General features: G+C 40.3%; 2 protein-coding genes across 5 annotated transcripts in view; both read left to right on the plus strand.

Moving 5' to 3' along the window:
- Positions 1–38,040: 38,040 nt before the first annotated feature.
- On the plus strand, positions 38,041–100,681 carry ube2wb (ubiquitin conjugating enzyme E2 Wb). Of its 2 annotated transcripts, none has more exons than XR_011960735.1 (6): positions 38,041–38,124; positions 39,207–39,298; positions 68,443–68,545; positions 79,092–79,257; positions 92,354–92,429; positions 96,293–100,681. XR_011960735.1 is itself a non-coding variant. In XM_072571388.1 (6 exons), the coding sequence occupies exons 1-6, from the start codon at positions 38,110–38,112 to the stop codon at positions 96,304–96,306; spliced, it is 456 nt and encodes a 151-aa protein (XP_072427489.1). In that variant the 5' UTR covers positions 38,041–38,109; the 3' UTR covers positions 96,307–100,681. The 2 variants fall into 2 exon arrangements, 1 of the variants encoding a protein (XP_072427489.1); XM_072571388.1 differs by having other exon boundaries at positions 79,092–79,247.
- Positions 100,682–124,145: 23,464 nt separating this feature from the next.
- The window catches only part of stau2 (staufen double-stranded RNA binding protein 2), a 364,821-nt gene continuing 364,545 nt past the window's right edge, over positions 124,146–124,421 (plus strand). For all 3 annotated transcript variants that reach the window (XR_011960736.1, XM_072571389.1, XM_072571390.1), the window contains exon 1: positions 124,146–124,258. The gene's annotated coding sequence lies outside the window, so the exon portion shown is untranslated. The remainder of the gene's footprint in view (positions 124,259–124,421) is intronic.

The raw sequence follows: 124,421 nt of genomic DNA on the forward strand, positions 1-124,421 counted from the left end.
ATGGATTGATCTGAGAACACCAGGACACAGATAAGGAGAGCCCTTATTTATTACTGGGACGGCCAGAATGACCCCAAGTCATGCTGTAAAAGTCATACAAAAATGGAGTTTGTTCAGCTGCCCCACGATCACCATGCACTTTCAGCCAGTGCTGATGAATTCCATTGGGAGCGGAATACCACAGACCTGCCACTTGAACACACGGGCATCACTTTTTATGTGGGTGGCAGCTCCTTTATTTCACCCACAGGTCCGCGATGCTCTGGATACGCGATTGCTATGGATTCTGAAATGATCGAACGTGCAGGCTTTGAGACTCCACTGTCAGCACAGAAGATTGAATTGTTTGCCCTCACTTGAGCTTGCATCCTGGCAGAAGGGAAATTGACCAATATTTATACGGACTCTTGCTATGCTTTCAGCATTGCCCACGACCACGGCGCCTAATGGGAGCATAGGGGATGTTTAACCTCCATGGGCCAACCCATTAGCTACGCTGTTTTTGTGCATAATCTTTTGCAGGCCTCACAGTTACCGTCCACCGTAGCAGTGATCAAATGTTCAGCTCACACTGGTGCCGCTGATAGAGTCTCCAAGGGCAATGCACAAGTAGATGCCGCCGCCAAGCAGGCAGCCATACACCCCACTTCCCTGGTCCTGTTGGGCTCACAGCAACTCCTCGTTACAAAGAGTATGAGGACGGGTATGCCAGACCTGGGTGAGATATGTCACTTACAAGGGGATGTCCCTGCAGAGGAACACAGACTGTGGGTCACAGATGGGATGCACCTTTGATGTTCATACCAAACTGTGGGACAGGTCTGCGTTCCTCCTTTGCTTTTACCAATCTTGGTGGATTATGTACATAACTGTACACACCTAGGCAAGGAGGGAGTGGTCAGCATTTTGCTACAAACCTGATGGCACCCTGATTCCCAAAACAATGGCTGAGAAACGAGCCAAAGCATGCTTGATCCACAAAAAGACAAATGCTGGAAAGGGAATGTCTTGCAGTTCCGGGAAAACCCTGTTGCCTGGTAGGCCTTTTACTTGTTTACAATTAGATTTTATAGAACTACCCAGAGTACAGTGTTCTAAGTACTGTTTGATAATAATAGATGTCTTCAGCAGATAGATTGAGGCAATCCCAACGATGGACAATATGGCTGCAACGGTAGTTGTGAAAATACTGTTGAGGGAAATCATTCCCCGATATGGATCCCCGGAGACTATTAGCTCAGATAATGGCCAAAATAACCAGGGGATTTGCAGGGAACTAGCAATAAAACAACAATTCCACTGCAGTCACCACCGAAAGGCAGCTGAAGTGGTGGAACAGGCAAACGGTACCCTAAAAAAGAAGCTGGCAAAGCTGAAACAGGAAACAAGCCTAAGTTGGTTGAAGATCCTCCCTCTAGCCCTGTTCCACATGAGGGTTACCCCTTTTAGCAAGAGCAGCCTGTCTCCTGCTGAGGTGGTTTACAGGAAGCCCATGAGGACTCCATGGGGACCTGGGATAGTCTGACATCCCCTCCCCGAGAAACTAGATATGAGGAGGTGGGGGTTTACCTACAGGGGCTGACCAAAATTCTCCCAAAGTTTGCTTTCGCAGGTACACCAGGCTTACAGAGAAAATGACGATCTGTCTGAAGGAGTCTACCCTGCTGCCGAACTGGGGTATCTTGTTGATAAAGGATTGGGAATGAAAGAAGCTGCGACGAAGATGGAAAAGACCATTCCAGGTGCTGCTGACCGCTACACAGTGGTGAAAGTACAGACCATCCCTGGTGGATACACAGAACCAACTGTAAAAGAGTCAGCGTAGAAGCAGACACCAACTAAGGACAAGGGTGTTTTCCATGCTTGTGACCTTGGGGACTTTGGGAGAGGGGACCTTGAGAATAGATGGATCCCAAATTGACAGCCCTCAGCATAATACCTTTTTGCACTGAGCCCATCAGACAGCCCGCATAATGGGGAGAGACACCCACTGCTGGGTATGTGCCCACATGCCCCCCCACTCAGTGGGAGGAATCCCTTTGTGGCCTGTACCTTTTCGATGGCACAAACTGGCCGAATGGCTACTGCGTTGAAGCCTTCTCGTTGACCTTGCTAACACCAATGACGCACAAGAGTGGCAGTTGGCAGGGTATGACCTGACCTCATTCAGGGGTTGGTATCCCTAATTACAACCAATTGCATAAGCGCCCACCCCCGTAGTTCTCGACAACACCATCAACTACACCATTTGTTTCAGGTGGGAAGGGAAGGCCACTAAATGTGGGAATGAGTGAATGTTCCTCTACCATCCCCTGGGTCGAACCTATTAGGAACTTAACAGAATAAGGGTACTTTATATTTGGTTGGTCCACCATTCCCAACAAACTTCAGGCGACCTCTGGAATAATCCTGCTCCCAGGCTGCGAGGGGGCGTTGTTTCCACCCTGACAGCTTACAATGGCACATGCTTAATTTGCGGGTTGAAAGCCTACCCCTGGCTTCCCTCAGATTGGGAAGGGTTGTGCTCCATGGGGTATGTTGTACTCCTCATACCTGAGATCCAGAAGGTCTCTCGCCAGGTTCCTCACCTGGGTGGGAATGTTCTCCCCCCTGACAGGAATCTATTTATGCTCCCAAGAACTTAGCCAGCTCAGGACTGCATGAGAAAGGGTCGCTAATGATACAGCTAGAGTCCTAAATGAAATTAACGCAGAGCTACTTGCAGTTAGGACTGTGGCCCTCCAGAATCATTTGGCCCTGGATTTCTTGCTAGCCAAGGAGGGTGGTACCTGTGCTATTGTTGGGGGCAGAATGTTGCACTTACATCACTGACCTCTCGCAGGAAATCCAGACTCTCCAAACTATCAATGAGATTCAGTGATGGCCTGGGAGGATGGTCACTAGGGGCATTCTTGGATAATATGGAGGCCTGCTGGCATATATCAGAAGTACAATAGTAATTGTGATCTCCTGTATTTTAGTGCTCCGGTGCTCATGGCCACTGGTGTCTCTAAATGTTTTCACAATGGGCTCTGAGGGGACCTGGTTGATCATCAAATGACCAAAAGGAGGGAATGAGGAAGTTAAAATTCCACAGAGGGACATACTTTGCTTCTCTTTCAGGACACACTGGGGACTCAAGACCTGTACTCTTACAGACAGAACACCTCAGTAGGGGGGAGGCTGACTGTATCTTTAGAAATAGAACCTATTGGAGCCACACGTGTGGATTCCCCCCGAACCCCAGACAGATGAATTTGCCTTTTCCAGACAAGACTGATAGCCCTGGCCACAATCCTGTAAAAATGCCTCCCGCTCCCATTGTCTTACCTCCCCTCCATATTAGCATAGGGATGTGAATCCCCCATTTACTTAAGGAAGAATCCTTCTGCCTTAATCTCTTCCCATCCACACATAATCATGAACAATATGATAATCAGTTTCTGTAATCCATTCACACGTTATTACAGGACATCAACATTCATCAAGCTTGGTAAATTCATAACTACCTACTTTAAACTATGCAATGACAATCGCCTATGTGACTATCCGGATTTGTAGAGCAAAATAGACATCAACAATATCACCACATTGGGGAGGCCGTCATTAGGAAAGGGTTCCATTCCTTTAAAGTGCAAGTGATCTGTGATCACTAGTTTCACTTCTTTGAGGTATATACCTGCTCCCAGGCAGCTGTCACAATTTCTGAAGCATGTATTTGGTGTGTTTGAGGGTCCAGGTGCCTAACTGCGCCCAAGGCTGATGGCACAATTGCACAATACTCTAACTGATGCAGAACACAAGTACAGTGCTGCTCAAACTTCTACTGGAGCCATGACAGAGTAGATGATCGAGCTGCTGATGATTTGGTTCTGCTACTTGAACCAGTCATTGGGGCTGGGGGGTGCAGGAGGATTCTTTTCCTTATGCAAGACAGAGCTCAGCTGTATGGAGCCATCCAGATTGACCCACTTCCAATTGATGAAACATAGAGAAAGCGCTTTTAATATTCAGCTATGAAGTTTTGAAAACAATTTGGGGCAAAAACCAAGAGGATTAATTGCAGAAAATGCATTCATGTAAAATTTATATTTGAGTTAACAAATGTATTTGAGAAAAATAATATCAGTTATTAAATTAAAATATAAGCTGAAAATGTCTGTTTCTAATTTGAGTTTTTATTGAAAAAGGGTTATATTTACAACAAATGAAGCCTTTAATAATCATCTGAATTTAGCTAGTGGATAAGGAATGTAGTATTAAATTTCTAACATTGTGGGAAGAAAAGAGTAAAACACATAGAAATAGGAAATTGTACTTGTTCCTTCTAATGTACTTTCTATTACCCCTAATCCTTGCTTTCCCATTTTACAGGTCAGTTTTGTCAGTGCAAGATATATTTATTGATTAGTGTAACACTAATTTGATGCTGGATCTCGATGGTGTTTTGTTTGGCCTGTATCTCCATCATATGTTTCAGTCGTAAGTAAATGGAAATAAATGTCAGGGTCTGTGCAAGTGCTCACGTGACATGACATGACAAGTTTCTTTTTTAAGTATTGGTTTGGAGGCAGTGCCAGGACTGGCAGGAGCTCTCAGATCGAAAGTGCAAATGCTTTTGGAAGATGCTAAAAAAGCAGCTAGGTCAGAGTTTTGTTACTGTGGTGTACTAAAGCCCCATTCCATGGAAATGAATGCAAATCAAAAAAAGGATGTATTAGGAAAGCTAAGTTTTATTGTTTTTCCTAATGCTCATTTCAGTTTTCTTTCAAAACAAATGCAATTTTGAAAGCAATAATGCTTATTGTGATTATCACCAGTTTTGCTGATGGTAAGAAAACTTAGCAAGCTATTTATTTACTACACCAAAAGAAACTACATGCTGGAGAGCTGAAATAAAAACTGCTAAAAATGCACAGGAGGTCACTTAGCAGCACATGGAAGAAAAGAAAATGTTATTTCATGTGAGTATTTTAGTCTTCTGTTTTGAGAATGTCTACACACACATCTTTACACATTCCATTCTCAGTTTTCGAAAACCATTACTGGGCATTCCCAACTTTGTCAAGCCTTTGCTTTTCCTTTTCCTTTCCCTGTTTTTTCAATCCTAAGAGTTTTAATGCTGACATTCCCAATCCTTGCTCAAATCCTCATCATAACAACCAAACTTGAACGGTCTCTTTTTTTATAAAAGGGAAGGAATCAAAGGAAATTGAGATCTACTATTACTTGTTAGATTTATCTTCAAGAATGTGGAGAGGGGATTGGGAGTGCAAGGTAGAGATAGATTTGCAGGAGCTATGGAAGAAATAGATTTGGTAGAACCAATGCTCCCTCTCATAAATTTACTGACATTGCTATTGTGTTTAAACATAAGCCATTGCTTGTGTTTAAAATTGATTATGTTTAAATATTAGAAATGAAACAGGCTGCTCGAGGAAGTGGTAGAGGTGGGTACAGTTACAACATGTAAAAGACATTTGGACAGGTACGTGGATAGGAAAGGGTTAGAGGGATATGGACCAAACACAGGCAAGTGGGACTAGTTTAGCTTAGGAAACCTTGTCAGCATGGATGAGTTGGGCTAAAGGGCCTGTTTCTGTGCTGTTTACCTCTATGAGTCTATGTTAACATTAAAGTGAAAGGAAAGTGATAGGTTGCACTCTGAATAGTATAAAAAGACTGATGCAAAAAAAAGCATATTGGTCTCAGAACTTTCAAAGTATTGTTTTTTTTTCAAATAATCAGTTTACTTTGTGTTACCTTGTATTGTGTTTTCTTTGATAATTCTAATAGAGATTCCAACCCACCAACATACCACCTAAAACCACACTCAAGTTACCATCATTACTGTCATACAACTAGTATCTTTGCTCCATGTTGATAAATTATTATTTTTTTGCTGTTTGCAAACTTCTAAGTTGCTGTAAAATTGTCACTTCCCCTCATTGCTTGGAATGAAAACCAAATATAACGATGAGGATCCTATTGCAGTTTCATTGCAGGAGAATTATGGTTTACTTGTTTACAGTATTATACTGCACTCAGATTATGTTCCTATGGTTTCCACTTGTTTGAATTTCAGCTCTTCTATAATTGTCATTCTTTTATCCATACTCTTGAGCCTACTCATATTTTCTGTCATAAAAAATCTTGTTGACGATATTATAATTTTTGTTTGAAAGTTCTGATAATCCAATTTCAGAAGCATACAATTTTAAACAGAAGGGAAAAGTTCGGTCCGTGTAAATTAATGATGCATTCTGAATTCTGGACAAAGGGTGGAATCTGGGAATTTGTTTCCATCAGGTGGGGACACTAGGACTTGTGGGCACACCCTTAGAATTTAGAACAGAAATGAGGATACACTTCTTAAGCCAGAGAATGATGGGCCTGTGGAATTCATTGCCATGGAGCGCAGTGGCGGCCAGGACATTAAATGTCTTCAAGGCAGAGATTGATAAATTCTTCATCTCACAAGGAATTAAGGGATACAGGGAGAGTACGGGTCGGTGGTGTTGAAATGCCCATCAGCCATGATTGAATGGCGAAGTGGACTCAATGGGCCGAATGGCCTTACTTCCACTCTTATTTCTTATGGTCTTATTCACTGGAAAATATTGCAAATTAAAATGGAAATGAGAAAACATTAACTTTGCCTGAGTGCACTGCAGTACTCAAGTAGACATCATTCATTCTTAAGGAGGAGCCTGTTTTTAAATATGATAGTGTAATGGTTATGTTATTAACCCAGAGGCCTATATCTGAAATCTGGAACACGAGAGTTCAAATCACACATATTAGTATGTTTTATAAAAATAAAACCTTGATACAACCCCATCTCTTTAGTTGGCTAAAATTCAATTGCAAATGAAACAGCTTGAATCAGAGGCATTCGCGAGGGAAAAGGAAATGAAACAGTTTGAATTACAATGTTGAACTGGGGTGGACAAAGTTAAAAAATCACACAACACCAGGTTGTAGTCCAACAGGTTTATTTGAAAGCACTAGCTTTTGGAGCGCTGCTCCTTCATCAGGTGGTTGCCCTGATGAAGGAGCAGAGCTCCAAAGCTAGTGCTTTCAAATAAATCTGTTTGACTATAACCTAGTGTTGTGTGATTTTTTTTTAACCTAGCAGAAGAGAGGGAGGAAGTGAGAAGTTTGAACTTGGGAAGTTGGCAATAAAAGAGGAAAGTTGACTTAAGATGGTGAAGGTGGAAAGTAGGAGTAGTGATGAGGACAGTGATGAAGAGCAAACCCATCATAGCCAAATGCCTGGTGGAGATCTGATTAAATATGCCCAAGTATTACCAAAGTTTGATAAGAAGGATGTAGAAGTCTTTTTCATTTCATTTCATTTGAGAAAGTGACTAAATATATGAAATGGTTGGTGACCATGTGGGTATTGTTGATTCAACCAAAGTTGAGTTAGTGAGGTATTTGCATCACTACCGGTGGAAGTATCTGGGGAGTATGATGAGGTGAAAAAAGCCATCTTAAATGCATATGAACCAGTGCCTGCAGACAACATTTAAGAATCTCAGGAGGGCACCAGTCAAACATATAGAGTTTGAATGGATCAAACAAAGTAACTTTGATAGCTGGACAAAGGAATTGAAAGTAGATCAGACATATGATGCTATTAGAGAGATTGTTATTTTGGAGGAATTCAAAAATTCATTTCCTGAAGGAGTGAGAACCCACGTGGAAGAGGAGAAGGTCAACATTGCAGGATTAGCAGCAGAAATGGCAGATGATTATAAGTTAGTTCATAAGTCAAAGTTTTGATTCCGACAACAATTTCAGTCTGAGGGATAGAAATTGGGGAAAAGAGAAATCCTGAAGTATTAATGGAAAAGGAGATCTCATTGAAAATAGTAAAGATAGTTGACCACAGGGAGAAAGGGAAACCCATGAAGTGGGAGAGAAGTAAAAAAGCTCAGGTGTTTGCACTGCAATAAAGTCTGCCCACATGAAGTCGTAATGTTGATGGTTTTAGAAAAGGACAGAGAAGATGGACAAGGGAAAATAAAATAAGCCAATGGGGTTTATTAAAGTGGTAACATAGATCCCAGTCGAAGCTAAAGAACTGCAAATGAATGTACAGCCTGGTCAGGGGTTGGTTAATAAGAAAGTACCAGATCTCTTTAAAGAATTTACCTGTGTGGGTAAGGTTTACACATGTTTACCAGGAGGAGTAGGTAAAGAAATTAAAATTTTAAGAGATACAGGAGCAAGTCAATCTTTGAGATAGTAGATAGTAGGTATGTCCTTTGGAGGGAGTAATGTCAGAAAGGATGATAATATGTGGAATTCATGGTGAGAAGAGTAGCATTCCATTGTGTTAGGGTGAGGTTGGAGAGTCTGGTGAAACATGGTGAAGTGGTGGTAGGAGTAATAGAGAAATTCCAGAAATACAGCCGGATCACTGGTGGGAATGATGCCTACTGTGGTTGAAAAGCCAATGGAAAATCAGGCAACCAATATATTAAGGAAGTGTATCCGAGGATATTTCCTGACTGTGTGGTAACAAGGTCACAAAGTCACGGTTTAAAACAGGAGGTTTGGGAAAAACCAAGAACAGGTGAAGGACAAAATGGATATTTTTAGTTCAGAGTGGTTAGTTGAACCTCAATAGAAAGACAAAAAAAAAAGCAGTTGTATCAAAAGCACGCAAAGAAGAATCTGAGTATATCCCAGAATGTTACTGTCTTAAAAAAGAAGTCCAAATGAGGAAATTTGAGACCACAACACACTCAGGCAGGTGAAAAATGGACAGAAGTTCATCAAGTTGCATTACTGGTGGGTTATAGAAAGAAGATGTTGTGAATAGCACACAAAGAATCATTAAGAAGTCATTTGGGAATAAGGAAAATTCAAGCCAAAATACAAAAATATTTTTAGCCCTGGACTCACAGAGATGTTGGTTAAATTTTACAAGACATGTACATGACAGATAAAACCTCCTGTTTTAAACCATGGCTTTGTGATCTTGTTACCACACAGTCAGGAAATATCCTCGGATACACTTCCTTAATATATTGGTTGCCTGATTGGCTTTTCAACCACAGTAGGCATCATTCCCACCTGTGATCCAGCTGTATTTCTGGAATTTCTCTATTACATGTTTGGATTATATGTCAAATTTTAGGGAAAGATTAAACAGAACTTTTAAAAGTAGCACAGCATATGATGAAACAGGAAGCAGACAAGAAATCAAAAATTCGTAGTTTCACTAAAAGAGATAAAGTGTTAGTATTACTCCCACTGGTAGGTGTATCTTTAAAAGCAAGTTTTTGTGAACCTTGTCAAATCAAAAGGAAATTGAGTGAGGTGAATTATTTGATAAGAACGCCAAATAGAAAGAGATCTCACAGAGTGTGTCATGTGAATATGTGTAAACAATATTTTGATAGGAAGGAAAGCAAAAGTAGAATGTGTTACTCATTACAACACAAAATGAAGAACCAAGTTCACATGAATCTCAGTTTTACTTTCCTCAAATTAAATTAGACAATGAGGAAATTCTCAAAAATTGGGATAAATTATTATCTTCCAGAGGAAAATTGAAATGACCTGAAAGAATTTTTTTATATATAATATATTTTTATTAAGAAAAAATAGATTTTTAAATATTACAAGTACAAAATAATGCAATTCAAAACAGTACAAAAATAGTACAAAACTAAACCGAAATAATAAAAAAAATTCCCCCAACCCACTCTCCTATACGAATGTATAAACATATATAGAGAAGTATAAAATTTTTAAAAATCTAAACTAGCTACTTAACTAACTAAATAAATACCTAACAACAAACAAATAAATACTGATGAAGGAGCATCGCTCCGAAAGCTAGCTTCCAATTAAACCTGTTGGACTATAACCTGATGTTGTGTGATTTTTAACTTTGTACACCCCAGTCCAACACCGGCATCTCCAAATCATAACAAATAAATAGTAATAACTCAGCCCAGCCAAACAAAACACTCATGCATCACAGTTCCTCCTCCCTGGATATTGGACTCATGAAACACAATCGTTACGGCTATATAAAAGCCCTTGTTAGTGTGGCAGATAAATCTGTGTCCAGATACTTCAAAAAGGGTTGCCATGTCTTGTAAAAATTCTCAGTTTTGTAGTGTACCATATTTGTGAGAAAATCCAGGGGAATATGCTCCATAACAATCTTCCGCCAACCTGACAGGCCTGGGGGGTTTTCTGATATCCAACCTAGCAAGATATTCTTCCTTGCACAGAATATAAGAATATTGAAAAGTTTTGCCTTATGCGAGTCTGCAGGAAATACAATGGGTAGGCCCAAAAGGAGCGAAATAGGGTCCTTCTCCACCCCTACACCTAAAATCCTCTCCATTGCACCCAATACAGTGCTCCAATATGTTTGAAGCCTGTCACAAGACCAAAGACAATGGGTAAGAGTACCCGTACAGACCTTGCACTTGGCGCATGCTGAAGATACCCCTGGTTTAAATTTTGACAAACGGTCTGGGGCTAAGTGGACCCTGTGGAGAATCTTCAACTGTAAAGCATGGGTCCCTATTGCAAATTGATATCTTCCTTGCATTCTCCCAAATATCCTCCCATGCCTCTGAAGAAACTTCAACACCCAGCTCTCGTTCCCACATCTTGCAGAGTCAATCAGACTCATCTGAGGTGGCACCCCCCAATTGGTGATATAGAGTACTGACAGAGAGTGTACTCTTAGCCCTTAGTACCCCTCTTTATATGTCAGATTTGTAGGGATCAGTCAAAAGTGTGGTCCTTTTTTGAATAAAATCCCTAACTTGAAAAAAACAAAAGAGGTCTCTATTAGGTAACCTCGTACTTCTGTACTAACTGATCGAAGGACATCACTACATCTCCCTCAAATAAATCACCCATGCAAGATACACCCCTAGCTGACCAATGTTTAAATCCTGAATCTATCATTCCTGGTTGAAAACTCGGCATACCCACTAAAGGTGTAAACAAAAATGTTTTGCCAATAATACCTTCCCTCTGCCGAATTGCCCTCCATGCTTTAACAGTATTGTTGACTATTGAGTTATGGCAATATTCCCTAACTGTCCTCACCTTGTCCAAAAACAGCAAACAGCCTGGGAGGCTTCGATATCTAGCCATATTGAAAGAGGGTCCCCACAAACCCAATCATTTACATAGGTCAAAAGCGAGCTTAATTGGTAATTTCTAATGACGGAAAGGTCTACTCCCCCCAATCTGTGAGGCAGCTGCAGTTTGGCTAAGTTAATGAGGGGCCATTTATGGTGCCAGATAAAGGAGCTGAACCAACTGTTCAATCTCCTGAGTGTTTGTTTACTGAAAATCAGGGGGAGCATCCGTATAGGGTATAGCAACCGAGGGAGAATATTCACCTTAATAAGCGCTATCCAACCCAACCATGAGACTGGAAGTGCCTCCCATCTTTGGAGATCTTGTTTAATTTTTTTCAAATAATTGAGTAAAATTGGCTTTGAACAGCCAATCCAGAACTGGAGTAATGAAAATGCCCAAATACACAAACCCCCCGCCCCCCCCCCCCTGCTGTGACCACCTAAATGGGAATCTATAGTCACTCTCAAGAGCCAACTCTTTCGTAAGACCACCCATAGGCATAGCCTCTGATTTAGTAAAATTAATCTTATACCCTGAAAAAGCGCCAAATGCGTGAATGCATTGTATCAGGCAAGGCACTGAATCTGCTGGATTTGTCAAGAAAATTAGAACCTCATCTGCATACAGCGAGATCTTGTGTAATTTTGACCCCACTTCTGGAGCTGATATATTGAGATCCCCACGAATGGCCTCTGCCAATGGTTCAATCACCAACGTAAAAAGTAATGGTGAAAGGGGACAGCCCTGCCAGCTGCCCCTAGAAATATTAAAATTGCTTGATCGCACCCCGTTGGTAATGACCGCAGCGAGAGGTACACTGTAGAGAACCTTTACCCATTTTATGAAAACATCGCCCAGACCAAACCAGTTGAGAGTATAGAAAAGGTATGGCCACTCAACTCGGTCAAATGCCTTCTCTGCATCTAAAGAAATCACCAATCCCTGTATTGACTGCTGTTGGCATGCTTGAATTACGTTAAGCAGCCTCCTAACATTATTGGAGGATCTGCGACCGTTTATGAAGCCCGTCTGATCCTCTTTAATAATAGAGGGTAACACAGTCTCCAGCCTTAACGCAAGAGCCTTAGAAAGGATTTTAAAGTCCACATTCAAGAGCGAGATGGGCCTGTATGAAGCACAGTCTTCCGGATCCTTCCCTTTTTTAAGGATAAGTGAAATATTGGCCTCTCTCAGAGATGGTGGGAGACAATCATGACTGTATGAATCATTAAACATATTCAGCATCGGGCCTGACAGTATACTTATAAATTCCTTATAGAATTCACTAGGAAGTCCATCAGGACCAGGCACCTTTCCACTCTGAAGCTGCCTCACAGCTTCCTGCACTTCTTGCTCTGATAACGGGGAATTGAGAAAGGACTGTTGTTCAGGAGTCACACCCGGGAGCTTCAGATCTCTAAAAAATGATTCCATTTTGGCCTGCCCCTCCTCACAATTCTCAGACTGATATAACTTAGAGTAGAATCTCTGGAATGCCACATTAATCTTTTTAGAATCACATGTTAGGTTCCCAGACCCTTCCCTAATCGCTGTAATGGTTTGTGGGGCACTTCTCTTTCTGACAAGGTATGCTAAGTATTTGCCTGGCTTGTCACCATGCTCGTATAACTTCTGCTTTGCAAAAGCCTGCTCCTTCTTTGCTGTCTGTGTGAGCACGGAATTTAGTGCAGACCACAGTGCTGTAATCCTCTGTAGTTTGACCAACGAGGGTCTGTCAAAATAGGCCTACTCGGCTGCCTTCAACCATGCTTCAAGGAGACATTGCTGCTCACCCTTCTGCCGCTTCCTACTTGTGGAATATGAAATAACTAACACTCTGGTATAAGCTTTGGCAGTTTCCCAGAGAACAGATGAGCTATCAACCGAGCCTATGTTGATGTCTAGGAATGCCCGAAATTCCCTAGAGAAATAACCCACAAACTTGCTGTCCATGAGAATAAAGGGGTCCATTCGCCAGTACCTTGAATCCACTGTAACATCCTTAATTTTAACCATGAGGTACACTGGAGCATGATCAGAGATGGCAATATTACCAATCATACAGGATGCCACCAGATCCAGGGTTACCGCAGGGGTCAGAAAAAAATCAATCCTCGTCTGACATCTGTGGATTGGAGAAAAACGTGAAATCCCTACCTGTAGGGTGGAGACACCTCCAGACATCCACCAATCCTAATTCCCCACACAAACCCAATAATTGTTTAGTTTGTGCAGAGGGTATTGAGGGATCTTTAGGCAACCTGTCTACCGTGGGGTCCATGAGGCAGTTAAAATCTCCCCCTATAATGATGTGCTGAGACTTGAGACTTATCAGTTTAGAAAAAGCATCTACCAAGAATTTAAGAGGATGAGCTGGGGGACAATAAACATTTAAAATGCCATATTCTTCCCCATTTAACAAGGCTTTAAGAATTACAAACCTCCCGTAAGTGTCTTTAACACATTCCAACAATTTAAATGAGAGATTTTTCCTAACCAATATAGCCACTCCCCTACTTCTGGTATTAAATGATGAAAAATAAACTCGGTCAAAGCCATTCTGCTGTAATTTCAGATGCTGCTTGTCATCCAAATGTGTCTCCTGTAACAAAGCAATATCCACCTTCTCCTTTCTAAGACTCAAGAGTACCTTCTTCCTCTTAATTGGTGAGTGACTTCCCTTGATATTCCAGGTACACCATTTAATCAAATCATTAGCCATAATCTTTTGCAATTACATTTAAATTCCAGAGAGGAGGAACCCGAACCATAAATTGCTGAGCCTTAGTGTCGCATGATCCACCAAATATAAAAACTACATAAACTAAAACCACTACATTTAACAAACATACAAAATTATTAAAAATAAAAAACAACAAAAGCCAGAAAACAAACCAACATATAAAGCGCCAATAGCGCTGAGTAGGGGAACTCACCCCCTGCCCAGATGGGGCAACTACCCGTCCCGAACTGCCCATACATAGGCATCTAACCATCTCAACCACCTTCACTTCTCCCAGCTAGAGCCGCATCACAAGCACAAGCTAAAAATAAACACCCCATAGAATATCAATATGAATAAAAAAAATTCTTTTATTAAAAAAAAGGGGGAATAAATACCCCACCCATCCTTAGGTATGTCCTAACTTAGAAATTTAAAATGTACATCTTAACCACTGCCAGACATAGTTTGAACCAAATTATTATCAATAGAGGTAAAAAAAGGGAAAAACAAAGCTCCAATCGGATTTCCTCCATTTCTTTTACAGAATGATAAATGCATACCCAAGCAACGATATTTATACATACTACAATTGTTTAACGTAGGTTAGTTTGTCCACAAAGTCTCTTGTCTTCTTCGATGTGTCAAAGAGGTGCATGGATCCATCTAAGGTGATCCGAAGCACTGCCAGATATCTCAGGGAGTACTGAATCTCAAGCTCTTTCAATCTTCTCTTGACACCATCATACGATTTTCATTTCTGGATCACCGCCGCTGAACAGTCCTGAAAAAACATGATCTTAGACCCCTCATAAATTAGGGCCTTTGGACCCTTCCCCTGGAGTCTGGAAGCCTCCGACTCTCCCCTTATCCCGGTAATGATGGAACTGCACCAGGAAAGGATGAGGGCGTTTACCCAGACCCGACCTCCGTGCTGCGACCCGGTGAGCCCTCTCTATCTTCAATCCTCTCATGCCAGTCTCCAAGTCAAGGAATTTCGGAAGCCAATCTTCAACAAATTCCACAGGCCGCTCACCTTCCTTACCCTCAGGTAGACTGATGATCCGAATGTTTTTCTCCTGCCGCTGTTTTCAAGATCATCCACTTGGTCACGCAAATTACAGACCTGCGTCTTCAGAGCTTGGATCCCTTCCTTGAATGAACTGGCATCAGCTTCCACCACTGTGACCCTGTGCTCCACCTCATTCGTCCTCTTCTCGAGGTCTCCCAGCTGCTGCTCATGCTTCTGCAGCACGGGAGAGACTGGAGCCAGCTTCTCTTCAATCTATTTCCCCGACATCTCGCGAGATTTCGAGAGTTGGTTCACCAGGTCCTGGAGAGTAATCTGCTCTGAGGCTGCTGCAGGCTGAGCTGCAGGCCCGGCCTCAGATTCTCCTCCTTCCTTTTTAGGCATTTCTGGACAGCTGGAAATACAGGTAAATCAATTTTTAAATGTTTCTTGGGGCTCCAAAATCTTTCCAACACCCCAGGAAATCCTGATGACCTGGGTTGGGTGGGTTAAAGGACCGTCCTGCTCCTGCTGCGATGCGAAGCTCTGCAGTGTGATCTTCTCAGATCACCGCCATCTTAGATCCCCCCGACCTGAAAGAATTATTAAACCACAAGGAGACATATGTGGGAATAAGCTGGGAAGTACTAGCATAATGTAGAGATAGGAAATACTGTTCCAATTAAGCAGCATCCTTATAGATTTAACCATCTAAAACTGGCACAGATTCAAAAAGAGATTGATGCATGCTCAGAGACAACATAAATGAGTTGCAGCGAATGGAGCTCACCCATAGTGATGGTGCCAAAACCAGATGGTACCCAACGAGTAGGTGTTCATTGCTACAAAGTCAATGCAGTTATGAAATCTGATCAAAAGTGGAAAGAACTGCGGATGCTGTAAATCAGAAACAAATATTGAGATTACTGGAAAATCTCAGCAGATCTGGCAGCATCTGTGGAGAGAAATCAGAATTAACGATTTGAGTTGAGTGCCCTTCCTCAGAACAAAATGCTTTGCAGAACAGCTGCATTCTGTCTGCAAAAAGGATCCTGAACTTCCAGTTGCCTGCCACTTCAACACACCACTATGTTCTCTGGCCAAGTCTCAGGCTGGCTGCAGTGCTCCAGTGAAGCTCAGTGCAAGTTGGAAGAACATCACCTCATTTTCTGCTTGGGGACTCTGCAACTTTCCAGACTCAATAGTGAGTTCAATGACTCTAGGGCTTGAGTTCTCCCATGTCCTTACCCCAACCCTCACACACCAGGCCTTGTTATCACATAGTTTGCTCCTCCACATAACCCATTATTAACTACTAACAGTCTCCATCATTAGCAATTCACCCTCCTAGCCAGATCATTATCCACTCCTTTGACTGTCCAATTGTTCTTCTCTGTCTTTGAGCTCTAACCCCACCTATCGTTTACTCCTTACCCCCACCCTATTTTCTGAATATTTTTAGATTCCCTACAGTGTGGAAACAGGCCCTTCGACCCACCAAGTCCACACCGACCCTCCGAAGAGTAACCCACCCAGACCCATTTCCCTCTGACTAACGCACCTAACACTATGGGCCAATTCACCTGACCTGCACATCTTTGGACTGTGGGAGGAAACCAAAGAACCTGGAGGAAACCCACACAGACTCAGAGAGAATGTGCAAACTCCACACAGACAGTTGCCCAAGGCTGGAATTGAACCTGGTGCTGTGAGGCAGCAGTGCTAACCACTGAGCCACTGTGCCACCCTGACATATAAACTGACATTTTCCTAGTTACCATCAGTTCTGAAGAAGGGTCACTGAACCCAAAACATTAACACTGATTTCTCTCCACAAATGCTGTCAGACCTGATTGGCTTTGCCAGCAATCTCTAGTTTTGTTACGAAATCTGATTGATATCCGATTCCACAGCTGGAAGACTGTATTGAGAAGGTTGGACAAGCAACTTATATTTCAAAGCTTGATTTACTCAAAGGATACAGCAGGTACCTTTATCTGAGAGAGTGCAGGAAATTTCAGCTTTCATGACACCAGATAGGTTTTACTAGTTTAAAGTTATGGCATTTGGTATGAAAAATTCACCAACTATATTTCAAAGACTAACTAAGAAAGTTATTGCAGGATTACCCAATTGTGAATGTACATAGACGATCTGGTGATTATTTGTCACACATGGAAGGAATATTTGGAGCATCTATCAAAATTGTTCAATCGACTTCGGGAGGCAGGCTGGGTGATAAACCTGGCTAAGAGTGTTCGCAAAAGTCCAAGTCACATTCCTAGTCCAAACCATTGAACATGAATAGATGGCCCCATAGGATATAAAAGCAAAGGTTATTTGAGCGTTTCCCATGCCACTGACGAAGAGGGAGGTACTTCAATTCTTGGGACTTAATTTTATCAAAAATTCAAACCATTTTAGCAGCATTGTTGCTCCACTGACTGACTTGTTTAAGAAGTGCAGGGAATGTCAATGGATAGTGGAATATCCAAAGGCATTTGACAGCCTGAAAACTGTGTTAACCACTGCCTCAGTATCAGCCACACCTAATTATGCTAAGCCATTATAATCGATGTGAGTGATTTGGGTGTTGGGACTGTACTCTTGCGAGAAGATATGAGAAGGTAGAAAGACCCATTGATGATTTTTTCCAGAAAGTTGAATGTTCATCAACAAAAATATCCACAATTGAGAAGGAGATCTTGAGTTTAGTGTTGGCATTGCAACATTTCAGCATACATATTGCCACTAATGTGTCTGAAATAGTTATATATATTGATCATAACACCTTAATGTTTTTGGAAAAATTTAAAGAAAGAAATACCAGACTGTTTAGCTGGAATTTATTGTTACAGCCATTTAATTTGAAAATTATATTCATGATAGGACAAGAGACCGGAATTGGCAACGTATTGCCACAAATTTGATGAAGGAAGATGAAGATGCTCAGTGATAGAAGAGACAGATTGAAATGGGCAGTAGTAGTGAATGTTTGCATGCATAGAGTCAATGCGATGTAATTGCATTGTAGTGTACCAATAATGTAAGACTAAAGGGTTTTTAAAATGAAGCCACCTTTGTATATTGATTTTTTTTAAAGGAGTGAGTGTAATGATACTATGGCTTTAAGAGGTGTATTTTATCCACTTTTTAATGAAGAAACGTTGAGACAGAGGTACCGAGTAGATTCCTGATGAAGGGCTTTTGCCTGAAATGTCGATTTTCCTACTCCTCGGATGCTGCCTGACCTGCTGTGCTTTTCCAGCACCACTCAGATCTAAACTCTGTAGTCCTCACTCATGCCTAGAGGTACAAAGTAATCTGTTCCAAGTCAATAAAGTGAGACCTTGGGTTTTTTTTAAAGTTGGAACAATAAAAGCTGCATGAATGAGTGGAGTCAAGTTCCCACAGAACCTGGGTTTTAGTTTAGATATCAGTAGTTGTTGGGATTTTGATGCTGGTTGTGGAAGCTGCTAAATCTGTCTGTCTCTCTCTCTCTCTGTCTCTACGGCAGCTAAAAACTTGGATTCTTTTTCTGCTGTCAGACTCACTTGTGAGACAATCTGTTTCTCTGGTTTTGCCTTTGCCAAGGGTGTGTTTATGGATGTTACAATATTGGAACAGTTACTGTGTAGTAGTTAAGTAATCTCTTATTCTGTTAAATTTTCCAATTATAGTGTATGAACGAAGTGTTTATTGTTTAAAACTGAGTAGTGTGACCAATTGAATTACAGCTGGTATACAGCACCTTAAATAAGATAAAAGTTATCATCTGGGTTATCTCTTTGATATATTTGAGGGGGGTGGGGGGGTTTGGTCTGGTCTATAACAAATATCAGTAGTAGAAAAAGTGTTACATCATTCAACTACCTTCTGCGTGATTTGTAAAGTAATTGTAACAAATATCCTTTGATTTAATATATTTTATATAATTTAGTATATAATACAATTTCTATAATTAGGAGGAGGTGATGGCTAATAGGTATATCGCTAGACTACTAATCCAAAAACTCAGCTAATGTTCGAATCCAGCCACAACAGATGGCGGAATTTGAATTTAATTTAAAAATTCTGGAATTAAAAATCTACTGTTGACCATGAAATTATTTCTGATTGTCAAAAAACCCATCTGACTCACGAATGTCATTCAGGGAAGGAAATCTGCCATCCTTACCTGGTCTGAGACAAAAAAACTGCAGATGCTGGAATCCAAAGTAGACAGGCAGGAGGGCAGAAGAACACAGCAAGTCAGGTAGCATCAGGAGGTGCAGAAGTCAATGTTTCAGGTGTAACCCTTCTGCAGGACTGGGAATGGGTGATGGGGGAGCTGCAGATAAAGGGAGAGGCAAAGGCAGGGTAGTGAAGTGGGTATAGGTGAAGACATCCTTACCTGGTCTGGCCTACATATGACTCCAGATCCACAGCAATGCAGTTGACTCTCAACTGCCCTCTAAATAGCCTAGCAATCCACTCGGTTCAAGGGCAGCTAGTGATGCCCAGATCCCACTCGCAAATTAAGTAAAGTAAGTCCTATTACCAAGCAGTATCTGTTCCCACTCTAAAGTGGTGCCAGGCATATGTGTGAATTATGCAATGCTGCAAGACTTTGAAACAAAACCTGACTGTGCACAACACTTAAGAACATAACTAGATCAGCACAGGATGGTACAGTGGAACTGGTTTTACAAGAAGAGATATGTTAATCTAATAATAGCTCATAACAATACCTTGCAATATCATCTCTTTACGTCTTTGTTTACAGTCACAGTTTAATTTCCTTTTGTCAGGAAAAATAATTTTTTTTACATAGTCTTTAATCTTCTCTGTTTACCTAGATTGCCTAGAAACACATTATAAATGGTGGGTTTGCATGTTCAAATATTGCAATGCATAATATTGCAGAATTCGGGCACTATCTAAACTAAACTTATTTAAATAGTCATTTCTATAGTAGTCCAATTGTGTCACTTCTTTAATATTGCATTGCATGGTAACTATTTTTAAAGTGTAAACTGTCAATATGTTTAACAGGTTGGCAACCATGTTTGAAGTTTTAACTCAACGGTATTTACTTACTGATGAATTTGTCTTTCTAGAAATAATTTTAAAATGTTTATCACAGTATAACTCCAAATAGTTTCTACACTCAAGAAACCTTTACCAGATCTCAGCTAATAATCCAATGAAATTAGGAATCAACTCTGATAAACTTTTCGAAGTGGACACAGCAAACATACTTTAATATAAACAATGTTACCAAAAGCCTCTTTTGTCCTGTTAAGTGATGAAGTCAAAATTAATGTGCCATGGAATTTATTTCACATAGTGGAAAATCATATATAATCTGTAGCATTATTTCACCACTTGAAATGCATTGTGTTTACAAAAAAAATTACATTCTCTGCAGAAATCCATTTGCCCTTAATCCCAGAGCTGCTTTTGTAGAGGTGTAGAATCCTGGTGACCCACATAAGATAGGTAGTGAAAATTTACACATCTTGATTTTGTTGTTATGTTTCACATGTTTATTAGTTCATTCAGTGCTCAGTTCACAGTACAATTACACAAGAACATAAGAAATAGGAGCTTGTAGTGCTAACCTGGTGTACAGTGCACCTGTACTCAGAAAATGAGAAATGTTAGAGCTTAATAAAAAGGATCTTTCCAAGTTAAATGATTGCATAGTCAATAAAATGTGGAGCTGGAAAACACACAACAGGTCAAGCAGCATCAGAAGAGCAGGAGAGATGACATTTTGGGCAGGACCTTTCATCAGGATTGGGGAGGGGGAAGGGGGTTGAGAAATAAATAGAGGGAGGGGTTTGGGACTGGGGAAAGGTGGTCGGGATGACGATAGGTGGATGCAGGTAGGAGGTGAATGAGATTTGTCAGCGGGAAGGGTGCAACCCCACTGTTCTCCAAATTCAATGCATCATCCTCTGCCATTTTCACCACCTACAATCTGATCCCACCACCAAAAATATATTTCCTTCCTCACCCCTAGCTGCTTTCTGTATGCACCATTCCCTCTGCAATTCCCTTGTTATGTCCACACCAACCTCCTCCTCCACACCTGGCACCCTTCCCTGCGGCCGCAGGAGGTGCAACACCTGCACCCACACCTTCAATCTTACCTCCATCCAAGGTCTCAAAGAATCACACCAAGTCCAGTTGAGATTTACCTGCAATTCCTCTAACCTGATTTACTGCATCCATTGTTCCCAATGTGGTCTTCTCTACCTCGGAGAGACCTTGTGCAAATTCGGTGACGATTTAAGGGATCATCTATGGTCCACATGCTTGAATCAACCCTACTCCTGGTTGCCAGCCATTTCAACTCCACCTCCCACTCCCCCAATGACATGCCCATCTTGGGCCTCCTCCAACATCAAAACAAGACCGTCCACAAACTGGAGGAAAAATACCTCATCTTCCACCTTGGGAGCTTGCAACATTTTGGCCTCAACATAGAATTCACCAGCTTCTAAATCTCCCCACCCCCTACCTCATCCCAGCCCTCCCTCTTCACCCTGCCCCTTTGTCCTAACCTGTCCATTTTCCTTCCCACCTATCCACTCCATTCTTCCCACTTCCCATTCACTTCCTACGTGCATCCACCTAGCACCATCCCACCTACCTATCCCTCAGCCCCATCCTCACTCCCTCTATTTATTTCTCAGCCCTCTTCCCCCTCCCCAGTCCTGATGAAGGGTCCTGGCCAAAACATTGACTCTCCTGCTCTTCTGATGCTGCTGGACCTGCTGTGCTTTTTATTGACTCTGACCTTCTTGCATCTGCAGTCCTCACTATCTCCAAGTGATTGCATAGTATCTATTGGGTATACAGAGAAAATTTTAACTTCATTATTTATGCAAAATTTCAACAATAAGAAACATTGGCAGTCAAGGATATTCTTGAGTTGACAATAACCATGAAACTAAGCCAGGAATTTTTTATCTTCGACCATAGTGACATCTCTAATTAACCTTTGACATCTCATTTTCAAATGTGTGCAAATCAAAACCACCTTTTTCTTATTTTAGTGTGAGTAAGGGGTGTAAGGTGTGCACTTAGTCCACTCATGCCTATGTTTTAACGTAAAATTGAATGAACAACACACAAAAGGGGAAATAGAAACATAGCTGATATCGTTCCATTCATTCATCATTTGTCTGTCAGTTAGTCCTATAGCCCAAACAATACATGCAATGTAACAGTGCATTGCCCTGCTAACATCACATGCTTTAGCGAAACAGCATCTGGCCAGCTTGGATTTGAATTAACTCTCTCAATGGAAAGTTGTCATTGTTTCTAGTTGTTTTAGTTGTTATATTCAATGGATTATTTTTTCTTGCCCAGCAGGCGACGCTGCCTCCTATCGCAAATCTGGGAGCTTTCTTTCAGCTCTAGCTGACACTTGAATTTTTCAGGCAGGTAGAAGCAACTGAAAATACCCACAATCGCCCTTGTTAACTAACTACCCTGACCCCTTTGTTCACTCTGTCATGCCAAAGTCAAGGTTACCATGCCTTCTCAACCTTGCCGCTCACCAAAGGCATTGTAACACTCAGATTAAACTCATCACTGGTTGGCTGTTTCTGATGAGAAAGCAGTCCTGTGGTCCTCTGGTACTATGTTAACTTTACTTGCTAAGATCAATCCATGGCAGCAGCAGCGACTGTGGTGTATCTAAACACTACATATGTGTGGTAAAGCTGCATTGGTTACAGTTAGTCTGTCACCATATTACATTTCATTGGTTTGCTGCCTGGAATTGGCTGGCTGGGTAACTAAAATTATGGAATCACATAGAATTGCAATTTTAAAACATCCCTGATTGCTTTTATCATCTTCCATGAGATTTTCAACAAATCCAGTAGACATCTGACCATTCTGGTAGGGCAGGCAACCTTGAGATGTATGTCATGAAAACTTAGACACATTTACAGCACTAAAGTAAGAACTCAATTCCCTTCAACAAGCCATACATGGGAGGAACAATGATGAGGAAACTAGAGTATGACCCACGCCTATTGCCATCGATGTAAGCTTGAATGGTGCCGGAATACACACTTTGCAAATGAAATCCTTTCCTTCGTGGCTGTTATGTCACTTTTGGAATACTGTATGCAATTCTGCTCTCCCTGCTCTAGGAAGGATGCTGTGAAATATGAAAGCGTTCAGAAAAAATTTACAGGTTAGGTAGAGCAAAACTGTTCCTGGTGGCAGAAGGGTCAAGAACCAGAGGCACTGGTTTAAGGTGATAGGCAGTAGAACCAGAAGTTGCATGAGGAAAAACACCTTTACATAATAAGAAGTTGGTAACAGGAGTGAACTGGCTGAACGAGTGTGGCTTTCAAAAGGTAGTTGTACAATTATCCAAAGATTAAAATTAAATCTAAGGTTTGTTTTAAGAACCTATACAACTACAGAGAAAAGCTGGAGGAATGAGACTAGCTGAGTAGCCATTGCAGAGACACAATGCTTTCATTAGCTCCCATGTTGTAACTGTTCTCTGATTCTCCAGGAGATTCCAGATTCAATTCATGCTATGTGCCTAACTGGCTGATTTCTGCTGAATATAACAAGAACAAGGCAGCAATTCAACAGAGGTTATTTTGATAAAGGAGGGAAAAATCAGTCAGAGATTCTGCTTTTGGTCATTGTTCAATGACATCAGTCAGAAGGTCCACATCTTTAGACATTTAATGAGAATAGAAAAAAAGCTGCTTTGTGATTTCCTCTAATTACATATTTCAGTCATCTATTTCTATCCTGTATGAACTAAAAGTATATATTTTGTCTTCAAACAGGAAGAGTATTTTTCCCTGAGAGAAGCCCCTTAATGTTCCAGTTTTTTTTTCATTTCTATTGGTGGTAAGAAGTGATCACTTCCTAGTCCTTTATTAATGCCAGTCTGAATCCTTGTTCAGACTGAAGGTAGTCTTAAATCCTGAGCTTTTATTGATACTACACAGAGTGACTTTGATTCCCAAGGGTATCAGTGATTGATATCAATGAAGAACAGCAACAGACTATGCCTACATCACTGCCATTGGTGTAAGCTTAAATAGTGCTGGAATAGACACTATGCAAATGAAATCCTTCCCTTCATGGCTATACAGGACATTGGTTAGGCTACGTTTGGAACACTGCATGCAATTCTGGTCCCCCTGCTATAGGAAGCATGTAGTGAAATTTGAAAGGGCTCAGAAAAGATTTACAAGGATGTTGCCAGGGTTGGAGGGGTTGAACTATGGGAGAGACTGAATAGGCTGGGGCTATTTTCCTTAGAATGTGAGATGCTAAGGTGACCTTACAGACATTTATAAAGTCATGAGGGGCAAGGATGGAGTAAATAGACAAGTCTTTTCCCAGGGTAGGGGAGTCCAAAACTAGTGGGCACAGGTTTAAGGTGAGAAGGGAAAGATTTAAAGGGGACCTGAGAGGCAACATTCTTAAGCAGAGGGTGAATGTATGGAATAAGCTGCCAGAGGAAGTGATGGAGGCTGGTACGATTACAACATTTAAAAGGCATCTGGCTGGATATATGAACAAAAAGGATTTAGAGGGATGGCAAATGGGACAAGATTTATTTAGGATATCTGGTTGGCATGGGCGAGTTGGACCAAAAGATCTGTTTCCGTGCTGTACATCTCTATGACCTCTTTCCTCCCCCCCTCAAAATGTTTGTTATTCCTTCCCATACTGACTTGAATATGTTTCCTTCAATGCCAGTTATACTCTAGAATCATTAAAAGTGCCTCAGTTCCATATGAGCAGATTCATCACAACATTGCTTGTGGTAACTTAGATGCTAGTCTGCTTTCACAGAATCAGAATTGTTGTGATGCAAAGACCATTTGGTTTGTCATGTCTGCACCAGCTCTCTGAGCACTTTGACTTATTGTCAATCTCCTGCCTTACCCCCAAAATGATGGACATTGTTTCTAGTCAAATAATCATCCAATGGCCTCTTGAATGCCTCAGTCGAACCAGCCTCCATCATAGATCCAGGTACCACATTCTATCCCCTAACTACCCACTGTGTGAAAAAGTTTTTTCACCTTACATTTGCTTTTTATCAAACACTTTAAACCTGTGCCCTTTTTTATCAATCCTTTTCGGAGTAGGAATAGTTTCTCCCTATCAACTTAGTCCAGGCCAGTCGTGATTTTGAAAACTTCTTTCAAATTTCCTCTTAACTTTCTCTTCAAGCAAAACAGTCCCAACTTCTCCAACCTATCCTCCTAAATGAAGTTTCTAAACACTGGAACCATTCTTGTAATACCTCTTCTGCATTTTCAATAATCTGTACACATATTTCCTAAAGCGTGGAGCCCAGAAATGTACAAAATACTCCAAATGAGATCAAACTAGTACATTGTTTCAGTTCAGCAAAAGCCCGTTGTCCTTAAACTTCATTCCCTAAAAATTAAACCTTGAATAATATAAACAGCTTTACTAACAGCTCTCACTACCTATCCTGCCATCTTTAATAATGTATGCACAGGTCTCTCTGCTCCTGCACATTCTTTATAATACTGTTGATCATATCCTGTCTCTCCTTGCTCATTGTACCAAAAACATATTGTCAATCACTTTGTCTCAGGTTTTTTCTTGATTTCATTTCTACTGGTGTATGGAGTGATGAGATCCTAAGCCTTTACCAAAGCCAGACTGAAGACAGTTCTGAAGTCCCGAGCTTATATCAGCATTTTGCAGAATGACTCTGATTCCTAGGAGTATCAGTCATTAATTGATATCAATGAATATCAGTTACAGTGGCATGATGGTTATAGTTCCACATAATATACTATTCTACCACCATAATGAAACTATGTGTAGTTAGCCTATTCTTTCACTGCATTGAACTTACAAGGTCCATCATGAGGTCAATTAGGAGGTTAATTTTTCTCTGTTGACAAGAAGATACTTGCAAATATTTGGCTCATCCTGAATTCAGAATTATTGGTTTTGTTCCCACTTTTATACCTTTTAATTCATTTTTCTGCAATATATTATGCTTTAAGCAATGATGTTTGAAGAGTAACAAACTCAAAGTACAAATTGTATTGATCTCCCTTGTTTTATTAAATACGTAAGTCAAATGAGATGTTGTTTTATAAGAATGTGATGGAGAGTATAGTATTATTGCTATATTTTTGATACTGTTGGAATACGTTGAACATTCCTAAAAATAAATCAATAAAATAGATAAGTTTGTATATAGAAATTGAATTGTAAATTGTTTGAGAATTTAGATTAAATACATAGCAGTAGAAAATCTGTACGTCTGTTTTACAACCTGAGATTTGTCCCCTTAAAAGTGCATGAGCTGAAAATCGTATCAGGAAATTCAGAGATGGAGTTCCTATTTCATTGTGAGTAAAAGAAGGTTTGATAATTCTTGAGCTTTAGAGATGAAAATGTTTCTTAAATATTGATCGAGTAAACTATGGTAGTTTATATATAATATTGAATTACCATATTCAGTCAAGAAGGCATGTCATGTAATACACATGGGATTATAAGCACCTCTGTTTTACTGTAATTGAACAAACAAAATTGCAATTGTGTGGTATTCTGCGATTTTTGCTGGAATTTTTAAGGTAAAGTTCTGTGCCTCATTCATTTTTTTCATGAAAACTGTAAATCAGTTACTTTGATTCTTATCATCTTATCTCTGACCTTCTCTAAATCCCTGAATGCACAAATAAATTGTAGACAACATGAACTAATATCAAAGGAATCTTACCATTTAGTAACACCAATTAGCACTGGGTTTTGTTAACAGTGGAAGGGGTCCCTAGGATTTGGCAGTATTCCACTGAAAGTTTATATTGATTTTCATCGGAAACATTTTGACTTAAAGTACTTCTAAAATTTTCTTCATTATTTTCTTTACCTATTAAAGCTTGATAAATGTACAGCTACCTGGGATGATTTATTTAAAAGTGTTTCAATGTGAAAGGTGCGCAACTGCTGATAAGCCTTTGGACCTTTGAAATATTTAGCATTCAAGATGAATTTTCATTTATTTTATTGTTTGCGGGATCTGTCCAGAAATCATTATACTACAGTAATCTAAGACATATTCAGAAAATATTATGAAGATAGAAATTGGCAGATTTAGCAATGGTGCAAATATGTGGTTGGATGTTCAGCTCAGGGTCAAATATGACAGCAAGGTACAAATAGTCTGGTTTAACCTCAGACAGTTGCTAGGGAGAGGGATGGAATTAGTGGCTAGGGAATATATTTTGAACTTGGCAGCAAAAACAATGGCTTCAGTCTTTCTAATATTACGTTGGAGGAAATGTATGCTAATCAATATGGAATGTCAGACAAGCAGTCTGACAATTTAGCTACAAAGGAGGAGTAGAGAGGTGGTGGTGAGGACGATGTGTAAGCAGTGTACTTGTGAAAATTGTTGCTGTTTTCAGATGATATTGCAGGAGAAGCATGTAATTATTTTTAATACTTGGTGTCATGATTTTGAGTTGCCTATTTGAGCTGAGGGATTCTTTGTTTAAGCTGTACTCTAATTTATAAATATAATCTGCTTAACAATTGTAAAACAAACTAGTTTGTGTATACTCATCATTTCATCTTAAAATATCAATCTAGCTTCAGTAGACTGAAGAAGTTCATGTTTGGTAGTATGTGTATATAGCATCCAGTTCACATATAAAGGAGGTCTTATTGTTACAATCATCATCCAGAACCTGCTGTGGTAAGACTGGATTGTGGGCAGTAAGATAAACTCTAGATAACATTATATGGAGCATCCACTCACTATGGAGAATCCAAGATTCCTAATGGTAGGATCATTGATATTAATTTTACTTTATAAGTAAAAGAAGGTTTTAGACTTCTGTAATAAATGTTAATAGAATGATTGCACATTATGATGGGAAAACTTCTTCAGCGTTGCAAACATTTTCATTGTAAATGATTTTCAATATGAAGAAAACACAACAATTTTAAAGTGAGTACAGATACAGAATGAGCTGGGAGTTTACAGCTATGCTTCTTTGAAAGTAGCTCTATAAGGTGGCAACACTGTTCAAAATGTGTATGGAATATTTGTCTTTATAAGTAGAGTTGTGAACATGAAAATTATGCTAAGCTTTATAAATTTCCTGGTTAGTCATTAACTGTATTTTGTTTAAAACTCACAGGCATGTTTTCAGAAGAATGTGACGTGGTTGCACAGGAGGTTAACGAGAGTATTTGCATATGGCTGTCTCCGTTCTGCATGGCTCTGTGATTGATATCTTCACATTCATTGTCTGCAACTGGTTGTACAGTGAAGATTCTATTGTTTAAAAAAAATGTCGAAAGGAAATGTAAATTTTTGCAATGCATTGTAGACATTAGGACTCTTCAGATTCAGTTCAGAGTAATACTTTACTTGATGCCTTTACAAAAGCAATCTCTTCAAAAGTTAGCATACATTAATGTTGAATTTCTAAAGATGTTCTGGTTCAGTCAGTATAGCTTAGTACTGAATAAACCATTAGGACAATAACTTCAGTGTTCTGGATATTTTAGTAAAAATAAATAGAATTTCCGTAAAACGACTCATGCCAGATTTAAGACAGCTTTAAGACAGGCATAGATTGTTTTGAAGTTCTAATACTTCTTAATAAATATTTTAATATGAGAACAACCAAAAATCTTGAAAGGGCAAGATTGAACTGAAAAGTTAAGCATTCAAAGAGTCTGTGGATAATTTCTTTCATGATCACGACAGTTTAGTGGAAAACTGACTATGGAGCTTTGAAATCAGGATTCATAAGAAACAGGACTGTACTTGGAATTATTGATGAGTTTTTGTCATATTTATTATAGTCCAAAGAATCCATTTTGGACTGGAAAAGGATAGATCAGAGTACTTTCTAAATGGTTAGAAGTTAAATGCAATGGATATCCAAAGAGATTAATGGGTTCAGGTGAATAGATCTGTAAAATGCCATAACAGGTGCAGACAATAACCAAGAAAGCCAATGGATTTCTGTCCTACAAATAGAGGACTGGAATATAAGGATGCAGCAATTATGCTGCAGTTATACAAAATTCTTGTTACATCCTTTTGGAGTACTGTGAGCTGATGTGGACACCACACCACACCACACCACACCACACCACACCACACCTCAGGAAGGACATATTGGCCTTGCAGGGAGTAAAAAGTTGGTTTACAAGAATGATGTCTGGACTTAAGGAATTAAGTTATAAGGCAAATTATGCCTGTTTTCTCTGGGATTTAGAAAGTTAAGGGCTGATATGATCAAAGTCTTCAAGATATTCACAAAAAAAGACAATGTAGATAAAGATAAACTATTTCCATTGGTTAGGGATTCTAGAACTTGGATATAGTCTGAGAATTAGGGCCAGATTGTTTAGGAAAGATGTTAGGAAGCAACATACCTACTCAATGGGTGGTAGATGTTTAGAAGCTTCTTCCAAAAATGGCAGTGGATGCGAGATAAGTTGTTCATTTTAAATCTTGGAAAGATATATTTTTGTTAAGCAACAGTACTCAGAGATTTAGGCCAAAACAGGTATATAGAGTTAGGTCACAGATCAGCTATGATCTCATTGAATGGCAGAACAGGCTCGAGAGCCTGAATGACCTACTTCCGTTCCCATGTTCCTAATATTTAACTTTGGAAAAAGCTATTCAATTGAACAGAAATAGAAACCATGATAAGCAATAAAATGCTGGAAGTTTTATTTTCCACAGGAGAACAACAGAATTTACAAAGATGACTCGCAACTTAGTTCAGGATGACTGCTGGGAAATTTAATACAGGTGATTTTTTGGGCTGCTCCCACAAGGTGAATGAAGCTCCAGCAGTTTTACCTGGAGTGAATGAAATTAAGACTAGCCATTTGCTCCAAAGTTCAATACTGAAGTGGCATCTTAGATAATATGTTCAAAGATCTGAAGTGGAGTTTGAACTGACTGTCATTTGACTGAAAGGAAAGGATATTGCCACAGACTAATTGCTGGCATTAGTAAATGAGAGAAATACTGTTATGAAGTTGAAGGTGCGTACTGTACCTTTAAGAGAGAGTGAATGCTGTTTCACACTGATATCTGTGACTAGCTAGCAGTCTCAGACTGTACTGAAAAATTGAAAATATGTAACGTTTGGCTGTAAAATAGTTGGTTGCTGTTTTGACAACAATTCAAATTTAGCCAATGTGTTTAAATTATGCCCCAGGATACTAAAACCCAATCGAGTTTGAACTTATGGTTTTTGCCAATCTCGAACCAATGAGATGATCTGATGTTTGGGGTATTAAAAAAAACAGGCATTTTGAAAGTTAGACAGAGAATAACTGCCATTCAAAACACCCTCTATCAAAGATGCCTTTTTCTTATGTGAAACATCTTTGCAGTAAGAGATAGAATATGACCCAGGCAAATCTTCAGCTGAAAGAAGAAGGACACTGGAGGTAACAGCCGCTGGGTGGTTTTGAAATTAAGGTGATGTAATTTTAATGCAGGTTTTTTAATTGGAACAGCATATTGTTACAGAGTTGGAGGCTGATAACAAGCAGTTAAGAGAAAGGGGGTCTTAGAGTTGTGAGTAGTTTTTGCTAAATATTCACTTTTAGAATTAAGGAATAAATTGACATTTTTCTTTAAATAGTGGAATTTGGGAGTTATCTGTCACTCATATGTTTTAACAGATTACAAGGCGAGGTCAGCCTTTCTGGGGATTTGGTTTAATTAGCAGAAGGATTCACTGCTGTGTTGTAACAGTTTGGGGGCTTGGTCCATGATTTGGACATGTTTAGACAGATCCAGTGAGAGATTTGAACAGATTTGAACAGATTTAGGGTAAACATGATCCCAGCAGATTTAAACACTTACTGGTTAGTGTCCTAGACCTTTGAATAAAACGTTGGGAAATTTGTTTAATTTCGGATACTTGTGTTTGGTTAAATTAAAAGTGAGAGAAATGGCATTTCAAATTGCTAAAGAGGCTCTGGGGTTTGAAGATGATTCCCAAATTTGCCAAGAAAGTTTAGAAAGACAGAAGAAGGACATACATTTAGAATTAGCAAATAGGTTAGAATTGGATCTAACCAGAGACAAAAGTAAAGCTGAAATTGTAAGGGGAGTTAGTCAGGCATTTAGAGGTGTCAGAGGAACAGACAAGTGCAGTAGAGTTGAAAAAATCTTAAATTACAATTGAGAAAAATTGAGATGGAAGATAAAGAAAGGGAAAGAAGAGCCATGAGAGAAGAAAAGGAGGGAAAGACAGAGAGAAGAAAGAGAGAAGAGAGAGAAAAAGGAAAGAAAGAGAAGTTCTTAGCTGAGCAAAGAGAGAGAGGAGAAAGAGAAAGGGAGAAAGAATTTGAACTTTAGAAGTTTCAAATTAGTCAGGAAAGTCAAATTAACAGGATGGAAATGAAGAGAGAAGGCAGTGATGTATACATTTAGAATTAGCAAATAGGTTAGAATTGGGTCCAACTAGGGAAAAAGTAAAGCTGAAATTGTAAGGGAATTAGTCAGGTACTTAGGTGTGTTAGAGAAACAGACAAGTGCAGTAGAGTTAGAAAAACTTAAATTACAATTGAGGAAAATGGAGTTAGAAGATATGGAAAGAGAGAGAAGAGCCATGACAGAAGAAAATGAGAGAAAGAGAAAGAAGAAAAAGAGAGGAAAAAATGGAAAGAAAGAGAAGGTTCTTAGCTGATCGAAGAGAGAAAAGAAAGGAGAAAGGGAGAGAGAATTTGAACTTTAGAAGTTGCAAATTAGTCAGGAAAGTCAAGTTAACAGGATGGAAATGAAGAGAGAAGGTAGTAATGTATACAAATATGTTGAAACATTGCCACATTTTGATGAGAAATATGTCAAAGTCTTCTTTATTTCATTTGAAAAATTAGCAAGACAGATAGTGACCACAGAACTTGTGGGTAATGTCAGTTCAGACTAAGCTGGTAGGCAGAGCTAATGAGGTATTTGCAGTGCTATTAGATGAGGGGTCAAGAGATTATGCAGATGTCAAACAGGCTATTTTGAGGGTTATTTTGAATTGGTACCAGAAGCATAAAGACAGTGTTTCAGAAAAATAAAGAAGGAACCAGGTTAGGCTTATGTTGAGTTCAAAAGAATTAAACATAGTAATTTGATAGATGGATGCGAGCCTTAAAAATAGATAAGACCTATGAAGCTCTAAGAGTGATTATTCTGCTGGAGTTTTAAAACTCACTTCCAGAGATGATAAGAATTCATGTGGATGAACAGGAAGTTCAAGTGAGGACAGCAACAGAGATGGTAGATGAATATGCATTGGCGCATTAGGCAAAGTTTAGGTTCTGGCAAGAATTTCATCATGTGATGGATGGAAATTGGGAGAAGGGGAGATCCTACACTACAAAACAAAGAATAGAGAACACTGGCAATTGTTTACCACAGATGAAAAAAGCCCAAGAGGATGAAAAGGAGGTGAAAGGCCTCAGGTGTTTCCACTGTGGGACATGTATAATCACAGTGCTGATCGCTAAAGAAAGGCACTGTGGGAGAGGATGTGGTATAAGAGGCTAAACCAGTGGCATTAGTGAAAGTAGTAAAGGAAACCTCCAGAAAAGCTGAGGAGCTGCAGCAGAGTGCACAGCCTAGGCAGGGGCTGTGTATGGAGTTAGTACCTGATCTCTATAAAGACTTTGCCTCGGTGAGCAAAGTTTGCTCAGAAAGAACAGGGGGAGAAGGGAAAGAAGTTATAATTTGGAGAGCTAAGCATCTAATCAGTCTCTAATAGTAAAAGATGAACGGTTTTGCACTCTTTCTGACCTGTTACCCGAGAGAATGGTAATCTGTGGGATAGATGGACAGAAATTTAGCATTCCCCTATGTAAGATCGGGTTAGAGTGCTAACTCAAGACTGGGGAAGTAACAGTGGCAGTGATTGACAGAGTATCAATTACAGTAATTCAGTTTGTTCTTGATCTAGCAGGTGGGACCTTTGGAAAGGTGGCATCAGATCCTGAAGATCATGTTAAGAGCATACTGTCAGGATTACCTGAATGATTGGGATAATATCCCATTTGTATTGCTTGCCAATAGAGATGCTCCAAATGAATCTACTCAGTTTACTCCCTTTGAGTTAATATTCGGACATGAAGTGAGAGGGCCTTTGAAATTAATTAAAGACAAATTGACAAGACAGAAGTCAAACATCTCTTATGTATCTGAGGAGAGGGAGAGATTAAATTGGGTAAGCAACTTGGCTAAACAGCACCTGAAGAGGGCACAGCATAGAATGAAGCAGGTGGCACATAAAAACTCTGAAATTCAGATGTTTTCCCTGGGGATGACTTATTAGTGTTGTTACCAGTGGTAGGAGATCCCTTCAAAGCCAGTTTTAGTGGTCCTTATCAAATTGAGAAAAAGTTGAGTCAGGTAACCTCTCTGGTAAAGATGCCGGATAGGAAAAAACTGTATCAGGTATGTCATGTCAATATGTTAAAACCTTATTATAATATAAGGAACTGGACAAATAGGTGTTAGTTACAGCACTGCAGAGTGAGGAATCAAATCCAGATGTCGTGGAGTTTGATGTACCTCTAAATACGTTAAACTATGAGTTAGTCCTTGAGGAGTGGAATGATTAGATGTTTCTCTACAGTACAGAAACAGGCTCTTTGGTCCAACAAGTCCACAAAAACCCTCTGAAGAGTAACCCACCCAGACTCTATATTTACCCTTGAATAATGCCCCTAACACGATGGGAAATTTAGCATGGCCAATTCACCTGGTCTGCACATCTTTGGTTTATGAGAGGAAACACATGCAGACATGGGGAGAATGTGCAAACTCCACACAGACAGTTGCCTGAGCAGGAATTGAACCTGGGTCCCTAGCGCTGTGAGGCAGCAGTGCTAACCACTGAGCCACCTTGCCACCCCCAATACATTAGTGAACTATCTGTCTCAGGAGCAAAGAACCCTTGTGAAATAGTTGTTACAGTAGTCCAAGGACATATGCAGGAATAAGATGAGGAGGACTAATACTATTGTGCATGAGTTAGAAGTAGCAAATGCTGTTCCGATAAAACACCCTCTACAGGCTTAATCCTTTCAAAGCCACACAGGTCCAGAAAGAAGTGGATGCAACACTCAATGAAGATATTATCGAACTGAGTCAGAGTGAGTGGAGTTTGTATTAGTTCCCAAACCTGTTGGGACTCAACAATTTTGTGTGGCTATCAGAAGGTCAATGCTGTAACAAAATCAGACTCATACCAAATACCAAGATTGGAGGACGGCAAACAGAATGTTAGACAAGCCAGTTACATCGCAAAGTTGGACTTACCATGTGGTTATTGGCAAGTACCTTTATCAGAGAAAGCGAAAGAAGTTTCTGCACTTGTAACTTCAAACAGGCTATATCAATTCAAAGTGATGTCTTTTGGAATGAAGTACACACCAGCCACATTCTAAAGATTCATGAATAGAGTTGTGGCTGGGTTAACAAACTTTGCTGTCTGTGATCATTAGTGCATCATGAAAACATCACATGGTATAGATGGCAGAGCTCTTTGAACAATTAAGAGAAGCAAAAATGGTAATAAAATTAAAGAAAATAGAATTTGTGAAGGCCGAGGTGACGTTCTTGGGACATAACATCAGTCATGGAATGTTGACCCCAAGGAACGCAAAGACAAAGGCCATTGAGGAATTTCCACGACCAACTTCAAAGAAAGAGGTGCTTTGATTTTTGGGACGAAGCAGATTTTACCAGAAGTTTGTTCCAAACTTCAGCAACATAGCGGCACCACTGACGGATTTACTGACGAACACAATATTTCGGTGGACAGAACAATGCCAGAGGCATTTGACAAGTTAAAAGCAGTATTAACAATCGTTTTGGCTACACCAAATTTTTTGAAACCCTCAAAGTTGCAATCAATGCTAGCGATGTAGGAGTTGGAGCTATATTGCTACAGGAAGATGATGATGGAATTGAACGGCCAATTGGCTACTTTTCAAAGAAACTCAACACCTACCAGACAAAATACTTTACCATCGAAAAGGAATTATTTGAGTTTGGTGTTAGCTTTCCAATTTTAGTGTTTATGTGACAAATAATGAGTCCAGAGACAGTTTTGTACATTGATCACAATCCTCTTACATTCCTGGAACGCCTTAAGGACAAGCATATGAGAATATTTCATTGGAGTCTCATGTAACAGATTTTTTACAAATTGTACATGTTGCTGGTCGTAAAATGTGATAGCAGATGCTTTATCGTAGATTTAACAGATAAACTATAGATAAGATTAAACAGATACCATAGTTATATGTACCAAAGTTAATATGAATTTAAGATTAATATAATTTGTATTTCGTTGTAATAGGGTTCAGACTTACAAAAAAAACTTTTCATTATGATGGTTCATTTTTTTCTTAAGGGGGAAGGTGTTATAAAATTGAAGGTGTGTACTATACCTTTAACAGAGTGTACCTTTAATAAAGAGTGACTGCTGTTTTGCACTGAGAGCTTACAAGCACCTGTCATATGACTAGCTAGCAGTGTATGGGAAAATTGAAAATATGTAACATTTGGCTGTGAAATAAGACAAAGAATAACTGTCATCGAGAAATACTGCCATTCAAAATACTCTCTCTCAAAGGTATCTTTTTTTCATATGAAACATCTTTGCAGTAAAAGACAGAAGACGACCCAGGGAGATCTTCAGTTGAAAGGACACCGGAGACGACAGCTACTGAGTGGTTTTGAAATTAAGTTAATATAATTTTAATATGGGTTTTTATTGGAACAGCATATTATTAGAGATTTGGAGGCAGATAACAAGCAATTCAGAGAAAGGGGGCTAAGAGTAGTGAATAGTTGTTATTTAATGCTCACTTTTAGAGTTAAGGAATAAATTGACATTATTTTTCTTTAAGCAGTGAAATTCAGAAGTTCTCTGTCACTCAAATTTTAACAGATACAAGGCGAGGTGAGCTTTTCTGGGTGTTTGGTTTAATTAGCAGAAAGGTCCACCGCCGTATCCTAACATTACACATGAGTGTCACAAAATATGACAATGATAAAAGTGTTAAGTTGAACATACTTTGGTGACTGATTCATTTCATCATCCAATTTTAAATCTGCTGTATCAATTTGTCCTGTGGGCTGTTTTATCTCTGAACAACTTCCGTTAAAAGATTCATCATTGAGCTCAAGTGAATTGTATGACTCAGTATTTGCTTCTTCTGGAAAACTTTGTTGATTGTTGTTTTATGAAGGTTCTTCGATTATGAAAGGAGTAGAAAACATTTCCACCACTCCTGTCAAATTGCAGACTGCTTCTTTTGCTGGCAGAATGAAACAATTCTCTTCTGCCAACATAGAATCTATCAAGATTGCCTTTCTTCTTTTACATTCCATCAGGAGACTAGAAAGCCCAAATAAATCTTCTTTCTTCACTCTTTACCTGTTGGTAAACAATGGCTTGTTCACAGACCAGTTCTACTCATGCCATGTGATTTCACATGTTGAACTCCCTCAGCTATGTCAAGGATGTTGAGGTGAAGACCTGCTTACAAGTTCAAGGGGAGAAGGGTTAATTGTGAATCACATTGATGTTGTGTTACTTTTATCATATCTTTATTTCTGAGAGATAATACCCTGGTGGATGTACTTTGCCTGCAGGCTGTAAGCGACAAATTAGCTACATTTCTCAGTAATCATCCTGAAATAAGTTACCAATCATCTCTTTCTTGCAGTGAGGACATCAGTGGAAAAGAATATAAAATACGTCATCTCTCAGGAACTTAAAAATCAACATTAGCAATATACAGAACAGTTCAGTCCTGATTCTCACAAGATCACAGAACTTGAGAAAGCATTCTGGAGCCTGAAATATGGCAAAGCAATGCACTATGGCAATATTGCACCAGAATTCCTGAAATGTGCTAGTGCCAGCTGACTTAACTCGATCCCACTCCTGAATGACTCAGCTATGGGAAAATTCATTCCACAGAATGGAAAAGATCTCAGATCGGCTGGTCAGTTATGAACCGATTTCACTACATTTTGTGTACTTTAAGATCAAAAATACCTTGGATGTTCATTCTGTTGAGGTGTTTCTGTAGCAAATGACCAACTTTGAACATTGACCACCTCCACCAAGAATGTCTTCCAAATGTGAAATCAGGCATAAGTGCTACTGAACCTCACAGCTGCCCACAGTACAGTGCTCTTAAATGCTGTCCAAAATGCTTACAACTAGGTCAGGACATTTAATGAAACATTTCCTTCACAATAGACAATTTAGAGGAGTGAATGGAGAAGACTGGCCAATGGACTACCATGGGATATGTATGTTGAAGGCAAGGAGTGGATGGGTGAAGGAGTACGCAATGGGTGGAGATGGAGCCCTTTTCCAAGCTAGCATCAGTTCTGAAGGAGGGTCACTAGAACCTGAAACATTAACTCAGCTTTCTCTCTGCCAGATCTGCTACCTTTCTCCAGCAATGTTAAAAATAATACAACACCAGATTATAGTCCAACAGGTTTAGTTGGAAGCACTAGCTTTCGGAGCGCTGCTCCTTCATCAGGCGGTTGTGGAGTATAAGACTGTAGGACAGAGAATTTATAACAAAAGTCTACAGTGTGATGTAACTGAAGGTTTATATTGAAAAAGACCTTGATTGTTTGTTAAGTGTTTCATCTTTTAGAATGGGCATGTTGGTTTCAGTTCTTTCATTTGTAAATCCAAGAACTTTCTTAAAGTTACATTCTCAAGTGAACTTTAACAATAAGTTGGCCCAGATAATGCACAGAAGGTGTGAGGTGCCCTGTATGAGGCTGTCTGTGCCCCAATGTTCAGACTGATTCTTATTTTCTACAACCAAAAGTCGAAAGCTAGTGCTTCCAAATAAGCCTGTTGGACTATAACCTGGTGTTGGGTGATTGTTAACTTTGTCCACACCTGCACCTCCACATCATGGTTTGCAGCAATGTCAGACTTCCAGCGTCCACAGGCCATCCTCTTATTTCGTCTTTTGAGGCTGTGCGACCAAAATCGCAGGTCGAGGACAGGTTACCAACGGTCTCACGTCCAGGGAGCGCGCACGCCGTGCCCACGTGACGGGGAGATGGAAACCATGCGTGCGCGTCCCCCCGTACGTCGTGACGCACTCCCGTTGAGCGGTGTCTCTGGCACGGGGAGGGTGGCAGGGGGGGGTGGGTAAGGGGGTTTCCATCATGGCGTCAATGCAGGTGAGTGCCTGATGCGTCCGGCGGTGCTTCACCGGAGCCTTGCGTCGTTCCCGCCCGGGCCAGCGCGCCGGCTCCTACCCGCGGCCGAGGGAAGAGCCGCCCCCTGAGATTCCTCGGCTTCTGCATCCCGTCTTCTCCGCGGGGCTTGCCTGGGGTTTGGGGGGGGGGAGCGGGGATGGCGAGTGGAGCGGCCCGCGGTTGTTTGTGTACGTTTTCACAGACAAGCGGCTTCTGAAACCGCGGGCGGTGGCAAGTGCAGAGGGCTGTGGGTGGACTCCTAACGGAGCCAAGTGTCGGCCGGTGAGCCCTTGGGGGAGGGGGGTGTCTGGAGGAGTGGGGTGGTGGTGGTGTAGGGCTCCATCTCTCCGCCTGTCCCTTGTTTCTTGCCGTCCAGGTGATGGCAGCAGCACCATCGCGCCCTGTGAAGGTTACAGGTGCCAGCGACACCTGTCGAGGCCCACCGCAGGAACAAGCAAGCGGGCTTCAGGAGACACCTCTGCCACCCGGCGTTTGTTATTACGATTTCGGTTGCGCTGCTTCAATTTCAGAACCTTAACTTTGCTCCTCTTTCCCACTTCCTCGTCCTGTCGGGCATCAAGTGAAGGCATCCTCCGAACCAGCAAACTTATACCTGACAACTTGTGAATGCACAATATGTGAACTAGCACCTCATTTGTGTTCGCATCCTCCGTGGTAAAACTTGCATCAGTTCAATAAAATCAAGGCCTGGAGCCCTTTTTTTTATTAATAGCTATCCACACACTTGACAAGTGTGATTAACTAAGTTACTGCATTTTTTCGTGCACATTATACTGCATGTAAAGCTTCCACTAGCCCAACAATTTATAGATTAGCTGAGTTTGTGACTACAGTATTCATTTAGGAAGGTATGAAACTAGGTAAACATTTTACACTTTTAGAATTTTTACACAAGTGCTTTCAAATATGTTAATTTTAAAGTGAAAATCAATTGGAAGTGAGCCTTCACAGAAGTGGGGTTAGTCATAATTTGGATAATTATACCCCAGTTGCCTAATATTAGAGTAATGCATCTTTTCTAACTATGCTGTTTCCTTTAATAGAAAAGGTTACAGAAGGAGCTAATGGCTTTGCAAAATGACCCACCCCCAGGGATGACTTTAAATGAGAAGAGTGTACAAAATTCAATAACGCAGTATGTACTTAAATATTTTTAATGTCAATTTTAAAATGCAAAAAGCAGATATAAGGCTGGTAAATACTTGGCAATTTTACGAGAGTAAAGTATTATTTTCTAGTATCATTACTGTTAGTTATCAGGATATGGACAGGATTTGTGCACTCAGTTAAATAAGTTGTATTGTATTAGTTTTGAGAAGGTGTATTTCAGGTCATAAAATACTCACTGGACTAATCTCCGTTTGTAAATAAGTTGAATCAGTATGATTGTACAGTGTATATTTATGGAATTTGCTAGATATATATCCTGTGAAGGAGTTTTTTGAGGTTTATATAATAAAAGCACATCATAAAAGCTAAGTTTATTCAATAATAACTGTTTTATGAATGACAGTTTTGAATAGATTACTGGAAATTGGAGGACCATACTAAAACATGGTGGATTTTGTCTGAATCTATTGGAGGGACGGTGCTGGTTCCTCCACTTTTTGTCATTTATATAAATGATTTGGATGTGAGCATAAGAGGTACAGTTAGTAAGCTTGCAGATGACACCAAAATTAGAGGTGTAGTGGACAGTGAAGAGGGTTACCTCCGATCACAACAGGATCTTGACCAGATGGGCCAAAGGGCTGACAAGTGGCAGGTGGAGTTTAATTCAGATAAATGCGGGGTGCTGCATTTTGGGAAAGCAAATCTTAGCAGGACTTATGCACTTAAGGATAAGGTGCTAGGGATTGTTGCTGAACAAAGAGACCTTGGAGTGCAGGTTCATAGCTCCTTGAAAGTGGAGTTGCAGGTAGATAGGATAGTGAAGAAGATATTTGGTATGCTTTTCTTTATTGGTCAGAATATTGAGTACAGGAGTTGAGAGGTCATGTTGCGGTTGTACAGGACGTTGCTTAGGCCACTGTTGGAATATTGCATGCCATTCTAGTCTCCTTCCTATCGGAAGATGTTGTGAAACTTGAAAGGGTTCAGAAAAGATTTACAAGGATGTTGCCAGGGTTGGAGGATTTGAGCTATATGGAGAGGCTGAACAGGCTGGGACTGTTTTCCCTGGAGCCTCGGAGGCTGAGGGGTGACCTTCTAGAGGTTTGCAAAATTGAGGGCAATGGATCGGGTAAATAGGCAAAGTCTTTTCCCTCGGGTCGGGGAGTCCAGAATTATAGGGCATAGGTTTAGGGTGAGAGGGGAAAGATATAAAAGAGACCTAAGGGGCAACATTTTCACACAGAGGGTGGTACGTGTATGGAATGAGCTGCCAGAGGAAGTGGTGGAGGCTGGTACAATTGCAACATTTAAGAGGCATTTGGATGGGTATATGAATAGGAAGGGTTTGGAGGGATATGGGCCGGGTGCTGGCAGGTGGGACTAGATTGGGATATCTGGTCAGCATGGTCGGGTTGGAATGAAGGGTCTGTTTCCATGCTGTACATCTCTATGACTGAAGCAAAGTGACTGACACTAGCTGTTTTAATGTGGTGATTGTTAAGTTGTTATAAACTGTCAATGTTTTTGCAGTATAACTAATGTTGTCTCATATGCAAAAATACAGTTTACATGTTGCATTTGCTTATCTTGACTTGGAGCGATCACAATGTCTGACTATTGACAACAGTATCTCTGAAACGTTTTGGCTCCTGATATTCATCAATCTCTTCATTGTTTAATTTTTCACTATCAAATGGTTTTGAATCATATATAATCAGTGCAATAACTTGTGATGACTTTGTGCCTATGAACGCATTTATTTTACTTAGTGCTTCTAATGTCTGACCAGTTTCAATTTCATATTTACCGTATATAATGAGTTGAATTTGTTTGTGAAATATCATGCAGAATGATGCAATGGAGTAATTTCTTTCTTAAAAAAAAACTTGAGAAAATTTGTCCAACAAATGATTGCTTGCAATATATAGCATTATGTAGATTTTATAGAATGTGTACTCCATTTAATTCAGTTAATTACAACACTGTAATTAAAAAGGAAATTGAATCCGTAATCCTGTTTATTAAGAAACTTTGTTGAAGTATGGTGCAAACATTTATAATCTGAAAGTTGAGATCTTGTTCTGTTGGAGACAGATGATGTTGGATCAATAGTAAACACCAAGCTCTGTTTTTTGTTTAGTTAAATTTATTAGCAAATAGATTTATATATTTGAACCAGTTGTGTTTCTGCAGTAAACAATGTTATTATATTACAATTAATCAAGAATCTGCAGCCATTAAATGCAGTGGTTAGCACTGCTGCCTCATAGCGCCAGGGACACCGGTTCGATTCCACCCTCTGGTGACTGTCTGTGGGGAGTTTGCACATTCTCTCGATGTCTGCATGCGTTTACTCTGGTTCCCTTCCATATTCGAGAGATATGCTGGTCAGGTGGATTGGCCATGCTAAATTGCCCATCTTGTCCAGGGATATGTAGGCTAGGTGGATTAACTGATGGGAAATGCAAGGTTACAGGAATAGGGTAGAGGGGGTGGGTCTGGGTGGGAATGCTCTTCAGAGGGATGATGTGGACTGAATAGGCTCAATGGCCTGCTTCAATACTGTGGGAATTCTATGGTATTTAATGACCTCGTCTAAACAGCCCTTTCTGGTAAAGAATTCCCCAGTTTCACTATCCTCCAATAAAAGACATTTACAACACCTTTTTCTTGAGATTATGCCTTTTGGACGCTCCCACAGAGCGTAACAACTTTCCTTGTCTACCCTGTCAAGTCCTCTAAGAATCTTGTATGTTTTGATGATGTATCCTCAGTTGCCAGACAAGAATACAACTTTTTTCTTTCTTTGCTGTCACAATGGCAGCAACCTTTTTCTTTTGTGAAGACAGGTGACGTGTTCATTTATTCCCTGAGCCAAATCGTCTGACTCCACAAAATATTGTCCCTTTTGGTTCCTCCTTCAGTCTGCCCATACAGAAGACCTTTTAGCTGTTAGACTATTTATATGTACTCTGTATTCTTTTAGTTCCTTTTTCAGTTCTCATTGTACTCTCTGTATTTAGTTTGGTTCTCTAATGAATCATGAGCCTATTAATGACTTAATGCAAAGTGTGTTGAATTTAACTCTCTTTAAACCTTTTGTCACTTTGATTAACTTGCTTAGTATGACTTCTAAGACTGATTCATCTTTCCTGAAGTTTGATGCCAACAGTCCATTTGTCATTTTAATTTTTTTCTTGTACTGTGAGGCTTTTCATAGTTTGATGCTGGATATCAGTGACAGCTCCTAGTGTGTGTGTCTCTCTCTCTCTTTTTAAATGTTGTCATTGTACCTGCATCCACCACTTCTCTGGTGGTTCGTTCCACATTAAAACCACACTTCGTGTAAAAGATGTTACCCCTCATGTCCGTTTTTAAATCTTTCTTCTCTCACCTTAAAGATATGCACCCTAATTTTGAACTCTAGGGAAAGATCCTTGCTATTCACCTTATCTAAGCTCCTCATGATTTTACAAACCTCTATACAGTCACCCCTCAACTTACTATACTCCAGTGAAAAATGCCCAAGTGGGACTAGTTTAGTTTGGGAATGTGGTTGGCATGAATTACTTGGGCCGAAGGGTTTGTTTCCTTGCTGTATGATTCTATGACTCTATCCAGCTTATTTTTATAATTCAAACTCTTCATTCCTGGTAAATCTTCCTTGAACCCTCTCCAGTTTAATAATATCCTTCGTATAGCAAGGTGACCAGAACTGCACAAAACACTCCAGAAGAGGCCTCACCAGCATCTTGTCTAAGGGTCTGAACAGGAATTGAGGGCTGCATTTCACTTACTGAGCTGGGAGCCACTGACTGAAGGCTATTTCCCTGACTTTACTGGGGTCTTCTGGCAACCATGCCAAGCCTCCTAGCATTGTGCTTGCACGAAATGGTGTGGTAATACATCAGCATTGAGATCCTGATATATCTGGCTGAGAGGCAAAGTGCAAAAAGGCAAGGCATAGATGCTGTGAGCATTCAGGTCAGCTCAAAGTGAGTGAGAAAACAAGTGAACAGGCCAAAAATGCAACCTGATCCAGTCTACAAGCTAGGTGCCAGACTCTGAGTGTAATTGGTCCTTGCAGCTGCAGTACAATGATGGCTACCATGCAACCTGAGCTCCAGCATTGAAATGTAGAAATGAACTGCTCATGGATCAGTGAAGTGCTGTGAGGTTTCTTAGAAGCTGGTACATAACAGAGGACATGGTGTGCATGTGGTTGTGTCAATGGAACATACCCTGAGATGTTGGTTACTGATATCCAGCATCAAAGTCCTTCAGAGCAAGCTGAAGCAACAGACACCTGCTCACACTTCCATGTCAAGATTTATTTGGGATACTTGCCTTTATTATACAAGGCGTTGAATAAAAAAAAGGTTATGAGGAATCTATGTATAACATTAGTCATGTTGCAGCTAGTGTACGTATACAGTTCTGGTTGCCATGCTATTGAAAAGATGTGATTGTCCTATCGAGGGTCAAAGAGATTCCTTAGGATGTTGCCTGGACTGGAGTGATTCAGCCTCCAGCAACTGTTCATAAGAGATGATTTTGTTTAGTAGGAAATGGAGTTTGTGGTGACAATGAAAGACAGTAACCTTAGTTTTCTAATGCAGAGTGGAAGAAATTTTCTCCGCTTTTGGGCACTTCTAGGGATTATACCATAGCTGCTATTGTTGGTTCTACTGTTTTGTTGATATTTATCTATGGTGACATAGCTAATTGTCATAAAACATTTCATGTTCTCATGACCCTTGTGAGGCTAGGAATAGAGAGCGAGTTCAGATTAACATGTGGCTACAGGGCTGGAGAAGGTGGGAGGGCTTCAGGTATGTGGATCATTGGGATACCCTCTGGGGAAGATGGGACCTGTAGAAGCAGGATGGGTTGCACCTGAACTGGAGGGGCACCAATATTCAGAGTGGGAGGTTTGCTAGAGCTCTTCTGGAGGGGTTAAACTAAATTGGCATGGGGGTGAGAACCTGAGTTATGGATCAGATGATGGAGTAGATAATGAACAGCCAGGTACTGTGTGCAGAGAGTTTGCGAGGAGGGATAGGCACTTGATAGGGCAAAGGTGTGGTCAGTGTGATAGGTCAAGGGTGTGTGTATTTTAATGCAAGAAGTGTCAGGAATAAGGGTGATGAACTTAGAGCATGGATCAGTACTTGGAACTATGATGTGGCTATTATGGAGACTTGGATATCATGGGCAGGAAAGGTTGTTGGATGTTCCAGGGTTTAGATGTTTCAAAAAGAACAGTTGGGGAGGTAAAAGAGGTGGAAGAGTGGCATTGCTAATCAGGGATAGTATCACAGCTTCAGAAAGGGAGGTTTTCGAGGAGGGTTTGTCTACAGGGTCACTACGGGGGAAAGTCAGAAACAGAAAGGATCAATCACCTTATTGGGAGTTTTCTACAGACACCCCCCCCCCCCCCCCCCCCACCCCCCACCCCCCAGCGAAAGAGACAGAGGAGCAGATTGGGAGGCAGATTTTGGAAAGGTGCAGAAGTAGTAGGGTTGTTGTAATGGGTGACTTGAACTTCCCTAATATTGATTGGAACTTCCTCAGTTCAAACAGTTTGGAGCAATTTTTGACAGGTGTGTCCAGGAGGGGTTCCTCACTCAATATATAGATTGGCCGACAAGAGGGGAAGCCATATTGGATTTGGTACTCGGCAACGAACCATGCCAGGTGTCAGATCTCTGTGGAAGAGCATTTCAATGATGGTGATCATAACTCCCTGTTCTTTACTGTAGTCATGGAGAGGGATAGGTGCAGACGGTATGGGAAAGTATTTAATAGGGGGAGGGGGAGTTATAGTGGTATTAGGCAGGAATTGGGGCACCTAAATTGGGAACAGATGTCCTCTGGGAAATGCACGACAGAAGTGTGGAGATTGTTTAGGAAGCACTTGGACAGATTTGTCCAACTGAGACAAGGGAAATGGAACATCTAGTCCAGAGGAATATGATACCTTACTTAAGGTTGAGGAGGCAAGGATCAGACAGGGCTTTAGAGAGTTACACGGTAGCCAAGAAGAAACTGAAGAATGGGCTTGGGAGAGCTAGAAGGGGGCATGAAAAATCTTTAGCAGATAGGATTAAGGAAACCCTAAAGCATTCTACACTTGTGTAAGGAACAAGAGGATGGCCAGAGTGAGAGTAGAGTCAATCAGGTATAGTGCAGGGAACTTGCGCCTGGAGTCGGAGGAGTTAGGGGAGGTCCTTAATACTTTGCTTCAATATTGACGTTTGAGGACAGCGTAAAACAGACTGATATGCTTGAACAGATTGAGGTTAAGAGGATTCTGAGACAGGATTTATGATTACTTGGAAAATGATAGTTTGATTAGAGATAATCAGAATAGCTTTGTGAGGGGCAGGTCATGCGTCACAAACCTTTTTGAATTCTTTGAGAATGTGATAAAACACGTTGATGAAGGTAGAGCAATGGATGTGGTGTACATGGATTTTAGCAAGGTGTTTGATAAAGTTCCTATGGTAGGCTCATTCAGAAAGTGAGGAGGCATGGGATACAGGGAAATTGGGCTGTCTGGATATAGAATTGGCTGGCCCATAGACAGAGGGTGGTGTTAGATGGAATGAATTCAGCCTGGAACTTGGTGACTGGTGGTGTTCTGCAAGGTTCGATTCTGGGACCTCAGCTCTTTGCGGTTTTTAAAAAAAATGACCTGAATGAGGAAGTGGGAGAGTGGATTAGTAAGTTTGCCTATTACATGAAGGTTGGTGGAGTGGTGGACAATGTGGAGGGTTGTTGTAGGTTGCAATGGGGCATTGACAGAATGCAGAACTGGATTGATAAATGGAAGATGGAGTTCAAACTGGAAAAATTTGATTCATTTTGGAAGGTCGAATTTGAATACAAAATACAGGGATAAAGACAGAACTCTTGGCAGTATGGAGGAACAGAGGGATCTTGGAGTCCATGTCCATAGATCCCTCAAAGTTGCCACTAAGGTTAACCGGGTTGTTAAGGTGTATGGTGTATTGGCTTTCATTAGCAAGGGGATTGAGTTTAAGAGCTGCGAGGTTATGCTGCAGCTCTATAGAGCCCTGGTTAGACCACACTTGGAATATTGTGGTCGCCTCATTATAGGAAAGATGTGGAAGCTTTAGAAAGGGTGCAGAGGAGATTTGCCAGGATGCTGCATGGAATGGATGGCATGCCTTATGTAGAAAGGTTGAGTGGGCTAGGATGTTTCTCATTGGTGCTGAGAAGGATGAGGGGTGACTTGACAGAGGTGTACAAGATGAAGAAAAGCATAGATAGAGTGCATAGCCAGAGACTTTTTCTCATGTCGGAAATGGCTATCACGAGAAGGCATAATTTCCAGGTAGTTGGAGGAAGATTAAGGGGAGATGTCAGAGGTAAGTTTGTTACACAGTGTGTGATGGGTGTGTGGAATGCACTACCAGCAGTGGTAGTAGAGTCAAATACATTCGGGACATTTAAGCAACTCTTAGCCACATGGAACATAGTACAATGAAGGGTTTGTAGGTTAGTCTTCGAGGCGGATAAAAGGCCAACAGAACATTGAGGCCTGAAGAGCTTGTACTGTGCTGTACTGTTCCATGTTCTAAATGATCTTTAGACTAATAATTTGTCACGAATGCATTAGTGAGCACACAACTAGTGAAAACAATCCCCGTCTATTGTGAGGTTTTTAAATCCTTTCAAAATATTGGAAATCTTAGTTGGACAAACTGGGCTTATTTCCACTAGAATTTGGAAGAGTGAGGGGTGATTGATTGAAATATATAAGATTTTGATTGGACTTGACAAGGTAGATGTGGAAAATATGTTTCTGCTTGTGGGGCAATCCATAACTGAGGGTCTGTTTAAAAATTAAGGGTTGCCATTTAGTACAGATGTGAGAGTTGCGTGTCTGTGGAATTCCCTGATCAAAAGGGGACTGATGTGGGATCATCAAATTCTTTTAAGGTAAACATAGATTCTTGCAAGGAAGGGGATCAACAGTCGTTAGGGGTAAATGGGAAAATTGAATTCAAAATGCAAAAACAATCAACCGTGATCTTATTTAATGACAGTGCAGACTTGCGATGGAGTGGCTAACTTCTCGTTCATACATCTATCTAGTTTGTACATATATATGTAACTTCTTGACTTTCAATGCTTCTGTATTCAAATTTTAACACCTGTGTTCATAACTATAACTACTCATTCTAGTTTCATCATTGAGGTGTTTCACATGGCTGTTAAAACCTTTCCGTGACAGGGTGACAGTGTGAATAATTTAATGGTGACCTAATCAGTACTTGTAGAATGTCAGCATTATTTCCAGCGCACTTCAATATATAACAGTCTTATTTACTTATTTTGAAATTTTGCTAGATTCGTTTGTCCTTTTTGATTGAGTTTTATTGATAGAGTTGGAGTGCCTAATTTTATTCTCTCTTCTCTCCCTGCACCTGACCCCATATGCATATGTACAAAAATGCACCCTCCGTTTGGTTTGCTTTCCTTTATTGGTCAGAGTATAGAGTACAGGAATTGGGAGGTCATATTATGACTGTACAGGACATTGGTTAGGCTACTGTTGGAATATTGCTTGCAATTCTGGTCTCCTCCCTATTGGAAAGATGTTGTGAAACGTGAAAGGGTTCAGAGAAGATTTACAAGGATGTTGCCAGGGTTGGAGGATTTGAGCTATAGGGAGAGGCTGAACAGGCTGGGGTTGTATTCCCTGGAACGTTGGAAGCTGAGGGGAGAGGTTTACAAAATTATGAGGGGCATGGATAGGGTACATAGGCAAAGTCTTTTCCCTGGATTGGGGGAGTCCAGAAGGGTGAGAGAGGGAAGATATAAAAGAGACCTACAGGGCAGCTTTTTCATGCAGAGGGTGGTGCGTGTATGGAATGAGCTGCCAGAGGAAATGGTGGAGGCTGGTACAATTGCAATGTTTAAAAGGGATTTGGATGGCAATATGAATAGGAAGGGTTTGGAGGGATATGGGCTGGGTGCTGGCAGGTGGGACTAGATTGGGTTGTGATACCTGGTTGGCATGGACGGGTTGGACCAAAGGGTCTGTTTCCATGCTGTACATTTCTATGACTCTATAACTCCCACAATGACTTTGCCATAAGTTGAATCATGACATCCACTAACCCGTGTATTTGTCCTCTCAAGTTACCCTTTTCTGCAGATTTGGAATTATCAGCAAAGCTGCGACTTTTCCTGTGTCCATGTTCAATTCACATAATTGGATTTTCCCCTCTGTTACCTTGCCTGTGCCTGCTTACATAGCCTGTAGAGCCATATGTCATAAGTTTTATAGCGCATTTATTATGCTCTATATCTTGGAATCTATGCACACAGGAGCAGTTAAATCCTGGAATTACACAGTGCAGATGAGGCCTTTGGCCCATCGAAGCTGTAACAGCTAAAAAATACTGCCAACTGGAGTTGACCCACTTCATGTGTCCAGCAAAATTTTTTTTAAAATTTGAGGTTTCCTGCCTCAACTATCCTCCAGGTCTCTACCATCTTTTCTGAAATCCCCTCTCAACCTCTTGGCTTTCACTTTTAAAATTATTGACCCTTCAATTAAGGGGAACAGCTGCTTTCTATTCATCATGCCCCTCATAATATTTACACCTCTGTCAACATCCACCCTCCATCCCTGAACTCAAGACCTTCTGTGCTCCAAACAAATCAACCCAAGGTTATCCAGTCTCTCTTCAGTGCTGAAATGCTCCATCCCGGTCAACATTCTAATGAATCTCCTTTGCAACGCCTCCATGGCCATCACATTCTTTCTGCAGTGTGATATGTACTTCAGCTGTGGTCTGATTACGTTCCAACATCAACTCCCTGTTCTTACAATCTATGCTATGACTGAAGGCAAGTGTCCCTGTATGCCACCTAACTACCCTATTAACCTGTCCTGTCACCTTCAGGAACAAAACCAAATTGTTGGAAAACCTCAGAAGGTATGGTAGCATCAGTAGAGAGAAAGCAGAGTTAACATTTTGGATCCAGTTACCCTTCTTCAGAACTCTGTAACCTTCAGGGATCTGTGCACAAGCACCACAAAATTTCCTCTGTTCCTCCAAGCTTCCGAGTGTCTTGCCATTTATGAAGTACTGTCTTGCCTTTTTCTTTTTTCTGAAGTACTGGCTTCACATCTATCACGGTTAAATTCCATCTGCCACTGATCTAGCAATCAGACCAATCTGTTTATGTCCTCCTGTAATCTAACCCCTTAATCCTCAATGTCACCTATTTGGCCAATCTACAAATGTACTTATCATGTAGACTCCCCCCCCCCCCCCCCCCCCCCCCACCGCCACTGCCAAATTCTCACCTACATTATTTATGAATATCACAAAGGATATGATTCCAGCACTGAACCTTGTGATATGTTACTGCACACCAGACTCTAGACACACATGCATCCTTCTATCACCATCCTCTATCTCCTATCATTTCAAAATTCCACCAGACTTTTTTGGGCATGATCTTCCTCTGACAAAGCCATGCTGATTATCTCTGATCAAACTTTGCCTTTCTAAATTTGAGATTAATTTTTTCCTTCACTATTTTCTTCAATAGATTTCCTACTGCTCTACAGTTCCCTGGTTTATCTCTACCATCCTTTTTGCAAAGTAGAAACAGTGTGTCCCCATACCCAAAGTATGTCCTCCAGTCCTCTGGCGCCTTCCCTGTGGCCAAAGACAATTTAAAAATTTGGTTCAGTGCCCTGTAATTTTCTCCTTTGTCTTCCACACAGCTGAGGTTGCAACTCATCCAGACCAGGAGATTTGACCACCTTAAAACCTCAAACATCAACAATTTATTTAACAATTTAACTCTTGAAATGCAGAAGCAAAGTCCAAAAGAAAGGACTCATCTCTGACCTGTAAATCTGCTCCTGTGTGCTAGTTGGTTTTCTGCCCCCATTTCCTCTGACATATTTGGGTCACATATACTTTGAATTCTAAACAATGGAGCATGCGTAACTGGGATAGAGAATTCTAGAGATTCGCCATCTTTTGAGTGAAGAGGTTTCTCCTTATGTCAAGCCTAAGTAATCAACTGTTGTTCCTGAGCCTGTGTCTGGAGAAATGAGCTTTGTCTGTCAAGCCTCTTTAAAATTTCTTAATAAATTGCAGCATTTTACCCCCTGCTGATATCAGCCTATTTTCCTGCTTTGTGACTCTCCCTCATTCATTGAATAGCAATATTAAATCTCCTAATTTCCTATCTACCAATATCGTTCAAGAAATTGTGGAAAACAAATTCGTAACAAAGAGTCAACAGTGGCTTAGATAGTTGTATTTTTGTCTCTGATTTTGCCCCTGACTCCAGGACTTTACAAAAGTTAAGTCCAACACACTGTTCCTATGGAGTGGTTCAACTTTGTTTCATTACCACTTCCTTTTGCTTTGTACCATTGTTTCTTTTTTCATTTAATCTGTATTGCTTTTGTTTCCATTTGTACTTAAATCCTCTTTTATCTTTCACATTTTTCAGTTCTGGAAGATTACACTTGGAGTAATAGGCAAGATATCAACTTACTCAAGACTTATTCTCTCAAACTTAAACATTGTGCCCTGTTTTTTAATCATAACAAATGCCATGTTAATTTAAATCTGCCTTTTACTGTAGAATCTCAGCAACCATCTTGTTTCACCTTTATATACATCAACTTACCAAGGCTCCCGTTGTATATACCACCCAGAAGGACAAGGGCAGACAAAAGCATAGGAATATGACTCTCTGCAAGTTCCCTCCAAGTCTCGCATCATTCTGACTTGGAGCCACATAGCTGATTCTTTTCTGTTGCAAGGTCAAATTCCCTCCCTAACAGTTCTGAGGTGTATCAGCACCACATGGACTGCAGTGGTTCAAGAACGCAGGTCACCATCACCTCCTTGAGAGGAATAGCAATAAATGCTTGCCTAGCTAACAATGCCCACATCCCATGAATTAATTAAATAGAACCTGTTCTGAATCTGTTTTGAGATGGGGTGGGTAGATGCTGTGGGGGTTCTCAAGATATGAGAGAACAGGGATGGTGTGGTGAGGACAATGTTCAGGGGAAGGTGGAGGAAATGGAAAGAGGCAAGCTATGATCGATAAATTTGAATTAGATAAAAATGAAATAGAAAGTTACAATTACGTTTATTGTCATGTACTCAAGTACATGGATATGAGAGTAAAGTGAAAAGTGTACAAAGTCACTATTTCCAGCACCGCCTTAGATACAAAGATACCTAGGTACAAAAGCTTAGGTATAAATTAGAAAAATAAAGAAATAAAAGTCCAGCGTTATGTTCTTTCTGAAGAAGGGCATCCAAGCTGGGCTTTACCTTGAGGCTAGGATCAGTTAAGACTTTGCATTTGGTTTGAATTCAGTTCAGATGAAAGTCTCTGGCAGCTACAAACCTATGTAAAACTTTTTTTTAAAGTAAGTTAATTTTTAAACTCTAAACAACCAACACAAGTCTCTGCCATAAAATGCTGCAAATGGAGGTTAAATATATAGAATGTGGGGAAATAGATGATGACATCTTGGAAAAAATATCAATATTACAGAAGAGGTAGTGCTGGATGTCTTGATGCACAAAAGTGGATAAATCACCAGGACCTGATCAGGTGTACCCGAGAACTCTGTGGGAAGCGAGGGAAATGATTGCTGAGCCCCATGCTGAGATAGTCACAGGAGGTACCATTATTTAACATGGTACCATTATTTAAGAAAGGTAGTAAGGACAAGCCAGGGAACTCTAGACCGGTCAGCCTTATAACCAAGTTGTTGGAGGGAATCCTGAGGGACAAGATTTACACGTATTTGGTAAAACAAAGACCAATTAGGGATAGTCAACATGGCTTTGTGCTTGGGAAATCATGTCGCACAAACTTGACTGAGTTTTTTGGAAAAGTAACAGAGGATTGATGAGGATGGAGCAGTAGATGTTATCTATATGGACATCAGTAAGGTGTTCGACAAGGTTCCCCATGGGAGAATGGTTAGCAAGGTTAGACCTCATGGAATACTGGGAGAACTAGCCATTTGGATATAGAGCGGCTTGAAGGTAGAAAACAGAGGGTGGTGGTGGAAGGTTGTTTTTCAGACTGGAGGCCCTGTGACCAGTGGAGTGCCATAAGGGTCAGTGCTGGGTCCAGTACTTTTCATCATTTATACAAATGATTTGGATATGAACATAGGAGGTATAGTTAGTAAGTTTGCAGATGACAGCAAAATTGGAAGTGTAGTGGACAGCGAAGAAGGTTACCTTCGATTACAATGGGGTCTTGATTAGATGGACTAATAGGCTGAGAAGTGGCAGCTGGAGTTTAATTTAGATAAATGCAAGATGCTGCATTTTGGAAAAGCAAATCAGAGCACGATTTATACACTTAATGGTAAGGTCCCAGGGAGTGTTGCTGAACCAAGAGACTTTGGAGTACAGGTTCATAGCTCCTTGAAAGTAGAGTCGCAGGTAGATAAGATAGTGAAGAAGGTGTTTGGTATGCTTTTCTTTATTGGTCAGAGTATTGAGTACAGGAGTTGGGAGGTCGTGTTCGGGCTGTACAGGACATTGGTTAGGCCACTGTTGGAATATTGTGTGCAATTCTGGTCTCCTTCCTATTGAAAGGATGTTGTGAAACTTGAAAGGGTTCAGAAAAGACTTACAAGGATGTTGTAGGTTTGGAGGATTTGAGCTATAGGGAGAGGTTGAATAGGCTGGGGCTGTTATCCTTGGAGCGTCAAAGGCTGAGGGTTGATCTCATAGAGTTTATAAAATCTTGAGGGGCATGGACAGGATAACTAGACAGTCTTTTCTCTCGGGCAGGGGAGTCCAGAATTATAGGGCATAGGTTTAGGGTGAGAGGGGAAAAATATAAAAGGGACCTAAGGGGCAACCTTTTCACACAGAGGGTGGTGTGTGTATGGAATGAGCTGCCAGAGGAAGTGGTGGAGGTTAGTACAATTAGAACATTTAAAAGGCATCTAGATGGGTATATGAATAGGAAGAGTTTAGAGGGGTATGGGCCAAGTGCTGGCAAATGGAATTAGGTTGGGTTGAGATATCTCGTCAGCATGGACAAGTTGGACCGAAGGGTCTGTTCCCGTGCTGTACATCTCTATGACTCTATTTTTTTCGCCATCACCCACCTCAGCTAGGTCAAGCTTGTCCTCACTCTAAACAACTTCTCTTTGAACAACTGTCACTTTAGGTCAAATGGGTGGCCATGTGGTACCCGTATGGGCCCAGTTATGCGTCATTGTGGGGTATGTGGAACAGTCCTATTCTGTTTTCCTGTCTTATCCGGAATTGGAAAAGTTTATGGATTTCACTTCCAATTTCTACCCTTCACCTGATCCATCTTTGACTCCTCCCTTCCCTTCCTCAACACCTCTATTGCCATTTCTGGGGATAGGTTGGTCAATAGTTACCTTGACTATACATCCTCGCACCATGCTTCCTGTAAAGATTCTATTCCATTCTCTTCAGTTCCTCCATCTCCGTCACATCTGTTTTGATGACGTCAGCTTCAACAAGAGGATCCCTGAAATGTTTACCACCTTCCTCAACTGAGGATTCCCCAGCACCATATTAGACAGGGCCCTCAGCCAGTTCTGAGCCATACACCACATTCAGCCCTCTCTTCCCTCCCACAATAGCAATAAGGTCCCCTTGTCCTCACCTGGTTATAGTCCAACAGGTTTATTTGGAAGCACTAGCTTTCGGAGCACTGCTCCTTCAGGTGGTTGTGAAGAATAAGATCATAAAACACGGAATATATAGCAAAAGGTAACAGCGTCATGAAATTGTAATGACATATTGAACAAACCTGGATTGTTAAGTCTTTCATCTTTTAGAATGGGTTGTTAAGTTTTGATTCGGTAATTTGTAAATCCCATAATTACTTTTAAGTCACCTTCTCGAGATAACTTAAGGTTTTATAACAAAAGGTGACATCTCAGCTCAGACAATGCATTAAAGGTGTGAGGTCAGAGTCTGTATTTTTCACAATTTTGAGTCATAGAGTCATAGAGATGTACAGCATGGAAACAGACCCTTCGGTCCAACCTGTACATGCTGACCAGATATCCCAACCCAATCTAGTCCCATCTGCCAGCACCCGGCCCATATCCCTCCAAACCCTTCCTATTCGTATACCCATCCAAATGCCTCTTAAATGTTGCAATTGTACCAGACTCCATCACATTCTCTGGCAGCTCATTCCATATACGTACCACCCTCTGTGTGAAAAAGTTGCCCCTTAGGTCTCTTTTATATCTTTCCCCTCTCACCCTAAACCTATGCCCTCTAGTTCTAGACTCCCCGACCCAAGGGAAAAGACTTTGTCTATTTATCCTATCCATGCCCCTCATAATTTTGTTAACTTTTATAAGGTCACCACTCAGCCTCCGACGCTGCAGGGAAAACTGGGGTTGAGAGAAGACTCTCAGCTGACCACTGTGCTGTTGGTGTCTTTCTCTCCCCGGAGCTCCGGTATTTCCTCGTACAATAAACTCTGTCGTTTTACCCAACTCTGACTCCGAGGCTGGTGATTTCCCCCACAACAAGAGTGAAGGGTGAAGTATTTAACAGAGGAGTAGGTAGAAGAAACTATTCCAATTGGTAAAAGGATCGAAAGGAGTGTGCATAATTAAGGTGGAAAATGCTTCCAAGCACTGAGGGGTTAGGATGTGAAGTGAATCACCAGAGTATTTAGTGGAGGCAGATTTTCAGTCAAGGCACTCCAAACAGAACTTCACCTTTCTCTGAAAAGGAAGAATGTGCAGGGTTTTGGGGAGAAGATGGGAGATTGCAAAAAAGGTGAACTGCTCTGTCAGAGAGACAGACAGAACAGTAAATAGCCTCTTTCAGCAATGTAATTGTTCTTTCTTTCCATTCTATGGGTGCTGAAACTTTAGCAGTTCAGTACTGACCTGCAAAGAAGTGTTGCACTGTCGGAGGGTCAGCGCTGAGGGAGCGCGCACTGTTGGTGAGTCAGCGCTGACAGAGCACCACACTATTGGGGGTCAGCACTGAGGGAGCGCTGTATTGTTGGAGGGTCAGTGCTGAGGGACTACACACTGTCGGAAGATAAGTGCTGAGGAGGTGCCGCACTTTCGGAGGGTGAGTGCTGAAGGAGGGCAGCACTGTTGGAGGGTCAGCATTAAGGGAGCACCACACTGTCAGAGGGTCACAGCTGAGGGAGCGTCGCACTGTCAGAGGGAAAGTGGCACTATCGGAGGGTGAAAGGAGGGAGCGCCACACTGTCAGAGGGTTGGCGCTGAGGGGGCATTGGCGGGTCGATGCTGAGGGGGCGTCGCACTGTTGGGTCGGTGCTGAAGGTGTGGGCACTGAGTCAGGCTAGTTCCATTTCCAAAGTGGAATTTACAAAATATTACACGTATTGACTGCCTGCAGATTGTGCATCTTTTGAGCAAAATAGAATGTATGTGCAAGTATAATTCTTTAAATACAAATTCAACCCATAAACTTGTGTGTGTGTATGTATGTGTGCTTGTGCATGTGAAAGTGTGTATAGTGTAGTGGGGTCACTTGTAGAGTGACATGAACCAAGATCCCGGTTGAGGCCAATCCTCATGGGTACTAAACTCGGCTTTCAGCCTCTGCTTGGCCACTTTGCTTTGTTGCCTGTCCTGAAGTGTACCTTGGAGGATGGTAACCGGAAATTTCCAATTGTTTGCTACTTCAACATGCCACCTTATTCCCAGGCCAACATCTCTGTCTCAGGCTTGCTGCAGTGCTCAAGCACCTCATTTTTCATTTGGGAACTTTGCAGTTTTCTGGACTCGATATTGCGATCAATATTAGGGCTTGAGACATTTTCTTCCATGTCCTTATCCTAATCCCCACACGCCAAACCTTATCACATCGTCTACTATTGCACACAATCCATTGTTAGCCACAAATAGCCCCCATTAGCAGCTATTGATTCCATCTCCAGTGACAGTCTATGGATAGATGTTTACTATAAATCCATAGACTCCCTGGACTACACCTCCTCCCAGACTACCTGGACTACACCTCCTCCCCCCAGTATCCTGCATGAATTCCATCCCATTTTCCCAGTTCCTCCATCTCCGTCGCATCTGCTCAGATCAGGTGATATTCCACTCCTAAGCATCCCAGATGCCCACCTATGTTGAACAATGTGCTTTTCCCACCTCTGTCACCCAGACAGCCCTCCACCATACCTTCTCCATTCCCCACTTCACGACTGTTAAGTACTCCCCGCCGCCCCCCCACAAAACACATTAAAGACAGCATCCCCCTTGTCCTCAGCTTCCACCACACCAGTCTCTGCATCCAATGCATCATCCTTGAACAAGTCCGCCAACTCCAACTAGACCCCACCACCAAGAACAACATACCGCCCCCCCCCCCCCAAAAAACCCCTGTACCTTCCCTTGCAACCCTAAAAGATGCAAAATCTGCAAGCACGCCACCCCTCTCGCCTCCATCCAGGGCCACAACTAGTCCTACCAAGTGAGACAGAGGTCCCAATGCCTCTCCTCCAACCTTCTTTACTGTATCCGGTGCTCCCGATGTGGTCTTTACATCAGTGAGACCAAATGTGAACTAAGGGTTCATTTTGCTGAGCGTCTCAGTCGGGCCGGCAAGGGCTGACCTGACCTCCCAGTAACTGCCCGTTTCAATTCCCCTTCCCCTCTCTGACATGACCATCCTTGGCCTCTTCCATTGCCACAGTGAATCACACTACAAATTGGAGGAACAATACCTCATCTTCTGCCTGGGCAGCCTCAACATTGAAATCTCCAATTTCAAATAAGCTCCCTTCCCATCCTCCAACTCCCTTTCTCGTCCCCCTCATTTGTCCAACTGTCCTTCTGTCTCTCCCCACCTATCTTTCACTCCTTACCCCATTCCCCCACCCTGTGTTCTGCATAATCTTTTCTAAGCTAACATCAGTTCTGAAGGAGGATCACTGGACCCAAAATATTAACTCTGATTTCTCTCCATAAATGCTGCCAGATCTGCTGACTTTTCCAGCAATTTCCGTTTTTGTTTGATTTCCAGGTCTTTTGGATTTTTAATATATTTTTGATATCTGTTTGTGTAAAAGGCTTGTGACAGTTCTGCTCTGAATGAATAACATTTGAACGGCTTCATTTTCATTTTCTGTCCCTAGCCTAGTGCAAATAACAAACATACTAGTTCTAAAAAAAATGGGAAACTTGCTCTGAGTTACAGCAAGTTGTTAAAAGCAATAATATGTTTTCATAAATGAGAAAGAAATGTGATACATGGTGTCTTTAAGACTACTTGACTTCCCAAAGTACCTTTCAGGCAAGTACTTGAAGTGCAATTATGTGTATTGTGGGAACACAGCACGCCAAGTACAGCGAACTCCGACAAACAGCAATTTGGTAATGACCAGATAACCTTTATGTAACGTTGATTGAGGAATAAATATTGGGCAAAATTCCCCTGCTCTTATTTAAAATGGTGCTGTGGGATCTTTAACCTTGAGAAAGCAGGCAGGCCCTGAGTTTAGTTTGTCATCTGAAAGACAACGCTTATTAGATTAGATTAGATTCCCTACAGTGAGGAAACAGGCCCTTTGGCCCAACAAGCCCACACCGACTCTGACTGAGGAAAATTATGATGCTATAAAGAGAAGGTATAAATGGTATTAATCAGCTGTGGTCTGGGAATATGGAGACACAAGTTGATCTGAAATTGCTGGACTGTCATGAGTCAGGAGGACTGTTAGTGTTTAATAAATTAGATTCTGTTTCTTAAGTTTACATTAACCTTTCTTGGAATGCTGTATGATACCACAGTCAGTATGGAAATGAGGCACTCAGTTAAAACGACAAGTAACTGAGAACTCAAGATTGCACTCACAAGCTGGAGGTACTTAATCCAGAGCTCCCAAAGCTGCCAGTCAAGATCTTTGCTCCAAGGCTTCACAAGGGAGGTGATAGCTTAGTAATATTGCCTCTGGATTAACAGTACAGTGATAATGTCTGGAGATCTGGGTTCAAATTTTGGAATTAGGAGTCTAACGATTGCCATGAATCCATTGCATCTGGCTCACTAATGTCCTTGAGGGAAGGAAACTGCACGTGATATTTTCTCCACACCCCCACTCTCCTCTAGTTATCTCTCCACGCTTCAGGCTCACTGCCTTTATTCCTGATGAAGGGCTTTTGCCCAAAACGTCGATTTCGAAGCTCCTTGGATGCTGACTGAGCTGCTTTGCTCTTCCAGCACCACTAATCCAGGACCGTGATCTGGTCTACATATCACTCCTGACCCACAGCAATGTGGTTGACTCTTAACTGTCCTCCAGGCAATTAGGGATGGACAATAATGGATGCCAAGGCAGTGACTCCCTTATTCTGTGAATGAATAAAAAAAGTTACACGTTAAAGTCATTATTTTAAAAGTAACACTGACATAAAATATTAATACCTGCTGTTTAAGGCTCACATTACTGAGCAATATCTGTGGATCCCTTGACCATTGGAAAATAAATTAAAATTGAATGTATTCAAAAATTTGGTATTTCCATGATTTCAAAAAATAGCATTAATTGCTGTATTTTTACTATTTCATTGAGACTTATTTTAAATTGCATTTACTGGATCCCATTACTTTTCTACCCAAGTCAAAAAGTGTGGCACTGGAAAAGCACAGTGGGTCAAGAAGCAGGAGAGTCGATGCTTCGGGCATAAGCCCTTCTTCAGGATTGTTGAGGAAGGAGATGTGGCTGTAGTAGCAGGTCTGCTTCAGGGAAGAGAAGACCTGGAGAGGGAGGTGGTGCAGTGAAAGAGAGACTCACTGAGATCCTTGTAGAGGGAGGAGGAGAATGTCTTTCATGTGGGCTTCCTTGGAAGATTCTTTGCAGTAAGGTTACAACAGCTAGGAGTAAGTGAGGACTGCAGATGCTGGAAATCTGAGTCGAAAAGTGCGGTGCTGGAAAAGCACAGCAGGTCAAGCAGCATCTGAGGAGCAGGAGAGTTGACATTTCGGGCATAAGCCCTTCATCAGGAATGCTCCTCAGATGCTCACTTGACCTGTGCTTTTCTAGCACTACACTTTTCAACTCTGATCTCCAGCATTTGCAGTTCTCACTGTCTCCTCTTCCAACAAAGGCCTGCTATCCTTGCCTCAGTACTATTAAAGTCCATTGTTGCTTATTGCACTATAGCTAAAGACGGTTGTTCAGATAAGTAAATCCCATCTTCTTGTCCAGTTGTGAAAAATACACAATATTTATAGGATCTATTACAAATCCACTGGAGGTGCCAAGCCAAGCCAAGCCACTCCCTCGGGCAAAAATACGATCTCATACTCCCAATTTCTCCGCCTCCGCTGTATCTGCTCCCAGGATGAGCAGTTCTACCCCAGGACATCCCAGATGTCCTTCTACTTCAAGGATTGCAATTTCCCATCATGTTCATTTTCTCTAACCTGATTTATTGCATCCATTGCTTTCAGTGCAATCTCCTCCACATCGGAGAGACTGAGCGCAAACTCGGAAGCACTTCAGGGAACATTGATGGGCCACATTCTTTCTTCAACCCCACTTTCCGGTTGCCATCCATTTCAACTCCCCCTCCTAGACGACATGTCCAAGTCAGGTTGCCTCCACCGTCAACACAAGGCTACGTACAAACTGGAGGAAGAACAACTTCTCATCTGCCTCAGGAGCTTACAACTATACGATCTTAACAGAATTCACCAGCTTCCAAATCTCCCAGTCCCAGCCTTCCCTGTCCACCCTGCCCCCTTAACCTGACCCTACCTATCCAACTTCCTTCCCACTAACCACCTACCTACATCCACCTATTGCCATCCCACCCACCTTTCCCCCAGCCCCCTCCTTTTATTAACTTTGCATCTCTGTTCTCTCCCCCAGTCCTGATGCAAGGCTCTGAGCTGAAATGTTGCCTCCCCTTCTCCTCTGATGCTGTTTGACCGCTGTGCTTTTTCTAGCTCCACTCTTTATCTACTCTGACTCTCCAGCATCTGCAATTCTCACTATCTCCTAGGAGATATGGAAGTCTGTCTGGTTTACTTTGTGTGTCACCATACAGCATATTCATAACTAGATTGTAAAAGCTTGAAAGAAGTTTTTTAAATCTTCCAATGTTCTGCAAGTAGCTTGTCATTACCAAATGAATGGGGATTCATACTGTAAGATAATTGAATCAGAACGTTCAAGTGGTTCCAGTTTCACAGTACAGTGTTCCAAGTCTCTGACAGTGATCTTGTATCCTCTTTAGCCATACATAAGGTCCCGGAAAACTGGAAAATGTTCAATGTTGTTTCTTTGTTCAAGAAGTGCAGCAGGGAAAATCCTGGAAATTAAAGGCAAGTGAGTGTTGCATTGCAGGGGGAGGTGTTGGAAAAGAGAGTTATGTGCGAAGATTCTTAGGAACAGGATTTCTTTGCATTTAGAGAAGAATGGACTGATTTTGATAGTCAGCATGGCTTTGTGCAGTGTGGTCTTGTCTCAAATTTGATTGAGTTTTTTGAGGAAAGGATGAAGATGGTTGATGTGTTTGTAATCTGTGTGGACTTTTACTAAAGCATTTGACAGTTCCTGTACACTGGTCCAGGAGATTGTCATTTGGGATCCATGGTGAGTTGGTAAATTAGACGATGGAGGGGAGTAATGGAGAGGTTTTTCTAACTGGAGATTTGTGACCGGTGGGGTTCCACAAGGATCATTGCTTGATAAATCATGTTGCAGCTGTATAAAAGTTGAGTGAGGCCCCATTTGGAGTATTGTATGCAGTTCTAGTTGCTACACAATAAGACCATAAGACTTAGGAGCTGAAATTAGACCATTCAGCCCATTGAGTCTGCTCTGCCATTCGATTATGATAAGTTTCTCATCCCCATTTTCCTGCTTTCTCCCTGTAACCCTTGATCCCCTTGATACTCAAGAACCTATCTGTCTCAGTCTTAAATATACTCGATGACCTGGCCTCCACAGTCTTCTGTGGCAATAAATTCTGTAGATTCACCACTATCTGGCTGGAGAAGTTTCTCCTCCTCTCCGTTTTACAGGTCTTCCCTTTGTTCTAAGGCTATGCCCTCTGGTCTTAGTTTCTCCTACCAATGGAAATATCTTCCCAACATCTACTCTGTCCAGTATTCTGTATAAGGAATCTCCCCTCATACTTTTAAACTCCATAGAGTATAAACCCTGAGTCCTTAAAAGTTCCTCATATGTTAAGCTTTTCATCCCTGGGACCATTCTCGTGAACCTCCTGTGAATATGCTCCAGGGCCAGTACATCCTTCCTAAGATATTGGGCCCAAAACTGCACATAATACTCCAAATGTGGTCCAACCAGAGCCTTATAGAACCTCAGAAGTACATCCTTGCTTCTATATTCAAGTATCTCAAAATAAATGCCATTATTATATTTGTCTTCCTAACTACAGACTTAACCTGAAAGTTTACCTCGAGAGAATCCTGGACTCGAAGTCCCAAGTCTCTTTGCATTTCAGACTTCTAAATTTTCTCACCATTTAGAAAATAGTCCATGCCTCCATTCTTCCAACCACAGTGCATGACTTTACACTTTCACACTTTGTACTCCATCTGCCATTTTTGCTGATTCTCCGTACATATCCAAGTCCTTCTGCAGCCACCTGTCCCTCTACCTATCGTTGTTTCATCTGCAAACTTAGCCGAAATGTCCTCAGTTCCTTCATCTAGATCGTTAATGTGAAACGTTGTGGTCCCAAAACTGAGCTTTGTGGAACTACTTGTCACTGGCTGCCGTCCTGAGGAGGACCCTTTTATCCTCACTCTCTGCTTTTTGTTAGACAGCCAAGCTTCTATCCATGCTAGCCTCTGACACCATGGGCCCTAATCTTACTCAATAGCCTCCTGTGTGGCACTTTGTCAAAGGCCTTCTTGAAGTCCAGGTAGATAACATCCATTGGCTGTCCTTAGTCTACCCTGTTCATTGCTTCCTCAGATTTGTCAGGCATGATCTCCATTTAATGAAGCCATGCTGACTTTGTCCTAGTTTACTGTACACTTCCAAGTATTCAGAAATCACATCCTTCACAGTGGATTGATTCCAGGATCTTACCCATGACTTAGGTTAGGCTAATCAGTCTGTAATTTTCCATCTTTTGCCTTACTCGTTTTTTAAATAGGGGTGTCATGTTAGTGATTTACCAGTCCTCTGGAACTCTCCCTGATCCTAGCAATTGCTGAAAGATCACCACTAACACCTCCACTATCTCTTCAGCTGTCTCCCTTTGAATTCTAGGGTCTAGTCCATCTGGTTCAGGTGATTTATCAGTTTTTCTAGCACCTTCTCCTTCGTGGTGGCCACCATATTCAGGTCTGTCTCTTGAATTTTTCGGATATTACTCGAGTCTTCCACTACAAAGACTGACACAAAGTAATTTCTCAGTTCCTCAGCCATTTTCTTGTTCCCCATCACCATCTCTCTGGCATCACTTTCCAGCAGTCCAATGTCCACTTTTGCCTCTCTTTTGCCCTTTATATATCTAAAGAAACTCTTGCAGTCTTCCTTTATATTACTGGCTAACTTAACTTAATATTTAATCTTCTCGCTCCTTTTTTTTATTGTTGCCTTCTGTTGGTCTTTGTAAGTTTCCCAATCCTCTGGTTTCCCACTGCCCTTTGCCACATTATATGCTTTTATACTATCCTTGACTTCCCTAGTCAGCCATGGTTATCCTCCTTGTACCATGCTTCCTTTTCCTTGGGATGAATCTCTGCTGTGTCCCCTGAATTACTCCCACAAACTCCTGCCATTGCTGTTCCACTGTCTTTCCTGCTAGGCTCCTCTCCCAGTCAATTCTACCCAGCTCCTCCCTCATGCCTCTGTAGTTGCCTTTATTCAACCGAAATACCATTTTATCTGATTCTGTCTTCTCCCTTTCAAATTGCAGAGTAAATTCAATCAAAAAGGGTTCCTTCACCTTAAGCTTTATAGGAAAGAAATTGAGTCTTTAGAGAAGGGCAAAAGAGGTTGACCAGGATGTCAGCTGGATTGGAATGTATTAGCCAAAGGAGAGGTTGAACAAACTTGGATTGTTTTTGTTGGATTATCAGAGGCTGAGGGTTGGCCTTATACAAGTGTATAACATTGACAGGAATGATTTGAGTAGATAGTTGGAGTCTTTTTTTTCCCAGGGTGGAAATGTCAGATGCTAAAGGGCATAGGTGTAATGTGAGAGGGTTAAACTCTAAAGGAGATATGCAAGACAAGTTTTTTTTTGGGGGGTAGTAGGTAGGTGCCTGGAACGCACTGCCAGCGAGGTGATAAATGTAGATGTGATAGCAACATTTGGACTCAAACAGGCAGGGCATTGACAGATACAGGGCAAGTGCAAGCAGATGGGATTAGTTTAGATTGGCACTATCATCAATCAAAAGGCCTATTCATGTGCTGTACTGTTCTGTGTTCTCTAGATTTGTTTTTGGACTCTGCAGTGTGCTTTTCAATGTCTGCCACAGTTCAGTACCATGGCCATTGCATTTTTGACCTATGTTTGTCTTGAAGATACTGCAAGCCATATTGAAACTTGCAAGTGACGCAAAACTTGGCCGTGGTGTGGCTTTACGGAAGAAAACTCTAGGCATTATCTGGAGATGGGTGGTCGCACGGCAGATTAAATTTTATGTGGAAGTGTATGAGGTGATAAATTTTGCAAAGAATGAGGAGAAACAATACAAACAGAGTGGTATAATTTTAAATATAGTAGAAGAGCAGAAAGTTGCTTGACCACAAACTTTTAAACTTGGCTACACAGTTAATTGTAGGCGTTATGTTTCTGTTTATGGAACACCAAATTCAATAAGTTATTCTATTATCATTGTAAAGTACTCCTAGTTAGAATATTGTGTCCAATTCTGCATACCACACTTAGAACAAGGGCCTGACTACTTTGGTCAGTGTTTCAAATGTAAGCCTGGATAGCCCGGAGAGTATCTGTTTTCCTGTTTAGAAAAAAGAAGCTGAGGAAATTAGATATGATTAAAATTAACAAATATTTTGAGTAAAAAAGAGAAACTGTTTCCAATGCCTGGATGGTTGATAACCAGAGGACAAACATACGTAGGATTGATGAAAGAATCAGAGTCAGTAGGATTAAAAAAAACTGTTTGAACATAGTTAATATTGGCATGCGCTGCCTGATAATGTAGTGGATACAAATTCAATTGTAGCCTTCAAAAGAGAATTGGCTAAATCCTGAAAGAGAAGAAATTGTAGGAATGTGGGGTAAGCGTTGGGGGAAGGGATTGTTCTTTGAAAGAACCAACCGACTCGATTATTCAAATGGCTTCCTCTGCAGTTCATTTCATTTCTGTTTCTGGAATTATAATTGCTTGGAAAAATAAATAATGGTTTAGCACGATTGTAGTGGTTTTGAAAGTGTTTTCAGCCATCTAAAATGACTGGTGTATGTGGCAGACAGCTGACTTAGCAGGGTATAGATGCAGGCAAACACCCTTTTATGTCATTGGCAAAATTGATTGGCTTTGTGAAATGACTCGAATGTACAATATTATCCAACAGTCTGAATTATATCAAGTATCCTTTGAACTTCTGCAAATCAATATTTTGATTTTCTGAGCCATGTCGATGACCCAAGTTCTAAGTTTAGCTTGCCCTGCTGGCAGATTTCAGCTGGAAATGTAAAAATGCTGCCATTAATGACTTTTGTTGAAGCAAACATACATGCACAACATAAGGCAGGATTAGGCTAGATTGTGGTGGCCATCGCAGTCTAGTGCGCATTTCATGTCATTAAGAGATGGTGTTGGCATCGTGCCTTACTCCAAGTGGGGAGATAGGAACCATGCACAAGTCTGTGCTCTGAATACTGTAAGCCTGAATGTTTTAAATCTGCTGAGGCAGAACATGGGTCAGCTGTTAGTTCTGAGAAATCCTGTGATCAGCAGGCCTGTGAGCCTGTACAGTGTGAATTGTTTAGTTATGCAGGGATTGCAGACCAAATCAGTGGGATGAAAATTGAATTGCTTTGTTGGACCTGGTTCTTGCAAATTAGGGGGTCAAGTGGATCAAGTGAGAGTTGGGGAGATTTAGGAGACAGTGATAATTGAATCATAAGATTCAGGAAGATGGTGGAGAATGAAATGCAACAAACTAGAGCTAGAAAAATGAGTTGGCAGAGAGTAGGTTTCAGTGGGGCAAGAACAGAGTTGGGCAGGATTGACTGGATTGAGAGGTTGGCAGGCAAAACAGTAACTGAACAATGGGCTACTTTCAAAGCAGAGATGGTTTAGTTACAGTCGAAGTATACTCCTTCAAATGGGAAAGCTAGAACAGGCATATCTAGAGCTTCCTGAGGTAGAAGTAAAGGTTAAGAAGAAATAATGTGGCTTATAATAAATCTCATTTAGAAAATAAAATTGAGAACCAAGTGGAATATTGAAGCTTCGGAGGGGAGATGCAAAAAAAAACCCCCGCGAAACAAAGTAAAACCATGAGAAAAGGCTAATAACTGACACGAAGAAGGCCCTAAAGCCTCCTATGGCCATACAAATAGTAAAAGGGTGGTAAAAAGAGGAATAAGGCCACGAAGGGATGAGAAAAGACATTTACACCTGGCAATAGGGGTTTATAGCTGAGGGGTTAAATGAATATTTTGCATCTGTCTTTACCAGAGAGATACTACCCAAGCCACGGTTCCAGAGGATGGGACTCGATCAATAGAAGTTCAAAATTGATAGGAAAGACTTGTTGGATAGATTGTTGGTGCTTAAATTTGACAAGGTGCCAGGACCGAATGAGATGCATCCAAGGATTTTGTAGCAAGTGAGTGTGGAATTGGAAGGGGTACTGGCCACAATCTTTCAGTCTTCACTAGGGTCCAGAGACTGGAAAATTGCAAACATTGCAGCCTTCTTTAAGACAAGTCATAAAGATTAGCCCAACAATTATAGACCAATCAGCTTAAGTTCAATGTTGGAGAAATTCCTAATCAGGATAGAATTATTAGTTACATGAAAAATATGGATTGATTAGGAAGAGACCGCATGGATTACTGAAGGGGAATTAATGTTAAACAACCTTGCTGGAATTTTTATGACAAGTTAACAGACTCCGTGAGGGCAGTGTCGTTGATATGGTGTTCATGGACTTTCAGAAGATGCCTGTTAAAAGTGGCCGCACATCAGACATGAGGAAAGTTATAGGTCATGAAATGAGAGAGTCAGGAACACCATGGATACAAATTGGCTGAGCGATAAGAAATAGAGTAATGATCAACGGATTTTTTTTGGCTGAATGAGTTTGTAGTGGAGTTCCCTCAGAGTCGGTATTGAGACTCTTGCTTTACCTTTATATATGTTAATGATCTAGGTCTTAATGTGCAGAGGGCAGTTTCAAAGTTTGCAGATGATGCAGAACCTGGGAGAATTGCAAACTGTGAGAAGGATGGTGTAGAACTCCAGACGAATAAGTATACGTTGGCAGAGTAGACAGATTGGTGGCACATGAGTTTCAGGACAGAGAAGTGAGAGGTGTTGCATTTTGGTAGGAAGAACGTTGAAAGGCAACATAATATTTTCTCCTGAAATGTTGAGTAGGTTGTGCTTGTACTCATTGAAGTTTAAAAGACTGGGAGGTGACCTTACAGAAACATGCAAGATTTTGAGTAATGGAACAAAGAACTGTGGATGTTGGAAATCTGAAACAAAAACAGAAATTGACCGGGAGAAAACAAAGTTATTTAGAACTGCTCTGTTTTCTCCCCACAGATACTGCCAGATCTGCTGAGTTTCTCCAGCAATTTCTCTTTTTGATTCGAACAGGGTAGTTGCAGTGAGAGTCTTTTTGTTCGTGGGAGAGGTTGAGACCAGAGGGCATGACTCAGAATAGAAAGTCGCCCATTGAAGGCAGAATTGAGGAGGAATTTCTTAGGATTCTGTGGAATTCTCTACCATTTAGAGCGGCATAAGCTGAGCAGTTAAGAATTTTCAAGGCTGGGGTAGGTTTTTAATCAGTTAGGGGATCAAGAGTTGTTGGGAAAGGTAGTAAAGTTGAGTTGAGGCGTATCAGATCAGTTATGATCATTGAATGATGGAGCTGACGTGATGGGTTGAATGGACTACTTCTGCTCCTATGTCTTAAGGTCTAAATAGTGGGTATAATTTCAAGTTTGGGGTGGGGGGAAGGGAATGGGTGGTGGTGGTGCAGGAGCAGAGTGACCTAGGTGTATATGTGCGCAGATTATTGAAACTGGTATGACCAGTAGAAAGGAAAGTAAAGCTTTCCAGTATTGTTGCCTTTATTAACAAAATCATAGAGTGCAACAGCAAAGACACAATGTTGTACTCGTACAAAACACTTGTAAGACCTCAGCGAGAATATTGTGTACAGTTCTGGGCATCACATTATTGGAAAAATGTACATACGTTGGAGAGAATGCAGAAGGAGTTTACGAGAACGGATGAGGAACTACAGGTGTCAAGATAGATTGAAGAATTTGAAGCCATTCTCCTTGAAGAGAAGGTGGCTATGAAATCTAAGAATTTTTTTTATTATAGTTAGTGGATTGGATAGAATAGGGAAAAACTGTTCCCACTCATTAAAAGGATCAGAAACAAGAGGGCATAAATGTAAATCGATCTGCAAAAGACACAAGGATGAAGTGAGGAAAAACCACCTTCTCACTCAGAGTAATTAGGGTAAAGAATCTAATGCCTGGAAGTACAGTGTATGTGGGTTCAAATGGAGCAGTCAAGTGGGCATTGGATGATTATTTGGATCAAGATAATCTGTGACGTTGTGGGTAAAGCAGGAGTTTGGCACGAAGTAATTATGCTTCATTTAATGAAGCAGTGCAGTTATGATGGACTGAATGGCCACCTTCTGCATAGCAACACTTTTGTGATTCAGTGAGTGGGTTTTACAATATGTAGACCACTTCAGATTGACATTCATGTATAATATAAATTACCTCCTGTATTTAGTTGAGTCATAGGAGGGTCATACAGTAGAGACAGTTGCAGTAAAAGTGCATTTCTAAACGTAATATATTTGGATGGCTCATTGCAATGATCAATATTAGTGTACCCAAGAGCATGACTCTTGGGTAAACTACATAATTTATTTTATGTTTTCCAGATGGATTGTAGACATGGAAGGAGCACCAGGCACATTATACGAAGGAGAGAAATTTCAACTTCTCTTCAAATTCAGTGGTCGTTACCCTTTTGATTCACCTCAGGTGAGTACACGGAACCTGATGGTGGTAATATTTATTTCTGTAAGGGAATGTTTATTCAATAGAAAACAGGTAAAATTAGAATAAAATAATGTGAAAATTCAAAATAAGACCCATGTGAAAACTGATATGTTTTATCATCCATTTCTACAGGTTGACCCAATATATTCTTGATCAAGTTAAATTTTTGGTTAGGGTGAACATTATGGCGGTACATAGGGAGGATATTCCTGGGAGATCGTCCAGTGAAGTTATATTGGTGGAACTTAAAAATAAGACCGGGCGATCACCTTGTTGGGATTGTATTATAGGCTATCCAATAGGCAGCGGGAAATTGAAAAGCAAATATGCAAGGAGGTCTCTGATATCTATAAGAAAAATAGGGTTGTAATGGTAGGGATTTTAACTTTCCAAACACAGACTGGGACTGTCATAGTGATATGGGCTTGGAATAGGAAGAATTCACTTCCTATAGACCAAAGGGGTAGCCATGGGCACCCGTTTGGGCCCCAGCTATGCCTGTCTCTTTGTTGGCTACGTAGAACAGTCCATCTTCCATAGCTACACGGGCACCACTCCCCACCTCTTCCTCTGCTACATTGATGACTGCATCAGCGCCACCTCGTGCTCCCGTGGGGAGGTTGAACAATTCATCAACTTCACCAACACATTCCACCCCGACCTTAAGTTCATCTGGACCATCTCTGACACCTCCCTCCCCTTCCTGGACACCTCCATCTCCATTAATGACGACCGACTTGACACTGACATTTTTTACAAACCCACGGCTACCTGGATTACACCTCTTCCCACCCTACCTCCTGCAAAAATGCCATCCCGTATTCCCAATTGCTCTGCCGTATCTGCTCCCAGGAGGACCAGTTCCACCACAGAATACATTAGATGGCCGTCTCCTTTACAGACCGCAATTTCCCTTCCCACGTGGTTAAAGATGCCCTCCAACGCATCTCGTCCACATCCCGCCCCTCCGTCCTCAAACCCCAACCCTCCAACCGTAACAAGGACAGAACCCCCCCCGGTGCTCACCTTCCATCCTACCAACCTTCGCATAAACCACATCATCCGATGACATTTTCGCCACTTCCAAACAGACCCCACCGCCAGGGATATATTTCCCTCCCCACCCATTTCCGCTTTCCGCAAAGACCGTTCCCTCCGTGACTACCTGGGGTCAGGTCCACGCTCCCCAACAACCCACCGTCCCTTCTTGACACCCTCCCCTGCCACCGCAGGAATTGCAAACCTGCGCCCATACCTACTTCCTCATCCCCAAAGGAGCTTTCCACATTCATCAAAGTTTTACCTGCACATCCACCAATATCATTGATTGTATCCGTTACTCCCAATGCGGTCTCCTCTACATTGGGGAGACTGGACGCCTTCTTGCAGTGCGCTTTAGGGAACATCTCCGGGACACCCGCAACAATCAACCACACCGCCCTGTGGCCCAACATTTCAACTCCCCCTCACACTCTGCTGAGGACATGCAGGTCCTGGGCCGCCTCCACTGCCACTCCCTCACCACCCGACATCTGGAGGAAGGATGCTTCATCTTCCGCCTCGGAACACTTCAACCCCATGGCATCAAATGTGGATTTCACCAGTTTCCTCATTTCCCCTTCCCCACCTCAACCCAGCTCAAACCTTCCTGCTCGGCACCGCCCTCATAACCTGTCCTACCTGCCTACCTTCCTTTCCACCTATCCACTCCACCCTACCTGTCCATCTTCCTTTCCACCTATCCATTCCACCTCCTCTCTGACCGATCACTTCCATTCCCACCCCCATTCACCTATTGTACTCTATGCTACTTTCTCTCCACCCCCACCCTCCTCTTATTTACCTCTCCACTCTGCAGGCACCCTGCCTCTATTCCTGATTAAGGACTTTTGCCTGAAACATCGATTTTCCTGCTCCTCAGATGCTGCCTGACCTGCTGTGCTTTTCCAGCACCACTCTCATCAAGAAATTTAAATATGTTCATGAAAGCTCTCTTATTCAATAAGTGGACGTATCTGATAGAGAAGGAGCAGTACTTGACCTTCTCTTGTGAAATAAGACAAGGCAAGTGACTGAGGTGTCAGTGGGGGACCACTTTAAGGCAAGTGATTATAATTCTATTAATTTTGAAATAGTTATGGAAAAGGGTAGAACTGATCAAAAAAGTTAAAATTCTAAATTGGACTAAGGCCAATTTTGATAGTATTAGACAGGAACTTTCAACATTTGAGTCTATTAGCAGGTAAAAGGACGGTTGGGAAGAGGAGCGCCTTTAAGAATGAGATAATGAGAATTCAGAGATGGTGTATTCCTGTTGGTGTGAAGGGGAAGGCTGATAGGTGTAGGGAGTGCTGGATGACTTGGCAAATTGAGACTCTGGTCAAGAAAATGGAGGAGGCATATTTCAGGTGTAGACAGCTGGGATCAAGTGAATCCCTAGAAGAGAATAAGGGCAGTAGGTGTATACTTAAGGAAATCAGGAGGGCAAAAAGGGGACATGAGATAGCTTTGGCAAATAGAGTTAAGGAGAATCCAAAGAGATTTTATAAATACATTAAGGCCAAAGGAGTAACAGGGACAGAATAGTACCTCTTAAAGGTCAATGTGGCCATCCATGTGTAGCACCAGAGGAGATGGCTGAGATATTAAACAAGTCTTTTGCATCAGTATTTACTGTGGAGAAGGACATAGAAGGGAACTTGGGGAAATAAATAGTGATGTCTTGAAAAGAGTTCATATTACAGAAGGGTCTTAAAATGCATAAAGTTGGATAAGTCTCCATGACCCAAATAGGTGTTTCCCACAACTTTATGGGAAGTTAGGGAAGAGATTTCTGGGTGCCTTGCTGGGATATTTGTATCATTTGAGAGCCACAGGTAAGGTGCCAAAAGACTGGAGGTTGACTAATGTGCTATTATTTAAGAAAGGCTGTAAGAAAAAGCTTACAGTGAGCCCTACATCAGTGGTGGGTACGTTGTTGAAGGGAATTCTGAAGAACAGGATTTACATGCATTTGGAAAGGCAAGGGCTGATTAGAGATAGTCAACTTGGATTTCTGTTTGGGAAATCATGTCTCACTATCTTGATTGAGGTTTTTGTTTGAAGTAAGAAAGTAGATTGATGAAGGCAGAGCGATATAATTGTCTATATGGACTTCAGTAAAGCATTGGACAAAGTTATGCATGGTAGACTGGTTAATAAAGTTGGGTTGCATAGGATCCAGTAGATCTAGCCAATTGGATACAAAATTGGCGTGAAGGTCGGAGACAGTGGGTGGTGGAGAGTTGTTTTCTGGACTCGAGTGGTGTGCCACAAGGATCAGAACTTGGACCACAATTCATCATTTATATAAATGACTTGGATGTGAATATAGGAGGAATACCAACGTTGGTGGTATAGTGGACAGTGAAGAGAGTTATCTGAGATTACAATGGGATGTTGATCTGATGGGCCAAGGAGTGGCAGAATAGAGTTTAATTTAGATAAGTATGAGGTGTTTCATTTTGGTAAGGCAAACCAGGGCAGGACTTGTACAATGAATTGTAGGGCCCTGGAGAATGTTGCAGAACAAAAAGACCCAGTGGAGTCCCAGGTAGACAGGATGGTGAAAAAAGTGTTTAGCACTTTTGCCTTCACTGGTCATAACATTTGAGTATAGGAGTTGGGCTGTCATGTTTGCACTGTACATTGGTGAGGTCACTTTTACAATATTGTGTACAATTCTGGTCACCCTTGTATAGGAAAGACGTTATTAAACTTGAGAGGGTGCAGGAAAGATTTGCCAGGACGTTGCCAGGACTGCAAGGTTTGAGCAAAAGGGAGAGGCTTGGACTCTTTTCACAGGAGTGTTGGAGGCTAAGGGGTGACCTTATAGAGGTTTATAAAATCGTGAGGGGCATGGATTAGGTGGGGGAGTCCAAAACGAGATGACAGGTTTCAGGTGCAGGGGGAAAGATGTTAAAAAGCACCAGAGGGGCAACTTTTTCATGCACAGGGTGGTGCACGTATAGAATGAGCTGCCAAAGGAAAAGTGGAGGCAGTTACAATTCAACATTTAGAAGGCACTTGGATGGATATATGCATAGGAAGGGGTTAGAGGGATATGGGCCAAAATTGGCAAATGGGACTGGATTAATTTAGAATATCTGGTTAGCATGAATGATTTGGACTGCAAGCTTCTTCCATGATCTATGGCTCTATGACTCTAACTTCAGTTGAAAGCTAATGAAAATAGCTTTGAGTCATCAAGGTCTACAGCGTAGAAGAAGGCCCTTTGGCCAATAAAGTCTGTATTGGTCAAAAACCACCACCTAACTATTCTAATCCCATTTTCTAGCAATTGCCACTAGTTTTATATGCCTTGGTATAGCCGATGTACATCTAAATACTGAAATGCTAAAAAGATTTCTGCCTGCCCCATCCTTACAGGCAGTGAGTTCCAGATTCCTATCACACTCTTCAGTTCTATGCAAGCTATCATTCAGCTTATCATGCTCGACCTGATATTGAAACACATTCCAATTGTTTATTCGGAATAGTTTTATTTCCTGGAGTCCATCCCTGTGTGTAATCCCAGTAGGCTAGCTGGCCTACTGAATTAACTATTTATCATGATATTTGCCATTCTGAATGTTGGTACTGGCTGACCAATATTGAAAACTTAGGATACTGAGCAACATGATCAAAAAAAGTAGTGGTTCCTGCTCAACAGACTAGAGACTGCAGGATTTCTAAAAGCCTTATTTCTGGTCAAAGAACCATTGGTCTCTGAATTTTGAATTAGACTAATAAAATGGGATTCTAGTCTTAGGGACACAATAAATGAAGTTACAATTATTTCCTTAAATGATTAGTTTTGAGTGAATTCTAAAAATCAGATTGACTTAATTGACCTAATGTAAAATAATTGGTCATAGATCAGTTAACAGTGGTTCACCTTTGAAGCACCAGAGAAAAGTTAGTGGTATACATCAAAAAGAGTATTTCTTCGTAAGTGAAGAGGCTGTTATCATAATTTATTATTCCAAATTCACTATATGTATGTATGTGTATATAATACATATATATGTTGGATTGATCCTCTCATCAAGCAAGAAGTCTACTCAGGATCACAATTTTTTGCCAAGGGTCTTCAAGTGATGTGATCAGGTTGATTCTCAAACTTCAGGTCTTTGGGCACGTGGGATTGAATGTAATGAGATCAAGGTATTCTTTCCTGTTGTGATGCACTCTGTCTTACCATTAAGACATTTGGACTGAAATCATGTGTTTTCATGGATAAACTGTCACTATTTTGAGATTTAGATGTTCAAGAAACCTCAGTCCTGCAACTGTTTCATGATAATGACAACTGCCTTGAGTAGGAAATCTGAACAGACTGCTTCAGAATTTTGAGTAGTGTCAAGCAAAGCTGGGTGATAGCCTCCGTTCAATTTGCAGTCTACCTGACAATTATTTACTTCATCAGCAATTAACTGCTCACTGAAGTGTATGTTAAATATAACCTAAATGGAAAGGTCTTCCAATTCAGTCAAGCCCAAACACCTGATTCATTGCATCAGCTCAACCTTCTACAAATTGCAGCAGCAATTGTTTGACAACAAAGATTTCAACAAGTCCTAATGTGGAGAGCATTTGTCATCACTTATCCTTTTGTGAGACCCTGACTATGGATCAATGACCCACAGACTTCTAGAAAAATTCAACTAGCAATGCTTTGCCTACATTTTCCAGATTCAGTGGAATGGCCACCAAAGTTGTTGTTCTCCTTGAAGCCATCTGTACAAGCATTCAGGTCAAACTTCTGCAGAATCAATTTCGATGGACTGGACACCGTCCAGATTATTGAAAAGCATCTCCCTGGCCAGGTCCTATTTTCTGAAATCTCAAATGGCAAATTATCCAGGGAAAGCTGCTGGAAGTAGTTGAAAGACATTGCCATGCTTCAAGTAGAACTTCACAGTGGTTTGTTCGCTGAGCTGCAAGGCTCATTTTTCGACATTCCATCACCATACTAGGTTACATCATCAGTGAGCCTCCAGATGAAGCACTGGTGGTAGGGCCCACTTTCTATTTGTGTTTAGATTTCTTTGAGTTGGTGACGCCAATTCCTGTGGTGATGTCATTTCTAGTTCTTTTTCTCAGGGGGTAGTAATTGAGATCCAAGTCAATGTGTTTGTTGATGGAGTTTCGGTTGGAATGCCCTGCTTTTCAGAATTCTCACATGTATCTCTCTTTGGCTTATCTTAGGATAGATGTATTGTCCCTGTCGAAGTGGTGTCCTTACTCATCTATAGATAAGGATACTAGTGATAGTGGGTCATGTCTTTTTGTGGCCAGTTGATGTACATGTATCCTGGTGGCTAGAAGTTGACAGTGTTCACATTAAAGACTGGGGGGGAGCTTGCTACCCCTTGTTCAAAATGCAAAGTTGTTAATACCATAACAAAGTGCCATTAAAGAAAATGTTATTTTTGCTAACAGTGGTACTTGGAACTATAGAGATTAGGTTGTTTGCTCGTGTCTCTTTCTAACTCAATAAATATCCTGAGTAAGTTTGTGTATTTTGGTACATGAGATGTGCCACATGCTATGTTGTTACAGAGAATTAACTTAGCACTGAAAACAGTTGCAATATACATTGCAATGAGTTGGATAATTTAATGGAAAGAACAGCTCACGTTAAAATCTTTTAGTTATAGTGCCCAACTTAAAACAATTAAAAGCACTCTCTCATGGCATCCTAACAGGATGATGCATTTAGTTGTCTAGCTCGCAACATCTCATCATCCACCTAGTACTGTAAGCCTTCAGGGCTCAACATTCAGTTTAACAATTTCAGAATGTGAACATCCTTCTCTGTGTTCATTATCCTCCTCCCACACCCTTAGGTCCTGTTTTGGATAGATTGCTCCAAGCCCTGCTAATGAATTTTCAACCATTAGTCTATCCGTTTTGTACCCCTTCTCTGGACACAATCTCCATGTGCTGTATGTACACCGTCCCTGCCCCTGCAAAAAACAAACCCTCAGCGTAAATAGCTTCCTCTTTTCCAGCTGTTTTCAGTTCTGACAGAGTTACTGGACATAGTGTTAACTCCATATTACACTCTACAGATTTTGTCAGACTGAGTTTTTCCAGCTCTTTCTTTGTTTCAGATTTCCGGCATCTGTGTTTCTTTGCTTTTATTATAATGCTGTTCTTTGTGTGCTTTTGGTAGCAGCTTGCAAGACAGTACAAAAACTGTGCATAATATATATTTCAATGGAGTATCAAACTTCCTTAAGTTGACAGATTATACCATTGAGTGAAAAAGAGCTATTGCAATATCTTTAAGACTGGAAAAATAGACATATTCAATGACTATAGACAAGTCAGTCAGATATGATAAATCTCTTAGAATGTAATCCAATGATAGAATGCGTGAATATATCAACGGAAACCATCATGGATCTTCTAAAAGCAAGTCTTCGATGAATTGAGCAACATTTTGGCAATTGGGAACAAACTTTCAAAAGCATAAAAATAGAGTTTAACAAGAACTAAAGAGGGTAATGAAGGGTGATAATTTAGTAGAACATCTGCAAGCAGCAGCTTTAACTGATACTGTGAAAAAATGGCCTGTATTTTCAACTGGCCACATGGTTTTTTTCTGCAGTGCAAACTAAAGTTGAATATTGCGACTCTATGGAATCCCGTAAGCAGCAAATTCTTAGGAAATTGCCTGAGAAATTGAAGATTCTGTTGGGCAATTCCACCAGTGTTTGAATGCTCCATTTTAAAATCTGAATTCAGAGGATTCTGCTGCAGTTAATAGTTGCCCAGAGACAGTTGGACAATTAAATCTAGTTTAATACCTGGGTAACTGTTAAACTGAACCAAACTTGTACACACACCCAATTACAGTGATCCCAAACCCCTAGAAGCCTGACTCAGAAATACCTGACTCTCCCCAACCCAAGTGTCAACAAAGTATTGATAAGTTTGTTGACTTTTCCTTGTTCATCTATTGTTATAAGTGTCCTTTGATTTGGGCCAATAAAATCTGGGAAACAGAACACGTACATGGTTGGAGAAAGGGGCTGATTACAATGGGAGTGTTGGACACGTTAAAGGGGAGAAGGGTTTCATTGAATCTTCTAAGAGAAAGTATGGACAGCATGGCTGAAAGCTACATGAATACATTTAAAGTACTTTAAAAGACTTACTTGTATGATATTAATGAATATTGACCTATAATATGTGAACTTTTAATTATGTGCTCTGTTACTCTGCTGCTGCTGTTTACTTCTAATGGTGTTTCATTTATTTTTTTAAAAATATTTAATCATTCAGTGTGGGTGTTTGTGGCAAGGCCAGCGTTTCTCTCCTTGTACCTAACTGGCCTTGAGAACTGGGTGACAAGTTAAAATGGGACCCAATTGAAAATTGGTTTGTGAAACCAGACTTTAGTCTCTTGTTTTGCTTCACAAGTACATAATCTAGAAAGATCATGTTCTGGTGTTCATGTGGATTTCATCCTGTATCACACAGCATTGAATGCTGTAATGCTGAGGTCACTTTAATTTAATACCAACATATTTTTCTACTGTCCTGACAATAATAGAACTTGAAGAGCAAAATAATGTTTTTGTGCATTTAAGGTCTACCAATTTCACCCATTGAAGCATTTCTGTTTTGCCCATTTGAAGCATTTGCATTTCCATACAGACATTAAAAATACTTTAATACTTGATTCTTCTTCACAAAAATGCTTTCAGTTTTTTGTGTCTTTGGCTACTAGTTTTCAGACCTATTTGGCTTAGGGTACTTTCACTCCTGGTGATACAGACTCGATGCCTTTAGTGCAAATTCTACCAGTACGGAAATATTGTGACTTAAACATTGCTATGAAGAAATAAGTTGTTTTGTTGTCTTTGTCTGCAATATTTGCTTTGTAATTTATCATGCAACTGATATCTATAGAAAAATATTGCTACATTTACTGATGATTATTTTCTTTAATTGGAGAAGTGGAGTAATTAGAACAAAAAAAAATCATCTTTAAGGACAGCATTTGATTTTTCATTTAAAAATTAGTGAACTTTTATCTTTCCTCTTATAAGAAAACTGCCTTTGGGCATTGCTACTGTAAAAACATAATTGTTTTGACTCAAAATTCATTGCCTAGAGTTTCTTTTGGTTCTGGGCTATTTTCTGAAATGCATAATTGTGTGATCATCCACTTTCTTTCTTTACAAATGTTATCACAATGTAGATGGTCAGGATTCTGAAGAAGTCAGTTATAATGCTGTAAATTTTGGTCTGTTATATATCCTTTTGCTTGAAATAGCTAAATATAGGTGTTCTCTCACATACGTGTGTGTGTGTGTGTAGATATAATAGTAACCAAATGAAGAAACAAGTTTTTAATTATAGTATTGATCAATAGGTCTGAAAACTAGTAGCCAAAGACACAAAAAATTGAAAGCATTTTTGTGAAGAAGAATCAAGTATTAAAGTATTTTTATTATCTGTATGGAAATGCAAATACTTCAAATGGACAAAACAGAAATACTTCAATGGGTGAAATTGGTAGACCTTAAATGCACAAAAACATTATTTTGCTCTTCAAGTTCTATTATTGTCAGGACAATAGAAAAATATGTTGGTATTAAATTAAAGTGACCTCAGCATTACAGCATTCAATGCTGTGTAATACAGGATGAAATCCACATGAACACCAGAACACTTGCATAAACTTTAGAACAGTAATTAATTGTCTACATTGAGATAAAATACTGAACATATGTTGTAGCAAAGGTTTGATTTCCTTTTATACTATGAAATGAAGTGCAATTGTCATTAAATGAAAAGAAAAATATTCTTTTTAATCATTTAACTATTGTTGAGCCCAATCGTAGTAAATCCAATTATATGTTGAACTATTGCCATTATTTAAGTTATTAACTTTTTCATATTGGCTCACTTTGGCTTATCTAACAGTTTTACATAATTCAGTCTATTGCTTTTTGGGGAGTTTTAAAGGTTTTGCTGCATGAAGTACTGATTTATGACAAGTCAGCATAAGATTGAGATCATTATCCCTGTTATGACAATCCAGACACACAATCTGTGAAGTGAAATAACAGCAAAGCATGAAACACAGTCAGTATGCTTTGTAGCTTTGCCATGTGTACAATTTTTTTCTGTCTCCAGTTCAAAAATTAAACAAAAATTTGTTTTCCAGCAATCTATCAAGAGCTGTAATAACAGTGACAACTGTAAATTTTGTTAATACTGACTTTGTACTCTGGTGGCCAAGGGTTTGTTTCTTCAAAGTTATTGCAATGTTTTAATCAACCCAAAGGGCTGAATTGCAGTATAATCTGCATCAAAAAAATTTATAAAATGTTTATAGACAGAGTAATAAAACTGAAACGGTGACAATTTTGTAATAGCGAAAATAGACACATTCAGGCAATGAAGTTTAGTCAAAAATATTACTTAATATTGTGCAATACTGAAATTTTTCCCCTTTTTTTTTTAGGTTATTTTCACTGGTGATAATATTCCAGTTCATCCTCATGTTTACAGCAATGGACATATTTGCCTCTCCATTTTGACAGAAGACTGGTCTCCAGCTCTCTCTGTGCAATCAGTCTGTCTTAGCATCATCAGTATGCTTTCCAGTTGCAAAGAAAAGGTAATCCAAGGTTAGAGTCAAAGCTATAATTTATCAAGCAAGCTGTTTTTGCGTCTTAAGAGTCTGGATTTTTTATTTAATTAGGATAGGGAAAGAAAAATGAAACATTCTCTATAATTTGAAGTATTTTTGTTTGCATATATGATGTTTACTTAAAAATTCAGTTTGAAAATATGCTGCATATTGACTTGGTTGTCATGGATAATATGTTTTAGACTGTCCTTCTTGTGAAGGAGGTCAGGAGAATGCATTGACACACTAAGTATAGTTGCTAGTAGTTGATTTAGAATGGCAGATTAAAACCTGGGATTTGGGAATTCATTGCTGTGACCAAAGTACATAATAAGTCATTTAAAAATTTCCTAAGAATTTCAAATGATTCACTCATAGGTTATGTAGGTTATGCGATCTGCTCCCTGATGGTTGAGTTATCAGTTTACTGATAACTCAACTGGACTTCACCAGTTTCCTCTTGTTGTGTGGGTTTCCTCCGGGTGCTCCGGTTTCCTCCCACAATCCAAAAATGTGCAGGTCAGGTGAATTGACCATGCTAAATTGTCCGTAGTGCTAGGTGAAGGGGTAAATGTAGGAGTATGGGTCTGGGTGGTATACGCTTCGGCGGGTCGGTGTGGACTTGTTGGGCCGAAGGGCCTGTTTCCACACTGTAAGTAATCTAATCTAATCTTTCCCTTCCCACACCTTACCCCAGTTCCAACCTTCCACCTCAGCACCATTCTCAAGACCTGTCCTACCTGCCAATCTTCCTTCCCAGCTATCCACTCTACCCTCCTCTCTGACCTATCACCTTTATCTCCACCTCCATCCTCCTATTGCACTCCTAACGACCTCCTCTCCAGACCCACCGCCCTCCCATTTATCTCTCCACCCTGGATGCTCCCAGCCTCATTCCTGATGATGGGCTCCTGCCCAAAATGTCGATTTTCCTGCTCCTCGGATGCTGCCTGACCTACTGAGCTTTTCCAGCACCACTCTAATCTTGACTCTGATCTCTAGCATCTGCAGTCCTCACTTTCGTCTGATCAGATTACTTAGCTAATTTATATTTGAATCCCAAAAGTTCCTTTACTTAAACTTAGGTTTGATGAGAAATGAGTTATTGTTTTATTGGCATCAATTACAAGGGTTGTGTGAGGGCTGTAAGTTAGGTTGGAAGCGCAAACTATCAAGTGGAGAGATGATTTGATACGGTTTCAGAGCACCAACAGGCTCTAGTTAGATAAGTTAAGTTGACAATAAGATTGGTAAGCTACTCTTGGCCTGATCCTATCACTGCCTTTTAGTTTGGCAACAATAACATCAATTGTTTTTATTTTGAGGAGAATGTTATCAATTCATTTAGTCTAAACATTATAGCAGTGTCTTGCTTTTAATGACCAATTCGGGCTTCAAGCAACTTTACTGTTAGCAGATGCTCTGTTCTAATGTCCATTGAGTTTTTTTTAACAAGCCAGGGCCCAGAGATAGCTGTTGAGTCAATTTCATGTGGAGTTCTGTGTGAGCATTATTTAAGGTATTCTGATATCTTAATCTGAAAAACATTTTCTTTGTAGAATCTCAAATAGTACAAAATATTTTCCTTAGCATTTAAAGGGAAATTTTGGTGGAAGATTTGGTGTTTAGCCTATTATTTTCTATAATTAAAAGATTCACTTTCACTTGTCAAGGAGTCTATTATGTATTAACTCTTGTAAATATGTTAGTGTTCTTGTTTTGTAACTGGAACATTAAGTAGATCAGAACGTGTTTGGAAATGCTTGGGATGGGTGAATGTCCACAACTAGCACCAAACTCTCCCCTTAATGTTCCATAGATAGGCTAAATTCAGTGCTGCCTTTTTATTATTCCTATCGTATGCCATCGATTGATAGAATCAGATTTAGAAGATACAAGAAAAGTTCTGGATTTCATTGATTATTTGTTGAGAGTTCTCCAATTACAAAACAATTTGAATCCAATCTTGTATATAGTGAATGTAAGTTTTAGAATTTGGTAAAATGATTGAAGCCTCTACCCACCATCAAAATGCTTGCAGTCCACAATTGTGATTAGTATTTAACAGTATGAAACTTCAAATTTTGCAGTGTTTAAAAATGTCAGATTAACTCCTGAAGTAGCTCAGCAGTTGAATGGTGGGAGTGCTAAAACGCTACAGATAATCACTGATTTACTCCCCAGAGGTTACCAGGGTTGTTCATTGATATGTTACATGTGGTGTCAATGCTGTTAGATTTGGGGTAAATAAAGTAGCCAGGATTCTGTCTTGGAAATGGATAGTGGGGAGCGAGTATCAGGCTTCATGTGCTACTCATTGCCAACACACAATATTGAAGAGATTGCACAACAGTTATGGCAACCTGAGCAAGACAGAAGAACAGCTGCACTCAGCAGGGACTAAATATATTCAAAAGATTGGGGAATGTTGGTGAGGACAGTACATTTTGTTACATATCCTGTTCTATAAACTTGTCTGTACATTTTGCAGAATACCAAGCTAAAGCAAAAATCTTGCCTTGTCAAATATTGGATACCCCTAGGTCAAAAACACATAGTTCACCCTTACAAATATATGAAATTAACTTCAAAGTTGAAATGTTTAGTTTTCCTCAGGTATTTCCATAAAATGAAAATATCGACTTTAAGGCCATAGCCATTAATGACAGTAATTTTGATGTAAGTGCGTCTTCAATCTTGTTTGCAATTTTAAGCAATACATTTCTTTGACAGTTATTTTACCTTTCCCTTGTTGCTTTGTTAAATTCTGATCATTGCCTCTCTTAACCTCTTTTAGAGAATGACAATGTCAGATGAATGAGGATTTGTTAGTTGCAATGCTGTCTCCATGAAAAAGGCTTACTATGTTGAAGGGTTTCTGTTTTGATGAGGAATTTGAGAGTCTTTGTACCTGTGAAAAGATCTCAGGAATAACAAATTCTGCTTGAACAATGAAGAAATTAGATGAAATAAGCTTGTTTCTGCACTTCCAGTTTGAGGGTCACTATTGTAGTTTCTATTGTATCTATGAGAATGAACCTGAGAAGAGTGTGCTGGGGTGAGAGGAAGTCATTGGGAGATAATGCATGTGCAAGTTTGAAAGGATGAAAAACATTTAAGTGTGACATCAGAGGAAAGCTAGTTAGTGATTGGGTGGTAACTGTTTCTTTTTTCCCCTTCCTACCCTGGGGGACTAAGTGAAGCTAGCAACTTGAATGTCAAACATTTTAACTGGAATTTTGTGAAGTGTGGAAACTGAGAGCTTGGATTTTTAAAAGAGCAGGAGTTGAGAGACAACTATGAGAGACCAAGCTTTGCGAGAGCTGAAGCGAACTTATCTAGATTAATCAAGCATGAAGTAAGCCTAAATCGATTTTTTTTTTAGCTTTATAGATACTTTATAGATTTTTTTAGCTTTATAGGTGGTGAAGCTGATTATACCGTTCATAATTTAATTACAATCAATACTCAATTAATCAGATCCAATGGTAAAGTTATAATTAAATAACAAAGGATAGTGACACTAAAATGCCCTGAATGTTCCAACTAATTAATCTAAGACTTTAGGTAATTAAGAGTTATGTTAAAAAAATATTTCTGTTAGTTTCTAAATAATGAAATAAAGTTAGTTTAGTAGAAAAGCAGCTGATTGGTGAGTAACTGGTAAATCTTTTAGTTTTACTTAGTTAATAAATAGTGCCATGCATGAGCAACTAGGACCCATGAAGTGTGCATCCCGATCCACAGTGGAACTTGAGGATGCTTCTCCTCTGGATAATGATGAACGCAGGAAATGTCAGTTGTAGCGACTTGAGCACTGAATTTTTGAGGTTGAGCAGCAGCAGGTGTGGGGTTGAGTGTGTGGATAGCATTTTTTTAGATGTGGTCGCTCTACAGCTCAGGGTTTGCAGGTGGAGAGGGAGCTAGTAGCTGCAAGACATTGAGAACCAGGCAGGTTGCACAGGAGATCCCTGTAGGTGCATCTTGCTCTCGAACCAGTTTTCAGTTCTGAGTACAAGTGATAGCTTATTTGTGGAATGCAGCCAGTACAAGGCCGATGGTACCATAACTGGCTCAGCTGTATGGGAGAAGGGAGAGAAATAGTTACAGTAAGATTGGAAAATCAGTAATGATACAGTAATTGATAGTTAGGAGATCAGGCAGTTGTGAATACAGTATGGTATGTTATTTTCCTGCTGCCAGGCCCAAGATGGTAACTAAGTGACTACAGGGCACCTTGAGAAGAAGGGTGAATAGCCAGTGATAACAGTCCAAGTCAGCACTGTTGACATGGTCAGAAGACTTTAAGGAGCTAGGTAAGAAACTAATGAACTGAACCAAAAAGATAGTCATCTTAGAGTTACTTATTCGATCATGCTGAAGTGAGAATAGAAATGGAAGGATGAGTATGTGTGTGAAGAGGGAGAGAGAACGAACAGCTGGGAAAACTTAAGAATTCCTGGCATCTGGAAGAATTCTAGAGAAAAATGGATCTGAGCAAGCTGAATGTGTAGCATCTGAACGAAGCTGGAGAATTGCACAAAAAAGGGTGCAAAAATAAGGCTAGCAAATACAGGCCAGTCAATTTAACCTTGCTGCAGGTTACAAAGTTAATTGTCACTTGGCAAATGTTGATTGAGTAAGGAAAGTAACACAGAATTCATCATATTTAAGTTATGTATTGGAGTTTGTTTTTGCTGTGGCATTGATGAAGGTAATGGTGATGATATGATGCACATGAACTTTAAACATCATTTGGTAAACTGTTTCACAATTGATGTTTGTCATAATTAAGAGTCCAGAAATAAAAGGGACAACAGCCAGGCACCAGTTTTGAAGTTGACAACTTATTTATAGGTTATAATAATTTAGCCTGTTGCATGTGCTTTTGTCTGAAAAAGCAAATCACCTCATGCAATTCTCTGCCTGCCTTCTCATTATAGCAATAGCCCTGTATTAATGCCCTTTTATTCTTGATATTCCCGTTAAAGGGAGCAGTTTCTTCTGAAATACTGTATCCAGATTCCCCATAATTTTGAATATCTCTATCAAAACCCCTCACAGCCTTTTCCAAGAAGAGCAGATCCAGATGCTCATCCCTGTAACCATTCTTGTGAACCTTTTCTGCACCCTCGCTACCATCTCATTCTTCCTAAGGTGGAGTGTCCAGAACTTGATACAATATGCCAATTGAGGCTGAATGAGTGTGAGGCAGTGCTAGAAAGTGAGCAGAAATTATGAACTACCTAAAACTTTTCTCCAACTGGCTCTTAAAGCTGATTGTTGCACTTGTTCTATTAACCTGCTGAAATTAACTAATCCTACACTGATCAGAAGCTGAACATGGTGTCTTTCAAGACTGTATTTTCCCAAGTTAAAAATCTCTCAACACCAGGTTATAGTCCAACAGTTTTAATTGGAAGCACTAGCTTTCGGAGCACTGCTCCTTCATCAGGCAGTTGTGCAGCAAGGGACCAGAATCAGCAAAATAAACAACTCTTATTGAAGTAGCATTTTTAACATAGAGAACATTTCAGTGCCTCTCCGGCATAAAGAAAGCAGACATAAGTCTTTGTCAAAGAGATATGTTAATGAAAATGGTAGAGAAATTTCGGGAGTGCGTCACAGATGTAAGGATACTGAAGGCACTGTCACTAGAGTGGGAGAAATGTACAAGATGCAAAGGAGTATGGTATATCAGGAGATGCTGGGAATATGAGAATAAAGCAAGTAAAGGAGGAATTTAAGACAGATAGTTTTGGGGCATGGAGAGTTAATGTCCAGCTCAGTTGGCTGGATTTCTGTTTTGAGGCCTACTGATGCCAGTAGCATTGTTTTAATTTCCATTGTGATTCTCAGATTAAACCACCACCAGTTGTCTGATTTTCTCTAGTGGAAGAGCAGCCCTATGGTCTGGTAAAACGATAACATATTTATCTTCCCTTAATATGCACTACTTAGGATGGAGTGATGGGCAAGTTTGTTTTTGTGTAGAAAATTATGAATATGGCAGATATTTGGACAAATCACATTTCATAGATAGTGAAAGAATGGAATCTGCAAATTTGAAATTGTGAAAGCTGTAAGTAATAAAGGCATCTATGAGGGTATGGGCAGTAGAAAGTCTAAAATAAGTGCTCAATTTTGCTAAAGATCAGTAGAGGGGTTCTGGTTTAATTAGAATTAGTATTGATGTTATTTTTAAAAGAAAACTGCATCTTTCAATTTCCAGGATTATGGACAGTTTTGCCTCTTTTGCCCAGAAAAGAGTAATACCTTAGATCTACTGTCGTGAAATCAAAATCTGGAGACCTGTGTAAAGAAAGGAAGTATATCACTTATATTTGTTCATGCGATGCAAATGTCACTGTCAAGGCAGGCATTTATTACCCATGGAGAAAGTGAGGACTGCAGATGCTGGAGATCAGAGACGAAGAGTGTGGTGCTGGAAAAAAATACAGCCAGTCAGGCAGCATCTGAGGAGCAGGAGAATCAAAGTTTTGGGCAGAAGCCCTTTATCAGGAATCCTATCAGTTGGCTGAATAGACAGACGCTGAGGAAGGAGATGTGGCTGTGGTAGCGAGTCTGCTTCAGGGCAGAGGAAATGACCTGGGGGTGCAGTGACAGCGCAACTCAGATTTTTGTAGAGGGAGAAGGAGAACTTCTTCAAGGTAGGCATCCTTGGAAGAGGCTTTGCAGTAAGGCTATATTCAACTAGGAGAAAATGACGACTGCAGATGTTAGAGATCAGAGTTGAAGAGTATGGTGTTGGAAAAACAGTCAGTCATGCAGCATCTGAGGAGCAGGAGAATTGATGTTTTGGACACCAGCCCTTCCTTCCTTATGCCCAAAACGTCAATTCTCCTGCTCCTCTGATGCTGCCTGATCAGCAGTGCTTTTCCAGCACCCCACTCTTCAACATTTCTTGCCCATGCTTAATTGTCCTGAAGGCAGTGGTGAACAGGCCTTAGCTTGCAGACCATGTGACATACATTTATGCACAATTTTGTTATGAAAGTAATTCTAGGTTTTTGACGCAGTGCGTTGAAGGAATGGCAGTATAGTTCCGAGTAAGGATCATGTGCACCTTGGAAGGGAATTTGCAGGTAGTACCCCATCATGCTCGTTATATGTACTTTGTATGCCTTAGGGAATTAGGAGATGAGCAGCATTCCCAACCTTTGATATGCTGTTGTAATTACAGTATTTAGATGGCTCATCCAGATCAGTTTAAGATCAATCGCAAGCTGTTATGATGTTATTTCATTAACATTAAAGACAGATAGTTACATTCTTTTAATAGAAGTGGTTATTGTCACAGCGTGCTGGGGTAGTGCACTGGTAATCAAGCTTCTCAATTCCCAGAGTCATTCAAATTTTGTTGATTGAACCCAGGTTAAAAGAAAACCAATGTCAGTTTTCAGCATTTAAGAAAACAGCTATTTTTTGCAAACAGATTTACTTTTAGCGGATAGCTGAAAATCCCACTCATTACTAGCGCATCAATCTTTATAATTTAAACAATACCCCTTTTTAAAAAGAAAATTCCACACACAAACAGCCAGACAAAGAACCAAGACCACACTTAATAATACGGTTAGAGAAAAAAGCCTCAAAAACCAATTTGCTGAAGCACAGTTATGGCACCAGTGCAGATTACTGGCATCATTGAAGTCCTTCTGTATTCTCTGGTTCCTTTCGACTGTGTGAGCATGACCCAAAGTTGTGGAGTTACCAATTCTCAACCTTTCATCAACTAGGTGTGGATTCAACCTATCATTATCTCTGAAAAGGCTTCCCCCTTTTCTTTTCAAGAAGGAAATCCAAGAGAGAAGCTAGCTGCTTGGCATCTTCTTTTATTTCTGCAGTCTCAGAAGGAGGAAGAGATGTTTTCTCATTCAATGGCTACTATTTTTGCTGTAGTATCCAAACACAGCTGGTTTTGGGCTAGTGGCTACAATCAAAAGGTGACTATGTTGTTTACTCCTGTATAGGAAACAAAAACTAGCCCTGCTTGAACTAATCAAAAGTCTGTTGTTGTGCAAAACTGTTCACTCACAGAGCTGAAATGTCCAATAGCCTCCCCAACTGGTTCAATGAGGCCTCTTTGCAGATGCAATTTATGTTTCAGTAATTTGTTTTATCAAAACTGCAACATTTTTTCTCTTTAAGGCAATATCTTCGCCAATTTAAGCCCACTGTCCAAAAATAAAAGTGGTCTTTGCATTATTACCTGGTACATATCTGCGTGAACATTACTTGCCACTTATCAGCCCAAGTCTGATTGTTGTCCAGATCTTACTGCATCCATACTTCTATATCAGAGCAGTGTTAAATAGTACTGAATACAGTGCAATCATCAGTGTAGATTCCCCACTTGCAAAATAAGAGAAGGTTAGTGATGAAACAAGATCTCGTGTGTATTGTCATGAAGTCAAACTCTGGAGACTTCTGTCCTGGATTTAAAAGAAAACCTGAAATGCTCCTTCCTAAAGGTGCAGTGGGTGCACCCACATGACCCAGACTTTACAATTTAATAAGGACAGTATTTTCTAGAGGTCAAATCCTGGAATTTTAAGTGCACATTCCATGAATGAGTTTAAAAAATGAAATTCCTGTGGTGATGTCTTGGGACTGAAATGATTGACCTCCAGCAACTACTAATTTTATTTTGACTTGGTTATGACTTTAATCAGAAGAGAGTTTTACCTGAACGTAAATATCATAATTTTCCTGCCCCTTCAAGTTTGTTAGGCTTCCATGGTGAAGTGCTGTCAAATACTGCCTTGATATGAAGGCAGTTGATCTTCCCCAATTTCTGGAATTCAGCTCTTCTATCTATGTTTGAATTGAAGGCTACAATGAGTTCTTGTCTAAGTGGTGTAGGTTGGATAAGTCAGCTGGTTACTGCTGAATAAGTGGCACTTGATAGCACTGTCAGTAACACATTTATCAAATGAGAAAGGGCACTAATGGTAATCATTCCTCCTTCATGAGATGATGGACAGTTAACCATATTGTTGGAGAGACAAGTATACCATAGAGAGTAAGGGCAGCAAATTTCTAAAAACTGTAAGTGAAGTGGGCTTGCAATGACCTTTAGAACAGCTGTGCAGCTGAGAAGGAACATTGTTCACAATGAAGTTGAACTATTTTCTATTATTCATACCTATCATTAACACCTATTCTGCATTTCTAACATTCCTCTGCTGCCATTAGCAATCTTTGTATTTTGCACAGTTGCCATCTGTTCTTCTTATACCTTTCCCCCTTTGTCAACAGTGTAAATATCATAATTTTCCTGCCCCTTCAATTATGAAGATTAGTCATATTGGGCTCAAAATCTCAGTTCTGCTTCTGTCTCCCCAGATGTTGCCAGACATGCTGAGTTTCTCCAAAACATTTGATTTTATTTCAGATCTCCAGCATCTCAAATATTTTTTATATTAACTGAATCTATTTGTTTAACCCTTAAGGAGCTGCTATATCACCAAGTTGTTTGGATTTCAAATTGTTTATGTGCTCTGCAAATAAGGATTCAAAAGAGCAAAGTTGGATGTGAATTACTGAGAAATGTGTCAATAGAACTATGATAGACTGGGGAAAAACAAGAGTAAAAGACAAGTGAGTTGAAGAACTTTCGATTCCAGCCCTATGTGAATTTGAATTGAGGAAAGACAGACTTAAAATTATATAGCCTTTTCATGACTTCCTAACTTCCTTTTTAGCCAATTAAGTATTTTGGAACATTGGGAAAATGACAGCCAGTTTGCTCACACATTCACACAAGGAAGTGTGCAGTGACCCAGAGGATGTGTTCTGTGATGTTGGTTGAGAAATAACTATTGTCCAGTGTTGTGGGATTTTTTACATGAATCTCGAAAGGACAGGTTTTGGTAAATGTCTCTTCCAAAAGGTAGCACCTCCAGCATTGTGATACCTGTACTGGCTGTGCAAGAGGTATGCCCTCAGTACCAATATACAAGCGTTAGTCTTGATTTTGTGCTAAAACCTAATTAGAATTTCTGCAGTTAGGGTCAGGAATGGAGGAAAAATCAATATGAAAATGTCGCAAAGAAGTTTGTGATATTTAAAGGGATCTAGCAGACATGGACTGTAAGGTAAAATAAATTTGTTTTAATTCATGGGATGTGGACTTTTATGGCAAAGCCAGTACTTGTTATAGCCAATGATGGTATGCTGCCATGATGAACTTGTGTAGTTCATGTAGTTCAGGTATTCCCAAGAAACAGCAGTTTGGATTTCTTGAAAGTGTGAAAAACAGTTTTAACAGTACAGTTTCCTTTCTTCATGACTGGTTTCTTAGTGTGACTAAATATTGTCAGATTGGCTACAATATTTGCACTTCCGCCTCAGACAGAGATTGTACCTTGCAGTCTCTCAACAAGTCTCAACAAACAAACATGTTTTACTTCTGCAACCAAAATCATCATTTCCCAACTTGTCAGACCCTCCTCAATTTTAAAGGCCACTTGAGATATAGTGTTTGTTGCAAGAAATTAGGGACATGATCAAGTCAGGTTGCTGCCTCTGGAATCGATACGGAGGTTGGTGGAAACCAAGATGGACTTGATTGTACACGCACCTCAGTTCTCTTAGACTACAGCTCAATTTTGTAAGAGGCTGATGGGTCCTACCTCTCTCCCTCTCTCTCTCTCTCTCTCTCTCTGTTGCCCCTTCTCTCTCTCTCTCTCTCTCTCTATCTGTCTGTTACTTGCTCTCGCTCACTCATTTTCACATGCTCCCTGGTGCTCTCTTTGTGGCGCTCACTCTCACTGAGACACTCACTGGCTCTCTGGCACTCACTTGTGCTCCATGGCTTTTTGTCACTCACTCTGGCTCTGGCACTGTCTCACTGGCCCTCTGTCTGGCGCTCGCGCTCACTCTCACTGGCTGTCTGAAACACACACACACACACACACACACACACACACACACACACACACATACTGGCTGTTGCTCTCTCTCTCTGGTGCAATACTGGCACCCTCCCTCTTTTTTAGCTTTTTCTCTCTATCATTCTGGGTGATTTATATACTTCAGATAATGCAGCTTAACCAACATCATCTGTCCTTTTTAATATGCTTGTATGACCTCAATATGTGCCTCCCATATGCAGGTTATGGCTCTTGGAATACTGAAAATCAGGTCTATTTAAATTCAGAACTAGGTTTACATGGCCAAGCAGACTTGTGTTTCCTACTTGTATGTAAGTAAAGTAATTCGCATCTCATCATTTTTTTCCCTCCTGACTAAAATTATATTGATTGGAAATGTGGGGCTGTGGCTATGCATATGGAACACTGGTATCCCCCCACCACTGTTTCCAAATGGTCTCCAGAGTTGATGACTTTGTGGAAATCTGGTACATAGTCTATGTTTACACTCTAAACAGTGGTGAACACAGAAGGAAAGGCTAATCACCCATTAAAGCCTGTTCTGCATTTCAGTTTGATCATCGCTGATCTGTATCTTAGCTCTCTTGACTCATCTTCATTTCACTTCTCTGACAAAATCCATCCATTTTAGTTTCAAACTTTTCAGCCTCAACAGTCTATTGGAGAGAGAATTCCAGATTTCTACTATACTTTGTGAAGAAGTGCTTCCTGACATCATTTCTGAAAGTCCTGTCTCTAATATTAAAGGTTCTGGATTTGACCGTGCAGAGAAAGAAGTTTGTCTCCAACAATCCTGTCAACTCCTCTAGTCATCTTAAACACTTGAATTTGAACATCTAGCAATCCTTTATATTCAGACTGTGCGAACTCTCAACACAGTTTAGCCCTTTTGGCCCAATATTTTCTCTGCTGAATATTCCTCCAAGTTCATTATATCCTTTTTGAATTGCATTGTCCAGCGGTGAATAGCCTTTTAAATAGGATCTAACCCTTACTAACTTTATTTAGCTGTAGCATTATTTCCTTCACTGTTCCTCTGGAGACAAAACTTATCATTCCATTATCCTAGCCTACTAGCTAGTAATGATTTCTGAACTTGGCTGCTGAATCTCTGTCTTCTATGGTTCCCAGCTTCTAAATATTTAGAAAGTATTCTGATCATCTTGGATTTAAAGCAGAATACTTTGTACTTCCACTTTCTCACTGCATGGGGAATTGATCAATGAAGTACAAAACAGGCTTGTATCAAATCAATTTTTCACCAGGCCAGTTATCCTTTAATTTTTCACAGACTTGAAAGATTTTGCTGGAATTTGGAATTTTAAATCAAATAAAAAAGGCAGTGAATGATTTTCCACAAGCTGTTTGAACTAGCAACTTGAACTTCTTGTGGAGGGAATATCATGCTAAATAGGTTGCTGATTCATTAAAGTTATTTTCAACTTTTGGGGACAGATCAATCTCACCAGTCCATGTGCCAGTTTTGTCTGTTAATTTAATTCATCAATGTCTCATTGTAATTTTGTACTCCCTTTTGTATATTTGCTGCACCACCCAAGCTTTGTGTTTTCAACAAACTTTGACAGCTTGATATTCTTTAATCTAAGAAATTTGTAGCTATAGTGAAAAGCTGAGGCCCCTGTATACCACCCCTGGCGGATAGTATTAATTATATCCCATCTATTGTCACTATTCTGTTTCCAACCTCCTGAATAATATCTCACCTGTTTCAGTAGGATGTGTCCTATTGCATATGTCTTTCTTTTTAAAAACCTTGTTTGTTGAATGTCTTCTCAAAGATCAAATAATTAACCAATGAAAACTCCCCTATTAACAAAATTAGTTATCTCTTTTTCCAAAAAAAATTATCCTTGCTTTGGTAATTGTTATTATTTCACTTATTCTATGTGAACAGCAGCAAACTTCATTTGATATGCTTTCGCAAAATAGTTGCACTCTACCCATATCGCACAGCCAAACTGATTGCCTAGCTAAAAGCAGTGTGGAGTTCTGATTGAATAATATTCACCTATCACTTTCTTATGCAAAACAATTGTAGAAAATTGCTATTATAACAAGTAGGGGTTATGCATCCTTGCAGTAGTTGGTTGTGGCTGGTGGAATGCAGTTTCAGATGTTAGTGTTAATATTATCAATTTGTCTGCTTTATTACAGAGGCGGCCTCCTGATAATTCATTTTATGTAAGGACATGTAATAAAAATCCAAAGAAAACAAAATGGTGGTATCATGGTAGGTACAATGACTTTAGACGTTGTCCAGTATGTTTGTCTGAATAAGAAGGTAAAAGTTGGACTTAATTTTAAATCATGTGTTTTTAATTGATGAAGCATTTATTTTTCTCTCAATTTTCAGCTATAATAAATACAAATTTAACAATGCTTACATGAAGTTCTGTGTTTTTGATTTAGTAGCTGAAATTATGAAATTTGAACAGGAATGGGACTATATGGAGCAGGTACACTGACGTAAAGACTCTTGTTAAGCACATGTTGCAATGTGCTGAGTGCATTAGGTTTTGCTGCAATGCTTTTTAGAGTCGACCATTAATTGTCCCAGTGACTATCCTTTGTTAATAGTGAGTTTTCTGCTTTCTAATCCATACAGTATGATTGCTACATTATCAGGAGAGGGGAGAAAAAAAATGAATATATTGGTACTAAATTCTCATTCAGGTGTAGCTTATTAAGTAGCTATCAAGTTTGAGACATACATGAAACATGGTTGGGATAGGTGGTTAAGGTGCTTTTAACTGGATTTTGTGAAATTAAAGCAGTTGACAGTATTGAGTAATTTTGGATCAAATGACAAATAAGGTTGCATCTTTAACTCAGTATAAATGCTGCTCATTTTTCTATTGGATGAATGGGAGAAGGAGTTTGGTTTGTAATAAGGTTATTCATTAAAAAATTAATGGACACATGGAAAACAGTGGTTCTGTTTTATCAATTCATACTGCAATTTCAAAACTCAACCAGCTTGAGAGATGTTCAGAGAAATTATTTTCATAGATGAGAATTAGTTGTCTGGAAGTAATAAGTGCTGCTTGCTTGTTAGTTATGGAGGCACTGACATAAATTAAGAACAAGTTGAATCCTTGATCAGTAAAAGAAAGAAAAATGGAACCATTTTGTATGCCCTACATGTTGCTTTCTTCATATTGCATTGTATTTATTTAGTATTTATTATAAGTTGCTAAGTAAGTTGGTGGGTTTATGTCATCCACAGTAAAGTGCAAAATAGTAAAACGAAAGCCAAGCATTGCCAATGGAACCTATTAATGTTTCCCAAAGGCAATGTTTCCCTTTGAAACATGCTGTCAATCTCTTCCCATGAAAGATTTTGATGCCTCTGATTGTTCTTGTAAGCATTGCACCTCATTGTTTCCTTTGGTAATCTTAAAGAAACCTCAAAAAGGAAAATATGAAGAATTTTAAATGTTCTATAAAAGGACATTACATGTCTCTTTTAGAATGCATGAGTGATCTTATTACCTTTTCTCAAGTTAGCTCAGTTTTTTTTATTCATTCATGCGATGTGGATATCGTCAGCAAGACCAGCATTTTATTGCCCATCCATAATTACCCAGAGGGCAGTTCAGAGTCATCCACATTGCTGGTGGATCTGGAATCACATTCAGATAGTGTAGAATTTGAATTAGATTTTATTGTCACGTGTACTCAAGTATAGGAATGAGTACAGTGAAAAGGGTAAAAAATCACCATTCTCTGTTGCCATAATGATTACGAAGTTAGAACTTTTAAAATAAAGCAACACCTGAAATAAAAGAAAGCTAAAGGTTGGCAGTTCCTCTAATGGACATTAGTGAACCAGATGAAGTTTTAGAACAATCAACAATTGTTTCATGGTCAGTATTAGACTCTTAATTCCCAGATTTGTTTTGAATTCAAATTCCATCGTTTGCCATGGAACCCCAGAGCATAACTGGGTCTCTGAATTAATAGTCTAATAATAATGTCACTAGGCTATTGCTTCTCTTCTACCCCCCACCCCCACCCAGAATGGTAACAAACAAAGAGATTAAATTGGATTAGATTCCCTACAGTGTGGAAACAAGTCCACACCAACCCTCCAAAGAGTAACCCATCCAGTCCCATTTCCCTCTGACTTATGCACTAAACACTATGAGCAAATTAGCATGGCCAGTTCACCTGACCTGCACATCTTTGGACTGTGGGAAGAAACTGGAGCGCCCAGAGGAAACCCATGCAGACACAGGGAGAATGTGCAAACTCCACAGAGACAGTCATCCAGGGCTGGAACCAAACCTGGGACCCTGGCGCTGTGAGGCAGCAGTGCTAACCACTGAGCCACCATGCTGCCCAAAGCAGAAATTGTTTGAGAAACACAGCAGATTTGCCAGCATCTTGAAGAGAAAACAGTGTTAACACTTCAAGTCCTGTGTTCCTTCAGAATCGGGTCAAAAACGGTATTTGTGCTCGTGGCAGGAGTGAGGGAGCAAAGGAGTGTTTGGGTAGGTACAGGGAGCCCAAAGAGAGAAGGGGAGAAAGAAAGGTACTCCGACAGAGATGGTTGATTGTAAGCCAGGGAAAAAAAGAAGCTAGGTAGGTGGTAATGGAGATTATAAGTAGTTGACGGGACTTAGGGTTGAGCAGTTAGCTAATATTCAAGGAAAGGGCGGTGTTCATGCTCTGAAATTGTTAAATTCAAAATTGAATCCTGAAGGCTGTAAGGTACCTTGGCAGAAAACGGGATGTTGTTCCTCCAGCTTGCATAGAGTTTGCACAGGTGGTGTAGCAAGCCTGAGACAGGTTGTCATGGGAACACTACTGTTTTGGAGTGGCAGGCAACTGGAAACCTGGGATCATTTTTACAGACAGAACATAGATACATGCAAAGCAGTCACCCAGACTGTTTCATCTCCATGTTATGGAGGAGATCGCATTGTGACCAGCAAACACAGTCATCTAAATTGAATGAAGCACAACTAAGTCACTGCTTCACCTGAAAGGTGGCTTACAGCCCTGGTGAGGAAGGAGAAGATAAATGGGCGAGTGTTGCACCTTCTGTAATTGCATGGGAGTGTGCTGTCGGGTGGTGTTGGGAGTGGAGGCAGAGTTTGAATGATCCTATGCAATGCAGAACATAATCTAAAGTGAAGCACTGATAACCTATTGTTAATTTTATGATCCATCCTTAGCTTCTATTAATGGTGTAAGATGAAAGCTTTTACACTTTAAAGCTATTCGGTAGATTCCATAGTATAACATACTGAGTTCAAAGTTTGGGAGAAGATTTGTAGCTCGGGTGCTCGTTGTTGTGGTTCTGTTCACTGAGCTGGGAATTTGTCTTGCAAATGTTTCGTCCCCTGTCTAGGTGACATCCTCAGTGCTTGGGAGCCTCCTGTGAAGCGCTTCTGTGCTGTTTCCTCCGGCATTTATAGTGGCCTGTCTCTGCCGCTTCCGGTTGTCAGTTCCAGCTGTCCGCTGTAGTGGCTGGTATATTGGGTCCAGTTCGATGCCAATGGCACTCATCCACAGACTCTATCAACAAACACATCGACCTGGACCCAATATACCGGCCACTACAGCGGACAGCTGGAACTGACAACCGGAAGCGGCAGAGACAGGCCACTATAAATGCCGGAGGAAACAGCACAGAAGCGCTTCACAGGAGGCTCCCAAGCACTGAGGATGTCACCTAGATGAAACGTTTGCAAGACAAATTCCCAGCTCGGCGAACAGAACCACAACAACATACTGAGTATTTGTTGATGTGATTGCTTATCACACTTCATTGAAACACCAATTCCTGTCACGTGATTTTATTTTTAATTCTCTTTTTTTTAAATTCTCTTTTTGGATGCTGCCAGACCATACCAAATGTCCAGCATTTGCAGTACTTAAGTTTTTTTCTGTCATCTTTCATTGCTAAATTTCTTTAGAAGAATGCATGAAAAGACAAATGTAAATTCTATGATGAATTGAAAAGTTTACAGTCTGAACAATGGATCACTGTACTTTATTATAATTGGTTCAGATTTAATAATTGAGAATGATGTATATGCCATAATCCTACCAGTGTTCTTATTCAGACCTCTTTTTATTTTACAGATGACACATGTTGATGTTCAGATTCTTGGAATCTGGTAGAGGAAAAAGTACTGCTGAGTCCAAAAGCACTTTGATCAGTCAATTTTTGAACTTTAACACAGACTTGCCTGCAGGCACTGAAAACTACTTCCTTTACTGCATTTCTACTAGTGTATATCAGGGCACATACTGATAGCTGGTTAAGTTCCTGCAACTGACCCTATTTCATTTATTAAGCAGTATTAATGCAGCACTTAGGAAGAAATCTTGTAATTTCAACAATAAATCATCTCTGTTGTTTAGTTTACTGTGAGGATATACCTTGTGAGAAGGTTTGAAACCCTCCTGTGTTGTGCAATAAATGGTTATTGGCGCATGCTTGGAGATTTAAAACAAAAGGAAATCTGTGCAATAAAAGCAAAGGGATCCATTTTAATTGACATTTGCAACTGTATTATTGTACTAAGTTTAATGCATTGCTGTCACATGGCAAGGTATGTGAAAACTTGGAACATATTTTGCTGTGACAACAAATTTAATTCATTCAATGAAGCATTCCAAAACTTAAAATTTTTGAATACCAATTGTCTCAATTATATTTAATTTATTTTACTTGTGCCAAATTACCTTTTGAAAAATATTTTCTTCATGGGTATTTGTCAGGGTCATTGACTAGCCTTCAGTGTGGGCCTCATTCTCCCATTTTCCCAAAAAGACAGTTTTAAACTGGAACGCAACCATAATGTATTGTTTCACATTCATTTTGTTTCTCCAATGTCACATTTTTTGTTGTTATACTTGAAGCTTCTGATATGAAATGTATTTTGAATGAAAAGTTGTTTTGTCATAATACTGTCTCCTGTAAATTATTTCACATGTATCTGACACCTTGTCTTTAATTCTTCATGCTCTAAAAATTGCAATCCATCTTGAAGGATATAATTAATGTTTTGACATATTACTTAAAGATGTTTAACATATATGTTGCTGTGTTGCAGTTTAATAGCTTCTCATTATGAAAAAGATAGAACTAATCTTTGTTATACCATTATTTATGAATGAAATTAAATTCTGTAGGTTGGAATTTGAAAGTAATTGTAAAAATATGAGGCTTGAATACTCTATACCACTATTGCATATATTCTTAATGGCAAAATTAGGGCTGAAAGCTGGGTGGAAAATGATTTCAGGGTGCACATGTTGAAACCTCCAAAGATGATACCTGAGGTAGACCAGAGTGGTGATTCTTTTTCCCCAAAGGACTGCTAATCTGTGTAAGAAATATAACCTTTTGTGTACTGAGTCACCTTTTAGCATTCACAAATTGACATTTGTTGATACCGGCACCACCATTTTTTCTAAATTTCTAATATAAAATTTAGAGAAGTTGGAAATCATATTATTCATGGTAACCTGATAAATAAGACCAACATTGTCAGATAATTATTATTTTCAGTAATGCAGCAGGTCCACTACAGGGTTAAATCATTAGTTGTACTATCCCTTTCTCAAATATGCAAAATTGTGTTTTTTGTGTAAAGGTATTAAAGAAAACCAAATATATTTAGCTTTCCATTTTATTTTAGTTTTATTGATCGGTAGTTTTGACTTCCCTATGAACTATTCACTAACAACTTCCATGAACAAAATTTAGCTGATTAATCAGAGCATAGCCAGCCACGCTTCTGAATTCATTGATTTTGGGCAAAGTCTGTAAATACTGTCCTGTACTTCAGTCTGAAGTGCCTATATTACCTGTTGTTTGCCATATTATGGTCAAGTTATATTAGGGGTAAGGCTCATGACTAACACTTCAGGTTTAATTGCTTGCAAATCCATCTACTGGCTGAGAGTTTTCTTAAATTAGGATTGCTTGATCATCACAGATTAAGGGAGTTTTAACATCTCAACAAATGTCCACTTTTTCAGATGGCATTTGTGTGAAACCACAATTTGTGTTTATTAAGTCATAACATTATTTCCCCAATTATGTTTGGACATGGGCTGTGTAGCCTGCAATATTTAGGGAGAAATTTATCTCAACAAATTCTAAATATCTAAGATACAATATTAAAGCATTGTCCAGATATTTAAGTGTATAATTTGACATCTTTGCAGGACCAGTGTTAAATTTTAACTAGACTCAGCTTATCTTTTTTAAAAAACAAAATGCCAGCTAATTGACTTGATGTAGCCTGAATGTAGTCTATATTTGTACAGATTTTGCATTTGCAAAAGTTTTAACAAAATGCTGCACTTACCATTTGTTAATATCATTGGAGGTGGAAATAATCTCATGGTTTGTGGTGTTAATTTGGCACTCTGGGTCAAAATTTGTATACTGTTAATTGTACCATATTTTGAGTGTTATACTGTGGAGGAAAAATACATGGCAATGAATTGGCTAAAGAAAAAATAAATCTTAGTTTTGTACAATAGAGCACTTACATAATAACATTTATTTCTGAATAACAGCATAGTATACTACAAAGGATTTTCTAAGCATTGTTTTCACTTCTAAACATAGTTTTGACAACATTTTAGTAAATGTGTCGTGAAATGGGGATTTCTTAGTATGTTCTGAGCAGGCCATATGTAGAATGTTCGTGCCATTTTATAGAAATCTGGTAGATTTTCAGAAATCCTTTTTTCATCCCATCCAGTTCTTCCTGGCCTAGTAGTGAAGAATGTAATGGACTGCTTTTTGCCAAGAAGGGTATCTACTGAATTTAATGAACTTTTTAAAATTCGATGAATGTTTGAGCTCTATAAATTTAGTATGTTGTGAACAATGCCAGACTAAGTTCCCCAATGCTGAAAAGCTTGTGAAAATCTGAATAGTAATTTACCTAGAACAGAGGCCTAATCCTTTAATCTGGCTGTGGAAATTCCACTTGTTTTAGCTTTTATAGCTGCAATATTATGTTGAAATTTGTGTTAATGTTGCTTGGTTTTGTTTGGATGTGAGAAAACATAGATTGTTGCCAATATAGGCATTTTTTTTAAAAATGGCCTTCCTGATTTAAGGATCTATAGGTGCATTCTTGTTATCTCTGGCCTTGAGATTTTATTCACCCTGCATTGGGTTCTTTGTTCCTTCCATTATCTAAACCCTCAGCAGCTAAGCTGACCAGGTGACTCCATTGTGCTAAACCTTAAAAATCATTAAAACTCAAAGTTCCAGCAACATGCTAACTTAACTGAAATGGCTGTGAAGTAAATATCTTTCGGTTAGAGAGAGGATTCCTATTCCTGCTTGTTGTTCAGTTACTCTTGATAAAGAGATACGTGTGACATTGCTAGATCATATTTGACTAAGCTATGTTTTAAATGTGAGTAGCCCACCAGGGACATTCAGAATTGATTTTACTGAAGTAGAACATTGTTTATGATTGTGTACTGTTTTAGGATGAGTTATTAGCTTCAGAAAAAAAGAATGTTGGAAGTCCCTTGGACATGAAACTTTGATCCAGGGAAATCCTTCCATGTAGACCAGGAACCACAACCTACACGACTGAAACATTTTCCATGAAGTGATTTCTACAAATTTCTAAAAATGTTGTTTGTTTAATGTTCCATGTGAGAGTTCGAATAGTTTTAAAACTTTTCATGTGCAAAATAACTGCCCAAACATACCTCGTACTCTGTTCCCAAAGGATGTTCTGATCTACAAAATCACTGTAATCAGTAGTAGGATGAAAATGCATTTTTTAAAAATTCACTTAAATATTTACTGTAACTGTTGGTAAATGCAGTGCCCAGTGCAAAACTTCACCATACAGATAGGAAGTTACCAGGTTCTATCCCCACACTTCTTAGCAAGCCCATCTCACTTAAGATTGCAGGGGAGATTTAACAATGAGATTGTAGTGCTTGAGGGTTGGGTTGAGGGTGGAGGGAATAATGAGAGTTCTTGCATGTCCTCTCAGATCAGCTGCTCCTGTTGGAAATAAAAGTGTGGATTTGGATGAGGCTTGTTTGAAATGGCCTCAAATCAGGAACTTTCGAATTGGAAACCACAGGACAGGAGTGAATCTGGGTGGGGAAGCCTCAATTTTGTTACTACATTCTCTGGTTCCTGCATATTGCATATTTCTTGATCTTCTGATTTCAGTTTAATTTTCATTCATTCACCTTTTTATGCTGTCCTTTCTGTAAATGTTACTTGCAGTTTTTACTCAGTGGAAGAAAGAAATGTGATGCACAGTCATGAGAATTCTTCTGTGAACATGTTATTCAATGAATAATCACTTGTGTATTTTATAACTGGTCACGTTCACCACCAATCGATTGGGACAGCTTTCATAATTCTGTCTAAGTTCTGTTCCCTTAAAAAAAATTGGTTTATTTCTAATGCAAGGACAATGACATGCAACATAGTTGTTTTGAAATAATAAAAGTTAACATTAAAACCCTATTGTAGCCTTTGTCTTGCGTGTTTTATTAAGACTTAGATGACAACACTCACTGTTAGAAAAATAAGGGTAGTGAATATTATAATCACCCCAAAAAATTTATTCTCGTAAGAGGTATGGCAACTTTTGAGAAACTTTTCATTTTTGCTTTGCACTGGTTAAAACTATTTTGCATCAGTTATTGCAAATTTATTGCAGATCTTACTTAATACATTTTATACCTTTTTAACAATAGCACAAAGCTGTTGTCTTTGGTAGAGCTAACACAGTTGTTCAGATACTGAGTTCATCATGTGTACAAGTATGTCCAGTCAGAATGCACTTTGAAAATAATGCTAGATCAACTATAACCTGGCATCTTGCCTGTTTATTTATGTAAGAATATACATAATAGTATGATACATTCATCGTTATTTCAAATTGAGAAAAACTGGTTTTGTTCTGATCACCTTATTGAAGTAGATTGTATTGAATTAATTAATTGAGGCATTTTTTTGATTGATGCAACTGTGACTTAATTCAAAAGCAAATTGCACTTGCTTAATTTTCTGAAGATCTGTATTTGGAAGTGGGTCAAAGTAAGTACTCATGTTCAACTAAAGAGCCATTAATTTTGCCTTAATAACATTTTTCCCCTTTTGACCCTATTTACCACTTTTTCAATGATTGTTTACTCTGGCCTGTCCAACTCTGGGTATTTTTTATCCAAAGAGCTGACCTGTAATACTGCCATAACCTTTTGCTTTGTAAGCTTACATTTCCCCTTTTCCAAATCCTCCATCTCTTTCCCCAACACCCTTCCAAAATTAAGTAACCTCTCACTACTGCCGTTGTAAAGTGGTAATTTTGGTACCTCAGTCTCTTCTACTGAGACTAAGTGCCCTAAGACTCCTGAAACTGCACTAAAGCATCCAATTACTAGCACAATTTAGGCTTTTATTAATTATGTAGCTTCACTGAGCTACCACCAAATTTCTGTAAGCTCCAATTTTTCTCAAACTTATCAAATACTGCTTGCAGATTTGTTTCAGTTTCAGTTTCAGCTGCCTTGAAGTTCAATAGTACGCAGAGCTTCAGTTTAGTCCACTGGTAGACAGTCCTTTTTTTTTGTTTTGCACCATAGACCCACCTGTCTGAGGCACTTCTGAGGCATAATTGCCTGTTATGTGTTTGCTAACAGCAACAATTGTCTGAAGTCCTTTCTATTTTAACACACCAGCTCCAAACTGCAGATATATCGCTTATTGGCAAATGTGCAAATCAGTACCAGAAAATTTTCTTAAGGTGTACCTATCACCATGATGATTTATTCTGCTCTGAGCTGATATTGATCTGATGTTTGGAGGTTTGTGGAACGAGCTAGTTTAGCTCTAACTCCCATTGCTTCTAGCTTTGCAGAATGAGGTATCCAGCCCACCTGCTATTTCATAGATTCATCCCTTCCATTCAGATTATTTCTGAATTATTTTAGTATTTTGGCCATTTGTAGCTTCCCAGCTGTCATCCCCTTAACAATACATAACCCCAAACTTAAATGTAATACACTTCAAGGTGCTCCATTTTTATTTATTCCACTTTCAACAATTAATTTTTAGTTTTAGAAATTAAAATTCACATGCACAAATGAACCATGTTCTAGATATTTATAACATGGACTTTGTATTAATTACTTTTTTCATCTCATTTTCTGTAACATAATAGTATTGAGGATTAATAGGGAAAGAATGTCTGGGGAAAATTGAAAACTATTAGGGGGGGGACTTCTTTAAAGGAAATTAAGGCTCTGATGTAATCTTGGATTAAGTTTGGAATAATGTGCTCAAAGCTTTTGACAATTACTGCTCTATTTTCTATTGAACTAACTTAGGTCCATAAAATAGAAGCAAATATTGACCATTCCCCCACACACCCAAGCCTGTTCTACCATTCAGTAAATCATAACTGATCTGTTGGTTTCACATTCCCATCTACCCCTGGATTAGTTCCATTTCTGATGAAGGGCTTTTGTCCGAAACGTTGATTTTCCTGCTCCTCGGATGCTGCCTGACCTGCTGTGCTTTTCTCGCACCACTCTAATCTAGACTCTGATTTCCAGCATCTGCAGTCCTTACTTTCACCTTAGATTAACAAGTATCTATCCATCTCTGTCTCAATAATATTCAATGACCTCCCATCTCTTGCTTTCTGAGGCAATGGAGTAAAGTATATCAGAGAAGATTGGCCGCAAATTTCAAGTGGCACTTATTTCTGGACTGATATACAAGAGGAACATCTTTTCCACACCCACCTTATCACTTCAATCCAGTCACCCCTCACTCATCTAAACTCTAAACAAGCCCAGCTTGTTCAATCTGTTTTATCAAGGCAGCCTCTTTACTCCAAGTGTCAATCTGGTAAAACACATCTGACCTGTCTCTGAATTTCACATCCTTCCTCAATAAGGAGACCAAAATGGCATGCACTGTTCAAGATGTGGTCTTCCAAATGTCCTGCATAACCAAAGCATATAACACTTTTACTTATTAGCCATAAAATATAGGAGCAGAAGTAGGCTATTCGGCATAATTTGTCTGTTCAACTATTCAATAAAATCATTGCTGATCAGATAATCCTTAACTCCACTTCCTCCCCCCCCCCCCCCCCCCCACACTTTTTCCCCAAAATAAAAAAAATCTACTTCAGCCTTGAATATACTTTATGACTTAGACTCTGCAGCCTTCTGCTGGAAATAATTCCACTGATTGATTTCTGAAAGAAGAAATTTGCCCTTATCACTATTTTAATTGCAACATCAGCACTGCTCTCTGGCCCTTCACTAGTTTCAGGTTGCCATCCTGAAAATGTCACCTTTACTCCACTTCTGTCTTCTGTAAGTTAGCCAAGCTTCTATCCATAGTACCCCAACTCCATGCACTTTTAAGTAGCCTTATGTACAGTGCCTTGACAAATACATTTTGGAAATTCAGGTATATTCCATCAACTGATTTCTCTTTATCCATCCTGCTTGTTACCACCTCAACAAACTAATACATTTCTCATGCATGGTTCCCCTACATGAAGCCTTGCTGACTCTGCCTGATTTTATTATGTATTTCTAAATGTTCTGCTTTCATATCCTTGGTGTTATGCATTTTCCCAATGGCAGCTGTTAAGCTAACTAGTTTAGTTACCTGGTTTTGTCATTCTCAGTTTTTGAACAAAGATATTACATTGGTGATTTTCTAATCTTCTGGGACTTGCTTGTACCTAAGAATTCTTGGAAGATTAATATCAGTGCATCTACCAACTCTGTTGCTACTGGTTTTAAAATTCCAAGATGCAACCAAAAACATCCAAGGATCTTATCAACCTTTAGCCCCATTAGTTTCACAAATAATTCTCCAGCATTTGTTATTCTGCTTCTTACAATGGCCTGTACCATAATGACTAATGCAAAGTATTTATTCAACTCTGCTACTAACTGCATTCCTGTTATTGTATCCCCAGTATCGCTCTAAGGGTTCTATGTTCATTTTGCCTCCTTTTCCCTTTTATATAATTAAGGATGCTCTTACTATCCATGTTTATATGACTTGCTAGTTTGCCTTGATTATGAGGAAAGGTGGCTTAGTGGTATTATCGGCAGACTGTTAATTCAGAAACTCGGGTAATGTTCTAGGGAACTGGATCTAAATTCCATAATTCAGATGGTGGAATTTGAAATCAATAAAAATCTGGAATTCAGGGTCTCGTGATGGTCATGAAACAAAAAACCCACCTGGTTTACTAATATACTTTAGGGAAGGAAACTGCAACCCTTACCTGGTCTAGTATACATGTAACTCCAGACCCACGGCAATGTGGTTGACTTTTAAGTGCCCTCTGGGGAATTAGGCATGGGCAATATATACTGGCCTAGCTAGCAATGCCTGCATCCTGTGAATGACTGAAAAGAAATTGTTCTCTACCTGTCAATCATGCATGAGAACACTTATGTTTCCTGCATTCTGAATTCTGCAGTTGTTCTGCATTTAAGAAATATTTTTTTATTCTCCCTCCAAGGTCACCAACTTCATATTTTCCCATGTTATATTCATTTTACCAGATTTTGCTCGCTCACTCAATGTATTTATATCATCTGCAGCTTCTTCAAGTATTCTTTATAACAATGTACTTTCCTAGCTATCTTAATGTAATTTGTGAATTTAGTTACCATAACTCCACTCCCTTCATCCAAGTCATTAATGTAAATTGTAAAAGTTCAAGGCCACAGCAAAGTCTCCTGTAGGACTCCATCACGTTCTGTCAATCAAGGACCGTTTAGGCATACTCTGGTTGGCTGGCTGGCAGAAAATAATATCCTATCCATGTTAATATGTTGCCTCTTACACTGACTTTTATTTTCCACAATAATCTTTCTGATTTATCAAATGCCTTCTGGAAATTCAGATAGTACATTCTACAGGCTAGCCTTAATTCACAATGTTACTCCTTCAAAGATCTCTCAGAGGTTACTCAGAATGATTTCCCTTCCACGAAACCATGTTGGCTTTTTATGACTACTTTGAATTTTTCTATGTGCATAGCTATAATCTTTTTAATGATCAGTTCTAATATTTTCTCAACTTAGAGATGAAGCTAACTGACCTGCGGTTTGCTGTTTGCTTACATCCCTTCTTAAACAAGGTATTGTATTTCTCGTTCCCAGTCTGATGGGTACTTTGTTGAATTTATGGAATGTTGGAAAATTAATATCAATACATCTACTTTATTAATAATTTTTTCAAGACCCCAGGATGAAACTTATTTGGACACAGGAACCTGAGCCCACAGCTCCATTTGTTTGCATAATTCCATTTCTGTTGTGATTGGAATTTTGCTATGTTCTTCTCTTCCTTCTGCTTCCTCACTTACAGCTATTAATGGAATGTATTTTTCACCAACCATAGTGAAGACAAAAACAAAATATTTATTAATTTTAACTTATCATTTCATTATTTATTAATACCCTATTTTTCTCTCTTCCCTCTCTCTCTCCCTTGGACCAACACACACACTCTTTGCTATTTTCATTTTCAAATGTAGAAACTTTTGCTTTCAATGATAACATTGCTTCTCTCAGTCTTAATTTCTTCCTCGAGATTAGTCTTTGCCACTTTCTGCCATTCTTTATGTACTGACCAATAATCTGATCTGTCATTCAGTTTTGTGCATTTACTGTGCTTTTTCCTCCAGTCTAACGCTTTCCATAATTTCGCTAGTTAATCACAGATGGTAGGTCCTCCCTTTAGAATTTTTCTCTGTAGTAAGAATACACTAATGCTGTGGTACATCCTGAATATTTTGTTGTATGCAAAGAAGTAATGTCGAATGTCCGTGTTAAAGCAAATCAGAAGGAATCAAAATCTAAGATTAAAAATCACAAACATTTTATATTCCTTCAGAGAATGTTCTGCTTCCATTGACATTCTCCCTAATATTTTGCACCTCCATTGAACACCTCAACTTTTTGTCTTCTGCTTCTCCTTTAAAATCTTCATTGTCTACTAAGTCATCCCAAGTTTCTCACTGAGAGGTTCACCATCAGCCTCTCTACTGAGCATTCTTGATGATTTTAATCTCCATTTCCACTCTTTTGCTCCTTCTGAATTTATTACCTTCCTGTTTTCACTAAATCTTTTCCTCCATCTTATCAACTGCCCTACTCATGTTCATAACCAGCCCTTACATAACTTCTAATAGTAATACCACATGTTCAACGGCCTCTGGTATTCTCTTCCCTCCTTCGTCTCCCATCTAGTCCTGGATTGGCGTCTCCAGTTGCTCTCTTAGCTCAACTCATCCATGAGACACACTTGACTCCATTCACGAGCTATTGACCATTCAAATTCCTATCCTGACACCCATACTGACTAACATTTCCTAAGATATTGTTGCTTTCCTTTCGAAAAACTATCCATTAGCACCTTCTCAAAATGAGAAAAACATTCCATTCTCCTGCACTATTTCCAAACTATCACTCCATATCCAATCTTCTTTCCTTTTCAGTGATCTTGAAGATGTGGTTGCCCTAAAAATCCATGCTAATTTATCTCACAACTCCCTCTTTCACTTCTCTAATCAGGCTTCTGTCTCTCCCAGAGCAGGAGACCTAGCCACAGTCTCGAATTATCTCTTGTGGCTGAAGGCATGGCACATTCCTCACCTTTCTCAATCTCGTGATTATCTATTTTGCACTTCTCCAATGTCCACTCCTCTGTCTAACCTAGGGGGACTGTCCTCACTTGGTTCTACTTTTACCTGATGCAGGAAATGTTTGTGGCATGCTAGTTTCAATTTGCAATCATCAATCTCTCACTTCTATACCTTCATCCAGTACAGATATCCTTTGAAGCACTTCCTCCAAAAAATGTAAAAGTTAATGCCACAAAAGTGATTACAAATTCTTTTGCTTAGGCAGCAATGATATTCAATTTTCTTCTCATGCTCCCATCCCACATTGATTTCTCCCCTCAAGTGCTGTGTCTCCATTCCAAGCAAAGACTGAACTTATAACAATCCTCAATGTCTATGTTTTCTGGCTGTAAGAGTGCATAGAAAATGTTGCAGAACTGCAGTGCAATGGACACACTGGATATCAGGTAGGTGGCATCAGTGTGGATTATAGTTGATAAAAATGAAGAGTGATGCAAATATCTGGTAAAAGCATTACATACAAATTTTCCAGTTGCTCTGGTGTGATTTATGGAATCTTATTCAATGATGTATATAGCTCATGCAACGCTGAAGGTGATCAATATTATCTAGAACAAAGCAATCCATTTCACTGGCACTTCCTCCATAATCTTACCTTGGCAGAAGTATGCATCATTTACAGCAAGTCAGAAGTCTCCTTCGGTAATTTCTGAAATAACTCCACAGAGGCCAATATCCTGTTTCCAAAACACTCTTTATTTACATTTGGAAAGTCACTGACACTGGTCCAGCTCTCCTGAGTGTCAGAATATCTGACACACCTCTTTCTATCTGTGAGCAGGAGCCCCCTGTTTGGACAGGTTAACAGTCCCACCCCCAATTCAGTCAAACCAACATTTCTACATCCACTTTGTCTAGCTCTTTTAGACTGTTCCCGCTTAAAGCAGGGCGAAGAATCTAACCTATTCAGTGTTTTTCCCAGCAAGGACCTTTGCAAGAAGAGGATTGTCATAACCACTTGCCATTTCTTCAACGGTTCATGAACTATGAATTTATATCAGCCCATCATCAGAGCAGCATGGTAATTGAGTTGTTAGCACTGCTGCGTCACAGTCTCCACCTTCAGGTGACCATTTTTGTGGAGTTTTCACATTCTCCCCATGTCTGCATAGGTTTGCTCCAGTTTCCTTCCACAGTCCAAACATGTGCAGATTGGCAGGGTTGTAGACGGGATGTTCTTTAAAAGTTCAGTGTGGACTCAGTGGGCTGAGTGGCCTGCTTCCACACTGTAGGGATTCTATATGTATCCTCCTTTTAATTAGAGTTTTATATTTTAAAATAAATATAGGTGCAACTTTGTTTTAATTGAGATAAATGGTTGGTTTAAAGTTAATTTAAAAGTGCTTAGTTATTAACAAAAGTACCAAAGTTTAGAGTGAGTAAGTGCTTATGTCTGATTGTCAATATACCTTCACTAGACATGCTTGTGATATCATTACTGCATTGTAGTATGTGACTAGAGAGTATTAAGATCTCATACTAAACTTGAATTACTTGAAGCATATTTAGGGTGGCACAGTGGCTCTGTGGTTAGCACTGCTGCCTCACAGCACCAGGGTCCCATGTTCAATTCCAGCCTCGGTCGACTGTGTGGAGTTTGCACATTCTCCCCATGTGTGCGTGGGTTTCCTCCGGGTGCCCTGGTTTTCTCCCACAGTCCAAAGATGTGCAGGTCAGGTGAATTGGCCACATTAAATTGCCCATAATAGAGTCATAGAGATGTACAGCATAGTCAGAGGGAAATGGGACTGGGTGGGGTTACTCTTTGGAGGGTCAGTGTGGACTGGTTGGGCCAAAGGGCCTGTTTCCACACAGAAGGGAATCTAATCTAATCTAATCATACTTGTTCCTCTATTTTAGCCAATTAGCTTAATACTAGCCCAGGCACTATGTTGGGAAGCAATGTAATGCTTGTATATACTGTTAGTTTTAATAAATGCCTGCTGGACTGTTCAATACCACAATATTCACACTAGTTTCTTACATTATGGAAGCTAACACAAGCTTTGCCACATCAGGTGAAATCACCCTGTTGGAGGCATCCTGTTGTAGCAACAATGGCTGTCTACAGATGTCTCCAGAATCTTGGTTGTAGATATTTGGAAAACTATTTGAAGACAAACTTTAGACAAAACTGTTTGGGTAAAGTAAATGCACTGGAATCTACTGCCAAGGAGGACAGTAAACACTCAATCCTTTAAAATTATGTGGATGGACACTTGAAATGTCATAATGTTAAAGGTGTTGGGCCAAGTGCTGGGAAGTGGGATTATTGAAGATAGTTCAGTGCAGATTCAGTAGGTCAAAGTGTCTCTTCTGTGCTCAATGACTCTATGGATTCTTTCGCAGTTTCTTTGAGTAGAGATAGCTGTACAAATCTAAAAATAGCGTATTAATTGCTAGGCAATCAAAATAAATTTGCTTTTGATTAGATAAATCAAAATGTAACATACTTTAAGATAAATTTATATGATTGCCTCCAAAAACAAATTTAAAATAGCTGCAGTCCACTTTTGAGCTGAGACATTACAGAGGGTATTACAGAGAGCTGGGAGTCTATTTTGCTTTGTTCCTGACACTGTTAGATATGTGACAATTTCTTTGAACAGATACAGAGACTGGTTCTTAATAGAGTCATAGAGTCACACAGTATGGCAACAGACCCTTCAGTCCATGAAAATGATGTTCCCAAGCTAAATTCGTCTCACTTACCTGCATTTGGCCTATATCCCTCAAGACCTTTCCTATTCATGTACTCATCCAAATGTCTTTTAAATATTGTAACTTTACCTATATCCACTACTTCCTCTGGCAGTTCATTCCACATTTGAACCACTCTGTGTGTTTCGAAAAAAAAGGTTGCACCTCAAGTCCTTTTTAAAACTTTCCCCTCTCACTTTAAAAATATGTCCCCAAGTTTTGAATTCCCCTACCCAAGGGAAAAGACCCTTGCTATTCACCTGATCTATGCTTCTCATGATTTTATAAACCTCCGCAAGGTCAGTTCTCAACCTCTTTTAGACACCAGTGAAAAAGGTCTCAGCCTATTTTTATAACTCAAACCCTCTATACCGGCCACTACAGCGGACAGCTGGAACTGACAACTGGAAGCGGCAGAGACAGGCCACTATAAATGCCGGAGGAAACAGCACAGAAGCACTTCACAGGAGGCTTCCAAGCACTGAGGATGTCACCTAGACAGGGGACGAAACGTTTGCAAGACAAATTCCCAGCTCGGCAAACAGAACCACAACATCAAAACCTCTATTCCCAGCAACATCCTGGTAAAAATTTTTGAACCTTCTCCAGTTTAAAACATCCTTCCTATAAACAGGATGATCAGAATTGCACACAATACTGCAGAAGAGACCTCACCAGTGTCCCGTATAACCTCAAAGTCACGTTCCTACACCTACACTCAAAGAAGTAACATTTTTCATTTTCACCGACACAAAGGAGTTTTTTTTTCTAATTTACACTGTCTTAAATGTCAGAGCTTTGAAGGCAGAACTATGGATATCAGAAACCTCGTGATAGATTGACATCCAGTGACAGCTTTGCCGAATACAAATGTTGTACAGTTCTATGTTACAAAGCAGGTGAACCCGAGCAAAGAGCTCTAACAAGTTGCTTGCCATTGGTAAGGCTGGCCTTGCAAATTTAACTCTTTCAGTCTTGCCATGGATGATCAGAAAGATCCAGAAAAGATTTGGAAAGTTCTCAAAGATCAACTCAAAGAAAGGTACGGTCAATCACAGCACCACAAGTCAGTAGCAAGGTTGTCAAGCAATTACCACAGAGATCAATGCTCTCCAGATGGGAATACAATCAACAAATCAGGATGAATTGTTAAACTTCCCTTTGAAATTTGAAATTTTTGACTGGTAAACTCTGTTTTACCTGATTGATGTGATTATTGAATTGACAGCACGCACCTCTGTAAATATGTTTATGTTTGGGTCAAGCTCTCCTCTTTAGAAGATGAGAATGTTGTGTTTTGCCTCTAGGTCGGTATATCAATGTGCCTGAACAGACATGGAGGTAGTGACTGACAAGGGTAATAAACCATGACTCAATATTACAGTGCAAAATGATAAAGCTGATTTTGGAAGGACAGTTTCAGTCAATAGAAGAGAATATGGAGATATGTGGCCACTTAGCCAGAGATCGTATTCTGCAGTGGATTGACTGAAAACCACTGCTTTTATTGAGCATAATTTTTGTTTTGAGTTTAATTTCAAACATAAGTCTGTAAAACTAGTGAAAAACTATTTTACCTAGACTGGTCTTATAACTGATCAAGTCTAATAAACATTTCGATTGGTTCTCTCAACTCAGTCTAGAATTGCAATTAATTTTGGTCTTGCAATTAAAGGTAAAGCAAATCCCAAAATCCTTAAACATTTGTGGTGGTGACGTATGAAAAGATTGAGTGATTGCATCAAGTCATTTGTGATTGTGATGTCTCTTATTGAAGCCTCATTCCTGATGAAGGGCTTTTGCACAAAACATAGACTCTTCTGCTCCTTAGACGCTACCTCACCTGCTGTGCTTTTCCAGCACCACATTCTCGACTCTAATCTACAGCATCTGTAGTCCTCCCTTTCACCTAGTTGATTGAAACCTACCGAGATGAGGCTTCACAGACTTCTCCATTATGCAGGTTATTACCACAGTGTCTCATGGATGCCACTGGTTATTTTCTGCCAGGTTGCCTTTGCAATGAAGTTGGCCTGATCCCAGCATACTCTGGCACAAGCTGCCTTCTCTTTAAAGTGGCAAGTTGTGGAATGCTCAGCACACAACCTCTATGTTCTGGATTAGTGGTGCTGGAAGAGCACAGCAGTTCAGGCAGCATCCAACGAGCAGCGAAATCGACGTTTCGGGCAAGAGCCCTTCATCAGGAATAAAGGCAGTGAGCCTGAAGCATGGAGAGATAAGCTAGAGGAGGGTGGGGGTGGGGAGAGAGTAGCATAGAGTACAATGGGTGAGTGGGGGAGGAGATGAAGGTGATAGGTCAGGGAGGGGAGGGTGGAGTGGATAGGTGGAGGAAATGACCTGGGAGTTGCAGTGGGAGAGGGACTCCCTGAGATTCTTGTAGAGAGAGGAGGAAAACTTCTTCAAGGCAGGCATCCTTGCAATCGCTGCTCTTTGGATGCTGCCTGAACTGCTGTGCTCTTGCAGCACCACTAATCCAGAATCTGGTTTCCACCATCTGCAGTTATTGTTTTTACCTCGTTGACACAATCTCTATGTGTCAGTCCCTTGGCAGCCTTTACTGTCGGTTCCCTCTTCCACGTTCACCTCCCACCGAGTGATGAAGGTCTGATCAAACTCCAGTCTGGCTGTAATTGTGACTCTGCCAGACAAAACTATATATCAAACCTCTCCTGTGCACCTGTGGTAGCACACTGATGTCATTATCCAGTGGGAACTCGTATCATTGAGAAGCCATTATTGAAGTTATGTGAATGTACAAAGAGCAGAAATATTTGAGATCACGAATAGAGAAAGGCATTATGGCAGCAGCTCTCCAGAAACTTTACATGTGCCTGGAGGATTTTTTTGGAGAGTCACATATAAGCTGCTGGTTAAATGTGTAGAAGTCCTTACAATTAGCAAATGCACCTAATTGATCCAATGGAATTTGATTATGAAAAATGCTCAGTAAATTATGCCTTGGACCTGAGGAAATCCTGCCACCAAGGAAATGCCTATAGCCCTCTGGGCTTGACTAAACTTTGGGCTGTGGATTGTGAAATCCCACTGATGTCTGAAACTGAACCTTAAGATGTTCTGGACACATTTAAATTCAATTATGGTCACCTTCACTGCCTGGATAAAGTGTGTCTTTGCAGACACTACGTATAGCTCAATAGATATGGCGTATAAATATTATGTATGGTGTAGTGTCTTCTTCTGGACACAGCACTTCAGCCACACTCTTTGCTGCATCCACTTGCAGTGTTCCGTATGTTGTAGTTGGTGCTTCTGTGAAGATTAGTGTCCCGGATACTGAGATGCACAACTTGCCCCTTTAAACTGGAACAGAGCCAGAGGCCAACTTCATTCAAAAGGCAGCCTGGTCAATAATAACCAGAGGTGTCTAGTAGATGTCATGATATTAACCTGCATCTTTGTGACCCACCTTACTGTGGAGAATATAGAACACATGGCCACATATGAGAACATAGGCTATAATGAGATTGAAGTATTTCAGCTCTCTTGTTACTTCCATTAAATAAGGCAACTTCTTGTCGCCAGCAAAAGCTGCAGTCAGTACAGCCCTCTACTCTCTGAAATGTCTGGAAATGAAACTTTGATTACTGCTCACCTAAGCAGTTGTTTATATAACTGGCAATGGGTGTCATGTTACTTGCTTTAAAAACTGCAGCCGATCTTTCAAACAGTGGTTTTAAATGAGCTCTTCCTCATTTTAGTCCATTGTTTTTTAAAAACTAAAACATTTAAAAGATGTAGTCCTTACAATTGAGACTAGGTTTATATTCCAGATTTATGAACTGAATTCACATTTCACCAGCTACCACGGTAGGATTTAGGTCCATGTCTCCAGAACCGTTTAGTGTGGGCCTCGAGATTACTAGTCTAGCAATATTACTACTGTGCTACCCTCCTCTCGGTTTTTTCTACAAACCCCTTATACTCTTGCTTTGAGGAGCTGCTCCTGTCAGCAACATCATACGCTGTGGCTGGCCCACTGATTGTAGGTTTTCCCTTTCACACTGCTGCAATGATGGTGATTTGTGCCCACACTGCTCACAGGTTACTGCTCGTGATTTATGTTATTGCACTGCAGACGTGGCTTGTGAGCCCTGTACCATTTGGCAGCAGATGTCAAACATATAAAATTGATCTTTATTGCTGTCTTAAATGTCTTAATTGACTGCCTACACAATTCTGAGAAATCTGGGGGAAGATAGGTTCCAGCTAGTTTTTGTTTTGACAGTTTTCTTAGCCACTAGCATGGATCACTTCTTGTGGTAAAGTTTCTTCCTATGTTTCGATCATTAAAAAAAAACTTACCTTTGGGAAACACATTAGGACGTTCTCTCCACGAAAGATGTTATACAGGTGCAAGTAGTTTTAATATTAACCATTCTGTCAATATTTTAAAATTCTTTCACACTTAAGCTCAAAGTTACAGTCACCTGCACTGCATGGGTAAACCTGCTCCATCAGCTCCACAGGCTGACAATAACATGAACAAATCTTTACAGGAACAAATTACTTCTATGAAGGGACATCTACCCTCAACGTTAGCTTGCTCTCTCTCCATGGATGCTTTCTGACCCGCTGTGATCTCCAGCAGGCACTATTGTCCTTTCAGCTCAATGAGGTTGATCTTTGAACTATAGATATTATGTATAGAGTAGTGTCTTCTCCTGGGTACAGCATTTCAGCCGTGCTCTTTGTTACACTCACATGCTGTGTTCCGTATCTTGCAGTTGGTACTTCTGAGATGCTTAGTGGGTGCTTGATTATGTGAGGTCTCTCAGTTGTAAGAAGGATATTATCAAGCTGGAAAGGGTTCAGAAGAGATTTACCAGGATATTGCAGGGTATGAAAGGTTTGAGTTATAAAGAAAGGCTGGATAGGCTGAGACTTTTTTCAGTGGAGTGTCGGAAGTTGAGAGGTGACCTGATAGAAGTTTATAAAATAATGAGAGGTATGGATAGAGTTGATGGTAGTTGTCTTTTCCCTAATATGGGGAATTTCAAGACTGGGGGCACATTTTTTTAGGTGTAAGGAGAGAGATTTAAAAAAATACATGTGGCAATTTTTTACGCAGTGGGTGATTCAAGTATGTAATGAATTTCCTGAGGAAGTAGTGGATGTGGGTACAAATACAACATTGAAAAGACACTTAGATGGATACATGAAAAGGAGAAAGTGAGAACTGCAGATGCTGGAGATCAGAGTCGGGAGTGTGGTGCTGGAAAAGCACAGCAGGTCAGGCAGCATCCGAACAGCAGGCGAATCGACATTTCGGGCATAAACCCTTCATCAGGATTCCAGATGAAAGGCTTATGCCTGAAATGTCGATTCTCCTGCTCCTCAGATGCTGCCTGACCTGCTGTGCTTTCCCAGCAACACACACTCGACTCTGGATACATGAATAGGAAAGATTTGGAAGGATGTGAGCCAGGAGCAGGCAGGTGGCACTAGTTTAGTTTGGAATTATGTTCGGCATAGACTGTTTAGAGAAAAGGGTCTGTTTCTGTGCTGTGTGACTCTATGCTAAAACTGTGAATAACCTGATGAGAATCTCAATAAACCTGAGAAAGCAATGTGCAGAGCTTTTGATGTCTTAGTTGTTGGGTTTACTATTAAGATGAAACTGATATAGAATAAGGTCCAAATTCTGAAATGCCAAACTAGCTCAGCATATTACTTGTGAAAGCAGCAGCCTTCAGTACCCCAAAGTAAGTAGAGATGATTAGCCAAACAACCTGTTGCTTATTTATCACCAAATATTTCCTTTTGGACTGTAGAGTGTAAAAAATGTTGTACTGAACTGGTCTATTCAGTATAGCCACTTTTTTGGGGGTAGAATTTGAGATTATAAAGCTAGTTATTCATTTTTTTTAAAAAAGCTATATTATTAGTTGTTGAGAATGTGTGCAGAAGTTGGTATATTGACAAATGAATACATTTTATTTATCTGATTTTGAAGAAATAAGTAATAAAGTGAAAAATGTGTGTTACTGTTAAGAAAAGATCAATTGTATTTTCCTTTCAGCAAGCCCCCCATATAGTCCTACTTATCCTAATTGATGTAGTTGTACAAATTTCTGCTTGAGGAAACTTGTGATACTTCTCAAGCTACTCCCTAATGATTGTTGAGAGATTTGACAGATTTTCACCAACAATAAGCCCGTGATTCATGTGTGCAAACAAATTCCAAATGTGTTTATTCCCCCTCCTCTGCCTCAGCTTTCTTCTTATCCGACATTGCTGGCCCATGTTGACTATTACAGTATTTATTCTTGCTCTGCAAGCCTAAATAGCTGTCACTGGCAGCAAGTTCTTTTGGGGTACAAAAATGACAACCTAATTTTAAAAAACATTAAATCTCCATATTTGAGCATTATCCAGGAACTGTTTCTGGGTACTCAAGACTAAATCTAATCAATCCATGATACATCATTGTTCAAACAAAATATTTTAAGGGGGAGGTGCTTTGTAAAATCACTTTCCCTTTTTACTGATCTCTATGCAGTAAATTCTTGACTTTAGTTTTGTTGCTGATGTACTCCTGATTCCAGGCAACCAGTGCCAAGGTTCCCCATGGGAGACTGGTTAGCAAGGTTAGATCTCATGGAATACAGGGAGAACTAGCCATTTGGAAACAGAACTGGCTCAAAGGTAGACGACAAAGGGTGGTGGTGGAGGGTTGTTTTTCAGACTGGAGGCCTGTGACCAGTGGAGTGCCACAAGGATCGGTGCTGGGCCCTCTACTTTTTGTCATCTATCTAAATTATTTGGATGCAAGCATAAGAGGTACAGTTAGTAAGTTTGCAGCAGATGACACCAAAATTGGAGATATAATGGACAGCGAAGAGGGTTACCTCAGATTACAACAGGATCTTGATCAGATGGGCCAATGGGCTGAGAAGTGGCAGATGGAGTTTAATTCAGATAAATGCGAGGTGCTGCATTTTGGGAAAGCAAATCTTAGCAGGACTTATACACTTAATGGTAAGGTCCCAGGAAGTGTTGCTGAACAAAGAGACCTTGGAGTGCAGGTTCATAGCTCCTTGAAAGTGGAGTCGCAGGTAGATAGGATAGTGAAGAAGGTGTTTGGTATGCTTTCTTTTATTGGTCAGAGTATTGAGTACGGGAGTTGGGAGGTCATGTTGCGGCTGTACAGGGCATTGGTTCAGCCACTGTTGGAATATTGCGTGCAATTCTGGTCTCCTTCCTATCGGAAAGATGTTGTGAAACTTGAAAGGGTTCAGAAAAGATTTATAAGGATGTTGCCAGGGTTGGAGGATTTGAGCTATAGGGAGAGGCTGAACAGGCTGGGGCTGTTTTCCCTGGAGCCTCGGAGGCTGAGGGGTGACCTTCTAGAGGTTTACAAAATTGTGAGGGGCATGGATAGGGTAAATAGGCAAAGTCCTTTCCCTTGGTTTGGGGAGTCCAGAACTAGAGGGCATAGGTTTAGGGTGAGAGGGGAAAGATATAAAAGAGACCTAAGGGGGAACTTTTCCACGCAGAGGATGGTACGTGTATGGAATGAGCTGTCAGAGGAAGTGGTAGAGGCTGGTGCAATTGCAACATTTAAAAGGCATTTGGATGGATATATGAAGAGGAAGGGTTTGGAGGGATATGGGCCGGGTGCTGGCAGTTGGGACTAGATTGGGTTGGGATATCTGGTCGGCATAGATGGGTGGACCGAAGGGTCTGTTTCCATGCTGTACATCTCTATGACTCTATTTCATATCTTGTAGAATTAGATGCCTGTATAAGCTGCACCAATTCCAACATGTTTAATCTTATTCTACAAAAGATTGTCTGTTAAAACAGGTGAAGAAAAATGTTATTCCAGATATTGGATTAGTGATTTAGTTTGATTCACTTTTATGAAAGAGCCCTTAAAATAGGTTCAAGATCATTCAGTGAAAGCTGAAACTTCAATGTATGTGACTTAAGATTCCCATGTTTTAGGTTCAGTTAAACCAACTTCATCAGAAAGTCGGTACAGCACGAGAGAGACTACTACGCTCTGTCTCTGAAACAGCAATTCACCTTTTGCCCACACTATTTCCCCACAGTTCTGCATATTCTTCCTTTTCAGTTGATAATCCATTTGCTTTGTGAATCCCTCGACTGAACTTTTCTTCCCTAAAAAGAAACCTGACACCAACCAGGATAAAGAATCTGCAAAATTAGCATTCCATCCACTACCTGCAATATTCACATTCTGAACCAAGGATGCACAACAGCAACAAAAGGCATTGCTGCGACTTGCCACAACTCCTTTTACAGCATCTTCCAATCTTCCAGTTCCCTGCCTCTTAGAAGAACAAGGGATACGGTAGGACCACTACCTGTTAATTCCCCTCCAAGCCACACGCCATCCTGGTTGCAACAAAATCCAGGAACTTCCTTCTTCACAGCATTATGGTCATCCTTAAACCACATGGATTGTAGCAATTCAAGACTTCCAGCATCAGAAATTGGCCCTTCGAGAAATGGATATAAGATTAAAAAAAATTAACTGTGAGACCATCAATCCAACATTAATTACTGCTCTCAAAAGTAGGACTTTGCTGTATGCTTGCCTAATCTCTGCATTTATACAGCAAGCTGCTAGAATGGACTTTTCACACCTTTTAATACAGCCTTCGATCCCCAGGTTTTTCTAAGATAAAATACATATTTGAGTCTTCTAAAGTTAATGGGAAGCTAATGTCTTTCGATGTTTTCTCTCTTCTGTCATAAGTCCCCGTAGTACACACAAACTTCCATTAGTACTTCAGTGCTGCATACTGGTTTAAAGATTAAGGTGTGGAAAGCCTTACCCAGTAAATTTTGAACTCCTTCATAAAAATAGACTAACACCTGTATGCCACGATTTACAAATCTTCACTCTTAAAAGCAAAATTATATTAATATATATATAAATCGCTCACCTTTCTTCATCACACCAAAACTAAATTCTCTATGTTATAGCTTTATTTCATTTGCTAAAATGCACTTTGTGGCATTGTGGGATTGTGAAAGACATAATAGAAGCACATTTTAAAAAACAATTGTTTTGCAGGATATTGGTGTAGTTGTCTAAGCCTGCAATTATGGCCAGTCCGCAGTTTCTGGTGGTGAACCACCTACTTGAACTGCTGCAGATGCATGTGGTGCAGATACATACACCTGAGAGATTTTGGCTCAATGACAGTGAAGGAAAAGTAATGCAAGTCAGGTTTGAAGGGGAACTTGCACACAGTGATGTTACCAATACCTTGACTGCCCTTGTTCTTTTTGGTGGTAGAGGACAGGGGTTTGAAAGTTGCTATTGGAAGAATTTTGGTGAGTTGTGATAGTGCATCTAATATATTGTTCTCACAGGTACCACTGTCTATCAATAATGGTGGCAGAGGCTGTTTTGTCCTTTTCCATTGTTCTTCTTTTTTGTAGTAAATCAGCAACACTTTTAAAAATAACACATGAGGCAAAAGATTCAGATAATGTTCTAGGGATCTGGATTTGAATCCTGCTATGGCAGATGGTGAAATTAAGAGTCTAATAATGACCATGAATTAATTGATGATTGATAGAAAAATCCATCTGGTTCATTAGGGAAGGAAACTGCCATCCTGAAGAAGGGTTATACCCAAAACGTTGACTTAGAATCAGAGAATCATAGAGATGTAGAGCATGGAAACAGACCCTTTGGTCCAACCTGTCCATGCTGACCAGACATCCCACCCCAATCTAGTCCCACCTGCCAGCACCTGGCCCATATCCCTCCAAACCCTTGCTATTCATATACCCATCCAAATGCCTTTTAAGTGTTGCAATTGTACCAGCCTCCACCACTTCCTCTGGTAGCTCTGTGTGAAAAGGTTGCCCCTTAGGTCTCTTTTGTATCTTTCCGCTCTCACTGTAAACCTATGCCCTCTAGTTCTGGACTCCTCCAATCCAGGGAAAAGATTTTGTCTATTTATTCTATCCATGCCCCTCATTATTTTGTAAACCTCTATAAGGTCACTGCACCTCCTGATGCTGCCTGGCTTGCTGTGTTCTTCCAGCGTCCTGCTTGTTTACCTATTCCCACCTGGTCTGGCTGACATGCGACTCTAGAACCACAGCAATGTGGTTAACATGCAACTGCCCTCTTGGCAATGTTGGATGCTCACCAGGTGACACCCTCGTCCCATGAGTGACTAAGAAAAATTCAAATTTACTTTGATCTTTCACAAGTTTTCTCTGTAACTGTATTAACTGGAACAACACAGGATGGACAGCATAGTCACTGTTTGCTTTTCATTTAATAGGCCACCTGTCTAGCTGAATTTTCTTAGCTATGTTTTAAAAACAAAAATTAAGAGTGCCTTTAAATCTAGCAACATTTATGCAGCAGAGAGATATTGGAAGAGGACGGTGCTGCTGATTGCATTAAATAATAGAGATTTGAACCATAAAGGATCATGGTCAGACAGTGTAATTTGTGACTGATTAGATTTTTTAATTCATGCAAGGGTTGTGGATGCCACTAGCAAGACCAGCATTGGTTCCCCGTTTCTAATTGGATCACATGTAGGCCAGAGGAGATAAGGATGACATATTTTCTTGCCTTTCTTGGTACATTAATATAACAGAGGGATTTTACGATAATCAACATTAGTTTCATGGTCACTAATAATGTGGTTTTGCATCCAGCACGATATTTCACTTGATGCGGCCATGCTTATGTTATCCCTCATAACATAAGAAACTAGTGTGGATATTGTGGTATTGAAGAAACCAACAGAACACCTAAATTGGAAGGGGACTAATATACTGGCAGGGAAATTTGCTAGAACTGCTTGGGAGGATTTAAACTAGTAAGGTGGGGGGGGGTGGGACACAGGGAGATGGTGAGGAAAGAGATCGATCTGAGACGGGTACAGCTGAGAAGAGAAGTGAGTCAGACAGTCGGGGCAGGCAGGGACAAGGTAGGACTAATAAATTAAACTGCATTTATTTCAGTACAAGGGGCCTAAGAGGGAAGGCAGATGATCTCAGGGCATGGTTAGGATCATGGGACTGGGATATCATAGCAATTACGGAAACATGGCTCAGGGATGGGCAGGACTAGCAGCTTAATGTTCCAGAATACAAATGCTACAGGAAAGATAGAAAAGGAGGCAAGAGAGGAGGGGGAATGGCATTTTTGATAAGGGATAGCATAACAGCTGTGCTGAGGGAGGATATTCCCGGAAATACATCCAGGGAATGTTGGGTGGAAGTTATTTGGGTGGAACTGAGAAATAAGAAAGGGATGATCACCTTATTGGGATTGTATTATAGACCCCCCAATAGCCAGAGGGAAATTGAGAAAGAAACTTGTAAGGAGATCTCAGCTATCTGTAAGAATAATAGGGTAGTTATGGTAGGGGATTTTAACTTTCCAAACATCGACTGGGACAGCCATAGTGTTAAAGGTTTAGATGGAGAGGAATTTCTTAAGTGTGTACAAGACAATTTTCTGATTCAGTATGTGGATGTACCTACTAGAGAAGGTGCAAAACTTGACCTACTATTGGAAAATAAGGCAGGGCAGGTGACTGAAGTGTCAGTGGGGGAGCACTTTGGGGCCAGCGACCATAATTCTATTCGTTTTAAAATAGTGATGGAAAAGGATAGACCAGATCTAAAAGTTGACGTTCTAAATTGGAGAAAGGCCAAATTTGACAGTATTAGACAAGAACTTTCAAAAGCTGATTAGAGGCAGATGTTCGCAGGTAAACGAACGGCTGGACAATGGGAAGCCTTCAGAAATGAGATAACAAGAATCCAGAGAAAGTATATTCCTGTCAGGGTGAAAGGAAAGGCTGGTAGGTATAGGAAATGCTGGATGACTAGAGAAATTGAGGATTTGGTTAAGAAAAAGAAGGAAGCATATGTCAGGTATAGACAGGTTAGATGAAGTGAATCCTTAGAAGAGTATAAAGAAAGTAGGAGTATACTTAAGAGGGAAATCAGGAGGGCAAAACGGGGACATGAGATAGCTTTGGCAAATAGAATTAAGGAGAATCCCAATGGTTTGTACAAATATATAAAAGGGTAACTAGGGAGAGAATAGGGCCCCTCAAAGATCAGCAAGGCAGCCTTTATGTGGAGCCACAGAAAATGGGGGAGATACTAAATGAATATTTTGCATCAGTATTCAATGTGGAAAAGAATATGGAGGATATAGACTGTAGGGAAATAGATGGTGACATCTTGCAAAATGTCCAGATTACAGAGGAGGAAGTGTTGGATGTCTTGAAATGGTTAAAGGTGGATAAATCCCCAGGACCTGATCAGGTGTACCCCAGAACTCTATGGGAAGCTAGAGAAGTGATTGCTGGGCCTCTTGCTGAGATATTTGTATCATTGATAGTCATAGGTGAGGTGCCGGAAGACTGGAGGTTAGCAAACGTGGTGCTTCTGTTTAAGAAGGGCGGTGAAGACAAGCCAGGGAACTATAGACCGGTGAGCCTGATCTCGGTGGTGGGCAAGTTGTTGGAGGGAATCCTGAGGGACAGGACGTACATGTATTTGGAAAGGCAAGGACTGATTCGGGATAATCAACATGGCTTTGTATGTGCGAAATCATGTCTCACAAACTTGATTGAGTTTTTTGAAGAAGTAACAAAGAGGATTGATGAGGGCAGAGCAGTGGATGTGATCTATATGGACTTCAGTAAGGCATTCGACAAGGTTCCCCATGGGAGACTGATTTATCCCCATGGATAGGATAAATAGACCAAGTCTTTTCCCTGGGTTTGGGGAGTCCAGAACTAGAGGGCATAGGTTTAGGGTGAGAGGGGAAAGATATAAAAGAAACCTAAGGGGCAACCTTCTCACGCAGAGGGTGGTACGTGTATGGAATGAGCTGCCAGAGGAAGTGGTGGAGTCTGGTACAATTGCAACATTTAAGAGGTATTTGGATGGGTATATGTATAGGAAGGGTTTTTAGGGATATGGGCCGGGTGCTGGCAGATGGGACTAGATTGGGTTGGGATATCTGGTCGGCATTGATGGTTGGACCGAAGGGTCTGTTTCCATGCTGTACATCTCTATGACTCTAAGATATTAGATTACAGAGAAGAATGTGCTTCTTGGTAGCCTGTCATTCAAGTAGTGTTTCAAGCTAAGAAGGTAAGCTTTAGACTACATTCTGTGATATAGTGATGATAACATGAGCATATGTCTAAGAGGTATACTGACAATATTCATGAGATATTGTGCAACAACTAATATCAGGCTTTTAAATTGAGTTTAATAAGCTCCCATTGTTGCATTTGAAGCAAGGTCCACAGAACATTAGTGTGGGCCCCTGTGTTATTACTCCTGTGCATTATTCGGACTTACCCCCCTGGCCCACTTAGGCCCTGGCCATTTCTGAAACAGGACCAGCAATCTGATTGGTGAGATGGGCTCAGACAATTGTAGAAAGGATAGGGCAGATATGAGGGAGGCAGCAACAAATTCAGAAACTTTAGAGAAGACACAGCAGTAGTTTTGCAGAATGAAAGAGGTTGGGGTGCTTATTTTAGAATAAAGAAATCATGAGGGGCATGAGTAGGATAAATAGACAAAATCTGTTCCCTGGGGTGGGGAAGTCCAGAACTAGATGGCATAGGTTTAGGGTGAGAGGAGAAAGATATAAAAGAGACTTAAGGGGCAACTTTTTCATTCAGAGGGTGATACGTGTATGGAATGAGCTGCCAGAGGAAGTGGTGGAGGCTGGTACAATTGCAACCTTTAAAAGGCATCTGGATGGGTATATGAATAGGAAGGGTTTGGAGGGGTATGGGCTGGGTGCTGGCAGGTGGGACTAGATTGTGTTGGGATATCTGGTCGGCATGGACAGGTTGCATTGAAGGGTCTGTTTCCATGCTGTACATCTCTGTGACTGTGGATGCTGAAGGTCTGAGACAAAACAGAAATTGCTGGAGGAAGTCTCAGCAGGTCTGGCAGCATCTGAGGACAGAAAGAAGTTAAAACACTTCTGGGTGCAGTGACCCTTCCTCAGAACCCTTCATCTTGCACAGATGCTGCCCAGATCTGTTGAGTTTCTCCAGCAGTTTTCTGTTGTTGTTCTGCCTGGGATGGGGTGGGGTGGGTGTGGGAAGCCTGTTTTGCTTGTTTCTGATTTGCACCTTAATCCTCTCCACCTTCTACTGTTAAAATAAGGCGTGGGGGTTTGCAAGGCTGTGGTACCCTTGGCTCTCCCCAGTGTTTCACATATTGTGTACCTGCAGCAGCTTGAGGTGGCGCCTGGTTAAGCCTGAGCCCAGTGGAGGGGGTGGGGCCAGTACCCGGACTCGACCATTTATCATACACGTGAATATGGGGGGGGGGTGGGGAGAAAGGATAATTAAAACAGAGGGGCAGGTTATAAATAGTGGGAGGCAAAATAAATGGGGTAGAAAAGAATGTGAGAGCACTGAACGAAGTTTTGATATTTTAAATCGGCTGATTGTGGCCGGGAGGTGATAAAAAGGCAGCAATATTTACCCGATTCCCCCCGCCCTTCCCCATCACCAATTGCCCCCGCCCGCTGTCATTTCTCTTTAGTGTTTGCCGATGTTTGAGCCGTTTCTAGGGTCTCCCTGGAAATCAGGTAAAGAGCCGGGGACCGGGGACCGGGGGAGAGACACTGACCGGGGGGGGGGGGTGACAGCTCCCCGCCGCTGGGGGACGGACACACACGCGGACAGACCGGGCTGTGCTGGCCGAGTGGCCGGCGGTTCGGCCATGATGGGGGGGAAGCTGGGGCCCGGGGA

Source organism: Chiloscyllium punctatum, chromosome 5, assembly GCF_047496795.1.
Source record: "Chiloscyllium punctatum isolate Juve2018m chromosome 5, sChiPun1.3, whole genome shotgun sequence".
Taxonomy (NCBI): domain Eukaryota; kingdom Metazoa; phylum Chordata; class Chondrichthyes; order Orectolobiformes; family Hemiscylliidae; genus Chiloscyllium; species Chiloscyllium punctatum.

Excerpts from the sequence above, each read along its gene's own strand:
- ube2wb (XM_072571388.1), top strand. Across the intron at positions 39,299-68,442 it reads GTACAAAATTCAATAACGCA|ATGGATTGTAGACATGGAAG; the intron begins GTATGTACTTAA and ends TATGTTTTCCAG. Across the intron at positions 79,248-92,353 it reads TTTCCAGTTGCAAAGAAAAG|AGGCGGCCTCCTGATAATTC; the intron begins GTAATCCAAGGT and ends GCTTTATTACAG.